Source organism: Sarcophilus harrisii, chromosome 1 (genome assembly GCF_902635505.1).
Source record: "Sarcophilus harrisii chromosome 1, mSarHar1.11, whole genome shotgun sequence".
NCBI lineage: Eukaryota > Metazoa > Chordata > Mammalia > Dasyuromorphia > Dasyuridae > Sarcophilus > Sarcophilus harrisii.
Genome location: NC_045426.1, coordinates 565,128,870 through 565,249,864, shown reverse-complemented (window position 1 = coordinate 565,249,864; position 120,995 = coordinate 565,128,870). Strand labels below are relative to the sequence as shown.

At 34.3% G+C, this 120,995-nt stretch overlaps 1 pseudogene; it reads right to left on the bottom strand.

The window, feature by feature from the left end:
- Nucleotides 1–23,084: 23,084 nt before the first annotated feature.
- On the bottom strand, nucleotides 23,085–108,934 carry LOC100922108 (annotated as a pseudogene).
- Nucleotides 108,935–120,995: the final 12,061 nt, after the last annotated feature.

The following is a 120,995-nucleotide window of genomic DNA, read 5'->3' as shown; positions in this document are numbered from 1 at the left end:
TTCTTTCTTTCTTTCTTTCTTTCTTTCTTTCTTTCTGTGTGTATCTTCTTTCACAAAATGACTAATGTGGAAATATGTATAACCTATATCAAATTGCTTCCCATTTTAGAGAGGATGGATTAACAGAGGGGCAGAATTTGAAACTCAGAATTTTAAAAAATGAATGTTAAAAATTGTTTTTACATATAATTGAGAAAAAAATTTAAAAAGCAAAATATTAAAAATATAAAAAAAAGTGATGGCAAAAGAAAAAGTGGCAGATGTGCCTTATTCCTGGTATTTACAATACACACATATATACACAATTTTGCAAAAATACTCTTGATTTTGATTTCTTTCTTTCCCTGTGGAATTTGAGAATTATTCTTAAATATCCAATAATATGTATGTACATGTTTATATACATATATTGAAGTATACCTACGGATAATTGTACTCCTGCCCAAATCTGGATTGGATTTCCTGAAAGTCAGCTTTGTTGCTGCATGTTGCTTACACAGAAGAATTGTGACTCCTGATCAGTTGAGTGATTTATGGACTTAAAATCCTGTGTGTCATTTCTTCTAGACATTATTCTGTTGATTACTGCAGGGCCCTGGTGAGTATGGTTACATAAGTGGAGAAGGGACTCTATTCTAGAGAGAGATTTATGGGAGAGATTATGAGAGGCAAAGCAAGAACTGTTGATTGGTGAACCGGAGAATGAGTAATCCAAAGCTACGGTTATGTGGGAAAGTCAAACTCCAACATTCTTTGGCTTCCAGGGCCTACCTCCCCAGAGATTGCTAAGAACAATTTTCCCCAGATGAAATCTTTTTCTCTCCCTAAGAGTTGAAATTTTATCTCATTCCTGAAGAGTTCATCTGTCATGTATATTTTTACCTTCTCTTATCTATATCACTTCCCTAATTTATTTTTTCCCTTTTATTTCTCTATTTTATTAATAGCTTATTTTGACCAAGAAGTATTCTAGTTGGTGATTGCTGTTTATGTAACCAACACGTTATTGAGAAACCCAAAACAGCAAGAGAAAAGTAAACATTCCCTCCCTTTGAGAATATTTAGGGGAAGAAGTTTTTATTCCAACTCCTATTATATCCCTTAAATAAAGATATTTAATGTATAGGTATGTATGTATATATTCATAAAGGTAGCCAGATGCCCTTCTTGGAAGTAGGAGAGTAGAGACATTGCCTAACTTTGTAAGTTCTGCATCCTATATGCCCTTCCTTCAACTGAAGGATGTCCCAAGCAAGTCAATTATATACATTAGAGGGCCTCCTACATAATGTATCAATATGTAAATCCCAATTCAAAAAGGATAGCCAATTTATCTTAATAAGAGAATCATAAAACTCATTTTTAAGAAATGAATGCCGCAATTTTTCCATGTACTTTGCTCTCCAGGAATAAAGCAGAACAGCCTTTTCCCATCTTTTCTGCCTACAGCTAGGTGACTTTATGTATAATATTAATTTAGTAATTAGCAAGAACTTCTCATCCAGGTTACTCTTAGTTACATAGTGACTGAATTCTTTTAGAAATTGGGTTTAGGTTGAAAGTTCAAAGAAAAATGTAACAAAATCACAAGCACAGCCAAATAGTGAAAAGATTTTAAATCTTCATTTAGACATTAAAGGAAATGAACAAGAGTATCTAAACAAAAAAGAAAAATCAAAAAGAGAGCAAAAAAATATACCTTTACATACCAGCAATAAACCCTTTCAGCAAATATTAGTGACCAAAAAGATGTAACATGAAAGATAGGAAGTCCTGTGTTTTATATGATGATAAGGGGAATGGTAAGTGGAAGAAATGGGAGATTGTAAATGTTATAGAAAAGAGAAAAATCCCAAAAGAACAGCAGAAGAAATAAGAACTATTGCAGGTGTGCCATTACAGTCATACCTTGTTATATTGCTCTGCAGATATTGCCTTTTTTACAGATGAAGATTTGGGGTATCCCTGCCTTGAGTAAGTCTATCAGCACCATTTTTCCAATAGTATATGCTCACATCACGGATCTTTTACATTTTGGTAATTCTCACAATATTTCAAACTTTATTATTATTAGATCTGTTATGGTGGTCTGTGATGTTACTGTTGTAATTGTTTTAAGGTGCCACAAACTATGCCCATATAACTTAATCAATGTATTATATGTATTCCGACTGCTTCATTGACCAGCTATTCCCTTTCTCACTCACTTTAGGTTTTCATATTCCTGAGACACAATAATATTGAAATTAGGCCAATGTATAACCCTACAATGACTTCTAAGTATTTAAATGAAAGGAAGTTGATGAAACAAACTTGATGTCTTATTTTAAGAAATTAAGCTACTTCAAACTTCAGCAACTACCATCCTAATCACTCATCAACCATCAACATCAAATCAAGACCCTCTACCAGATTACAACTTGCTCAGATGATGATTAGCATTTTTGACAATAAAATACTTAATTAAAGTTTTAAAACATATAATACTATTTAATATGTATTTTAATACATTTATAAACATATAATACTATTATATACTTAATATAGTACAAACATAACTTTTATATGCATTGAGAAACCCCAAAAATGTATTTTAATACATTTTAAAAGATGTATAATTATATACTTAATAGATTATAATATAAACATAACTTTTATATGCACCAAGAAACAAAAAATCACATAATTCTCTTTACTGTGATAGTTGCTTTATTATGATGATTTGGAATCACATCCAAAATATTTCTGAGATATGCCAATATTTTGGCAGCAGAAATAAAAATGGTAGAATAATATAATTTCTGCTACCTGTTCTGCAATAGCATGATGAAAAGATTAGTATTAGAGGCAGAGTTTACATATATATACATATATATGTCTTTTCTTCCCTTCCCACTTACACACACATAGACACACCATTAAGATTTAGCATACTGGCAGATAGTAGCAGCAAGAGAAGGTTGACCAACAACAGGGTGTTTGGTTTTTATTTACTCCCTTTTGTTACTTGATAGGACTATTTAAGGAACAGTGGGAATTAGGCCAGATATAGGTCATCATCCTGCTATCCCATTTAGGTCTAGGGATGATAGGACAATTATCTATAGCTACAATTGGTAGGTCAGAATATTGGACAGAATTCTGTCCTCCTTCCTTTCTTGTGTGTTAATGATTGTAATTGTCTGATAATTCAGGGAATTTCCTTCCATGAGGTTCAGTGCTAGGGGAGTTTTGTCCTGTGCTAGGAAAGTCATAGACTATAAGTTCAGAGGACCACTTTAATTTCAACTATCTATAGGTTGTAGAAGGAGCCAAGTATCAGTTTGGCCTTTTCAGGAAAGAAACTAGAATATGAAACAGCCCCAAGTTCTACTATCATGTACCAAAGAATCAAACTGTAACTTTGCTGTTTCCACAAGACATAATGGTAAGTTGAAAGGCTGTCTCTGACTGGGAGAAGTACATGGTCTGAAGTTCTTCACTGATTAGGCAGAGACAGCTTAATTGTCATTTTACTATCATTCTCTCATCCTTTAAATGTATATTCTAAAGTTCCATGCTTTGCCTTCTTTTCTCCCTTTTCTACTCTTTTTCTTGGTGATATGTTCATGGCTTCAGTTATTAACTCTATGCCAATTGTTAACCAAATCCATGTGTGCAACTCCATTCTCTCATGTGAGCAGCTGCTCTTCTACATTTTTAGTTGCCAAACAGGCATCTCCACTTGGATGTCCTATTTGCCCCATGTTACCTTTCACATATTTTACTCTTCTTCATATATTCTGTAACCCAGTAACTACTATGGCCTTCTGGTTGTTATTTATACATGATGCTCCAGACATTTTCACTGATTGTCCCCCATACCTGAAATGTTTTCCTTCCTCACTTTCTGGCTTCTTTTAAGACAGATCATATCTTGCTTAATTCATAGGGCATTTCAACCCCTTTCCCCTCATTATCAATTTTATTCCTCTGCACTTTAAAATGATCTCATTTGGTGTTAGACACATAGTAAGTATTTAATACATGTTAATTGATTGTATTGATCCTCACAACAACTTTGGGAGGGAGATACTATTATAGCCCCATTTTATAGATGGCTGTGACTTAAGGTTAAGTAAATTGTCCAGGATCATACAGCTAGCAAGTGTGTAAGGCTGGATTTGAACTCAGATCTTCCTGACTTCAGCACTCTATGTACCTAGCTGTCATATTAAAAAGCTCCTTGAGGGTAGGGACCTAATTTTTTTTTCCTTTTTTTTTCTTTTTTCTTTTCTTTCTTTCTTTCTTTCTTTTTCTATTGGTATCTTCAGGGCTTAGCATAGTTTCTGCAACACAAGTGCTTAGTAAATGCTTAATGACTTGAATATTTCTAAAACCATGTCATCTTCTTCTCCACTAACCATTAAGGCAATAAATGTAGACTCTTCTTGACATACATCTAAATAAACTAAACTGTTAGATCAAGAAATCAATCAAGAAGTGTTATTAAATGCCTAGTACTTCAGGCACTATGATAGACACATCACAGTAATGGACATTCAAATATGAAGGATGAAACAAACACTCAAAGAGGTTGTGTTCTAATTTTTGTCTTGCCCTTTCCCAATTGCTTGCAATTTTTTTTTTTTTTTTTTTTTTTTTTTTTGCTTAGAACACATTCCTTATGCATCTTCATCAGGTGGAAATCTTCATTTTCTTTAAGGTCTGTTCAGATTTTTGGAAGTATATTAAAAACCTCTCTTGTATTTTCTTTAGAAATACTAAAAATAATTGATTTTCTTCTACAGATCTTTCTAGACTCTAGGAAAAAACCCTTAGGAAAAGTTAGTTAGGACAAGAGAATAAAGTGGTTTTTCTTAGGGAAATGGTTAAGGGTAGAATCAAATCTTTCAACAAAAAGTAATTCTTGCCTTGCTTATTACAACATTGCCTTTTTCTGCCAAAAATGCTTTGGTTATTGGACTCATCTAAGTATCTTCTATACTGACTCATCTGTTGTGTGAGTTCTCTATTATTTAACCCTTCTCCATTGAGAAAAGATTGTTTTTGTTGTTCATCCATTGTTTTCTAAGAGGATCAATAACATGATGTCTTGACTTACAGTGGGATCTAAGTGAGGCAGAATTGCAATCATCAGCCTTACTCTTCCAGTCATTTGAAGGTCAGTGGCAAGATGAAAGTCAGGATGACTGGAGATGACCTGAGATGCAGTGGATGACTTTCGTGTCTTCAATATCTGATCAACCTCTAAGTGCTCCACAGCACCTACTTCAGCCACCTTGATGGCCATTGTAACAAATGGTTCTCATCCACCCATTCCAACCTGTAATGTCCTTTTATAGGTCCCTGTTTGAGCACCAAAATGTAATGTCCGGACTAGCTCTCTGGAGGGTCTTAGGACTAGTCTCAATCTTAGTGGAACAGTGAAGTAGGCCAGGGAGCCAGCAGGAGGATGGTCAAAGATGGAATGTCTCTATTTCCAGTCCTCTTAGCCCTTAAATACCTCAGTATGATTATATCATTACAGCACACTAAATATGTGTGAACTAGAGAACCATCATCTCATCGAACACATTGAGTTAACACCCTGCTGTAAGTATCTTTGCTTCAAGTATATTTTTATTAGAGTTCCCCAATATCTGCAGTCCTCTACCCGAACCCAAGAAGTCCTTCACATACTTGGGGTAGACATACCCCTAACTCACTGAAGGGTTTGAGGTCTGTTGGTTTCCTTCAGATTGATTTAACCTGCCTGTCAAGATTGTTTTATTGGGGTGTGGCCACTCCATATGCTATAGCTTTTTGGAGCTATAGGTGAGAGGTGAGTGAGAGAGGTGGACACCAAAGGTGGATGAGCATCCCTGAAAAAAAAAAAAAAAAAACTCAGCAAGTCTTTACATCAGAAGTGCCAGTCTTCTCTGAAGACTCCATACAGAGAAAGGAAGGGACAAAATTCTTTTGTTTAACTTTCAGAATAAGGAGATATTCTAGGAGGAAGGAGATTTGACTTAATTACTCAATTCTGGAATGTTAAGATACTGTTAACTATTTGTTTAATGTTAATGTTAACAAATGTTAACTATATTTTAATATAATCTTTTCCTAATTCAATTCAAGTTCCTAGATATAACAAATGATAAATATGATTATTGGATAAAAATCAATTGGTTACTTATATGGGAGCCATTTATAAATAAGTGTTCAGTGTGCATTCAAACCATCCACATAATTTGCAAAACCAAATTAAGAGAATAAAGAAAAAAAAAATGACACTGTGTAAAAATTAAAACTTTTATTCTATATTGCTAGTTCAGATGTCTCAGTAAATAAACATTTATATTAAGCATTTACTATGTGCTTGAAAATAAGAAATCTTCTTGGAGAAGAATGTTATGTCTGAGGGCATGACTAGTGTGTCCATTTCTCTTTTCAAGCTAGAAATACCTTGGATATAGATTAATTTTAAATTAAATCATTTCCCTGGCTTCCTTTAAATCTCAATGAAAAAGGTACTTTTTACAAAGGGCCTTTTCCACTCCTCCTTAATTTTAGTGTCTTCCTTCTGAGAATTTCCAATTGTATTTTGTATGTGTATGTGTAATACATATAATGTTTATATCTAGTTGTCCACATTTGGCTTCCTTCCTTCCTTCCTTCCTTCCTTCCTTCCTTCCTTCCTTCCTTCCTTCCTTCCTTCCTTCCTTCCTTCCTTCTCTCTCTCCCTTCTTCTTTCCTTCTCTTTACTAAAATTGACTGTGATGGTCCAGACAGCACAGAAAATGTGAAATAAAAGAAACTGGTGTTTAGTTCTTCTCCAGCCTTTCTTCATTGCTCCCATACTCCCAATTGGCAGTACGATTAAGCTATTCATTGACTGCCCAAAGCCCTAAATTGTGGTGCTTGACTGAACTCTGTTTCTCCCAGTAGTAATTTATGTTCCCATTCTTTCTCTTCTTTTTCTTAGCTATTTTATGTCCATTCCTTCAGGGACCTCCCAGTAACTGAAGCTAAGCTGAAAAACTAATTTACAATGTGGTTTTAATGGCTTTTCTGTTACAATTAGGCACATTTGCATGTGATTATATGTGAAAGCCAGAAAGAAGGAAAGAAGCACACTGCTCCCATCCTGGACTACTTGATATACATCCTGTGCTTCCGAATTAGTTTAGGTCTATCACTCTGCCTCATTGCCATGATGCTTTCTATGAAGCCTGTGTTGCCTCCCAACTCCCAGACATTCTCTGGAGAAAGCTGTAAACTAATGAGTAACTGCTAAGGCAATTAGGTAACAAGGTGAATAGAGAAACACTGAACTTGGAGTTAGGAAGGCTTGAGATTCAGTTCTGCATGAACTGTGTGATTTTGGACTAGTCACTTAATCAATCTTCCTCAGTTTCCTCAGTTGTAAAATAGAAATAATAATGTAAAATAGAAATAAAATAGAAATATTATTGTTGTTGTGAAGATCAAATGAAATATTTGTAAAATGTTTAGTGCTGTACCTGATCTAATGCTTTTTTCCTTCCTCCCTCCTTTTCTTCCTCCCTCCCTTCTTTCCTTCCCTTCCTTTCTTCCTTCTTTCCCTCTCTTTCTCCCTCCGTGCCTCCCTCCTTCCCCTCCTTCTTTCCTTCCCTCCTTCCTTCCCTCCTTCCTTCCTTCTTTCCTTCCTTTCTTCCTTCTTTCCTCCCTCTTTCCTTCTTTCCCTCCCCCCCCTTCACTTCCCCTCTTCTTCCCTCCCTTCCTCCTTCCTTCTCTCCCCTTCCTCCTTCCTTCTCTCCCTCTCTTCTTCCCTCCCTCCTTCCTTCCTTCCTTCCTTTTTCTTTTCTCTCTCGTTCTTTCCTACTTTTTGTTTCTTTCTCTTTCTTTTTATCTTTCCTTCCTTCCCCCTCCCTCCCTTCCCTCCTTCCTTTTCTCCCTCCTTCCCTTTCTCCCTCCCTTCCTTCTTTTTTCCTTCATCTTTCCTTCTCTCCCTCCCTCCCTTCCTTCCTCCCTTCCTTCCTTCTTTCCTTCCCTTCCTCCTTTCCTTCCTTCCTACTTTTCCTTTCTTTCCTTCCAAACAGCATGGTTCAATGGACAGAATGCTAACCCTATAGTCAGTGTACTTAAATTCAAATCTTGGACAAGTCATATAACATCTCAGAAGTTTAATTTCTTCAACTGTAAAAGAAAGAAGTTGGATTAGATGGTCCTAGAGATTCTTTCTAACTCTAGAGATATGATATTATGTTAAATAAGCCCATATTATATGACATAGAATGCCTCTGCATAAGCTTTCACTGAAATCTCCCTATATAGGAGATTTCAACTAAAGGTAGAGATGTTCATGTTAAATAGCATGGATAGATAGATTAATAGATTTTGGGATATTTTGCTTGCTGGCTTTAAATAACACATAGACACATATATAATCAACATTCTTATTATGACATTTTTGTTTCATGTTGTTTTTCTGCACTGTTATAAAGGCTTCTGTATGAGACTTCTTCATACAGAGTTGCATTTATATAGGTGATGACCAGTCATCTGTGGAGCCAAGGAAATTGACCAAATTCACAAATATTTATTAAACACAATGCTAGGCAAAGGGAAATAAAATAAATGAAATAATACCTCCGTGCTAATCACAATGAGCTACAAGTCATTTCTCCTTTCCTGTCCCTCCTCCTGCTCACCTCCATTGTAATACCCAAATACTTTGAAGTTTTGTTTTAGCAGAGGCAAAAAGAGAGCATCTTATTTCCTCAGCAATTAAAATGCTGATCTGAAGCAGAGATTAAGAAGCAAGGAACTATACATAGGAAATATAGAAGTAGGATCCCTAAATTATAGTGACACAAATATGGAGCCATCACACTCACTAGTTCATCCTGAGATGCTTTATGCTTTGTATTTGGCAGAGATGACACGGGGCTGAGAAATGTGTCCCCAGGGAAACTAAAGATAAGCATGAATGGTTTGGAAGTAGTCATGTTTTATCTTAATTAAAGATCAGCTGCGATGAATGGGTGTGCTTGATGTGTTACTAAATTACAGTAAAGCTAGGACATGAAAGCTTCTGTATTTTTTGTGTAAGCTAGTGAGGGATCAAGTGTAGTATTTTTCACTGACATACAGAATGCAGAGAGAGAGAAGAACTGATTATTCAGACTGCTGTCTAACACAAAAATCTTTCTTCTTGACCTGAAATAATAGTATAACATAATCTGAGTGATTTTAGAAAGAAACTTCTATGATTGTGTTATAGCAGGTGGTTATTTATGTGGTTATTTATGTTCTCCTTAAATTACTATTGAAAATAGTTTGAATTTAACTATACACATAGCCAAGAATTGGAATATTTTTATTGTTCTTAATTATTTTTCAATTGCATCTGACTCTTCATGACCCCATTTAGAGTTTTCTTGCCAGAGATACTCAAATGGTTTGCCATTTCCTTTTCTAGCTCATTTTACTAATGAGAAGCATGAGGCAAACAAAGCTAAGGATCTCTGAAGCTGAATTTGAACTCAGGAAGAAAAGTCTTCCAAACTGGAACTCTATCCAAGACACCACCTCACTGCCTTATAAGATAAAACTAAAAGATGGAAATTCAGTTTTTAGTCATTTAAATTCAATTTGAGTTTCCTATGTGTAGTATAATTTGCAGATAGTTGCAGATAATAGTAGTTGCAGATAAAAGAGCTCTGAATAATTCTCCATAACTTACTACTACTACTACTAAAGTGTTTTTGAAAGCACAGATTTTTTATTTATTTATTTTGGTTATTGTTGTTTTTGTATTCTAGCACTTAATACAAATGCTGGGTATATAGTAAGCATTTAACAAATGCTTATTTATTGACAGATTAATACTGAAACATCTAGACAAAATAAATATATCAGACCTATTTATCTTAGTGCCCTGAGCACTAAGTAAAATTAAATAATTTGAACTGAACTAATGTGAATCACAGAAGGCAATGTTATTACAAGGGAAATAATTTTAGACTAAAAATGTTCCTGGATTGTGAAGACTGAGGAAGTAAAATCTTTATGATTCGTTCATTTTTTGGAGCAGCCACATAATTGGAAAATAGAATTAGAGCCTGATACTCTCTATACCTGGTTTGTTGGCCTTTGTTAAAATTTCCATCAACCCAATCAAAGTGTGAAGACCTATTCCCCAGATTCTATGTTTAATTTCTATCACATATGAGAAAATCTTTGTTGCCCTGATAAAGGGCTCACTTTCAATTAATTCAAATAATTATTTTCTCAATTGAGAAGTGGCCAAAGAATATGAATAAATGGTTTTTGAAGAAAAATAGACAAACTATCAAGAAACTAAAAGAAAAATGCTCCAAGTCAATAATAATTAGAGAAATGAAAATTAAAACAATTTTGAGGTGCTACCTCATTCTTAACAGATTGGCAAAGTTAACCAAAAAAAATGAAAATGACAAATACTGGAAGCATAGGCATGTTAATGCATTACTGGTAAACCTGTGAAGTGTTTCATATATTCTGAAAAACAAATTGCCATATTAAATCTATATACATTAAAAATATGTAATAGAAGTTTACAGTTTCATACATAACACTCTGTAGTTCTTCTTTGTGTGTAGAAAAGTTTATATTTGTTGCTATTTAAGTTTACAATAATTTTTCTTAATATCACCAGAAACTGTATAGAGGATGGATTGGAGATGGAGACAACTCAATGCTTAGAAGACAATAGGGGGATTGTAGCAATAATCAAGATGGGAGATGATGAGAGCCTGACTTAGGATTCAAGTAGGGTGAGTGAAGAAAGAGATGGTTGGAAGGAATACTGTAGAGGTAGAAGAGCTAAAACTTGGGAATTGACCAAAAATAGGATGTGGGGAAAAATGAAGAGTTTGCAATCTCAATTTCCTTGCAAGTCGAAATAAGAGGAAGTGTGATGGTGCCCTCACCAGAAATAGGGAAGTTTGGAGGAGAGGTGGATTTTCGGGAAAGATCATGAATTCTGGGTTAGACATTTTGAATTTGAGATAGCTATGGGATGTTCAGATAGACATATTCAGCAGATAAAGCTTGATGTGCAACTGCAGGTTGGGAGAGAAATGAGGGCTGGATATTTAGATTTGGAAGATATCTCAATAGAGATGATAATTGATCCTATGGAAGCTAATGAGATTCATAATAGAGATTGTATAGAAGAAAGAAAGTAATCTTGACAGTGTTAGGTGATAACCATAATTGGTAGGAGGGTGATTGAGGATGATTCAATAAAGTTTGTAGAGAAAAAATGTCAGATAGGTAAGAGGAAAACCAAGACTGGGCAGCATTACAAAAACGAAAGGTAAGTGGTCTGAAAGAAGGGGATAATCAAAAGTGTCAAACTCAAAAAGATGTCAGTGAAGTATGACAGCTGAGAAAAGGCTATTGGATTTAGCATTGAAATGATTGGTAACTTTACTCAGAACAATTTCAGTCCAGTGGCTGAAATCAAAACCAGATTGGAAAGAAGAATGAGAAGTGAGAAAATGGAGATGAATATTAATAACTCTTTCTGGGAGTTAGGTTGTAAAAGGGAGAATAGGTATATATGAAAAACTGAAAGAAAAACAGGGTTAAGTGAAGGGTTTTTAAAACTTTTTGTTTTGTTTTTTTAAGGACAGAAGAAACCTGAGCACGTTTTAAATAGCAAGGGGAAAAGTGCTGCTAAAGAGAGATGGAAAATAGAAAGAAAGAGAGAGAGAGAGAGGGAAAAAGACCCATACACACACACACACACACACACACACACACACACACACATACATACATACATACACAGAGACAGACAGGGACAAAGAGAGAGACTGAAACAGAGAAAGAGAGAATATGATATAGGGGGGAAACTCCTTGAGGAAACAGGAATCTAAAACACTGACTTTGGCAGTGTAAAATTTTTAAATATGGAATAGGAAAGAAGAGGGACTCAGGCAGACATAGCTATTTTCTCAGTAAAGTAAGACAGATCCTTTGCTGAGAGTGATGGCTGAAGAGATGTTGTAAAGAGATTGAATAGAATTAAGAAGATTCAGAATAGCATTTGTGCTAAAAAAATAAATAAATAAATAAAGAGGAGAGACCAGACATTAATTTAAGAAAGCAACAGGTTAGAGGAGTTTTGTTTGTTCTTAAAGAATAGGTGACATCTATTGATCAGAAGAATGCAAATTAAGACAACCCTTAGGTACACACCTCTCACACAGGACAATTTAATGATGAATGTTTGAAAGGATATGGGAAAACTGAAACACTAATACATTGTTGATGGAGTTGTGAACTGATGCAACAATTCTGGAGAACATTATGAAACTGTGCCCATGGGGCTATCAACTGTGCATATCCTTTGATCCAGCAGTATCTCTACTGAACTTATATCCCAAAGAGATTTTAAAGAAGGGAAAGGGACCTGTATGTGCAAGAATATTTGTGGCAGCACTTTTTCTGTAGCAAGGAATTGGAAACTGAATAGATGCCTATCAGTTGGATGACCATTCAGTTAGTGGCTGAACAGTTTTGGTATATGAATGTTATGAAATATTATTATTCTATAAGAAACAACCAGCAGGATGATTTCAGAGAGGCCTGGAGAGATTTACATGAACTGATGCAAAGTGAAATGAGTAGAATTAAAAGAGCTTTGTATATATAATAACAACAAAATGATGCGATGATCAATTCTGATGGACGTGGCTCTTTTCAACAATGAGATGATTCAGTCCAGTTCCAATGATCTTGTGATGAAGAGAGCCATCTACACCCAGAGAGAGGACTGTGGGGATTGATTATGGATCACAACATAGTTTCCTCACCTTTTTGTTGTTGTTGTTGTTTATTTTCATTTTGTTTTCTTTCTAATTTTATTTCCTTTTTGATCTGACTTTTCAGATATATGATAAATGTGGAAATATGTATAGAAGAAATGTACATGTTTAACTTACATATTGGATTGCTTGCCATCCAATATGTAAGGGAGGGGAAGAGAGGGAGAAAAAAATTTTTGGAACACAGGCTTTGGCAGGGGTAGGTTTTAGAGGCTTTTTGTGCATCTGTTTTGAAAATGGAAAGGTTTATAGAAAAAGAAAAAAGAAAAAAAAAGAATTGGTGACATTTTCAGTGGGTTCTTAATTTTAAAAGCGAATTGTTCCAACAATAATTTGAGTTTTTTTCCCCATTGATAGAAGGAGGGAAAAACTCTTTATTTTTCATTATCATAAATAGCATTCATTAATCTGTAAAATAATTATATCATGATTATTATTTTGTATAGAGTAATAATTATATAATACATAGCAAATATTAGTAGCACATAGTAATAATATGATAATTATTATATAATATATAGCAATAGTATGTATAATATAGTCTATTATAATAGTATAAAGTAATAGCATATAAAGTATATAGTAATAATTGCATTGTATACAATATAATTTCAGTAATAATTACATAAAATTACATAGTATATATAGTATAGCAAAGATAGTGATAATTATATCTTATTCATTATTATAACTACCTATAAAATAATTATATTTAAACACTTTTTTATGGGGATATGATATTTTTAGTGTAACCTCAATACCAGAGCCCATTGATATGGGCTACCTAGGGGTAGAATAGAATGGAGTTGGTGAGAAGCAGTAGCTTTAGTTTTCAGCCAATCTCCTTCAAGTCTCCCACTCTGGAGAACTATTTAAATGGGAGTCACCCTTTTCCTAGCAGGGATATTCATTGAGTGTAGTGCAGAGTCAACTTTTAGCTTTGAAAGAGAACATGGAAAACATCAATACCATTCCAAATTGCTGAAAGGAAAAACTAAGACAAAGGAGAAGCTAACAGTCTTCATTATGTCCCTATTCTCAGCTTGCTACTCTAGAGACTTTGGAATTTTCCCCTTGGGTGAGATTCCATATCTGCTAGATGAACAATATTTAAGGGAACAGATAAATATATTTTTAGTTTAATAGCCCCTCTGACATTAACCTCCCGCTTCTCTTTCCTGGTAGGAATGAAAGGATTTTTTAAAACTTTTTTTTTTTATTTTTAAAGCTTTTTATTTTCAAAATGTATGCATAGATAATTTTCAACATTCACTCTTGCAAAACCTTGTGTTCCAAATTTTTTCTCCCTCTCTTCTCCTCATCTCCTCCCCTAGACAGCAAGTAATCCAATACATGTTAAACATGTACAATACTTCTAAATATATTTTCACATGTATTATGCTGCACAAGAAAAATCAGATCAAAAAGGAAAAAAATGAGAAGGAAAACAAAATACAAGCAAACAATAAAAAAGTGAAAATGCTATGTTGTGATTCCACACTCAGTTCCCACAGGCCTCTTTCTGGGGGAGGAGGTGAGGGGAACGGAGGGAGAAAAAAAATTTTGGAACACAAGGTTTGGCAGGGGTAGGTTTTAGAGGCTGGGTATATGTGGCTCTCTTCATCACTGAACAATTGGAATTAATTTGAATCATCTCATTGTTGAAGAGAGCCACATCCATCAGAATTGATCATCATTTAATCTTGCTGTTGCCATATATAATGATCTCCTGGTTCTGCTCATTTCACTTAGTATAAGTTCATATAAGTCTCTCCAGGCCTCTCTGAAGTCATTCTGCTGACCGTTTCTTACAGAACAATAACATTCTGTAATATCATATACCATAACTTATTCAGCCATTCCCCAGCTGATGGGCATCCACTCAGTTTCCAGAGGAATGGAAGTTTTCCTCTGAGACGAAGCTAGAGATCACTATCCTGCTTCCCTTCAAACTGTTATCAGAACAGACCTCACTGCACATATAGGGCCCATTTTCTTTTTCTCTTATCACTACATTAGTTTAAATTATAACTTTTGCTTGTTCAGAAATTTATAGATAGGATTTGAGGGAATTGGAAAGGGTAGGGAATCTTTTTGGTTAACTGGCTGATGGCATGACGGAAACCATGGGCTGCTATCTTCAGGCAGGTCTTCACAGCATCATATGGGAAACCATCACACCTTGAGCCTGAGCCATATTCTACCACAGATATCTGGTGGGCCAGCATTCAACTAACACGGGCTCATCAGGAAAACTGGGGAGATCCTACAAGAGGATTTTGCCCTCCATGGAACATGGATAATGAGATAACTCTGTCCTGAGCCAGGGATGGAAACTTCTCATTCTGAGCAGGATGATGAAATTCAGATTTCCGGAGGTGGGTAGGTCTCTCATGCTGTAGAAGTAATGTTCTATGGGTCTTGCTAGAGAATAATACTGTAATTTAGGGTTTGCCCAAGTTCCTTGTCAATAGAGTAGGTGATTTCAATGAACCAAAGAAAAAATAATAGCCAGGAATAGGTGGGACTAATCTAAGGTGTTATGATCTGTGTTCTGAGATTAGTATACAATCCAACTTCCCAATCTAGGTCTTGCTCGGCTATCAATCATTTAGCCATAGTATATATGATTATTAATTACTTGTGGCAGTCAAATGATTGTCAGAACTTTGAAGAGTGGTGTGAATCCACTGAGCTGGGCTAAGAGCATGATTCAACAGTGTAGCCCGATCTTTGCACTAGAAACATTGATGAATAGTTCATGATAAGCTGAGCAGTGTGTTCAGGCTAGGTCTGAGACAGATACTGCTGTTGCTAATGCCGAGGCCAAAAATACCTGTTTGATCTCCCCTGATATACCACTGGCCTTTAGGTAACTTTAAGTTCACTGATTTATACTATTTGATGAGTTGTAATGAAGAAAGGAACTAAGCATTTATTACATGCTTACTATACTTATTTAGTGCTATGCTAAATACTTTACAAATGTTATCTTAACAATCCTGGGAAGTAAGTGATAATGTTATTCCCATTTTATAGTTGAGAAAACTGAGGCAAACAGAGATTAAGTGATTTGCCCAGTGTCATCTAGTTGTTACCTACAGCAGGTCTTTCTGACTCCAGGCCCAGTATTCTATCTACCAAGCCATGTACTTCTTCCATTACCTTGAGATAATGGTCCTTAACTTTTTCTGTATCATGGACTCCTTTGGCAGTCTAATGAAAACCTATGACTCTCTTATCAGAATAATGTTTTAAATGCATAAAATAAACCACAAGGGACTATAAAATAAATTAAGTTTATTGAAATATAATTAACAAAATATCAAATACGAAAACCAGATTTGTCGACCCTTGATTAAGAATCCCTACCCTAGAATCTATTTCCACTTTCTTTTGGGACTATTCTTCCAACAAGAAAAATGATACACAAATTTTCAGGAGATCATTGCTAATTTAAATAGCATCTCCCTCTGCTAGTCTCAATCTTCAATCTCTCTGACCAGTTGTGACAGTGATCTGACCTTCTAAAAAGTGCTTACCAAAGGGTGTTGCACCCAGTCCCTGAACTTCCTTTACTTAGATAAGTCACAATTCTACATAGGGGAAGTACAACATATGCAAAGAAGGATTCAACTAGCACTTATTTTCATTGTCAAATCTTTTTCTTTTGCTTTATGACAAAAAAAATTCTTTTAAAACATCACACTGGATAAATAATATATGATGTTGTTTTTACATTTATCTACAGTATTGTTGGAAGTCATGTAATATTACATTCTCTAGAGAACTGAAATTGACAGTCACCCAAAAGGCAGTGGAGAGATGTGGTATAGATAAAAACAGTTTACAAAATGTTACTAACAAGGAAGTGCCATGTAAAAATTGTGTAAAGGATGTTGTTTCTTTTAGGAGAATTGAAGAAAAGACAATTCCATTAGACTTAGGATGGAAAATGCCATCCACATTCAAAGAAAGAACTATGGGGACTGAGTGTATATTGAAGTATATTCACTTTTTTTCCCCCTCTCATGGTTTTTTCCTTTTGTTCTGATTTTTTTTCTTTTACAACATTCTCAAGGAAAATAGCACTGACATGTGATTGCTGCCTTAGATGCTTATAAATTGTGCAACTATGGGAAAATCACTTAAGCTCTATTACTTTCAAATGTGGCTAATAATATCTATAGTATATGTCTACACATATTTTTAAAATGATTGTACATGTATAACCTATATCAGATTACTTGCTGTCTTGGGAGGGGGAGGAAAAACGTTGGATTTCAAAATCTTATAAAATAGAAGGTTGAAAACTATCTTTACATGTAATTAGAAAAAATACTATTAAGTGAAAAAAGAATTTAAGAAAGACCTTAATAGCCTAGGAAGATATAGTAAGATGAAATTTAATTGGTATAAATGTAAATTCTTCTACTTGTATTCAAACAGAGGAACCAAATGTACAAATGTAGAATAGAAATTGCATATCTAGATAATAGTTCAGATGAACTCCTAGGAGTTGAGGGATTCAATATGAGTCAATAGTGTGGTACTGCATACAGGTTAAAAATCTAAAAAAAATTTTGGTTACTTTGAGAGGGAAATAGAGTACAGAATAACAGGAATAATAATTCTTCTATATAGTACCAATAACATTTAACTTGTTATTTTCAGTTTTGTCATCATATTTTACTAAAGATATAGACAAACAAATGTTTTGAGGGTAGCCAGAATATTGAGGGTATGTTAAAGGTACTAGAAATCATACTATATCAATTTAACAAAGTCAGACAATCTTGCCTGGAGAAGGGAGAATCTTGCCTGTGTTATTGGGGAGGCAAAAAAGCATAATAACTGTTTTAAAGTATTTGAAACACTCTCCTAGAAAAGAAGGATTAGATTTATTCTGTTTGATCTCATATGGTAGGAAAAAAAAGCAGAAAGGCAAGTTCCCACTGAATACAAGAAAACAGTTTCTAACAATAAAGGATATCCTAGAATTTAAAGAATGCCTTGAGAGAAAGGGAGATCATTTCATTGACATCCAGTTGGAAGCTGAATTACATTTTAAAAACACCCAATAGGATTTATTCCTGGTGATTAGACAGATTAACTGTCAAAGTGTATATGAAAATATTTTGGTGGGTTTTCTATTTATGTTTGTGATGGTTATCATATGATAGAACATAACTCTAACTTACCTATTTTCTATACTCTAAATCAGAGGTCCTCAAACTTTTTAAATAGGAGGCCAGTTCACTGTCCCTCAGACTGTTGGAGGGCCGGACTATAGTAAAAGCAAAAACTTTGTTTTGTGGGCCTTTAAATAAAGAAACTTCATATTCCTGGGTGAGGGGCTAAACGTCCTCAGCTGCTGCATCTGGCCCGCCGGGTATAGTTTGAGGACCCCTGCTCTAAATGTTGTATTAAAATGTGTTATTTGGATTATTGTTCTATAAGAAATGACCAGCAGGATGATTTCAGAGAGACCTGGAGAGACTTACATGAACTGATGCTAAGTGAAATAAGCAGAACCAGGAGATCATTATATACTTCAGCAACAATACTGTATGATGATCAATTCTGATGAATGTGACTCTCTTCAACAATGATATGATCCAAATCAGTTCCAATTATTCAGTAATGAAGAGAATCAACTACACCCAACGAAAGAACTATGGGAAATGAGTGTGGACCACAACATAACATTTCTACTCCTTCTGTTATTGTCTGCTTGTATTTTTGTTTTCCTTATTAGGTTATTTTTACTTTCTTTCTATATCTGATTTTTCTTGCACAGCAAGATAACTATCTAAGTATGTATACATATATTGTATTTAGCATATGCTTTAACATATTTAACATGTATTGGACTACCTGCTGCCTAGGGGAGGGGATGGGGGGAAGAAGGGGAAAAGTTGGAACAGAAGGTTTTGCAAGGGTCAAAGTTGAAAAATTACCTATGCATATGTCTTGTAAATAAAAAGCTATAATAAAAAAAAAGTGTTATTTGGGTCTTAAGCTAAAAAAAGAACTTCAATAAATGTATCTTCCTCCCTCCCAAGGCAGTTCTTTAGAATTTGGGATATAGGTTGTGCTTGATGGCCTCTAAGGTTACTTCCAACATTCTGTGAATTTTTTGAGAATCTCCAAAGAGTTCAAGCAAAGAGACTGTGTGAAAATCCTGCTTTTGACATTTACTAGCTTTGTGATGAGCCTTAAGCAACTATAAATTACATTCTAAACTATAGTCTTTCAATGCCCCAAAGTCCATTTCTTTGGTATATTTACATGTGACAATGCCTATTTCTGATGACCTGAGAATTCATTTCTAAATGGATAAGGCATCAAGCAGAGTCCTGACTCAGATTTTAAGATTTCTACCCTCAAGTTTATCCTTGTTTTGTCTTTTCTCAAGATTGAATCAGACAGTAAAACTTGTTCCAAAAACTTTTAAAGTCTTGATATTTCATAAATCCTCCAATCATAATGTCAATAAAGAATAAATTAAGAATATGAAATAACAAGTTAGTAGATTAAGCGCTATTAGGGAAATAGTGTGGCCTAGTGAAAAGTACTAAACAATAACATTGTTTATTTAAAATAATATTTTTTATTAAAAATTGTTATTAAAACATATATAAAAATGTTATTAAAATAATAACATTGACACTTGACTGCTGCCTCAGTTACATATAAATTGTGCAACTATGGGCAAATCTCTTAAACTCTGTTACTTTCAAATGTAGATAATAATGTCTATAGTGTATGTATACTCATATATATTCACGAGGTAATATGTATAAAGCACTATACAAACACCAGCTGTTATTCTTACAAAGATCAATGTACAATTCAAGATAATAAGTAATGAGATTATTCTGGATACTATTGTAAATAAATCTGAAGTGCAGGCACTAGAGGGATTCTGTGGGCAATGAAAAAGTTGACTATAAAAGAGAAGTATCTGGTTTTCATTTTAAAAATGAAGCGGCTGCAAAGAATAAGAATATGAAGAACCATACAATATGTACGTGCATTGCAGGCTGAGTAGTAAAGGCAGGGAAGGAGAGGAGATTTTTTAAAAAGAAGGAATCATAAGTAAGAAACTAGTGGTAACACAACAGAGGTCTCAAAACCTGAGCCAGCTATCCTCTTGAAACCCTCAAGGCACTTAACAAGTGCTTGTCACAGAGGACTCATTCTTTTTGAGCAAGTATTTTCATATAGCCTTTGACAGTGAATCTGTCTAATCACCAGGAATAAAACACCAGGGTGTTTTAAAAATGTAATCCAGCTTCCATTGGACTTCAATGAAATGAGTCTGCCTTGTTTCCTGCTACTTTTTTTTTTTCTTTGCTGAGGCAATTAGGGTTAAGGGATACCCAGGATCTGAGGCTGCATTTGAACTCAGGTCCTCCTGACTTAGGGGTGGTGCTCTATCCACTGCACCAGTTAGCTACCCATTTCCTGCTAATTTAAAAAAAAAAATGTGTTCATCAGTCAGTCAATATGCAGTACCTGCTATGTGCCAAACACTGCTAAGTGTTGGGGATACAGAAAGTAGCAGTCCCTGCCTTCAAGGAGTCCACAATATTAAAGGAAAAGACAAAATGACCATGTATAAAAATGATATGAATAGGATAAATAGGGAATAATTAAAATAGAGAAGACACTAGAATTAAAATGGTCCTGAAAAGATTTCATATAATACAGAGGACGTTTAGTTGGGACTTGAAGGAATCCAGAAAGGTAAGGAGATAAGAGTTTTAAAGAATGTTAAGTCCAGGAGAGACTTTATTGACCCTATGTCAAGCTTTTACCTCTTTCACCATGTTGTGTTATACTATATTATATTATGCTATATTATTGTTACCAGGTATGAAATGGTACCAGGAAATTATAATAATGACTTTTTTAATCAGTTTGGTTCAATCTTCTGCTCAAATTTCACAGGATTATTGATTTATAATTCTGTTCTATCAGATTTATGTCACAATTTATAGCCAGTGATATTCAACCATATGCATTTAAAGACTTCTCATTATCCCTTTTTACTTCAAATTGAGGTCCATATCATTCTTTAATTTCTGGATTTAGTTAAATTTAATTTAAATTTAATTTTCTAGAATCAACAGGTCAACTTGAAGATTCATCTTTCTTTAGCATTGGCTTGAAGAATCCCATAACTATTGTCATTAACCCTTTTCTCTTTGGGCAAAGCCTAGAAAGATTAGAATTATTCTTCTTAACTAATTCCATCATTTCTGCCAAAGCCTTTTGTCAGAAGTGTATACATGAGAAAGGGACTAAACCCATAAACCTTTAAATCCTTATAAGGATTTAAAATTATAACACATTAGGATCAATTATTGAAGGAATTGTTGATATTTAGCCTAAAGAAGATAGGATTTAGGAGGTGTTTGATCACTCCTTTTAAAATCTTAAAGGATTTTCTTATGAAAATGTTTAAACTTATTCTCCTTTATTCCAGAGTATAGATGTAGAATGATTAGGTGGAAGGCTTAAGGAAGTAGCTTTCAATTCAAAATAAAGATCTTTATTTTTTTTAATTGCTTCTTTTCAATTAAAAGTAATGGTATTTTCTCTCCTTCCCACCTTTTTTTCCCACTCCCACTAGAAAAAAAAGATAAACAAATTAAACAAAACAAAATCTTACATTTACCATCTTCAAAAATTTATTGATCTACAAAAATATATATGTGTCTTAAATCTATCTTCAGGTGGAACGTGGCTGGCATTCTTCATCAGCCCTCTGGGATCATGGTTGGTCATTCCTTGATTAGATTTCTTAAGTCTTTAAAAGTTGTTTGTGTAATGTCAGGGCTAGCTTTCTGGAGGTCCTCAGGACGGCCTTGGTCTCAGCAGTATAGTCACCACGAGGATAGTCAAGAATAGAGTCTAAAGTCTTTATTGTCTCCTTCACAGTCTTGTTTACTCAGATTGACTGACTATGTCCTCAGTTCTCTCAGCCTTTAAATACCCTATTGCAATTACATCATTACAGCATACTGGGTATATGCCAACTAGAGTGATTATATCATTATATCATACTAGATATATGTGAACTAGAAAACCATTATCTCATCACTTCCACTGAGTTAACACCTCGTTGTATCTTTGTTTTAAGTATACTTCTCTAGAGTTCCGGCCTTCTACAATTTGTCTTTAAAATGTTGTTATTATATAAATTGGTTTTTTTGGTTCTTCCTCACTTCAGTCTTCATTAGTTCATACAAGTTTTTCCAGGTTTTGCTGAACCCATTTCCTGCATCATTTCTTAGACACAGTTATATTCCATGATATCCATATACTATAATTTGTTCATCCATTCCACAATTGATGGGGACCCTTTTAGTTTCTAGTTCTTTGCTATAGCAAAAAGAGCTGCTATAAATATTTTTGTACATGTGAACCTTTTTGTTTTTTTGATATCTTTGAATACATCCCTTCTAAGCAGAATTAAATGAAAAATCAGAATTCTATATCCAAACAATATTTCTACTAAGGATTTTCCATTCCATTGCACTTCTTTGTGATTCTTTCCTAGTTCCTCATTTTTCTCTCTCTGCTGATGCAGCTGTTGTCATGCAGACTAATAAAGAAGTGTTCTCTCTAATAGAGGTCATGCCTTATTGCAGTTTCTGACTCAATCCTCAGAGGCACTCTTTTCTCTGTATTTTCAGTATCTAGATACTAAAGATTGAACTTGATTAAAAGAAGACCAGATGCCGTTATTATTTTCTATACTAATTTAATATTCATTCTATTCCAACTCCAGTTGTGGCTCAGATAACTATCTTGATATCTGTTTTGGTTATCACAAAGAATTTGAGTTAATAATTAACTTGGAAAAATCACAAGTGGAATGGGTTGATAATGATAGAACTAATTTAACATGGAGCCTTTTTACTCTTTCTTTTCCAAAAGTCCTTATAATATTTACCATGACACTAATTACACTAGTGATAAAATTAGGCTGACTGTTTGTAAGATAGTTGGGTAAGTCAACTACTGAGCTGGGACAAGCAAATCATTCAGCCCCTGTGGTGGTCAAGCAGGATCAGTTGCTTTTGGACTGGGAAATGGCAGACAGACAGTTCTGCCATTCCCTTGTTGCTGCCTGTCTGGGCCAGGCAGGTTGCCTAACTGCTGGGCTCTTCTAAGGGCATGATGTCTCTGTTGGATGGGTCAATTTTCTGAGCTCATTTCCCCTTGCTCTTAGGTGACCAGCTTCACAAAGTCTTTTTTACTGAGTTGGCTGGCTGGTGCTGCAACTAATCTTTTCATCCAGAATGCTGTTTTTTGCTTAAGAGTTCTTTCTGCCAGGGAAACAACCTTTAGCTTAGAAACAGCAGAAGTCTTTAACTCTCAGAGATCCTCATCTCTGATGTTTGTCATTTCCTGGCAATATATGGCAAAGATTTATCCTTTCCAGCTAGACAGTCCTTCAGTATCAAATGTTTTTTTTTTGTTTGTTTGTTTGTTTTTTCCCTCAGTAAAGGTTTAGCACTTGCCTTAAAGTTATTACTTTCAATTGTGTTAGGACCTCCTCCTTTCTCCTTTGGAGATCATATATAAATGTCTAAGGACAAAAGTATAAATGTAGTCTGGAGGCTGGAGGCAAATTATTTTCTGGCTGGCTTCTTCATATGTAATTTAGTTATTCAAGCCACAGATTCTTTTTAGGATAGAGATAGTTATTTTATATCTTCTGGTCTTCTGCTTTACATATTCTTTTTGTTTTTTAATTTTTTGTTTAAAAAAATCCAACGAGGCAAATCAATAAAGGAATTTTTTTTTTAATAGCCTTTTATTTACAGGATATATACATGGGTAACTTTACAGCATTAACAATTGCCAAACCTCTTGTTCCAATTTTTCACCTCTTACCCCCTCCACCCCCTCCCCTAAATGGCAGGATGACCAGTAGATGTTAAATATATTAAAATATAACTTAGATACACAATAAGTATACATGACCAAAACATTATTTTGCTGTACAAAAAGAATCAGACTCTGAATTATTGTACAATTAGCTTGTGAAGGAAATCAAAAATGCAGGTGTGCATAAATATAGGGATTGGGAATTCAATGTAATGGTTTTTAGTCATCTCCCAGAGTTCTTTTTCTGGGTATAGCTAGTTCAGTTCCTTACTGCTCCATTAGAAATGATTTGGTTGATCTCGTTGCTGAGGATGGCCTGATCCATCAGAACTGGTCATCATCTAGTATTGTTGTTGAAGTATATAATGATCTCCTGGTCCTGCTCATTTCACTCAGCATCAGTTCGTGTAAGTCTCTCCAGGCCTTTCTGAAATCATCCTGTTGGTCATTTCTTACAGAACAGTAATATTCCATAATTTTCATATACCACAATTTATTCAGCCATTCTCCAACTGATGGACATCCATTCAGTTTCCAGTTTCTAGCCACTACAAAAAGGGCTGCCACAAACATTCGTGCACATACAGGTCCCTTTCCCTTCTTTATAATCTCTTTGGGATATAATCCCAGTAGTAACACTGCTGGATCAAAGGGTATGCACAGTTTGATAACTTTTTGAGCATAGTTCCAAACTACTCTCCAAAATGGTTGGATTCGTTCACAACTCCACCAACAATGCATCAATGTCCCAGTTTTCCCGCATCCCCTCCAACAATCATCATTATTTTTTCCTGTCATCTTAGCCAATCTGACAGGTGTGTAGTGGTATCTTAGAGTTGTCTTAATTTGCATTTCTCTGATTAATAATGACTTGGAGCATCTTTTCATATGACTAGAAATAGTTTCAATTTCTTCATCTGAGAATTGTCTGTTCATATCCTTTGACCATTTTTCAATTGGAGAATGGCTTGATTTTTTATAAATTAGAGTTAATTCTCTATATATTTTGGAAATGAGGCCTTTATCAGAACCTTTGACTGTAAAAATATTTTCCCAGTTTATTGCTTCCCTTCTAATCTTGTCTGCATTAGTTTTGTTTGTACAAAAACTTTTCAGTTTAGTATAATCGAAATTTTCTTCAATAAAGGAATTTTGAGGATGATATAAACAAGGTATTTAAAGTTGGGAGCCTGGGACAGGTGGCCATAAATATCTCCTTCACTTTAGTGTACAAGTGCTTGGCTCTTGAGAAAGGAAGGATACTCCAAAGAAAGTCCAAGTCCTTGACTATATCTAGTTAATGTAGAAAGAAATTTCGATTTTGTCAGACAGCTCACTGATAAAATTCATTTGTGAATCAAGACATCACCTTTCTGATGTCACTGGTCCTCTTTGAGATTGAAGGACAAAGAAAAACAACCATAACTACAACTCACTGCTAAGTGACCATGGATGCCTGAGGATTTTGGTATTATTTTTAATCACAAATCTGCTGTGGCCATGAGTTCTCTGGTTATTGTAGTTGAAGGCAGTGTTCACTCATTCATTAGCTATGCTCTGATCAAACAGGATAATGACCACAAGAATTTGGCACTGGAAATGTTCCATATTCTGATGATAATGGGACAATCTCTCCACTTGGAACATCCTACAATGCATAACAACGGCTGGGGAGCTCTATTCCACTAGAAATTAGGCCATTATTATTGTAGTGCTGAACAAATTTCATAAAGAGCTCTATCTGATTGAATTTAAGATTACCTAGGAAATCAAAGAGTTTTCAATTCTTCTCATTATCCTTTAGTTTACACAATACTATTGCAGCTCATGCACTGTCAACTCCATCTCATCACTCAAAGATTTTCATTGAATCTTTCATGAACTTGTGGCAGAACAGGCAGATTTTTTTGCTCTGGATAGCATTCAATATCATAATAGCTTCTTATGGTGGAGTCATGTGGAAAATTTTCTGACTATCCTGATACATTTCACAATAGTTGAGCATTTTGTTACATTTCTTCAGGATAAAATCTTTTTTTTGAGAATGACATTTTTATTTTGGGTCAGAATCTCCATGACAATGAAGGCCAAACAGTAAATAGACTGCCAGGCCTAAAGTCAGGAAGGCTCCTCTTCCTGAATTCAAACCTGGCTTCAGATACTTACTAGTAGTCACTTAACGCCGTTTGCCTCAAGTTTCTCATCTGTAAGATGAACTGGTGGAGGAAATGTCAACCTACTCCAGTATCTTTGCCAAGAAAAAAAAAGTGAGGTCATGAAGAGTTGGACACAACTGAAATCACTGAACAATAATAACAACTCTATGACAACATATGGACAATTCTTCATCAGCACCATCTTCCTCATCCTTCTAAAAAAACACTATCGCCTTGACATTGGGCATGTATTTGGAGAAATGCTCATCCTCCTTGCTAATCTGAAAGGTCAGCTCCTGAGTATGACATATCAGCAGTGGAGAAATCTGACCAGTGACTGGCAGAGATTGCTGCAGCATGGCCAGCACAAATACAGCTCATCTTTCCTATGCCTGATTTGGTCTGGTACGAGACATCTATTTCCAGGATGGCCTGAGATATATACTCCTGCTGAACTTTCAGAGCCACAATCTACAAACAAGAGCCTGGAGTACCTCAGGCTTAAGTAAGAAATCGTGGAAGCCAGAGTTCTGCAGGGAGATGTAGAAACCTTCCACACTATCCTTTGAATGGGTCTCAGTTCCATCTCCCTCAGCTGCTATCTCCACTTTTATCTTCTTCAGAATCCAGGGGTTCGTTGTCCATATCATTCTCTGAAATGTCTGGATTGGGGAAAGGGAATTTCTAAATAGGTAAAACTGGGAGCAGATGAGATAGATAATAGAATTTTGGGGAATAGCAAGGAAAGAGGAAGACATTGATTTAAAGTTGGTTACTGAACAGGGGAGAGATACTTCTGATGATGACAGTAGGAATAACTTAAGAAAGTCATCTCTATTTCTGTCCCTGCTTTTTCTCTCCTCCTTTTTATATTTCTATGTCTCTTTCTCCCAGAACTTCAGTTTTTGATGAAATCTCATTAGGAAAACTCCTTTTACACATGAATATATCTATTAATTAATTTTTCATAAAGTATCATAACATCATTTGTAATTTCCTCAAAGTCTCCATCAGAATTCTTTGTTCATGTATTCTCATTTTTTTTCATCATGTCATTATAGTGTATATTCTATTCTTCTAGTTCTGGCTTCTTAAATTTTAAAAGTTATTATCACCATTACTATTGTTATTACTATTATTTTAGCTTTGCATCATTGCTGTAGGCAATCTCATTCTGAGAGCCCAAAGTCCTGTTATGAAAGCAGTAAATCCATTGTCTATTTGTAGGAACTTATTCAGGATGAATATTGGGCCCTTTGTCCCATGGGATCCTCTGGAAAAAATACTATATTTGAGACTTTTGTTATTGACTATTCTAGTTTTAGAGATATACTAGAGAAAAATTGGCAATTTATTTTTCTTTCTATTGTTTTAGGGGACAACTGTATAGTCACTTTTTCCATTGTGTTTCTTTTACAGGAGAGATAAATTCCTTTTCAAATGATATTTGTATAGTTTAATGTTAAAGTACTGATCCATTCTAATATACTACTGAATCTTCTTCAAGAATTGATGTTGAATCTAATATGAAAAATTTGACATTTGTGCTTTTAAAATGCTGGTGCTTAGCTAATAATGATAATAATATTAATAGTGTTTGTGGTGCTTTAAAGTTTGCAAATTGATTCACAAAAGTCATCTCATTTTATCTTCATAACAACCTTGAGAAGTAGGTGCTGTTTTCATCCCCATTTTATGTATGAGGAAACTGAGGCAGACCAACGTTAAGTTTCATTGTATTTATGTAACCGATTAACCAAATTGGTTCCAGTCCAAAATTACTTTTATAATAATTGTTATAATTTATAATAAAAATTTATATTTAAGAGACATAAGTAAACCGTACTCTTCATTGATGCAGTAAAAAAAAGAAAAATTTTGGGAATCTGGCCTTGATCAAGTTCATTGACTTATTTGAAATTCTGAGAATGTATTCCTTTACATAAAGCTGAAGAGGGTATAATCACAAGCAAAACAAAATTCAATTTTGGAAGGCAAATGACAAAGGGAAGGAATAAAAGAAGAGAAAGAAAGTATAAAAAACAACCAGTGATTTTAGGTTGTGGGAAGAAAAAAACAGTCGACATCAAAGGTAGAAGAAAAGAATATTAAAAATTTTTATAGCAATACTTCATGTTGTAGTAAAGAACAGGTAACAAATTAGATATTCATCAACTGGGAAAGGTGAATAAATGATAGCATATGATGTATTACTGAGTCATAAGAAATAACTAATATGTCAGAGTCAAAGGAACTTGGGAAAGCTTTTATGTACTGATGCAGTCAGTTAAGCAGAACTAGAAGAAAATTTTATATAATAAAGACAATAATATAAAAGAAAACTATTTTGAAAGGCTTAAGAACTTTGATCATTGCAATAACAATTTATAACTTAAGAATGATGATAAAGTACACTTTCCACCTCTTATCGGAGAAATGATGGATTAAAGGCAAAGAATTTTGTTCATATGTTTGGAAGTGTGAAACTGTTTTCCTTGACCATACTTATTTGTTACAAAGAAAGACTTTTTTTGGGATAGGAGATAATTGTAAAAGTACAGAATGAATAGCTAGTAAAAATGATACAAAAAAAAGGGAGTATCAGTGAAATATTTTAAAATATACAGAAGATAGCAGAAGGAAGCTGAAAAGGGAACAAAGACAAGCAGGATGATATCGTTACTATCATGTTAAGTTTAACATATTTTTAAAACTAAAGTTCACAGTTTCATGTGTAACTCTCTTTTTCTGTTCTATGTATGTTGAAATATTTATGTTAAGTTTATATTAACAAAGACTTTTTTTTAAAAAAAGGAGCTTTTCTGTAAAATGCTGAACAAATGATTTTCCAGCTTTTGCTTTAAGACTTTTAGAGAGGAAACCCACTTTTTCTTGAGGCCCATTCCACTTGTAGATAGCTTTAATTATTATTATTGTTATTATTCCTTATATTGAGTCTAAATTTGTAGTTTTGCTGGCATCAGAAATTGTTCTTAAAACTGTGCTCTTAAGCCAAATAGGCCAGGTCCAACTTCTTTTCTACATATTAGTTTTTCATATACTTGGAGACCATTATAATGAATAGCAATGAGGTACAGAGGAAAAAGCAATAGATTTGAAATCAGATGACCTGGATTCAGATTTGACTCTGATAGTTATTGGTTGTGTGATTTCACTTATCTTTGCTGACTCTTGGTTTCCATCTGCAAAATGAAAGGTCAGATTAAGTGATCTTCAAAGTACCTTCTAGATCTAAATTTATGATCCTATAAGTTTCTTTCTTCAAGATGAATATTTTTAGTCCCTTTAACTAGTCATTATATAGTATGCTATTACTGTTCTGGTTCTTCTCTAGTTTTTCAATGACCTTCCTTAAATATAGTGCTTTGAACTGAACAGAATACTCTAGATGTGATCTGAACAGAGCAGAATGTAAAACACTTAAATCCCTAAATCCTGGACATTGTGTCTCTCTGAAGGCAGCCTAAAAATGCATTTGCTATTTTTGTTTTGCCCAAGAAATCTTTCTTTGGCTAGAAGGTTATATATGTATATTATATATGTATATATACTCATAAATAAATAAATGTATATGTATAAATATATATGTATTATATAAAGTCATCTGAAAGGATGACAGCAGTTGGGAAGAATGCCAATATGGAAAGAAATAATATATTTTTTTCTGAGGAACTCTTGATACTCCTCTTTTGGGCTGAGAATATCTTCACCCTTGGAACACTACTCTTAGGATGTGTGGATAAACATATGTCTAACTGTGGAATGTGGCTAGTCTCCTTTTTAGCTCCTTGTCCCTAGTCTTTCAACTTCCTTTTGTTTGTTACCTTCCCCCATTAGATGATTGTTCCTTGAGAGTAGTGAATATCTTTCTTTTTCTTATTTGTATCCCTGGCACTTAGCACAATGCCTGGCACATGGTAGGCATTCTTGGACTGAGAAGAGGAAAGGGAGAAATCCCCTTCCTGCTTCACCAATAAAGAGATGATATATGTGAGTTTGTTTTGTTTTGTTTTGTTTTTCCTTCTTAACCTGAGACTTTTGAATTTTTTTTTTTTTGCTATGGTTGTTATTACTTTTATGTTTTGATAACTGTCTAGCAATATAATTAGCTTCCTTTGTAATACCATGCATTTTATTTTGTGCATCTAAAAATTATTGTGAGGAGTCCAAAGACTCCATCCACCAAATTATCAAAGAACTCCATGACTCAAAAAAAGACTAAAAATTTTTGTGCAGGAGGTCAGAACTCTGATCTATTGATTTTGGCATTATTATAAAAGCAAATCCAAAGTTTATACTTCCCAAGAAATCCAACTTCTCCACTGTAATGCTAGATTCTGATATAATACTAATACAACTCCCTCTACACAGAAAATTGTTGATCAGAGAAGCTCATCTCGTTACCTTACTTCCTCCGACCACTGCCTCCAACTTGCCTCCCCACCACTGCCTATTGCACCTCCATCCATCTTTTATATAGTTTAGCTCAGATCCTAATCCTTCCATAAAGCTTTGTCTAATCTTCCCTAGTCAGTAAGGATCTAAAACACATTTTTTCAATTTTTCTCATATCTATTATGTACATGTATTATCCAGTCTGAAAATACAATTCAACAAACATTTATTAAGCACCATATACAAGGGAAGCTGGGGACATACAGATAAAAATGAAAAATGTTCACTACACTCAATGATTTTATATTCTTGAAGAAAACAAATCTGTCCCAAGTATTAATGTGAAAAAAAAAAGTTCCATCACCACTGTTTGCATGTTTTTTTCCCCTACCCATTTCTTCTTTAATTCCCCAGTTTATGCCTTGAATAATAGTAACATTCTAGGAACTACTGAAAAAAGTTTTATCTCTGCAGTTGTATCAATCAAGAATTTTAATTAATATGTTAATAAAAATCATCCTGTTGGATGAGAGTCCTTTTTGGCACTTTTTCGGGGAAGGGGGGGGCAGGGGAGGAGAATAGAACAGGGAGAATTATTTTTTCAAAATTTCTAAATTTTTGTATTATTTTCTTCTTAAATGTTCTTCCTTGTATTCTTCACTTTTTAGTTGTTATTATTACTGGTACAATTATAGTCAGAGTATATGTTGTTTTGTTTCTGATTTCTTTACTCTGTATCAGTTCTCATTTTCCCATATTTCTTTTTTATATTTACATTTCCTATGGCATTCTATTCCATTCATATGCCACAATTTAAAAAAGTTATTCATCAGTCATTGGACACATATATCATTTCTAGTCTTTTGTAGTTATGAACCATGTCTGTATGAAGACTGTGATAGATATATGTTTTCTCTTCTTGAGTCAAACATTCTCAGTTCCTCATATGACACAAATTCTTACAAAATTCATGCAAAATGATTCCTGAGAATTCTGTAGGATTGAACCTAGTTCATGTAAATCTAAAACCTTAGCTCTAGAGCTCAGGTTAAAACAAATAAATTCATCTTTCAAGCTTCTCTAAATCCTTTCTATTCATGCTGGTTTTTATAGTTGAACTCTTGTTTGTATGGGAATTTTCCCATTATCTTGTGTGTGTGTGTGTGTGTGTGTGTGTGTGGATTTTTTTTTTTTTAATTTTAAGGAACATGACTCACTTTTCATGGAACTCATCTCCATTTTAATCTGTGCACATTTCCCTCCCTTCATAAATTCTGAGATGCCTTAGGGGAAAAGTATCATATCTTTGATATGTGTTAGTAGTCAATGGAAAATATGAGAGAATATTTGCAATAATTTTACTTATCTCTGTCACAGAAAATATGACAAAAACTGATTCTTAAGGTTTAGACTTTATAACTCTTATCCCCACTTCATACATTGAATTTTAAAATTTCAAGTTCTGGAAACTCAGGTCCTAGTTTTACAGTGGCTCTTTCATTAACTATGTGGTTTCATATAAATCACTCTCAGAATCTCAGTTAACTTCATTTGTGAAAATTGAGGTTAATCAGAAGTTTTCTTCTTCTAGTTCTAAAAATCTATTGTTTTCATTTGGTGCTCAGGTAACTGCATTTACTCACAAAAAAAAGTAGAGAAAAGAGTTGGAAAAATATATTTCTCAGGGATATGTAAATAATGTTTGGCAATAAAATTTTCATTCAAGGATATGATAATGAAAAATGAGATAGATATGTTTTTATAAGACTAGACAATAAAATGTTTTAAAATGAATTACATTGGTATCATGGAATCTCACGATTAGAAGGGATATTTGAGGCAAACTATGTAGAATTGTATTTATTTGCAAGTAAAAATTTATGGAAATGTTGCATAGAAAATTTTCTTCAATACTTTCACTTTCTATCTTTTCAAGTGTCAAATAGGCAGATTCTACGCAGCTAGGTAGCACAGTGGACAGAGCACTGGGCTTGGAAAAGGATAACTAAAATTCATGAGTTCAAATCTGCCTCAGACTCTTATTACCAGCATGACTCTGGGCAAGTTACTTAACCTGCTTGCCTCAGTTCCTCATTACTAAAATGATCTGGAAAAGAAAATGGCAAACCACTTAAGTATCTTTGCCACAAAACCCCTAAAATGGGATCATGGAGAGTTGGACACAATTGTACAACAAAAATACAGTAGAGGTAATCTAGGGAGCAAGGACTGTATACTCTAGCATATGTAGGCAATTTAAAACCAGCGTCTTTTTGAGGACCTTTGATAAGGAACTGGATTGTACAAAATGAGAATACTTGATACGGTAGTTATTTATATAAGTTAAGGTGTATAGAATACCTTGAAGATAAAAATAAGTAATAACAATGAGAGGAACCAAAGCTCAATGGATAAGGGGCCAGTTTAGGAGGTGGCAAGATTTGAGTTCAAGTCTGCTTCTGATGTGTACTAGCTGTGTGACCAAGGGCAAGTTGTTTGAACTCTGGAGTGAGGCAACTCTTAAGACTAAAAATAACCAAGGAGCTACTGATTTGTAATGGTAGAGGAAGAGCCTTAATGCCATTGGACTGTTTTCTCTCCCCACTCCACAAGCATGCATCTAATGAATATGTTACCCTTTCACTTTATAAAGCACTTAGTACAGTAGGTGCTTAATAATGCTTATTTCCTTTCTGATCCCCTTCAGTTGCTAGAACCCTCCAGTCACTAGAAATTATTTTGTACATAGTTTATTTTCATCTACCTATGTTCATGTTACTTCCCTTCAAAAGAACTCAAGGTCCAATAACTTGGGGTTATTGCCTTTTTTGGGATTCCCAGAACCTAGCACAATGATTGGCATATAGAAAATGTTCAATAAGCACTTATTAAATGAAAGTATAATTTTGTCCCAGTCATTATAAAAATGCTAAACAGGACATGGTCACACATAGATTATTCCTTGGGCACTGCCCTTGAGACTCTCTTGCAAAAAAAAACCAAAAAAAAAAAGAAGAAGAAGAAGAAGACAAAGAAGCAATAAACAAAAATCATAATTTCTAAGTTACAAATTTTAAAAACACTTGCAAAGGACCAGGGAACATGCATATCAATAAATCAAGCTTTGTGAAATTCAGGTAATTGTCTTTTTGAATCAGAAGGAAAAAGTCAAAAAGATTGTCTAGAAAAAAACCCAGGAATATAATGGTATTTCCAAAGAGCTTGAATATGTGTTAGAAATGAGACTCTTCTGGCTATTTTAGTTAGAAAATCTGAATCAACAACATTATCTTGACCCCAAAGTTCAGGTAAAAGGTAGTTGGAAGATATTCAATTTTTAAAAATCTTTATTTGTAGAACTGAACCTTTGTCCTCAAGCTGTCAATTATTAAAAAAAAAAAAAAAGAAAAGAAAAGAAAAGAAAAGAAAAAAAAAGAAAGAAAAAGAAAAACAAGACTGGATTTCCTCATTAAGTTCTCTAGTATAGTACTATTAGTACCAAACTTTGTTTTCTTCAGCCCCTCACAGTGAAGTGAAAATTTCTATCAGCATTTTTACATTTTCAGGTAGTACTTAGGGGTTAAAAGTCAGTCATAATATCCTTTGGCCCTATCACCCTCTAAATACTTTTAAAATTTTTTATTTTTTCAATTTGACCATTTATTTAGCTTTTACTTTGTAGGAAAACTTGGTAGTCGGGGAAAGAGGGAGAATGATACCTTTATCTAATAAAAGAACTCTGGTTTCTGTTCTATCAGAATAAGACCACCACTTAGTATCAATGACTGCCTTGTATCTGCCATAAATCTGGAGGATCTATTAGGGAGTGACCTATTTAAGATAGTTAGATGGGAGTTGCTGTCCTTGCTTCAACAGGACATATACTAAAATAGGAGTTTTATATCCTTAGAGAAAACATGCTGTTCAATTCTTTGAAATTCTTTATAGCTGCAGCTCTGGAAAGATATCATGGTACAGTGGAAAGAGTATTGGACTTGTAGTGGAAAGAGAAACCCAGATTTGAATCCAATTTCTGACTATGAAAAGTATAATAAAAAAATTAAAGCTGGAAGGAACTAAAACAATCCTGCATATTTATTCTGTGAATATGTTGTCTCCCCTGATATAATGTAACTGAGGGCCAGGACTGGTTTCATTTTTATTTTTGCACCTCTATCATTGTGCCTGGAATATTGCTGTTGTTCAGTCATTTTTTCAGTCGTGTCCAATTCTTCTTGACCCCATTTTAGGGTTTTCCTGGCACTAGTTTGCCACTTTGTTCTCCAACTCATTTGATAGACAGTGAACTAAGGCTAACAGAGTTAAGTAATTTGCTCAGGGTCAATCAGGTAGTATCCAAAGTCAGACTTGAACTCATAAAGATGAATCTTCCTGACTCGAAGCTTGACACTCTGTCCACTATCCTATCTGGAATATTGTAGGTATTTAATAATTTCTGATTGATTCATGTTGCTAATATTACTTTACAGATTTCAGAATCACATGAACTAATGGTATTCTATATAACCGAAAGAAAAGGGTCCTGGAATTGAGAGATCAGTGTGCTAGTTCTATCACTAATAAACTCTGTAAATTTTCATTATCTGGTTATAGATCAAGATCTGGAAAGGGGCTCAGAAGGCATGTCACCAAACATCTGCATATTATAATTGAAGACTTAAGATCCAAGGATTTGACTAAGATCACAGGGTAATAATTATCAGCTGTGAGATTTAAACCAAGTTTACTTAGCTCCAGAGACTTTCTTTTTTCCATTATACTCACTGATGTCATGTAATCTGTTTAAGCATCAGTTTCCTTGTCTATGTGACATTATAATACACTGCATCTAATGTTGTACTCTAACCTTCTTTGACTGTATCCCTGAAATTTCTTCAGTCTAGAAGCTCTGGAATTCCTGGATCCCTGGAATTCACACACTGGAAGTACCCTCTGCCTCTGCAGACATTCTCTGTATGCTTCTTCCCTGTACCTTCATTTAAAAAGGGAATGAAAATCAGGCACAATCTTTGTTCTCCAGTCTGCATTCAGGACTCTTGCTACCAAGTCTTGCTAACCCCCTCACTTTTCTACCTTCCTTTTGTGTTCTTTACCACTATAAAACATAAACTCTGAGAGCAGAGATTTTTTTTAGTATTTATATTTTCAACTGAACAGTGCTTGGTATATAGTAAAAGCTTAATAAATATTTGTTAACTTATTGTGATATACTAAAAAATTCTGTGATTCTGTGAACCTGTCAACTACATTCAATTCAACACTCCAAACAAATATTTATTAAGTGCCTTCTATATGCAGAATGGTGTCCTAGGCCCCACAGATTTTAAGACAAATGAAAAATAATCACTAATGGAGCTTGTCTTTGAAGAAATTATTAAAAATTATTTTTGTTACTAAACTGGAGTCACTAGTACATTTTTTTTTTTTTTGATTGCACAAGTTTCTATTCTGTTAAAAAGTTCTCTGTATTGTGTAGTCAATAGGACATTGACCTTGAAATCTGGAAGACCTGAGTACAAATCTCACCTCAAATGTTTATTAGTCTTGGAGCCCTAGTTAGATTACTTACTTTCTCTGTGCTTCTGATTTTTCATCCATAAAAAATGAGGGGGCAAAACTTCATGACCTCTAAGGTTCTTTCCACTGCTGGATCTGTGTTCTCCACAATAAGCATAATATAACAATAAACAATTTGAACCTTTTGCAAAAATACATTTATCATTGTTTGATAATTTCTTGGGGTTTTTTAAATAATTTTTTATAGGATCAAATTTTGAATTTATATGTGGACCAAACACATAGAGCTATCTATGCCCTTATGGAACACCTATCAGTTACATCAACTGAATGGTGCCAGAGTTTCTATTACTAGTTTCTAAGTGCAGGATATTTTCCAGGAATTCTCTGGAATCACCCTCCCATTGGTCTAAAAGATTCCTTTTAGGCAAAGTCCACTTCTAATCCCATCAAGTGTTTGCCCCAAAATGCGAGACAAATTGTCTTAATCTTTGAAAAAACAAGCTTACAAAACAAACTTTCACTGACAGGAAACATGCATTGTGTTTCTCACTGACATGTTCTAGCCCTCTGAATCACAAATGAGGTCAAGGACTGCTCTTGTGAAATTGTAAAGAATTTGATCTCAAGTTCTGTGGAAATCTTAAAAGCAAAAATTCAAAACTTTGTAAATTTTTTAGCCTAAGTGTAATTGTACCTCTAGTCCATAAAAGTAAGAGAAATCAATGATTAAATGATTATAAAACCTTTGGAGAAGTAAATGATTTATCTACGAATTCTGCGAGCATAAAGGTAGAGCTTGACAAGCACCATAAAAAGCTAAAGTGATTAGTGAATTAATGTTTATGATTATATGATATTATATTGTTGGGGTTTAGAAGATGAGCCTTAAAATATTGTTGAGGTTCCAGGGTTGCTAGGCATCTCAAAAGAATTTGTAGTTTTAGACATCTCCAGATCAAGAGGTAAAGATTTTATTATGTTGTTAACAAGGAACTAAATTCTACAAGAGAAAGTAGCAAAGCAGTGAGGAACAAACTATAAAGGTATAAAGTTTTCTGGTTTGGGAGTTCGTTTAGATTACTGAATGTGAGTTTACTTAGTTTCAAAGAAAGCCTTTGATTTGTTAATTTTATAAAGGCTACTGATATGCTAAAGCTCAGTTCCAGGATTCTACTGATATGCTAATTTTATGGTTTAGCGGTTAGTTAGAATTAGAGCTAGTCACCTTCCTTCCATAGCCATCAGTACCCTTAGTTTCTTAGTCATCTTCCTTCTAGGACCTGCTTAACTCGGTCGATAAGACCAGCATACAGTATTCCTAAGGCAGACATCTTGAAGTGAAAAAATATACATTTCATCTAAATCATAGAGACATTTTGGAGCCATGGTATAATAAGATATTAATCTTATTATAATAATAATGAGATAATAATGGTTATTGTTATTTATATAATGAGATAATAATCACATCATTCCTCTCCCAAACGGTATTCCTGAGATTAGTCACATCAAAACTATATAAATATGCATACATCGGGGCACAAAATCTGTCTTAGCTTACTAAGGACATCAGGATGCTAAAGATGGATAACTGCTGTTTTCAGACGGAAGTCATTCCAGTGTTCCTTCTTGATCCCAGAGGAGGTTTATGGGAAAGACAGGAACGGACAAGAAGTGTCCTAGGAACCAGAACAGCTCTGGCTTCCCTGGGAACCCAGCTTCCCGGCCACTACAGGGAAGTAGGAGCCAGACAAAGGACCAAAAGATTGTCAAAGCCAGAGTTCAAGACTGAGTAGGAGGAAGAGGAGGGAGTGGATGGAGAAATCTGTGTAGGACAATTATGCAGGAGGCCTTCAGTACTGCTGCTGATCTCTTCTCTCTAATAAACACACAAAAAACCTAGGGATTCTTCATTTCTTTTCTCTCTTTTGTCTCTCTTGTTCCTTCTACTATGAAGGACTATTTTTGTTTATTTTTTCAATTAACAACATTTCTTTTCTTCCTCTGTTCCCTTCCCCATTGAGAAGGAAAACAAAGAAAAACCAAACATGTATAGGCTAGCAAAGTAAATTCCCACAATGACCATTCCAAAAATGTATATCTCAAGAAAGAGGAAAAGGACCCATGTAATATGAAAATATTTATAGCAGCAATCTTTTGTGGTGGTGAAGAACTGGAAACTTAGGGGTGCCCAGCAACTGGGGAAAGGCTGAACAAATTATGGTACATCTTTGTTTCTTCAAAGTTTATTTCCATCTCTCTCCACTTTTTTTCAGCCAGCAATTGGGATCAAAGTGGCTAACCACTGTATTGCTGGTCTATGTGTGTAAGCAGAGAGGAGTACCCTATATCAAAAAAAAGAAAAAAGAAAAGAAAAGAAAGAAATGGAGAATTTCTATGGGATTTGCAGGGAGGGAGAGGGTTCATTTTGTGCCTGATAGATCTTCTGATGGTTCATTGACACAATTAGTAATGATCTATCTTATCTCAAGATACTGCCTCTAGCCACCATTTCTGCCCCCTTACATGGCTTGCTTCCTGGCTTCTCTGGCTGGCTGGCAGTTCTCTGACCCTTTCCTTGCTTCATTGTTCCTTATTTTCTTACAGACTTTTAGGAGAGAAGGAGCTAGCTTGTCAAAGTCTAGGCCTGTTGGTTACAAGGTCGGTGTAATCATGAAGAAATTACAGATATTCATCAGTGGTTGGGGTGGACAAATAGCTATCAGAAAGCAAGAGGTTGTTCTGAGTCACAAAGGAAATAGTGAGTCTAAAGCCTCAATAGTCACATATGTACAGCTTGTGATTTGGTCAGGACAGCTGTGCATCCACAAACCTCCTGGGTGGATAATGATAGGGCAGAATGATCCACTCATAAGATCATAAATTTAGCACCAGAAGGTTATCTGGTTCAACCCTATCATTTTATGGAGGAGGAAATGGAGGTTCAGAGAAGTTGGATGACTTTCCCAAGTTATTTCAGGTTATTGCAGATAACAGAACTATGATTCATAGCCAAGTTCTCCGAGTTCAGATGTAATCCTCTTTCCCTCGTGTCAAATTGTCTATGATTTAGGTGTAGTTTGGGAAATTTGTTCCTGGTCATATTTGCAGAGGATTTTATAAGCTGTCAGGCCCTGCATGGTCTATTTTTTTGTTCTTGCCTCCTCTGACCTGTTCATATGCAATCCAAGACCCAAACATTTAGGGGGTCTGAGGAAATCTGTGCCTTCTCTGGAATGTCATTGTTAGAGCTAGCTGAAATGAGTTTGGGAGTTACATTATTCTAGAAGTTTAAATGTTAGGACTGAGGCTCTGGGAGAGAGATGGCAATCATAATACTGGGAGGATGAGCAGAGAATAGGACCTATATCTGAGATTTCACTGAAATAGGTAACACCTGAATTAGCAAACTCTCTACCTAAATATAGGCCAACACTTTATCTGCAAATTAAGGTTTTAGAGATTTGGATCACCAAGATCTGAGAGGGGAAAACCTTCAGGATTTCTGGCCAAAACAGAAACAATTTGCAATTTATATTCACTTAAAGCCAGGGACTCAAATAATGACCAAATGAGGCTTGGATTGGAACCTGTTGTTGGCCAGTGAATGAAAGTCAGAATGATTTAGGTTTAAAGAAGTCTAGAAACTCCTAGATATTGTGTAAGATTTCAATGATCAAAAAACTTTTTTTAACTAGGAAAAAGAGGTCACTCTTTGCTTCTTTTCTTAACCTGGCTTTATTGACTGAATAGGCCATTGCCTCAGGAACTGAGACTTGGGAAAAGATCTTTGTTTAAAAAGGCCAAAATTCCTCACTGCATTTGGAGCCATCTCCAGTTGTCCTGACTTATATTTTACCACTGGATTCAGATGGCACTGGAGGAAAATGTGAGGCTGGTGACTTTGCACAGCCTGCCCTCATTTAAATCTAGTTCACTTGCAAATCATGGCATCCTTTTCCTGATATTATGATCTTTGAGAATGAAAACAAAGGAGTTATTTGACTTGCTCAGAGTAACACAGTCAATATGAATTAGATATACAGTACTTGAACTCAAATTATCCAGAAACGCACAAACTATATGTATGGTTGGTATAATATTATAATCTATAAATTTAAATATTATATATATATATATATACAGAAATATAATTTATGTTTTATTTTATCTTTATTTTATTTTATTGTTAATTTATCAATTACCCAAGAGTATGGGAGTTTAAAAAGCAAACTGAATGTCTTTGTTCCAAAAGAGTTTTCTCTCGGAGAGCTAAGATTTCATACCTGACTGACTTTTTTTATGGAAAGGAAATTACTTTTCCCTAAATCTATTACTGGCTTGTGAAGCCCCTATCATTCTTGGAAACCTAAAGCTTAGCATCTGGGCTCTAAACTGAAAGAGAAAGAGAAAGAGCAGAGTTCATTATTCTGTTAAGAGGAAGAGTTCTCAGCTGAGGACTCCAGCTACCTCCCAATGGATGGCAGTAGAGAAAGGGCAGCATATCTTGCAAAGAGTGGCAGTGATCAACAGGGAGTAGTACAACAATCACAAGAAATCAGACCCAGAAAGAAGCAATATAGTGACATTACCAAAAGATACTTGCCACTTTAGTATCCATAGCCCCTTTATACTTGTCCTAGTAATGTGCTCTCCACAAATGCATGTGTTCTCTGTGAATGTTTCTTCTTCCCACCAACAATGTTCCTATTTGTAGGAGAGTACTCTCCAGGTTTGGGGGCAGAAGGACTCGATTCCTACTTTTCTTGTAATACTATTTTATGAAAAGCATTTCCTTTGAACTAATTGCATCCTCTGACTGAGAAGTAAAAATAAGCCACTTGGTGAGGGATTGTGAGCTATGGTTTTGATATATAATATATAGATAACCTTGTACCTGGAGCATCTTTCTGGGGGGTAGAAGGCACATGTGAAAGGAGTGCCTGAGAAAGCTGATTCATTGAGAACCTCTACTCAAATTCTAATCAGTATTAGTCAGTTTAGTATGATTATTGTAATTACTTTAATATATTCATTTAATAATAGGTATTTAATCAGTCACCTATTAATAGGTATAAGAATAAGCAATGTATTAATCCACGTTTTTGATTATGACAAAAAAATATCAATTCTAATAGAAGAGCCCTATAATAAGCCTCAGACTTTAGTGTAATGTTCATTACTTGTTACCAACTATGGGACTTACTTGCACAATTCTAAGAATGCTGAAAAAGATCTACATCCTGTTTTGCTTAAATTCCAATTCCAAACCAAGCATGGATAGTAGCATGGTACAGAAAGTCCCCTAATTCCCAACCCTCCATATGTTCTTGGATTGTATGTACTATCTCTTCCTGCCTAACCTAAAGAAAAGCCCGTCCATCTTATAAATACCTAGTCAACTGAAATATTATTTGCTTCATTCAACTGATGATCCACTGACATATTATTTTTGCTAATTTAAGCTTATGCATCATTTGTCAATCAATGGGATTCTCTATTTTGCCATGCCTCTTTTGCATATTTGGGTATAAAAATTTATGAATACAAGGCCCTAGAAGAAGGGGGCATCTCAGATCACAATGAGGAAGATCTGAGGTCCATTTTATTAGAGAGGATCATGGATTCCAAGGCTCAAAGCTGTGTATCAGTATCTTTTATAATAGATTGGGCAATATTAATTGTCAACTGCCCCAGGTACTACATAAATAAGAAGGGATTACAATTATCCCTTTCACAACAAAGAAGTTAGAAGCATATGTGGAATATGTGTGTGTTTGGGGGACAGATCTAGGTAATCTGCATAAAATATTTTGGCCTTCCCTCCATACCAGAGAAGAAGTCTGAATTATTATGCTATTAAAGGATAAAAGATGTTATATAAAATACTATACATATAGTTTATGCATTTCTAAATTTCTAAACTTTTTTTTTGTTGTCTTCTGACCTTCATGTATCACTTGCAGTTTTTGCAATATCCCTTTGCCCTCAAATTCTTATTTAATTACTTAAATTGAACCAAGATATATTAAAACGGTAATAGGGAAGGCTGTGATGTGGAAGAGATAACTGTAGGTTTCATAGTAATAAACTCTGGCAAAAATCTCAGACTTCCAATTTTCATAAAGATTATAAATATACATCTTCTATGGAAAATTTCTCAAGGTGATTTAAATGAATACTTGCAAGATAGTTCTACCTGAAAGGAATGTGAAAAGTCTAAATGATTATCTGTTTCTGCAAATAAAGCCTTGAAGAAAAAACTTTTTTTTTTTTTGTTTAAATGTCAATATTGGCCCAAGCAGTCTTTCTAATGAAATTAGAAAGGACACAAGGATGTCTTATAGGTGATCCTTGAAGAAATGTAATTTAGAATCACTTGAGCATTTAAAATGATTCTGGTATAGTTAATGAGCCCCACAGCTTTCAATAAATGCTCTTTGCAATAGTTCCTTGAGTTTTTACATAAAGTTGGAGACCTTTTTCTACCTCTGAATTCTATATGCCTGTTAGCATCTGTTTATATGAATACTGTAACCAAGTTTATTTTCCAGGTGCATAAGGTGTCAAGAGTATAATGGAGTATTTCTAAATCTCTTCATCAGTCTCTTAGCACTTTGGCAGGATCTCTTCTGCACCTTTGGTGCATAGACTTCCTATCCCAAGTGAATATTATCCCTTGAAGATAATCTGTATATAGGGAGATCCAAATTAGTCTATATTACTATCCCATGGGTTCAAGCTATGTTTCAATTGACGCCAGGCTTGTTAGAAAAACTAAATACCCTACTTCTCATTAGTTTTCCCGTGTATCCTAGAGTCCATCCTTCTTTCTCTGAGTACTCAAATTATCAAGTTTCTCTTGGTCATCACGTCTTTGCCAGAAATTAGTGATTTGGTAGCCACTTTCTAGGTGACCCTTTCCCAAGTATCTTTAAGGAATAAATGATCACGATAAGAATAAAAGGAACTTCAGAGGCCATCTAATCTAATCCCCTTAATTTTTCAAGTGAGGAAATGAAGATCACACAAATAAGAAAGGGGGTGAAAAGGAAAAGCATATAAGATGGGATCCCAGTCAGGATATCTAATTTCCCAGATGGCAGCACTAGTCTAGGACTTTACTTTTCCCCCATTCCCCAGGAAACTTTAAGATCCCATCAATCATATAGATAGGTGGTGCCATGCAGTCAAGTTCCAATATGGTCTCAGTACAACACCAGGCAAAGTTACTTACCCCTAATTGCCTCAAAAAAAAAAAAAAATACTATTCACCTTGGGATGGTGGAGTCAAGAATTCAAACCTCCATTTAAAGGAAGGAAGCCAGATCAGAACATTTCTCACCTGATTATAACACTTTAAGACTTTTACTTGTCCACTATTCCCTTGCAACAGCTAGCTACTTTTTCTTCCTGCTCCCTTGCCTTCTTTTTATGCTTTGTCTTTCCCCCATGAGATTGCAAGCTCCTTTGGATTTGCTGTCTCTTTATTCATTTTGTAGCTCCAAAATTTAGCTCTGAAATGTTTCTTGACTATTAACTGCCTATGTATCAGGCATTGTGCTTGGCACTTTACAAATATCTCATTTGAGTCTCACAACAACCTTGGATAGTAGGTATTATAATTTTCGCCATTTACAATTTATTGATGCAGAGGAAGAGTAAATGACTTGTTCAGGGTCACTGAGTTATGAAGTGTCTGAGGCTGAATTTATGTTCAGATTTTCCTCACTACTGCACCAGCTGAAAGCCAACATGGTAAGAACTAGAGCTAAGATTTGAAGATGGATGCTCTGACTCAGAACTAAGGCTCTTTGTATTACACAATGCAGCTGACTTGAACTGGAGAGACTCTATGAATGAATGAATGGAAAAGCATTTATTAAGCTCTTACTATGTGCAAAACTGCTAGCACCTGGGATGCAAATAGAAAAATCAGTCTCTGTTCTCAAGGGCTCTTTGTGCTATACAATGCTGTTGCCTTGAATTTGGGAGGTTTCATGAATGAATGAATGGATGAATGAATCAATAAATTTTAAAAAAAATTATTAAACACTTACTAAGTGCAAAGAACTGTGTTAAGCTCTAGGGATACAAATACAAAAGAAGCTCATAAAATATTACTCATCTTACCTTGCAGTGTAGCATACTTAACACCTGGTCTTTTTCCTACACTGGACCACTCTTTATATAGGAGAAAGGGTATTCCTAGTCCTGAGAGACATCTTATATTTTTATTATTTTTAGTGACTTGCCATGAGAGAAGAATTTATCAGCAAGTGGTCAATTTGGGGGCAATCAGTTGTCCCTTTGGTCATATTTGAAACATTTCCTTCCTTTCCTACAACTATAGAAGCTTTGGGATTCCAAGGTCATTGTCCACTTCTCTCTCTCCCCTCCTACCCCAGACTGAGCCTGAGTCTAAAGCATCAGACTCTTTTAGAAGACAGATCTGATCATTTCAGGGACATGCCTAAAAAGTCTGGGTAACAGTCTAATGAATGAAAAGGTGAATGTTAATTTTAAAAGTTGCTCCATAGAATGTCAAATAACTTACAAAACAAACAAACAAACAAACAAACAAAAAAACAACAACAAAAAACCTCAAACTGTGAAGTGGCAGAAAGAGATGTGAATTAATCTCTGGGAACAGGAACAGAATGAATGCAACACCCAGACAAAAACCATTGAATAAGTGGCCTGGTTTCTAGGTCATAGACAGCTTCTTCCTAAAAAACAGTTCTTTCTCAATGAGGCTCTTAGTTTCTGTAAATGCCCTCATATTCACCTCCCTAGTTCACACATGAGAGGGAACTGAAGGTTAATGAGCCTAGGCAATCTGGTGTGAAATTTTTCTTAGCCAAGAATTCTGTCATGGGAGGTGTGACACTACCCTTCTTCCTTAGAATTTGTTAGTCTTTTCTAAACACAGACAATAGGGTTTTGGATTTGGAAAATACAAAGAGTATCCTATTTTATATATGTTTAAAAAAAAAACTAGTAGAATGATTTAGTAAGCATTTAACTCTTCCCTCCAGCAAAAAATATTTCTCATATTGTTTAACTCTCTCCTCCTCCAGCTAAAAATATTTCTCATATTGATACATTTGTTCTCAGTAGGGGTTAGTGGGGAACTCCTTCCAGTGGAATAGATTACAACTCTTCATACTTTCTCATCTGTGTATTTTTTGCCATGCATTTTAATGTTTTCTTTGTAAAGCTTCTAACCCATGCCTTCCTCTATGTTTAAAAAATTATTTTAGGTATTTTAAAATATTTGTTTAATATATTAAAAAAAAACAACAACAACAAAAAAAAACTATTTTACATGCAGTCCCCGGACTGTGTATCTGGTATACTTTGATCATGCTGCATGGCATCTAGTTGACCCAGTAGATAGAATGTTGGACCTCTAGATAGGAAAACCTGAGTTCAAAGCTGATCTCAGATATTTACTGTGTGACCCTGAGCAAATCACTTACCATTGCCTGCCTCAGTTTTCTTACCTGTAATGTAAAATAATAATACCTATCCCTCAGGGTTGTTATGAGGATCAAATTAAATAAAATATGTAAAAAAGCATAGCATAATACTTAGTGTATAGAAGGCACTTAATAAATACTTGACTCCTTCTATCTTTCCTATTACATGACCAGTGCATCCTCTTTTCCATACATTTATTTCCTTGATGGTTTTTTTTTATTTGTTTGTCATGTTTAGTCTGTTCTCCTCTTATTCAATTCTGCACCTGACTCATTAACTCTCTGTAGTTATGGAGCATATGGAGTAATCAATTTATATATTAAATTAATTCAGTGGTATATTAAAGGAATTGCCATTTTGTGATGCCTAAAAATTCATCCTCATGACAAAACCATTCCCTTAGCATCAACTATTACCTCTTTGTGAACAGAATTCCCAGATCTATACCTCCAGCCCTAAACCCTATTCTGATTAGACCAGTCATTTTCAACTAAAGAACAAAGATAGGCTAGTGGAGAATAATGAACTTAGATTTGCAGTTGGACAAAATTTGGATTCAAATCCTAACTAGCTTGGGACCAGTCTGGCTTTGAGCACATTACTTTATCTCTTTAAGCTCTGTTTCTTTACTTTAAAATGAAAGGATTAGACTAGATAGTCTCGTATTATCTACACAGTTTTAAATTTATGGTCTTATGGCAAATCCTCCTGTATGGTCCATTGGTGACTCAGCTTCAATGTATTCAAAACTAGGCACCTCATTTGCTCCCTGAAGCCTGCGATTCATGATTTCTCTGCCGCTGTCAGTTTTGCCATTATCCTCTCTTTTCACTTACATACATAGGATCATGGGGTCATACATTTGGAGCTAGAATAGATCTTCAGTTCCAGCCCCTTCCTTATATAGATGAAAAAAGGGAGGCACAGAATAGTGAAGGGATTAGCCTAGGGTCATGACAACTTGCTTGACTTGGCACTGGGTAAGGGTGTCTTATGTTATAAACTCTAGACGAGGGGATGAGATGCTAGAAGTCTTCCCTAAGTCCCAAGATTCCTCTTAAGGTATGTAGGAAGCAAGGTTGAGGAGCTTGAATCTCATATACACAGGAGAAGGACTCCCTCTTTCTCTAACCCAGATTGAACTAGAAGACTTACCCTGAATCTAAATATCCTGTTTCCCCTCACCCCAATTTCAAAAACAGAGCCTATAGGGGCAGGAAACAAGGAGTCTGAAAATTCACTTGTGTGCCAACCACATCATTAAATGACTCAAAATAAGATAAGCAAACATGCCTTCTGTTAAGTGAATAATGTCTCTTCTTGTATATTTGTTTTTTTTCAGCTATATGTATATCATTGTGACTTATTTAAAAAATATTTGAAAACACTACTAGATTCATAGTAACCTTTTGTTATCAATTTCATCAACTATCATTATTGATTACCATTTATTTAATATTTATTATGAGTCAAACAGCATTCTAAGAGCAGGGAATGCAAATATAAGTAGAAAGATTGTCCCACCTTTTAAGAATCTTACATTCCAATAGGGAAATCCTACACATAAAAGAAGCTGAAAAGGGGGAGGAGGCAACTCAATACAGAATGAAACTTAGAGAACAATGAGACATGGCTGGCCTTGGCATCCCCTTTAAATGGAGTTTTTGGAAGGAGCCATCCAATCAGAAGGATAGAATTCAGGAGATAATTGTGATTATTCTCCAATATCTTTTAACCAACTAATATAAATTAGCCTTTATAAAGAGATATTTACTGAGAATATATAGCAAGATGAAAGTACAAAAATATGTCTCTGTGCTAATCAAACTTCCAAAGAATTACTTTTAATTTTTTTTTTATTTTTAAAGCTTTTTATTTTCAAAACATATGCAGGGATAGTTTTCAACACTCACCCTTGCAAAACCTTGTGTTCCAAATATTTTTTCTTTCTCTTCCCATATACCCCTTTCCCCAGAGAGCAAGTAACCCAATATGTTAAACATGTGCAATTCTATACATATTTCCACAATTATCAGGCTGTACAAGAAAAATCAAATCAAAAAGGAAGAAAATGAGAAAAAAAATGAAACAAGCAAACAACAACACAAAGAATGAAAATGCTATGTTGTGATCCACATTTTGTCTCTACAGTCCTCTCTCTGGATGCAGATGACTCTCTTCATTACAAAATCTTTGGAACTGGTCTGAATCACCTTGCTGTTGCAAAGAGTCATGTCCATCAGAATTGATCATCATATAATCTTGTTGTTGATATGTATAATAATTTCCTGGTTCTGCTTATTTCACTCAGCATCAGTTCATGTAAGTCTCTCCAGGCTTCTCTGAAATCATCCTGCTGATCATTTCTTATAGAACAATAATATTCCATTACATTCATATACCATAACTTATTCAGCCATTCTCCAACTGATGGGCAGCCACTTAGTTTCCAGTTTCTTGCTACTATAAAAAGGGCATCTACAAATATTTTTGCACACATAGGTCCTTTTACCAAAGAATTACTTTTTAAAGCAAAAAAAAAAAAAAAAAAATTCGCAAAATCCATTTAGAAGAACAAAAGGTCAAGAATATCAAGGAAATTGATGCAAAAAAAAAAAATGGGAAGGAAGGGGACATAGCAGTGCTAGATCTCAAATTATGCTGTAAAACTATAATCAAAACAATTTGATCTTGGGTAAGAAACAGAGAGATTATTTAGTGAAATAGATTTAAGTATATAAAGAAGCAAATTAACATAGTTATCTAGTGTCTGATACCCAAATATCCCAATTATTGGGGCAAAAACTAATTTGACAAAAACTGATGAGAAAATTGAAAAATAGCCTTTCAAAAATGGGATATAGGCCAACATCATATACTGTATATCAAGATAAACTCTAAATGGATGTGTGATTGAGATATAAAGGGTTATATTATTAACAAATTATTGTAGCAGGGAAGAAATTGCCCTCAGAACCTTAGATAGAAGAATTCATGATGAAACGATACAGTCTAATGGGAAGGAAAATGGTTACTTTTGATCATAAGAAATTAAAGTTTTTATATTAACAAAGCCAATGTAACTAAAATGAAAAGAAAATAAGGAAAGTGCTTGAAAAGTATTTATAGCAAGTTTCTCTGATAAAGGTTTCATTTCCAAAATATATACGAAGTGAGTCAAATTTATAGGAATAAGTCATTCCCTAATTTATAAATAGTCAAAAGGTAAGAATTGGCAATTTTCAGAGGAAGAAATATAAGCTATCAATAGACATATGAAAAATGTTCTAAATTATTAATAAGGAAATGTAAATTAAAACAACTTGGAGACACAACCTTATGTCAATCTAAGATGACAAAAAAAAGGAAAATGGCAAATACTAGAGGAGAAATGGGAAACAGGAAAACTAATGTTTCTGTTGATGGAATTATGAACTAATGCAACCTATTCTAGAAATTAATTTGAAACTATGATGAAAAGTTTGTTAAATAGTGCATACTCTTTAACCCAGCAAGACCACTATTAGTGCTATACTTCAAGGAAACTGAAGAAACTAGAACCCTTATGTTTAAAAAAAAAATGTTAGCAGCTTTTTTTGTGGTAGCAAAGAATTAGAAACTGAAAGGTTGCCCATCAATTGGGGCATGAGCAGTTGAACAATTTGTGGTATAGGAATGTGATGGTGATGGTTGTTGTTTATTCTTTGTTCTAAAAAAGGAACAATGGCATCAGAAAGGTGATGTCTTGATGTGAAAATGAATTGAATTTAAGTGAAGCATCCCTGTGCAAATTCATCAGTATCACTTTCTTCTCCAGGGTTATATGATGGAATACAATTATCCTGAAATAATTGATGAAGGGTATGGTTTCAAAGAAATATTAGAAAATTTGTATAAGCTGATGCAAAGTTAAGTGAACAGAACCTGGAGCAGAACCATTGCCTTTATTAAAAATAATATTGCTATGTGACCTTGGGCAAGTTACTTAATCCCAATTGCCTTGCAAAATAAACAAACAAAACCCAATATTATATAATAATTACTTTTTTCTTTTTTTATTATAATAACTTTTTATTGACAGTATAATAATTGTTTTTTAAAGATTTAGTAACTCTAATTAACACAATGACCTACCACAATTCCAAAGGATTCATGATGTAATATGCTATCTCCCTCCAGATAATTCAAAGTATACAAAGAAGCACATTTTTTCTTTCTCTTTTCTTTCTTTCTTGTTTTTTAATACATAGTTAATGCAGAAATTTGTTTTTATAATACTACACATATTTGTAATAACTTTTGTTTTTCTAACCTTCTCAATGGGTAAAGGAGTGGGTAGAGGTAGGGAAAGAATTTGGAACAATAAAAAAAAAAAAAAGAATAAAACAATCTCTGTGCTTAAGACAAACAGCTGCCTAACACTTAGAGACTATACTGTCTTGGTCTCTGGGGAGAATTGGCTCAAACTTAAAGTAGCTTCTAAATAGCATTCACCCTATTAAGATCACTTCCAAATGTGACATAAATAACACAGTTGTTTCCTTGCTTAGAGGAGTCAAGATCTTGGCTGTTGATTCAATCTGCAGTTAGGCTGGGTTCTGATTACTTTTCAGGACTGTCCTCACAGGCAGAGCTCGGCTATCTATAAAGTTTGGCAGTACCTATCCCTGACCTCTGGTACTCTGATGATCTTTCAAAATACAAGGCTGCAGTCTAACCTTTTCCATCTCCAACATTTCTTCATGTAAGGCACAAAATGGACACAATAGGGACAGAAGGAACATCAGGGCCAAATGCTCCTTATTTCATGATAACCAGAGTGGGGAGAAAAGGATACTGGCACTAAATCTTTCTCTTGCCACCTGGAGGGTTCCAATATTCCTTACCTTCTTATTCAAAGGCAACCAGGTAGCAATGGAAGAAGGAGATGAGAATGCTCTTATTCACTCTGCCCAGTTAATGCCTTTCAAATAACTACCCAGTTCTGGATCAGTTGCCAGCCAAAAATCTACTTCTTTACCATATGGTTGGATGACCAGACATCTTTATAAAATAATTGTACAAGTTATCCAAGGAAGAATAGGGCTCTCCATTGCATGCTATTGTAGACTTCCAGAAGGAGACTTATTAAGTCTCTCCATGTGTTTTGGAAGGAAAGTACACTCTGCAAGTTCTTAAGGTGGCCTCCCATTGACTAGTTTCCCATTAAATTTATAACACTCAGATGAAAGACACTATGTAACTATTAGATGGATCATAATACAAATATAATTGTTAAAAAACGTTTTTGTACAAACAAAACTAATGTAGACAAGATTAGAAGGAAAACAAAAAAGTGGGAAAACATTTTTACATTTAAAGGTTCTGATAAAGGTCTCATTTCTAAAATATAGAGAGAATTGACTAAAATTTATAAGAATTTAATCCATTCTCCAGATGATAAATGGTCAAAGGATATGAACAATTTTCAGATGAAGAAAATGAAACCATTTCTAGTCATATGAAAAGGTGCTCTAAATCACTATTGATCAGAGAAATGCAAATTAAGACAGCTCTGAGGTACTACTATATACCTCTCAGATTGGCTAAAATGACAGGAAAAGATAATGATGAATATTGGAGCAATGTGGAAAAACTGGGACACTGATACATTGTTAGTGGAACTGTGAACTAATCCCATCATTCTGGAGAGCAATTTGGAACTATGCCCAAAGGGCTATCAAAATGTGCTGCATACCCTTTGATCCAATAGTGTTTCTACTAGGCTTATATCCCAAAGAGATCTTAAAGGAGGGAAAGAGACCCACATATGCAAAAATATTTATGGTAGTGCTTTTTGTAGTGGTAAGAAACTGGAAACTGAATGAATGCCCATCAATTGGAGAATGGCTGAATAAATTATGGTATATGAATGTTATGGAATATTATTGTTCTGTAAGAAATGACCAACAGAATGATTTCAGAGAGTCCTAGAGAGACCTACATGAACTGATGCTAAGTGAAATGAGCAGAACCAGGAGATCATTGTACATAGCAACGGTAAGATTATCCAATGATCAATTCTGATGGACATGGCTCTTTTCATCAATGAGATGATTGAGGACAGGTCCAATGATCTTTTGATAAAAAGAGCCATCTACACCTAGAGACAGGACTGCAGGAATTGAGTGTGTATCACAACATAGCATTTTCATTCTTTTTGTTGTTGTTTGCTTGTATTTTATTTTTTCTTATTTTTTTCCTTTTTATCTGCTTTTTCTTGTGCAGCAAGATAATTGTATAAATATATATGAATATATTGGATTTAACATATATTTTTACCATGTTTAACATATATTGTATTACTTGCTACCTAGGATAGAGGGAAGGGTGAAGAATTGGAATACAAGTTTTGCATGGGTCAGTGTTAAAAAATTATCCATGCATATGTTTTGAAAATTGATAAAAAATAATACAAATATAAGTAGAATTACAGCTATTTTTTACTTAACTTTAACAAATTCATAGATAATTGGATGCAAAATATATATTAAAAAAGAGAAAGAAAGAGAGAGACATATATCTAAGTATATTTTGTTAAACCCATTTTATTCATTTATCTGTTTCATACTATAGGACAAAAAGTCAAATAATAGCCTGTAGTCCGTATGTAGCCCACAATATTGCTGAGTGCTAGCCAAATCGAGATTAAAATGTAATTGGGAAATATTTAAAATAAATTAAAAATATAATAAAACAAAGATAATATTACATTTTAAAACTGTCGGCATGTTGCAATAGTGATCTTTATGTACAGATTAGTGCTTTCTATTAGAGTGTGACATGACCCCCATAGGGATTTTACAGAAGAATGTATATGCAAAAGCAAGCTGAACAAAGGTACATGAGGTGATCGTTGTCTGAGCCTGGCAAGCAGTATTTCCTTGTTTGTCCTAATGTTGAACCATTGACAAGTTCATAGACAAATAGCTCAGATTTTTTTTTTACAAATGAGGAATTGTGGCAAACAGGATTAAGTGACTTACTTGTCCAAGATAAACAACTAAGAAAAATCTGAACTCAGGAAAATGAGTCCTTATGACTACCCAGCACTCTATCTACTGTGTCATTTAATTGCCCTGTCTGTCTCCTTCCCCCCAATCGGAATCCTACCTAATCAGTCTGAAAGAGGTGTTGGGGGGACAACTGATTGTCTGGGACCTGTTTTTCTAAAAGTTTCTACAAATTAGCTTCCCATTTCAGGTTTCTACGTTTACCCATGAGTATGGCTTCCATGGTTGGCCATGCTAAATAAATTTTTTTTTATACTTTCAATAGATAAATGAATAAATAAATAACCCATTCCAAAGCCTCCATTTTAAAAGATTTCATAGTTCAACCATCTTTGTATATCCCTTTGCTTTATGATTTAACAATAATGACATTATGTGTCATTTTAAGGGTGAGAAAGAGCTTTTTCACAACAACCGTAGATGATGCAAATATTATTAGCCTTAGTTTTCAGATAAGAAAATTGGGACTCAGAGACATGAAATGACTCAAGGTCACACTGCCACGAAGACCAAAGCTGAGATTTGAATTTAGGTCTCCTGATTTCAAAACCTCCTTTTTTTTTTTTTTTTTTTTTTTTTAATATTATAATGTTGCATTGCACTTTCCAATGTAAAACATTGTATCTATATTTTTTTGTCAATTGGCAAAAATCCATCTTTTGTCCTTTTCATTCCAATCCCCTATTCACCAATTGAGAATAAAAGAAAAACAAAACCTCTGTAACAAATATGTATATTCAAGCAAAATAAATTTCTATCTTGTCCATGTCCAAAAGAATGTCTTGTTCTGTACTTTGAGTCCATCTGGAGGTGGCTAGTATGTTTCATCCTTAGTCTGGAATTGTAGTTGCATTATGTTGATCATGGTTTTTAAATCATTCAGGGTAGTTTGTCTTTACAGTGTTTGTGTTATTATATAAATTATTCTTTTGATTTTACTCATTTCACTCTGCATCACTCATACAAGTCTTCTCAGATCTTTTTGAAACTATCTTTCACCATATCTATACCATGAAAATATTCCATCACATTTGTATATCACTAACTTGTTTAGCCATTCACCAATTTATAGGTGACTCCTCAAATTTCCATTCTTAGTCCCCTTATAAAGAGCTACAAATATTTTTTATAAATCTTTAGATTTTATTTTTCTTAAAACTAATCTTTCCCTTAATCTACCTACCTATAATCCCCCCTCCCCATCTTTGCTTTCCTTCTATTTCCTGTTAAGTAAAATATATTTCCACACTGAATTCTTCTTATGTATAGGGGCGTGTGTGTGTGTGTGTGTCTGTGTGTGTGTGCTTTTTCTTTCCTCTTGACCATTTCAGAAGAGAGTAAGGTTTAAGTGTCAGTGTCTCCCCTCACTCCCATCTTCTTATATGTATAGAAGTCTATTTGTACACCTTGATTATATGAGATAATTTTCCTTAACTTTCCTTTCCCTCTCTTCCTCACAATATATTTTTCCTCCATTCTTTTCTTTCTTCTCTTAAGATCAAGACATAAAAAAGTAACTACCAAGATTTGTATAATTAAATTCTCCCTATGACCTCAGGAGATACACATGTATTATCTCCTCATATTAGAATATAAGTATTTTATCCTTACTTAGTCTTTTAATATTGCTTGTTTGTGTTTATATTTCTCTTAATTCCCACATTTGAATTTCAAAATTTTTATATGGCTCAGGTCTTTTGATCAGGAATGCTTCAAAGTTCTTTAAAGATCCGTTTTTAAAGGTCTTTCTCCTCTTTTTCTCCCTTAAGATTATATTCAGTTTAAGTGAGTAAGTTATTCTTGGTTGTAAGCCTATATTCTTTGCCTACTGGAATATTGTATTCCAAACTCTTCACTCTTTTAAATTGAGGTGTGTGCAGAATGACAGGGAAAGATAACACAGATCGTTGGAGGGGATGTGGGAAAACAGGGACACTGATACATTGTTGGTGGAATTGTGAACACATCCAGCCATTCTGGAGAGCAATTTGGAACTATGCTCAAAAAGTTATCAAACTGTGCATACCCTTTGACCCACCAGTGCTTCTACTGGGCTTATACCCCAAAGAGATACTAAAGAAGGGAAAGGGACCTGTATATGCCAATATGTTTGTGGCAGCCCTCTTTGTAGTGGCTAGAAGCTGGAAAATGAATGGATGCCCATCAATTGGAGAATGGTTGAGTAAATTGTGATATATGAATGTTATGGAATATTATTGTTCTGTAAAAAATGACCAGCAGGATGAATACAGAGAGGATTGGAGAGACTTACATGAACTGATGCTGAGTGAAATGAGCAGAACCAGGAGATCATTTATACCTCAACAACGATACTGTATGAGGATGTATTCTGATGGAAGTGGATTTCTTCAACAAAGACAAGATCTAACTTAGTTTCAATTGATCAAGGATGGACAGAAGCAGCTACACCCAAAGAAAGAACACTGGGAAATGAATGTAAACTGCTTGTATTTTTGTTCTTCTTCCCGGGTTATTTATACCTTCTAAATCCTATTCTCTCTGAGCAACAAGAGAACTGTTCGGTTCTGCACACCTATATTGTATCCAAGATCTACTGTAACCTATTTAACATGTATAGGACTGCTTGCCATCTGGGGGAGAGGGTGGAGGGAGGGAGGGGAAAAATCGGAACAGAAGTGAGTGCAAGGGATAATGTTGTAAAAAATTACCTTGGCATGGGTTCTGTCAATAAAAAGTTATTTAAAAAAAAAAAAATGAAGCACAAAAAAAAGAAAAGAAAAAGAAAAAAAAATAAATTGAGGTGTGTGTATAATTTTGACTGTGGCTTCTTGGTATTTTTATTCTTTCTTTCTGGTTGCTTGTAACATTTTTTATTTTGACTTGTAAACCTTGAATTTTGGCTAATATTCTTGGAAGCTTTTGGAGGGAGAGTTATTTCAGATGATGATGGTCTATTTCCAATTTTCTCTCTGGTTCTAAGAGACCTTGGAATTTTGCTTTAAGATTTCTTGAAATAGGATGTGTAGGTCTTTTTTGATCATGGCTTTTCAATAGTATGATTATTCTTAAACATTCTTCTTCTTAACCAGTTTTCCATGGTTTTTGCTATAAAATGCCTTATGTTTTCATCTATTTTTTTTTCAGTTTTTGACTTTGTTTAAATATTTCTTTTTGTCTCATGGAGTCATTAACTTCTATTTGCTCCATCCTAATTTTTAGGGAATTTGTTGCTAGAAAAAGTTTTGTGCCTTTTGTACTAAGCTGTTAATTTCCTTTCCAGTCTTTTTCTCAGGAGTTTTCATTTTTTTTTTTCAAGCACTTTCATTTCACTTATAAAAACACTTTTAATTCACTCTTAAAAAACAAAACAAAACAAACAAAAACCTTTTGCTTTATCTCTTCCAGGAATTCTAGTTGAGTTTGTGCCCAAGCCTCTGAAGCAATGGTTGTAGATATTTTGGACTCATTCTCTTCTTGTTTGTGTCTCAAACATCCTTGTCACCAAAATAATGTTTTATAGTTGGATTCTTTTTTGTTTTGTTCATTCTTCCTTTGTTCATTCTACTCCTTGATTTTGGAATTGATGTTACAGTCAGGCTTTGTGTACTTATATAGGTAATACCTGGATTGGTCCTGGAGTATTGAATGTTGTGTTGTCATAGGATCACAGAAATCGCTCAGGCTGAATACCTGCAAGCTTTCCCAAAGGGGTCTGATCCGGGGCATAAAAGCTGATTGCTGTCCTCGACTCTGGTTAGAATTCTTCAAGTTTTTGATATAGGTTGGAGCCTCAAAAACAATAAACCGTTGCTGAACTCAATCATTAATAGTTGTTTCAGAAGCTCTGTGGTTCAGAGTGACGGAACTTCAGGCTTCCCTTTGGTTTAGAGTGTTTGCTCTAGTTATTCCTGGGCAGACTTAAGAGTAGGTTAGGTGTTGGAACTGAGATCTAGCTCTGCTCTTGGGATCTGAGTACACCCTTTCTGCTTGCTTCTGAACCATCTCTTCTCTTCAAATAGGTCAGGGTATGGGAATGGGGTATAGGAACCCTTTGTAGTCCTCTTTGGATTTGTGACCCAGAATTGGATAGAGGCCACAAAGTTATCAGATACCACCTGTTCCTGTTGTGCTTGGTTTACATCCTTGGTTGCTTTATTGAGTCTGGGTACATAGCTTTTCTGTGGATATCAGAATATTCCAGTGTTTCTGGTCATACCTCATCCTTAGTGTCCAAAGATCTCTTTATTTCCTTAAGTCACTTTGGTCTAAAAAATGATTCACTGCTATTTTTTTCCTTGGATTTCTCCACTAGGATTTGGTCTGGTGTGTTTTTTAGATCTCTTTGGGGTACCAAGGTAGATATTTCACTGTACTTCTTCTTGCTACTTCACTCTGTTGATTCTACTGCTTTCTGATAAATTTTGGTACATCTATTTTTTTCTTTTTTTATTAAAGCTTTTTATTTTCAAAATATATGTATGAATAATTTTTCAACATTGACCTTTACAAAACCTTGTGTTCCAAATTTTCTCTCCCTTCCCCCAACCCTTTCCCCTCAATGGCAAGTAATCCAATATATGTTAAACATGGTAAAAATATATGTCAAATCCAAAATATGCATACATATTTATACTATTATCTTGTTGTACAAGAAAAATCAGATCAAAAAGGGAAAAATGAGAAAAAATAAAATGCAAGTAAACAAGAACAAAAAGAGTAAAAATGCTATGTTGGACCTGCACTCAGTTCCCATAGTTTTCTCTCTGGGGATACATCTATATCTTACTCTGTTTGCTTACCTTCTCTTGGTTCAGTGGTACTAGTTAGGGAAGGGAGGACAGGAAATCCAGGTGTCTGGTTTAAATTTATTTCCTATTAACATTTTGGGAAGGGTTGCAAGATATATCTAAGTATCATAACCAATGCTAGTATGATTTCCTAAATTGAATCTCACCTTGTGGCAGCAATACTTCTGCTTATAAATAAAGCATGTGAAAGCAGACCTAGTGCCTTCCTACTCACTCCCCCAAATCCATGACTCATTCATTATTATTCAGGCTGGAAAAAATGAGAGTCCCCTAAGTGTAAAGAGGCTTCCTTAAATACATTGTGGACTTATCTCCTCTTACCTACTTCTACTCTATTCTTCCTCCCTCTTCTGACCTAATTTAATCATGTCTACAAATAAGGATTAACCTATAGCCTGGCTAGTCTCCAAAAGCTTAATTTCTGGGAATGAGCAACAATTTTCATTTCTTATACTTCCATTCACAATAGATATTATTCCTTTTTATATTGTGCAGGGACTAAACAAAAGTAAACATGGCTGAAGTGAGGGAAAAGGAAGAAATATGTTTTGTCATGTCTGAAGACTCTGAACTATAATCAGCTCTTCTAAAACTGTTTCTATTGTTTTTCATTTCCAAATTACTTTTTTCTTGCAGCTGACAATAGTATTGGGAAATTTATTTTGTCATTAGATCTGTGGCATTATAAACTGTTTATTGAATTATATATTATAATTGTAAATAACATTTACAATGCCAGATACTTAACATTTAGAAACTGCCATCCATCATTCAGCTTTACATATTTTATATTTAACTATAATTACTTCCATAAACTACATGACCATTTTAATGGTGATTTTTAAGTTTTCAAAAGATTCTTTCCAAAATAACTCTTAAGTGTAAATGGTTTTTATATGAATATAGATAAAACACTTATCATTCAATCCATTTCATCAAACATTTCAATGCCTACTATCTACAATATATCTTTTTAGATATTGGTCAATAGTCAATAGATATTTATTAAACATCCATAATATGCCAGGTACTGTGCTAAGTACTAGGGACACAAATGAAGCAGAAGATAGTCTTTGCCCTCATAATGTTCTTGGGTTGAAATGAAGCAAGTCACTGATGTGAAGTTAACTGGAAATTTCTGAGCCCTCTATAAAGGGAGGCTTTGGGAAGTTTGTTGCTCTATCCATTAGCCCTGTAGTCAGAGGGGAGAGACAATTGAAGGTGTTGAGAAGGGAGTGAGTATCAAATTAAATCGATCTCCATCATGATTAGATTTCTAGGGATGACCTTATTTTGGGGGAAGTATCATGATGAAGTGGATACTAAGCAGAACAGTTTATGGGAAATGAAATTAACAGAGTATATAAAAATGAAATAAAATACTCCCTAGTCATAAGAAGGTCAATAACCTAATGAGGATAGAGAAAATTATTAAAACAAATAACTGCTGTAATTTGCAATATGCTAAATGCATAGGGGGAGGTCCAAATAAAATAGTAGGAGAGATCTGATAAAAAAAAAATACATACATTGTATTGGAGATGGGAACTGGATAATGGAAAATTTCATGATGTAGGTGTAGGTTCATGATGTATCAATTCCTTGATAGGAAGATTGGGTTTTAATAGTATGATATGTAGGAAGAGATGATTCAAGGCTCAGAGGAAAGAAAAGGTGTTAGTAAGATCAGAGAAAGGGAATTGCTGCTATTTGACTGTAATATAAAATGTGTGAAATGAAATAGTGTATGAGAAGGCTAGAAAGATAAGTTAGAAGGACTTGAATGCTAAGGAAAAAAGTTAAGTGTCATCTGCATCCAGAGAGAGAACTATGAAGATTGAATGTGGATCAAAGCATAATATTTTCATCTTTTGTTTTGCTGGTGGTGTTTGCTTGCTTGTTTTTTCTTTCTCGTGTTTTTTGATATGATTTTTTTTTGACACAGAATGACAAATATGGAAATATGTTTAGAAAAAGTGTACACGTTTAACCTATATCAGATTGCTTGCTGGGAAGGGAGGAGGGAGGGAGAAAAATTTGGAACAGAAAGTTTTACAGAGGTGAATGTTGCAAACTATCTTTGCATGTATTTGGAAAAATAAAATACTATTTTAAAAAAAGTTCTTGTGGGATTTGTGGAATTTTCCCTTATGGGAAATTGGAGGAAGAAAAACAACTCAGGAAATGGGAAAAAAAAGTGATCAGCTAGGGTAAGAGAATCAGGTAAATGGTGTTGGGGAAGCCAAGGAAGGCATTGTCTCTAATGTCAGATGCTTCAGAAATGTTGAAGAAGATAAAGAATGGAAAGGAATGGGTTAAATACATCCAGGAAAGTCTGAAGAGGGAGAAGCTTGCCCCACTTCCTGGTTGACCAAGCAGGGCAAACCCTGGGCTCTGAATGAGGAGAAGGACCTGCTCAAGAGCAAACAACAAGGATGTGGCTCAGATCCTAGGAATCAAGACAAATCTCACTTCTAGCTTCTAGCCCATTCTGAGGACTGCAGAGGAATAACCAGGGGAGGAACTCCACACCAACAAAGGGAAGCCTGCAGTCCTGTCATTCTGAACCGGCACAGCTTCCCAAATAACTGTCAATGACTGGATCTAGCAGCATTCTACTTTCTTAGACCCAAACCCAAGTTAGGAACTAGCAGGTCTCTGATGAGGAGGACAGCATTTAACTTTATTCTGTTTAACATTTCTAAAATAAATAGAAACAAAACTTCGAAAACGAAATATAAAATATTTTAATTCAAGATTATTTTTAGCACAGTAAGCAAATAAAGTACTCAGAAAGACCTCAGTTCAAATCATGACTCACACTTCTCCCCTCTGTGACACTGGGCAAATCACTTCTTTCTTCCTTTAGGTAAAAAGTTCTTAACTTAGGTTTCTGTGAACTTGTTTAAAATTTTTTTTTTAATTTTACTGAGTTTCAGTACAATTGGTCTTTTTTATAATCAAGTGAATTTTATTTTATGTATTTAAGAGCTTTATTCTGAAGTCAGTTTGTATGTTTTGTCAGATTGCCAACAGGGTCCATACCATTAAAATAGTTAAAAAGTCCCTGCTTTAAGATATGGCAAATGGTCAGTTACATTGACTATGGGTAACTTCATAGAAGAGAAGTTTCTTTCCAGTCTTTTTCCCCTACCATTTTATTTGATCACATTCATATTATTTAATAGAAATGTAAGGTTGTTAAATGATTCAGTCTCTCAAGGAATTTACAGTTGAGGGAAAATGATAAGACATATAAAAACAAAAGTCAAAATGAATAAAGATTTGATGTTTCAAATAAATGATAAGGAATGAGGCCATATGATAGCTGTATTCAAGCATTTGTATGCTACAAATATTCAAATCATATTTATGTCAAAGAATGGGGCCAATGGGTAGAAGTTATAGAGAAGCAGATTTCAGCTTGATTTAAATAATTATTTTTGTTGGTCATTAGAGAATTTTGAAATTGGAGATTTCTAGATTCTTCATCTTGATTAAATGTAGAAAAAGTATTCTTTTTTAAAAAAATTTTTATTGTTTTCTTTTTCTGGTTACATATGTACATTAATATTTTTAATACACATTTCTTTATAAATCATTTTGGGAGAGAAAAATCAAAACAAAAAGGGAAAATCATGAGAGAAAAAAAACAAGAAAAAGAGAATAAAAGTGAACATGGCATGTATTGATTTACATTCCTTCTCCATAGTTTTCTCTCTGGATGCAGATGGCGTTTTTATCCAAAGTTTCTTGGGATTGCCTTGGATCACTGAACCACTGAAAAGAATCAAGTCTTTCACAGTTGATCATCACACATTCTTGTTACTGTGCACAATTATTCCTCGTTCTACTTGTTTCGCTAAGCATCAATTCATGTAAATCTTTACAGATATTTCTAAAATCAGCTTGTTCATCATTTTTATAGAATAATGTTCCATTATTTTCATATACTACAATTTATTCAGCCGTTCCCCAATTGATGGTCATCCACTCATTTCCCAGTTTCTTGCCACTACAAAGTGGGCTGCCACAAATATTTTTGCACATGTGGGTCCTTTTCTCTCCTTTATGATTTCCCTGAGCTACAGACCCAGTAGAAACATTGCTGGGTCAAAGGATATGCACAGTTTTATAGACCTTCGGGCATAGATTTAAATTGCTCTCCTGAATGATTGGATGAAAGAGGATTTTGAAATAGATGGGAGTTATGACTAGATGAATGATGAAGACCCTTCCAAGACTAAAATCTTTGTCATTATTAAAGTTAAGAGCTGCAGAAACATAAGAGAGAAATCATTTCACTACACAGATGGAAAACTGAGATTAATTCCTTAACTGGGATGTTAGCTTTGAATGGAGGAATATTTTCCCTCTACCATATGACCCATAACTGAACATTTAACCTATGGTATATGAATAATGCAATATTATTTTGCTACAAGTAATGAAGAATATGAAGATTGAGGGATGGCTGGTTTAGGGCCCTTCTCCAAATGAAGGTTCTGAAGCCAAATGAAGTCAGGTGGCAAAGTCTGTAGAATAAAGCAAGAAGGGTCTGGGCCCCTCCTCAAAATGGAGGTAAAGACTGAGAATGGAGAGGGGATATAGTCTTCAGGAAATTAAGGTTCAATGACAGAAACCAATGGCAAGATTTACAATCAGCCACATCAGTGCAGTATTTTTTGAACCAGTTTAAAATGTAATTGACAAAGTTTTTTTTTATGAAAATAAATAGAACATAGAATATATTTATTTGTAGTCTTCTAAGCAGCCAGTTTTGAGTCTAACACCACTGACCTAAGGGACTCATCCAGCCTTATGCTTCACTTGGAACTGAATCTAGTGGGCAGATATTGTATAGAAACTGTTAAATTCAAACTCATCCTCCCTTTAATGGAGAAGACATAGAGAAAAGTATTATCCTCAGGTGTTGGGAAAAAATATTTATATTTATTCTTGCAAGGCAATTGGGGTTAAGAGACTTGCTAAGTGAGTCACACAACTACTAAGTTTCAAAAGTTCTAAGTAAAATTTGACCTCAGGTCCTTCTGACTCCAGGGGCTGCTGACCCTCTATTGGTTTTTATTGTTTCTTTGGAGTAAATATTCCCTTGGGAAAAAAAGTTAATTGGGCCTAAGAATCACAGATTTTAGGTCACTTGTAAGCATTAAGTTAATCACTTGTACTCCAAATATAAGATTTTTTAAAAAGCTTTTTATTTTCAAAACATATGCATAATTTTCAATATTCACCTTTGCAAAACCTTGTGTTCAAATTCTTTCTCTCTCCCTTCCCCCCACCCTCTCCTGTAGATGGCAAGTAATCCAAAATATGTTAAACATGTGCAATTCTTCTATACATATTTTCACAATTATCAGGCTGCACAAGAAAAAATAAGATTTTTTTTTTTTGTACAGCCACAGTTCTAAGGGTAAACTGCAGTAAGCTTGAACCAGCTTAAGAGAACTAATTATTAAATTTTCATTGTGAGCTTTTACACCTTGCTAACATATGCAACCCCAAAAATGTAGGCTACAAAAACCCAGAAATTGTGTTACTAGTTCATTAAATTCAATATATACTTTTAATAAACGAATAAAACAAATACTCAACAAGCATTTGTTAATGTTTATTATGTGCCAGATATTGTGCTATTTGCTGGGGAAACAAATAAAGGCAAAAACATGATCTCTGGCCTCAAGGAACTCATAGTCCCCTGGGGGAAAAAAACATGCAAATTATATACATACAGTGTGAATGGAAAATAATCTCAGAAGGAAGGTACTAGCATTGGAGCAAAGAAATTTGATGTTTCATATACAGTCTCCTTTTTGGTTCTTTTAAAGAAATCTTTTTGTGTTTATTGAATTCATAATAAAAAATAAGATAAATTTCATAGGATACGTGGTCATCTCATATTATGATACATGTGATGAACATGTATAAAATGATTGATAGGAAGATAATCACAGTATATATACTAACATCTGTTTAATTGTACATATGCTTTGATCTTCCATCATCCTTTTCTCAAGATTTTATAAATGAATTATAAATTACTCTTTCCTTTTGTCTTCCATGCCTCTTATCTTGATAAGAAGATGAATTGTTTGCTGGCTGAGGAAGTTTCAGTTTCTCTTGGACTCTCACTTTTTACAATAAATTGACATTGAAATTAAGATCCTTTTATCTATAAATTTCTCATTTTTTAACATCTTTATTTAATTTGCACAGATTGTTAGAGTAATTATTTATTTTGTATTTATTCTGAATGTATTTATTTGGAATATGATTTTATATATAGATATTAATGTGTGTAGTATCTATATATGTGTATTTACACATATGTGTTGTCTCCACCTAATAGAATTTAAGCTCAGTGAGAGGTGGTATTGCTTCATTTTTGTATCTTTAATATCAAGCATAATTCTTGGCATATAATGAATGTTTCACATATATTTATTGGTTGATTCTAATTGCTAATTCTATCCTTTCCTTATTTTTATATATTCTGATTTTGAATTAATTAATGAATAAGCTGATAGTCTGATTATATGTAGACAACTGATTAAGAAATGTCTCACAATTCTCAGACGAAGAAATTGAAACTATTTCTAGTCATATGAAAAGATGCTCCAAGTCATTATTAATCAGAGAAATGCAAATTAAGACAACTCTGAGATACCACTACATACCTGTCAGATTGGCTAGAATGACAGGGAAAGATAATGTGGATTGTAGGAGGGGATGTGGAAAAACTGAGACACTGATACATTGTTGGTGGAATTGTGAACACATCCAGCCTGGAGAGCAATTTGGAACTACACTCAAAAAGTTATCAAACTGTGCATACTACTAGGTTTATATCCCAAAGAGATTTTATAGATGGAAAAAGGACCTGTATGTGCACAAATGTTTGTGGCAGGTCTCTTTGTAGTGGCCAGAAACTGGAAACTAAGTGGATGCCCATCAATTGGAGAATGGCTGAATACATTGTGGTATATGAATGTTATGGAATATTATTGCTCTGTAAGAAATGACCAGCAGGAGGATTTCAGAGATACCTGGAGAGACTTACATGAACTGATGCTGAGTGAAATGAGAAGGGCCAGGAGATCATTATACACTTCAACAACAATACTATGATGATCAATTCTTATGGCCCTGGCCATCTTCAGCAATGAGATGAACCAAATAGTTGCAATAGAGCAATAATGAATTGAACCAGCTACACCCAGCGAAAAAACATTGGGAGATGACTAAGAACCACTACACAGAATTCCCAATTCCTATATTTTTGTCCACCTGCATTTTTTTATTTCCTTCACAGGCTAATAGTATACTATTTCAAAGCCCGATTCTTTTTGTACAGCAAAATAACTGTTTGGACATGTATATATATATATAGTATTTAATTTATACCTTAACATATTTAACATGTATTGGTCAACCTGCCATCTGGGGGAGGGGGTAGGGGGAAGGAGGGGAAAAATTGGAACAAAAGGTTTGGCAATTGTGAATGCTGTAAAATTACCCATGCATATAACTTGTAAATAAAAAGCTATAATAATAATAAAAAAGAAATATCTCAGATATGATATAAATAATGAATGAATCAGTTTCCCATAAACTATCCCCTTTTCCTAACTTCCCCATTTCTGCTGACTTCAACCATGTTTCTAATCATCTAGGTTCAAGACCTCAGAATCATTCCTTTCCCACATGACTCATATCTAATCACTAAATACCTTAAATCAGTCTCCTCATATCCACTCTCACTACTACCACCCTACTTTCATCACCTCTGGTCTAAACTATTGCAATAGCCTCTTAAATGATCTTAAATAGTCTCTCTTCATTTAGTCTCTTCTCTCTGTGTGTCCTTTCTTTTTCACAATTGCCATGCTGATATTCCATAAGCCTCATCATGACACTCCCCAGTTCCAGAATATCCAGTGGCTAATTATTCTCTCTTGGATTAAATACAAACTCCCCGTTTGATATTTAAAGCTCTTACACTTACACTTAAAGTTCTGACTTCAAGTTCCCTTTCCAGGTTTTGGGTATACAACTGGCTTTTATGTATACTACTGGCTCTTACATATATCATATTTCAGTTGAACCAGCTACTTTCTCTTCACTGTATATAATATTCCATGCCCCCTCATAGGATGTTTCCTGTACCTGGAATATATTCCTTTGCTTCTAAGTAAAGAATCTCAGATAATATATCCTGATTTCTCCCCTGAGATGCTCATGCCCTCCACCCAGAAATTACTTTGTCTTTACTTTGCTTATATTTTGTAATTAATTTTCTGTATTCATGTTGTTTTCCTTTAATAGAATAGAAACAATTTGCAGGATCATATGATGTATTTCCTCTTCAGTATTTTAGAACACTTGGCACTTAAATGCTTGATGAATAAATAAATGAATTTCTTGACTTATAATCAATATGATATGACCAGTACCTCCAGATTTTTTTCTCGAGGACTTTTTTTTTAATGATATTTAGCAATTAGTTTCCATTTAGTCCATATACTTGTAGTGTTTTTCATGGCTTTCTAATGTTTTTCACTATTGCTACTTTTGCATTAAAGTCACCAAGTATAATTTTGTTTGAAGAACTTGTTATTGTTTAATTGATTAGTAGTTTCTGGATCTTTGTGACCCCATTTGAGATTTTCTTGGCAAACATACTGTAGTAATTCTCCATGAAGATTCTTACTATGTTTTGAAAAGATTTTTTCTACCTCATCTTCTGCAAATAATGTTGGTAGCATAAACTTTTTTTTAAAAAAAGTCTTTTTGCACTAGTGATGAATATTGCAAAATGAAATGACCAAATGTCCTGTAAAATGACATTTCTTATTTTCTTTGAATATACAATAAAACTCTTCCTTACTTCTGTAAGGAAAACCTATGAGTAATTCATTCATTTAATTGCAACTAAATGGAGCAGTTATAAGATAATAATTAGAAAGCACTTAATATAATATCTAGCATAGAGTAATAATTATATAAACATAAGCTATTAACTGTTATTAATTTTCTCTTGTTTTCTGTCAAGATGGGAAGGATTCAGTTCCCCCAAGGAATGTCTAATCCTTGGTCATTGGACCAGAAGCTGACACTGAAAATATCAAAGCTGAGTTAATGTTCATAGATAGTCTAAAAGTTGTGTGATTCATACCATCTTCATTCTTTACATACTGCTCTGCCATTATCTCTTCCATAGAAGGGGAAGGAAACCTCACAAAACTAAGGAGGATTCTATCTTTTTTTTTTGTTTGTTTGATATGTTACCATGGCTTAAGAATTCATCACCCAGTGTCCAACCTTCTGTGATAAGCCTCAGAAAGCAGACATAATCTGTTACCAGGTCCCTACTCTAGATGAGGAGTCTTACCCTAGTCACTGTGAACTAGTTTGTTTTGTTTTTTTAATTAATAACTATATTTCAATATTGTCTTGATGAAAACCTATGAATAAAAACAAATCAAGCTACAAAAATCCAGCCATAATCTATTTATTGACAAGATTAGAAATTACCAATAATAGAGCTCAGTGATTCTCAGTGACCAGACACATCTTACTGTTAGAGCAGCCTTTTATACAGTTTGGTTACATAAGTTCATTATAAAAGGTCCATTGATGTCAACTAAACTGAGACTGTTACTGGTCTATAATTAGGCTCACTTGCAAAAGAGGTGTCCAAAAGGGGTCCCAGAGTCTATAGTAACCAGGAAAACATGGAGTTGGACTTCCTCTGGAAAGTCCCCACTCCTCTATACCAGAGAAATCAAGTTCTGGGAAAAACATCTCCTGATCAGATTGAATCATCCTTTGTCCATCTTTATTATCCTCCTCAAGAGGCAAGTTCAGTTTCAGTTGCATGTACAGTCTCCCATGAAGTCTCTTACAAACTTTTCTACAAAGAACTATTCAAAATATATCCAAACTTAAGCCCTAGAAATTGGCTACAGTGATTACTAAAACTCAACTTCATATATTAATAATCAATTTCACATATGATTGATTTCCTTTGTAATCCTATGTATTTTGTTTCATTCATTTAAATACATTATTCTGAATGCCATCTGCATCCAAAGAGAGAACTAAGTGGATTGGACCATAGTATTTTCACCTTTGTTTGTTTGTTTTTTCTTAATCATGATTTTTTCCCCTTTTGGTCTGATTTTTTTCTTGTACAACATGAAAATATGGAAATATATTTTAAAGGATTGTACATGATTAACCTATATTAGGTTGCTTGCTATCTTGAGGATATGGCAAATATGAGAGGGAGGGAGAAAAATTTGGAATACAAAATCTTGTAAAAATGAATATTAGTAACCATTTTTACATGAAGTTGCAAAAATAAAATAGTATTGAGAAAAAAATACATTATTCTGGGAATAGGTCCATGAGATTTTTTCCCCTACAGAAATAATTATAGGATTATTCTTCTAAGGGGACTATGACAGAAAATTATGAACCTTTGTTCTAAGACTTTCTAGCAAAGGAAGACAGCTTCATTAAAAGACCAAAGAGAACCCAAAGGTCCTAAGTGATATAATAGTTAGGGTGTTGGGCCTGGAATCAGCAAGACCTAAATTCTAGTCTAACCTTGGACATTTACTAGCATCTACCTCTGGGGAATATCATGAAGGTCAAATAAGACAATAGTAGCAAAGCTCTTAGCATAGTGTTTCCCATGGAGTAAGTGCTATATAATTTTTTCTGTTATTATTCCCAGAATTATCTCTGGGATATAAGGAAACATCAGGATTGTTGCCTCTAACATACACTGCATCTAACTGAAGAATGTGTTCTTTTGAGAGAATGTCAGAGGTATAAAAGTATGTGGAAGCAAAGACAATTCATTTCCAATGGAGCAGTAATGAACTGAACCAGCTACGCTCAGTGAAAGAACTCTGGGAGATGACTAAGAACCATTACATTGAATTCCCAATCCCCATATTTTTGCCCACCTGCATTTTTGATTTCCTTCACAGGCTAATTGTACAATATTTCAGAGTTTGATTCTTTTTGTACAGCAAAATAACAGTTTGGTCATGTATACTTATTGTGTATCTAATTTATATTTTAATATATTTAACATCTACTGGTCATCTTGCCATCTGGGGGAGGGGGTGGGGGAAAGAGGGGAAAAATTGGAACAAGAGGTTTGGCAATTGTCAATGCTGTAAAGTTACCCATACATATAACCTGTAAATAAAAGGCTATTAAAAAAAAAAAAAGACAATGATTAGCTTCCCAAGTATGTGCAAGCAGGGGACTTATGGATCAAGGTATTGGCTGTGGGTTTCCAGTCTGTGTGACAGGAGTCGGGTATTGTTCAGGCATGAATCCCTGGAGGGCTTGGGAACATGGAAAAAGTGGGTGCTGAATCAGAACCAGGTAAGAAGAAAAGAGGTGGTCTTCTGGTGCTTTGAATCCTGAGTCTGAATGTATTCTGGGTCCAATACCAGTCCCTGGGGAGTGCTATTAGTCTTTCAGAGACATGAGGATAGTTATGATCTCCTTGAGGGAGGAAGTGATTGAGCTTAAAAGTGTATATCTATTTAAAAAATTCTTTGTTACAAGAGATGGATTCTGGGGAGGTGAAGTGGGCAGAGAGAGAAAGATGGAGAAAATCTAGATAATATAAGAACAAAAAATATGTATAAAAATCTATTTTGAAAAAGAAGAGGAAACTAATGGCTAAGTGTTAGGGATACACACACACACACACACACACACACACACACACACACATAGATAAAGCCCCCAAGGCTATCCCAGCAGAGTGTGGATTCTTGTACATTCCACTAAAATAAGACTGCCAACAGAGAGATCCTGTTCCTGTAGGCTGAGGACAGCCCAACTAAGTTCAGAGAGATTAATCACTGAAATTTGGTCATTTGATAAAATTTTCAACCATATCAAATCACTAAAATAATATACTAAGAAGTTTGTCCTTAAGAGGCTTACATTCTAGTTAAGAACTCTAGATCTGGAGGGAGAAAGAGAAAGAATTTTCACATGGATATTATAAATTATTGAAGGATTAAAATTCAAGTTAAAAGATACTTGATGTACATTTATATTATCTGCTTTTTATGTCAACCTAGTGTGATTGGATGTACAAATGATATTTGTGATTTTCCCAAGCTGAGGTTGCTCTTTAGTGGAAGAACTAGGATTAGAATTCAGATCTTCTGATAACACAAGTGTACAATTCTTTCCACTGTATGACTTCATATATCATCATTACTCAAATCTTACAGAAAAAGTCTTCCCTCCCTCAGACATTTCCATCTCTGCTTCCTATTTCTATTACTCTCCTCAGTCTTCTGAAAATTTAGATTCTGTATTCCTTGAGGGCAGAGGACTAGCTTTTGCCTATCCCCAGTGCTTAGCACAATACACTTAACAAGGACTTTTTGACTGACTGCTTTAGTCCACTCCAATTTCTATTTGTGTAGAGGCAGATTGGAGGCAGGGAGGGGGAGGGGAGTTTTCTGAATAGCAATAGTCCAGTGTATAAACTGCACACCTTTCTTTGTCCCCTGTCACTACAGGTTTGATATAGCACAAGGAGAAGAAAAGGTTACTAATACCCAAGATAAAGAGTAGCATGCTGAGAAGCAAATACCAAATAATGATGACATTCAAAGGTCAAGATAAAAGTGAGCATTGTTCAAGGAATCAAGTTATGATAAATTCTGAACACTAACATAGCCAAAATCCATGAGCTTCACAAATAGTCCCAAATACCAAAGATCAAAACTGTTAATAATAAGATTTTATTGTTCCTTTTAAAATGATACAAGTGTACAAAAAAGGAATCTTTTCTTTCTAGAGTTATCTTGTATTTAATTTATCTTAGGTACATGTTGAGTAGCTAGAATACAATGGAAGTTCCCTGTTGGTAGGCACTGTCTTGATTTTTGAATTTGTATCTGTATAGTGCTGACACATAAGAAGTGCTTAATTAACATATATTGAATTCTACATGGTTAAAAGGAAGTGGACAGATGGAGGAATATTTGGAAAATTAAAACCTATCTGGAGGATAATATGTTCTTTTGGCCTAAATTATGTAGGCTGACCTGTTGATCCAAATCCAAGGACCTGAGATTCTCATGTTCTTTTCAATTTTCTGAGTAGATACAGAGCCAGAAGCTCATTTGTAATGGGCTGAAGCTCGAGTTGATGCACTGAGGTCCCAAGCACGTGAGGCTAAATAGTAATTGGACCATATTCTATTAATATATGCCTGGAGAAAGAATGGCCACCGCCCACTCTTTGTGCAAGTTCTGATGTGTTGTATAGGAAATGACATAGGGCCAATTTTGATGGGTGGAGAGAGAGGAGCAGAGAGGGAGGCAGAGAGACTGCTGGCGGGGTTCGTGCTGCGGCTGCTCACATTCCTATAGCCATCCCCCTTCACCTCCACAAAGAAAAAAGATCAAAGATTTTCCCCTAACCTGAATTCCTGACTCTGGCTGATTTTAAAATATGCGGTCATCACACTCATTCATTACAACTATTTTCATATATAGGCAGGGAGGGGCAACACACAATGAGGACAAAGATTTGTTGAAGACCTGAAAAGTTTTAGAATTATAAACATGAAAACTTTATTTATTTTTTAGACAATGCACAAATGTCCAATTTGTACAACAGAATATCATCACACTGTTGCAAGGCAGCCAGGAAGAGAAATGAGAATGATTAGAGGAAGAGTCCATCCAGACCATGGATTAAAAAATAGCCACCTAGTCTGATTGTTAAGTGAGATCCTAAGATTAAGGTTGCTCCTGTGCTGCCAGTAATTGTGAAGTTATTGGAAAGGCAGTGAAGTGCAATAATTTACAAAAGAAAACTGAGGCATGTTTGGAAATATGGTGGAGTGTAAAGAGTGTTGGTTTTCTCAAGATAAGAAATGAGGCATATGTTTTTGGACCCATCCAGGATAAGAACTGGTTTTGATGGACTTTTTACATTTGTTTTAAAGGGTGTGTGTGTGGGGGGGGAGGTCAAGAAGAGAGAAAATAAATGCTTGTTAATTGAAAAAAAAAAAAAAAAGTGTGCTGGCCTTCCAGTTAGAAGATTTAGGAATCAGCCCCGACTGACCCTCTGTCTGAATGACCACCTTACCCTTTCGAAAAGGTTTCTCATTTGTAAAACAGGAAAAACAAAACTAGCACTATCTATCCTACTGCCAAACCCCCACTCTGGTTGTTGTAAGGAAAGTTCTTTTTAAAATCTTAAAATGTTATTTAAAGGAGTTCTATTGTGATTGATACCATTATGCTTGATCAAGGCATTCCAGATGACAAAAAGGAAAGGCAGCCCCTGACAAGTGATTAATGAGGCATATGGTATCACTAAAGCTCTTTACTATGTCTACAAAAAGAAAAGCTGGATTTCAATGGTAAAAATGATCAGAACCAAGCAGGGGGTTGTGGGGGGGGTGGATGTGATGTCTAAAAAAGATTTGTGGAAAGTGCCATATTGTCTAATTCATATTCCAAATGAAATGTTATCATCATTTAGAGTTCCTTTGGCAAAAGCATACTCTGTGTGTTTCAGAAAGTGGAGCAGCATGAAAATTGGAGGGGCATGGATATGTTAAAAAACAAAACAAAACAAAGTAACTATAATAGGATAGAGGAGATAATAATTACAGTATCCTCAATTTAGAACTAGAAAAAATCTTAGAAGCAAGTTAGTCCAACAGAAGAAGAAACTGAAGTTCAGAGAATGAAATGATTTGTCTAAGTCATTAGCAGTTAAGTGGCAAAGTCAGGATTTGAACACCGATCCAATTCGATAATCTTTCAATTGTCCTATGCTGTGTACCAGAGAGCTAGGAATGCTTTCCTCCTCCTCCAGAGAGTATATGTCTAGAAAATAACTTCTTCCTGTCATTCTCACTTTACTATCCACATATTCTTTTTTTTTTTTTTTTTTTTTTTATTTAATAGCCCTTTATTTACAGGATATATGCATGGGTAACTTTACAGCATTAACAATTGCCAAACCTCTTGTTCCAATTTTTCACCTCTTACCCCCACCCCTCCCCTAGATGGCAGGATGACCAGTAGATGTTAAATATATTAAAATATAAATTAGATACACAATAAGTATACATGACCAAAATGTTATTTTGCTGTACAAAAAGAATCAGACTCTGAAATATTGTACAATTAGCTTGTGAAGGAAATCAAAAATGCAGGTGGGCATAAATATAGGGATTGGGAATTCAATGTAATGGTTTTTAGTCATCTCCCAGAGTTCTTTTTCTGGGCATAGCTGGTTCAGTTCATTACTGCTCCATTGGAAATGATTTGGTTGATCTTGTTGCTGAGGATGGCCTGGTCCATCAGAACTGGTCATCATATAGTATTTTTTTTTTAATTTAATAGCCTTTTATTTACAGGATTTATACATGGGTAACTTTACAGCATTAACAATTGCCAAACCTCTTGTTCCAATTTTTCACCTCTTACCCCCCCCCCCATATCCACATATTCTTAATCAATTCAACTCAATTCAATTCAACATATTTATTAGGCAACATATGTACCAAACACTGTGCTAACAACTGGGGAGATAAAAAAAGGCAAATTATTTTTTTCCTTTTCAGACTTCAATGTCTTCATCTGAAAAATAAAGGAGTTGAATTAGATATTTTCCTATCTCCACTCCTTTGCTCACACTCTTCTTTCTGTCTTGAATACCTTCTCTCTCCTGAACTACTTTATAAGACACATCTTTGTCTATTGAAATCCAACCTATATTTTATTTTTTTAAAGATTTTGCTCAAATCCTGCTTTAGGTGGTAAGTCACTTAACTTTTCTGAGGCTCTTCATCTTTTAAGTAGGATAATAATAACACTTATCTCAGGACTGTGGTTAAGATAAAACCAAGATAATATAAACTTACAAGATCATGTAAGCTTGTGAGATCTATTATGATTCTCTGTAATCATATATGTTCTTTATCTCTTTGAACCACCTGAAGACGTTATGTCTCTTTTTTAGCATCTTTCATATTCTGCCTTGAATCATTGTTTAATTATTTGTATACATACCTATTGCCACTACTAGATTATATGCTCCTTGTAAGCAAGGATCACATCTTTATCTTTTAAAGATTCCCCAAAGATTCCCCAAGCAAGAGACTTGGCTGGCAAAGCACCTTGTATGTGGCAGATTATCAAATATATTTTTTGAATAAATGTGGCATGAAAATGCACTTTAAAAACTATAAAAATTCCTATGAGTATATACAATTTAATAATAACAATATCTAGCATTTATATAGTACTTTTAGATTTGCAAAGTGCTTTGCAAATATCTCATTTGATCCTTACAACAACCCAATTAAAGGGTTGTTGCTATTATATCCATTTTATAGATGAAGAAACTGAGGCTGAAAAGAGTTAAGTGACATGTGCAGGAGCAAGCTACAAGTAAATGTCTGAAGCAAGATTTGAACTTAGATTTTCCTGACTTAATAATGATAAGCACAGAATTGTTAATTACAGTTAGTAGAAGGTTTTTTGGTTTTTGTTTTTTTCCCCTGGAGAGTTATATTTCTTAAAAATATCTTTTTAGAAAACAGTTTTATATAATCTATCAGACCTGCAACTATTAGAACTGAAGAAAGAATATATAGAACAGGAAAGTAGTTTTACATAAGTAGTATTTGAAGAAACAATGCAAGCATTTACCATTCTAGATTGATACTGGGAAAACAATAACCATCTCAGTGCTAAAATCAAGTCATAGTTAGTTACAAATGTTTTTGTTGAAATAAAGATTTATTCATTTTAAAATTTACTATCTATGCCATTTTAAGGAAGAAAGTAAAGGTATTGCTTAAATAGGAAAATGAATATGCAGAAATTCAAAAAAACTACAGTTTGTTGCAGCTTCAAGATCTGAATCACATTTGGATCAAGGAAATGGTTGACAGGAAATGAGATTGAAATATGTAAATTTTTCATACCACACAAACTGAGATCCAAATTTATAAGTTGTTCCAATATCCTTTCCCTTGCCCCTCTGGGAAGATTTCTTTGGTTTAGGGAGCTGCCAGTGAGGAAACACTCTTTAGAAATACATATTGGAAACTTTTGTACAGTTTAGATTTGGGGTCTTAGCTTGAGATGCATAATATGCATAGGTCTATGATTAGATTATAAGGGGTTTGTGAGTTTAAGTGAGAAAATAAACTCATTTCAGTGCAATTGTGTGGTTTTTTTGTTTGTTTGTTTGTTTTTGTAATTCTATTTATTTGTGCACTAGATACATTCTGAGAAGGGGGTCTATAGGTCCATGTTGCCAAAGAAGTTTGTGACACAAAAAATGATAAGAATCCTCTGGCTTGGAACCTTAGAAAGATGTCTGAGATTTTGAGGAGATCAAATGAGTTGCCCAGGTCATATAGCTAATATCTAGAAGAGTTTGGACTTGGAACTCGGATCTTCCTGACTGAGGCCAGCTTGCTATCCTCTCTGCCTCACTCTCCATAAAGTAAATCATTCTAAAATCTCTAAAGAAGGGCAGGGTTATTTTTATCAAATTTAATCAACATGAATCTTAACTCTGAGAAAAGGAAATTGGAGGGGGGGGGAGGGTTGTGACCCTATGAAGGGTAGGTCCAATGACCCACTAGATAAACACAAAGACATATGTAATAATTTAAAAATCTTTCTTTTTTTCCTTTTTGGGTCCATGATCTTCCTTATGTCACAAAAAAGTATATCACAATTTTCCTTCAAGAAACAGATTCTTACTTGATTCTATCAGAAATGTTCAAGCTGAGCAAATAAGAGGTCTTGGATTAGATTTATTATAGCCACGGAGATCAGCTTTCAGAGGATGTTAACATGTTGCAACAGAACTCAGGGCTTGATATTTTCTCTTCAGCTTTCCCTAAAGCTGCTTTATCAACTAATCAGCTTGACAATATGCCCTGCAATGCAAATTCTGCCCATAAAAGAATGACTGGGAAACTCGGCACTTCTCATAAACACAACACATATGACAGGAAACCCAAAAGAATAACCCAGGCAGAAAAGGAAATGTACTGAGGCAGTGTTGATCTCTAAGCTTGCATTTGGCAGAACACTGGGCCAAATAAATATCTTATCCTCTGTCAAGCACACTCAGGCCTTTGTTCACCTTGGGCAATGTTTGAAAATTCTGCTCTTTCCATGTTACAGTCCACCGGAGACTGAGCTTTCCCTGACATATGTGAAGTTTGATTTATTCCAATATAAATGCCTGTATGTCACAGAGACAGAATTTTCTGGCATTAAAAATATGTGGTGGTATATTGCAAAGTGCTCTGAATTTGTGGCTGGGCACTACAGATGGGCATCCTGGGTTGGAATGCTACTTCTGTTATTTCTGAGTTAACCTTGGGCAAACAAGTAGCTTTCTTACTTTTGGTCTCCAAATCCTCAAACTAAGAAACACAATGGACAAATAACTGGACTTGGAGTCAGGTAGATCTGAGTTTAAATCTGGCTTAAGAGACTTATTAATTGTGTAATCTGTCTCAATTTCCTCATCTGTAAAAATAATAATAGCTGCTACCTCCCATGGTTGTTGTAAAGATCAAATGAGATAATATTTTGTAAAGTCCTTAAAACAGAATCTGTGACATAGTATGTACTCAATAAATGTTTATTCCCTTCCCTTATTTCTTTCTCCTTCTCTTTATCTGTAAAATGAAAGCATCTGAAGTCCCACCTACTTTTAAATCTATGTGCATTTCTATAAAACAATATTTCAAATGTCTTTTCACTTGCTTCACTGTTTTGTCTTAGGCAGTTGCTTAATTACCCTTGTCTGTTCCTAGTCCTTGGCTCTGTATTCACATGCAAACACAAATCTAGATTCTGAAGAATATTTAATAAATAGAAGGAATTAATGCACCCCAAATATCAGTGATCTCCAAACATCCATTCATTTATGTTAATAATTAGATAAGACATTTGGCTACTTAAGAGTAACTACTGCTGTTTAACTATCTAATCTTGAATTTAGATAGGTATATTAACCTTGGAAGGTGAACAATTTAATGCTTGATGAGTTCTACTTCACAACAATAGGAAAAACCAATTTTGAATGTTCAATAAGCAACATTGATATAAATTCATGAAAACAAGTTGGATATACTTGAATTTGCTTTTCTTATTGCTTCAAACCCTAGAATATTGTAACACTTCCTAAACTAAGATCCATAAGCATTTAAAAGAATTTGATCTAATCATCCACATAGGAATGGTCAGGTGAATGAAAAATATTTATTGGCTAAATTATGGGAAATGGGTAGAGTACTGAATTTGGAATTAGATGACTGAGGTCCAAATTTTGGCTCTGCTATTTATACCTGTGAGGTCTTAATCATCATATAACTTTTCTAGGATTCATTCCCCACCTATATTTTATTTATTTATTTTGTGAGGCAATTGGGATCAAGTGATTTACCCAGGGTCACATGGCTAGTAAGGGTTAAGTGTCTAAGGCTGAATTTAACTCAGGTTCTCCTAACTTCAGGACTGATGCTCTAACTACTACATCATCTAGCTACCCTTCCCCACCTTTGAAATAAGAGTCTTTGACTGTATAATCTTTAAAGTCCCTTTAACCTTCACAAATATAATGCTATACTATGCAGTTGTATGGACAGCCTATAGAATTGGTATAGATAGATAGATACACATCTATATATGTATATCATCTCTTCCTTATTTTAATGTATATTTTATATATGTATACAGCTGTGTGTACATATACACACACATATGAATGTATACATACAGATATTTCAAAAGTCTTTATATATCTATATATATATGTATATATATATATATATATATAAATAAATAATACTTTGAATGAATAAGGAATTGGATAAATAATTAAAAATAAAGAACTCAGACTGGCTCCATTCTTTTTTTTTTTTTTTTTGGTAGCTCTGTGATTTCACTGATGGTAGGAAAATACCATGTAGGAAATCTTCTTGCAAAGCAGATAAAAACAATTTTGGGGGAGGGGGAGGGGGAGGTGGCACTTATAATTTCTTGCTTTGAGGAAATGTCTTGGGGCTTTTAATGATTTCAAATTCCTTTTTGAAGGAAAGGCCTGTAAAACAAACAAAAAAAATCAATATTGTCTTGAGGATGTTATATAGCTGCAACTTATGGAATACAATAGCCTTTAAAGAATTAAAGTTGGTGGTCCCTCAAAAAGGCAGTAGAAAGGAACATGGTGGGTCTGAGTAGACTGTGATTATTAACTGAAGGTGTTTAAGAGGAAAAACAGAAAAAAAATGCTATAAGTAAGGTGCATGAATGGCAAAAGATTGGCTAGTCATGCAGTGAGAGTGAGGCTGAAGCAGTGGATAGCCTGTTATACTTTTGCCTTCCATGTTATATTGACAATCCTAAATGAAAGTCATAGTATGTGAGTAGATGCCTGAGAAAGCATTTATCGTAGTATATACATAAATGTTGTACAGGATGAAAAAGTGGGGATGGTTATGTTCAGCATAACTAATGGAGTACTCACACTGAAGAGACCACCCCAAAGGGTCAGCCCATGATGAGATGACACCCCAGAGGTACTAGGGAAATAAATAATGCCCTTTTGAAAAGGTCACATTGTGGAGGATGGTTGAAGTCATCTTCATTTTTCACCCCCCTTCCTTTAGGGAAAGTGTTTAGAATTGACCATCCCTATCTCTATGATTAGGGCAAGGTCAGGATGTGATCTTTTTGTATTAATATTCACTAAGGATATTTGCTTATAGAATAAGTTTCATGTCAGATACTCTTGGGCAATCTGGTAAAGACTATGGACCCCAACATATTGTTGCCAGATTCATAACTGAAGGAAATAAGAAATTTCAATTAGAAGTTAGTGAAAATAAAAATGCTTTCCCCTACTAAGTTCATGACTTCTCTGAAGTTTAGTTTAAATATTTTGCTAGGTGGTACAGTGGATAGAGTGCCCTGCCTGAAATCAGGAAGACTCTTGCATTCAAATGTGGCTTCAGACACTTAGCTGTGTGACCCTTAGCAAGTCACTTAGCTCTGTTTGACTCAGTTCCTCTTCTATAAAATGAGCTAGAGAAAGAAATGATAAAACCACTCCAGTATCTTTGCCAAGAAGATCCAATTGAAGTCATGAAGAGTTGGATATGACTGAAATGATTGAATAACAAATATTTGTCTACTGTTCTTTTTCCAAAGTGACTCTACATTATTTAGATATCAAAACTACATTTGTGTCACAGAAGGAGGTTGTTAGAATTCCTTCTGTTCCTGTTTTTGCAAATAATTTACATAATATCGGAACATATTATTCTTTGTATGTTTAATAGAATTAAAATGCTCTGAGCTCCCAGGCAATAGTTTGCTGATCCAAGAGGGCAAACTCCTAGCCAGCTGAATTTGTTGTAATCATATATCCATATGCTCTTTCTCCCCTCCCTAAAATCTTATCACCCTAAATAAAAGCACAAACTCAGGATGTGATACAATTATCTTATCTTTATCTAGAAGACCATTATTTTAAAAATGCCAGTAACAAGTAAGCAAAATTTAAAATAGCAATGAACCACAGTAATGAACTATGCTACCTGTTACATGCAGCAATTTAAAAAGAAAGGAGAAACCGATAACGTAGCTTCTTCAAATAGATAAAATTCGGCCTCTCCTTGCTGGGTTTTCTTATAAGTTACCAGGGAAAGAGAAAGGTTCCAGCTATTACAAGGCTTAGAATCAGTCTTCTGGAAAATATACTTCAGTTGCCACTCATGCTGCTGTTATCTCTGTTTCTCTCCAACTCTCTTTTCCTACATGTCTTTTTCCAAAGAGATTTTTTTTTTTAAATTGCTGTGGTAGCAGAAATCTTTACCCTCTTGTTCCAATCCTGCAGTACCTTTCTCCTTTCCCTAGATCAGAAGAAATGCAGCTCCCAGAATCTTTAGTGACTTAGATCCTCACAAGACAGCCAGTCCAAGTCTTGCCAGATGCACTGTTAAATAGAGAAAAAAAAAAAAAAATATATATATATATATATATAATTCTCAAGGAATTTATAATCTAAGTAGGGGAAGGAAGAGGTGGGGGAGCATGATGTACACAAGCATGATGTAAAATAGAACATGATTGGAACATCTACCCAAAATGCTGTAAGCAAATATAAGGCTAACTTCTGGAATGCAGACTTGGATGCCTAGAAAAAAGAGTGGTGGTATCCTATGGAGAGAAATACTGAAGTCAGGAAAAGGGGTGAGACTGGGGAAGATAATGAGTTTCAGTTTGGATATACTGAATATGTCATATTCACAGAGCATGCAACTAGAGATGTCCAGCTGGTAATCAATGATATGAGAACAAAATTCAGGAAAGACATGAGGGTTAGAAATGCAGTTTGGAGGGAGGGAGGGAGAGAGAGAGAGAGAGAGAGAGAAAGAGAGAGAGAGAGAGAGAGAGAGAGAGAGAGAGAGAGAGAGAGAGAGAGAGAGAAGCAGTATATAGTCCTGGATTTTCCAATTAGGGTGCATATAAGCCAGCAAAAGAGACTGAAAATGAAAGGTCAGGCAGATAAGAGGAATGAGCAGTGTCAGGAAAGTCCAGGGAGAAAGTGGGACATCAGTAGTGTGAAAGTAGCCAAAAGCCTCAGGGGCTGTTGGAAAGCTCAGGAAGCCTTCTGCCAAAGGTGAAGGCAAGAATAGAAACAAATCTTTCCATCTAGTATAGGACTTCTTGGTATCTCTACAGCTTTTGCACTGATGGTCAGCCCTCTTCCTGGGAGCTTATACCTCCAAGTTTTTGTGATAGCTCTCTCTCCTGCTTTTTTCTTCTTACATATCTAGAGACATAAACCTATCAGAGATGGCCCTTGGGGAAGTAGAATGGTGAAGACTTTCTTGTAACTTCAAGGAATGTCTTTTTGTAACTAGTTGTATATATTCATGGAGTATAAGTTGTTTCCCCTATAACTGGGTTCTGTTTTTTTTTTTTTTTTTTTTTTTTTTTTTTTTTTTTTCCTTTATAGCCTCAGTGCCTGGTACATTCTATAGTAGGTGGTGTTCAATATGTGCTTGTTGATTACTTGACTTGTAGGGAGAAAAAAACAAAAGATGAGGGAGAGACTACAATATTAGAGGAAGGTATTGGGTGGTGGATGGTTCTTAGCTGAACCTCAAAAAGAAAGATTTCAATAAGCAGAGATATAGAGAGAGTGCTATGGTCAGTTCCCTTTATGGGATAGATGGTTAAACTAATTTATTTAAAACAATTATGGTTTTATAGAGGAAGCTTTCCAGACCTCAGAGTAATGAATGGTCCAGACATCTTTGCAATAGTACTGTGTAGTATTCAAATAGAGATTTTGAGAACCATTGACGTTTGTTTTAATTCTGTGCTGGGGTGATTGTATAAAATGGTAAATATTACAAAGGTTAAGGGCTCAAACTGACTGGAAGTGGTAGAGATCCAAAGATATAAAGCAGAAAGTTCTTCAGAGCCATTTATAGTAAATTTGTTAGCTTTGTTTTAAAGATATTTCATTGTAAAGGTGTCACTCCCCTGATCAAGAAACCCCAATGGCTCACCATTTATTATTCTAGGACAAAATAAAAACTCCTCTGTTTGGCTTTTAAGGTCTTTTACATTCTAGTTCCAACCTACATTTCTAAGTTTATTGTAGTTTATCTCCCCTCCACAAAATCTGACCTACATCCTGTAGATGACACCCCATCTTCTATCTCCATGCCTTTGTCCAAGTGACTCCCTATTCTAAACCAGTTCTCCTTCCACACCTGTGTATCTAGGAAGCTCTGAAAGTTTTGATTTAAGTGTCACCTCTTTCAACTGACTTTTTTCTAATTTTCCCTCTGGTTAGTATTTCCTTAAAATTATCTTTTGTTTATTTTGGGCAAAGGCAGCTGGGAAGTGCAGTGGATAGAGTGCCAGACTTAGGATCAGGAAGAATCATCTTCCTGAGTTCTATTCTAATTATGTGATCCTAGGCAAGTCACTTAACCCTGTTTGCCCCAGTTTCCTCATCTGTAAAATGAATTGGGAAAAAAAATGGCAACCCCATCCAATATCTTTGTCAAGAACATCCCAAATAAGATCATGAAGAACAGACAATAACTAGATCACTAAACAACAACATTTCGTACAAATTTTGGGTTTAATTTTCTATATATCTTTTATGTTGACCCAATACAATACAATTGACTTTAAGAGTAGGGACAGTTCAATACTGTAAAATTACCCATGCATATAACTTGTAAATAAAAAGTTATAATAAATAAAAGAGAGAGAGAGAGAGAGAGAGAGAGAGAGAGAGAGAGAGAGAGAGAAAGAGTAGGGACAGTTCCTATATATCCAACATACAATATAGTGCCTGGTACAAAATCAGTATCTAATATTTAATTATACCCCAAAATAACATTCCAGCCTCCAAACTTTCCTTCTTATTTTCTCTATTTTCTTAATCAAACTGGACTGTTCTTCCTTGGTTTTATTCCCTCAGTCTTGAGGTGATATACTTTCTAATCCATTATAAAATAAATTTATATAAAAATATATAATCCATTACAAAATAAAATAATCCATTATAAAAATAAGTCAGGGAAGATATTAATACACAGGATATTCTTCAAGCTTAGCATTTCTTCATTGCACATGTTTGGCCTATCTTGGATTGCTTACTGTCTATGGGAGGGGCTGGAGAAAGGGAGGGAGAAAAAATTGGAACATGGGGTTTTGCAGGGGTGAACACTGGGAGCTATCTTTGCATGTGTTTGGTAAAATTAAAAGCTATTAAAAATGAAAAAAAAAAAAAAAGAACATTAGAGTTGTGTGCCCTGTATACACTGTGAGTCACTCAGCCTGTAGACTTCTTTATTTTTTTTTTTTTTTTAAATTTAATAGCCTTTTATTTACAGGATTTATACATGGGTAACTTTACAGCATTAACAATAGCCAAACCTCTTGTTCCATTTTTCCTCTTACCCCACCCCTCCCTAGATGGCAGGATGACAGTAGATTGTTAAATATATTAAATATAACTTAGATACCAATAATATCATGACCAAAATTATTTATTGCTGTACAAAAGAATCAGACTTGAATTATTGTATTTTACAATGTATAAGCTTTTTGATAGGAAGATCAAAATGCATGTTGACATAAATATAAGGATTAGGGAATTTAATGTAATGGTTTTAGTCATCTCCAGAGTTATTTTTCTGGCTAGCTAGCTCATTTCATTACTGCTGCATTAGAAATGATTTGGCTGATCTGTTGCTGAGCGGATAGGCAGGTCCATCAAGAACTGGTCAGTAATCTAAGATATGTGTTGTTGGAAGTGTATAATGATCTCCTGGTCCTGCTCATTTCTCAGCATCAGTTTGTAAGTTCTCCAGGCCTTTCTGAAATCTCCTGTTGGTCATTTCTAAGAACAGTAATATTCCATAATTTTCTATACCACAATTTATTAGCCATTTCTCTAATGATGACAGTCCATTCAGTTTGCAGTTTCTAGCCATTCTACAAAATGTGACTTGCCACATTTTACTTCGGCATCAATTTTAGTGTCCCTTTCCTCTTGCTTTATAATCTCTTTTGAGGATATAATCCAGTAGTGCAACACTATTCTGATCAGGATGTCACAGATTTGAATAACTTTTGAGCATAGTTCCAAATCTATTCTGCCAAAATGGTTGGACCGTGTCACAACTCCACAACAATGCATCAATGTCCCATTTTCCCAATCCTCACATATCATTATGTTTTCTGTATATTTTGTCTTGAGCCAATGCAGGTGTGAGATGGTATCTTAGAGTTGTCTTAATTTCATGTCTCTGATTAATAATGACTTGGAGATCTTTCCTATATCTAGAAATAGTTTTCAATTTCTTTCATCGAGAATTGTCTGTTCATATCCATTTGACCATTTTTCAATTGGAGAATGGTTATTTTATAAATTAGAGTTATTTCTATATATTTTGGAAATGAGCCTTTATCTAGAATCTTTGGATACTGTAAAAAATATTTTCAGTTTATTGACTTCCCTTCTAATCTTGTCTTGCATTAGTTTTGTTTGTACAAAAACTTTTTCTAGTTTGGTATAATCGAAATTTTTCTATTTTGCTGATCAGTGAATGATCTCTAGTTTCTTTGGTCATAGACCTTCTTCCACAGGTCTGGGAGGTAAACTATCCTGTGTTCCTCTAATTTATTACATTTTCATTCTTTATGCCTAGGTTCTGAACCCATTTTGACCTTTATCTTGTGTAGGCGTTAAGTATGGATCAGTCCTAGTTTCTGCCATGATTAGTTTCATTTTCAGCAATTTTTATCAAACAGTAAGTTCTTGATCCCTAAAGTGGATCTTTTGGGTTTTCAAAGACTAGGTTGCTATGTTGTTGACTGTTTTGTCCTTGAACTAATCTATTCCTGGATCAATCTAATCTATTCCTTTAGTCCAATACCAAATGTTTTGGTAACTGCTTTGATAATATAATTTTAGATCTGGTACAGTCTAAGCCACCATCATTTGTTTTTTTCATTAATTCCTTGAAATTCTTTGACCTTTTATTTTCCTATATGAACTTTTGTTGTTTATTTTTTACTAAGGTCTATTAAATAATAGTTTTTGGGAGTCTTGATTGGTATAGCCTAAATAAATAGATTAGGTTAGTAATATTGTCATCTTATTATATTTGTCACTCTATCCAAGAGTATTTCATATTTTTCCAATTGAGTTAGATCAGACTTAATTTGTGCTGAAAAGTGGTCTGTAATTTTGGCTCATAAAGTTTCTGAGTTTTTCCTTGTGCAAATGATTCCTAAATATTTTATGATTATCGTAGTTACTTTTAAATGGAATTTTCTTTGTAACTCTGATGTTGGATTTTGTAGTAGTATATAAGAATGCTGATACTTATGTGGTTTATTTTATAACCACAACTTTGCTAAAGTTGTGGATTATTTCTAATAACTTTTAGCAGATCTCTGGGGTTCTCTAATTCATCATGTCATCGTCAAGAGTGATAGTTTGGTTCCTCATTGCTATTGCTTATTCCTTTTAATCTCTTTCAGCTTGATGCTATAGTAGGTTTTAATATAAATTAAAATAGTAACGGTGATAGTGGGCAACCTTTGTTTCACCAGATCTTATTGGAATGGTTGCAGTTTGTCTCCATTAGCATATGATGCTTATGATGGTTTTAAATAGATGTCTGTGATTATTTTAAGGAAAAGTCCATTTATTCCTATACTCTCAAGTGTTTTTAATAGGAATGGATGTTGATTTAGTCAAATGCTTTTTCTGATCTATTGAGGATGATCATATGGTTTTTGTTAATTTGGTTTTAACATGGCCAATTATATTGATAGTTTTCCTAATATTGAGACCAGCCCTGCATTCCTGGTATAAATCCTACTTGATCATAGTGTATTATCTTGGAGATGATTTTCTGTAGTCTTTTTGCTAATATCTTATTTAAGATTTTAGCATCAATATTCATTAGGGAGATTGGTCTATAATTTTCTTTCTCTGTTTTTCAGCCTACCTTGGTTTAGGTATCAGTACCATGTCTTGTGTCATAGAAGGAATTTGGTAGCATCTTCATTCCCTTATTTTATCAAAATTTATATAGCATTGGGCCAATTGTTCTTTAAATGTTTGGTAAAATTCACATGTAAATCCATCTGGTCCTGGGATTTTTTCTTAGGGAGTTGTTTAATTGCCTGTTCTATTTCTTTTTCTGAAATGGGATTATTCAAGCAATTTACTTCCTCCTCTTTAATCTGGGAAAGTCTATATTTTTGGAGGTAGTCATCCATTTCACTTAGGTTATCAAATTTTTGGCATAAAGTTGAGCAAAATAACTCTATTATTTCTCTAATTTCCTCTCTTCTTGGTGGAAAGTTCTCCTTTTCATTTTTAAGACTACTAATTTCTATTTTCCTCCCTCCTTTTTTTAATCAGATTTACCAAAGGCTTATCTATTTTATTGGCTTTTTTCATAGAACCAACTCTTAGTTTTATTAATTAGTTCAATAGATTTTTACTTTCAATATTTTTAATTTCTCCTTTTAATTTGAATTTCAATTTAGTATTTGATGTGGGTTTTAATTTGGTCTTTTTAGTTTTTTTTAGTTAGCAAGTCTAATTCATTAATTTTTCTTTCTGTTTTATTCAAGTAAGCCTCTAAGGATATAAAATTCCCTTATTACGCTTTGGCTCATCCTACAAATTTTGGTATGATGTCTCATCATGTCATTATCTTGAGTGAAATTATTAATTGTATCTATAATTTGCTGCTTCACCCAATGCATTCTTTAAGATGAGATTGTTTAGTTTCCAATTATTTTTGGTCTATTTCCCAACTTTTTGTTGAATGTAGTTTTAGTTGCATCATGATCTGAAAGAAAGCATTTACTATTTCTGCTTTCTGCATTTAGATTTTGAGGTCTTTTGTCCTAATATATGGTCAATTTTGAATAGGTTCCATGAACTGCTGAGAAGAAAGTATATGCCTTCTATCTCCTATTAATTTTCTCAAAGATCCACATACCTAATTTTTCTAATATTCTGTTTACTTCTTTAATTTTTTCTTATTTGTTTTGTGGTTTGATTTGTCTAATTAGAGTGCAAGGTTGGAGATCTCTACTATTACAGTTTTGTTGTCTATTTCTTCTTGCAACTTCTCTTAACTTCTCCTTTAGGAAGCTGAGTGCATACCACTTGGTGTATATATTTTATTGATATTGCTTGTTGTTTATGCTACCCTTTGATAGGATGTAGTTTCCTTCCTGTATCTCTTTTAATTAGATCAATTTTTACTTTTGCTTGATCTGAGATAAGGATGGCTACCCTGTTGTTTTTTTTGAGCTTTCACCTGAAGCATAATAGATTTTGCTCCAGTCTTTTACCTTTACTCTATATGTATCCCCTGTTTTAAATGTGTTTCTTGTAAACAAATATTGTAGGGTTCTGACTTTTGATCCAGTCTCTTATCTCTTATGTGGGAGTTCATCCATTACATTATGTTAGAATTACTAAATCTGTATTTCCTGCCATCCTAATAACCCCAGATTGTGCTTTCTTATCTCTTCCTTCCCCAACCCTCTTTTCCCCTTTTAAACTTATGTACCTCTTGTATCAGTATACTTATCCTCTTTATAATCCTCCCTCCTCCCTTTGAGTCTTTCCTTCCTTCATATTACTTTTTTCTTTTTCCTTTTCCTCTCCCGTTTTTAATGGCTTAGGAGAATTTTTCTAAAACAGAATGTCATATTATTTTCCTTTGAGCTAACTCTGATTGAGAGTAAGATTCACACAATGTTCTCCCCTTCTAAATTCCCTCAGAGTATGATAAGTTTCCTTAGCCTCTTTGTGGGATGTGGTTTCCTCTTTTATCCCTCCTTCCCACCTTTATTCTGCCATCATCCCTTTTCCATATCTACTTCCTTTTTATGTTATATCAGTACTATCAAATTTTATATGTATTTTTTTGTATATCCACAACAGAAATACAATTCTCAAGAGTTATTTTTACCTTTTTCTGCATCTCTTGAGTTCTATTCTTGGAGATCAAATTTTTGTTTATTCTGGTTTTTCTTCAGAAACAAATGGAATTCATTTATTTCATTAAATGTCCATCTTCTTCCTGGAAGAAAATGCTCAGCTTAGCTGGGTAGTTTATTCTGGCTGCATCCTAGTTCTTGTGCTTTTCGGAATATCATATTTCAGGCTCTTTCTTTCCTTAATGTAGAGCAGCCAGATCTTGGGTGATCCTTATTGTGGCCCTCGGTATTTAAATGGATTTTTTTTGGCTGCTTTGTAAAATTTTTTCCTTAATCTGATAGTTCTTGAAATTTTGCCACAATATTCCTTGGGGTTTTTATTTTTAGGGTTCTTTCAGAAGGTCATTCATGAATTCTTTTCAATGCCTATTTTACCTTCTGATTCCTATTACATCTGGGCAGTTCTCTTTGATGATTTCTTGTAAAATAGTATTCTAGGCTCTTTTTCATCATAGTTTTCGGAAAGTCCAATAATCCTCAGATTATTTCTCTCCTAGATCTATTTTCCAAGTTCTGTCATTTTAAAGTAGATAATTCATGAGTTTTTTCTCAGTTTTGTCATTTTTTTGGTTTTGCTTGACTGATTCTTGCTGTTCAATGCATCATTAGTTTCAATTTGTTAGTTCTAATTTTTAAAGAATTATTTTCTTATTATGCTTTTTTTACTTCTTCTGTATATGTCCAATTGAGTTTTTGAATGTATTGTTTTGGTCTGTGAATTTTTTCCATTTCACTAATTTTTTTTTTTAGTGAAATTATTTTCTTTTTCAATTACAGATCCTACTTTCTAGTGTTCTTATTTTTCCAATTCAAATCTTACTTTCCTGTGATTTCTTTTTTTTTTTTTCCATCTACCAATTTGTACTTACCTGGGAATTTTTAACTTTTCCACCTGTATTTCAGGAGAGTTGTTGCTCTCTTGTAAGGCTTTCTTTCCTTTCCCCATTTACTTCTAACTCTTTTGAGACTTTTAATGGTCTCTTCTATGAGAGCATTATGTAGGAGGACAGTCTGATGCATTTTTGCTGTTTGAGGTCCTTCAGGTTGTGCTTGACCTGCTTTTTCTCATAGAAGCTGTCGATCGTTTCTTTTCTCATCTTTTTATTCATGTTTTAAAGCCTTTAGGGTAGGTCTCCTAGGCAGAGGGTTACAGCTTCCTCTGCAGAGCAGGGACAAGATTTGAGCTTACTCGCCCGAGGTATGGGAGTGCTCCGAGTGAGAGTTTTCCTTCCCCAACAGGAAGTGATTCAGTACTGGCCAAGCTATCAAACTGCTTAGTAGGGCTGAGTGATTATTCGATCTGGCCCAGGCTAGAGACTAAGTGGTGAAGTGTCACTGCCCCAGGCTCGGAGCACTCTTGTGAGGACTGTGAGTATAGCAGCTGAGCGCAGATGTGCAGACCGCCTCGAACTCTGCCCCAGTGTCTCTGCCTACAATGCAAATCGGCCCTGAAAAGCTCTATGGTCCCAAGCCAGAGCTCCCCACTGTGCAGATTGAGGCTAACCTGGCTGCCCTCTGCTCGTGCAGGATCACAACTACCCCAAGGAAAAGCCTCTTACTGCGTTGGAGGCTGCAGCTTGTGCTGAGATCTGTGCTTTCACCCTCGGTTTGAGACTCTCCTCGAACCTAATTTCTTCTCCCTGTCTGCAGCCCGATCTCCCCTGGCCCGGAACCAACCTTTTTGGCAGACTGCAGATTTTCTGCCAGTGAGTTGCTTTCTACTTCATCTTTAAATTGTAGCAGTCAAGACTATTTTTGAGGCTCGTATCATAATATTGATAAAGAGGTAAGAGAAGAGCTTAGGAAAGTCAGCAGTGAATTCTTCTCCGCCATCTTGGCTCCGCCCCCTGTAGACTTCTTTACAGAAAGATTGTTCATTAGTATTAGTCACTTGTGGACTCAAATATAGGCCTTGTTTCCAAATGTTTGTGAATAAAATCCTCATATTTAGAAAAAAAATAATTTACTTCTTCATCTATTCCACTACTTTTTTCAAATTTCATATCACATACCACGTCCTACACAAGGTTATCCTGATTACTTCAAGTGATAATATCCTCCATCCCACACACCCCCAAACATAAAGATTTTGTTGTTGTTGTCAAGCTGTTTCAGTCATATTCAACTCTATGTGACCCCATTTAGGATTTTCTTGGCAAAGACAATGGAGTAGTTTGCCATTTTCTTTTCTAGCTCATTTTATAGATGAGAAACTAAGGCAAACAGGTTTAAATGACTTGCCCAGGTCACATTACTTTGCATATATTTTTGTATTAGCTTATTTATGTTCATGTTGTTTCACATCAATAGAATGTAAGTTTTGTGAAAGCAAAGATGTATTTTTTTTTTTTTTTGGTCACTGTATCCCTAAAGCAAAGTCTGATATCTAATATGTATTGGATGCTTAAAAAGCACTTGTAAAACTGATAGTTCAAAATTTTTTTTAAATGTTAAAAGCAAACATAGAGAGATAGACAGAAGGTAAAATATATTATTTGATTGAAAAATGAAAAAGGTTTTGAATAAACAAAGCAAATAAAGTTAAAATTAGAAGAAAAGCAAGAAATTGAGAAGATCTTTGCAGCAAGTTTCTCTGATAAAGGTCTCATTTTTAAGACATATAGGAAATCAAATCAAATTTAAAAGAATAAGAGTCAGTCTCTAATTCATGAATGGTCAAAAGATATGAATACAGAGTTTTTGGAGAAAAAAAAATTTAAGCTATCAATAGTCATATGAAAAATATGTCCCACAACTAGCAGGATGATTTCAGAGAGGCCTGGAGAGACTTACATGAACTAATGCTGAGTGAAATGAGCAGAACCAGGAGATCATTATACACAGCAACAATAAGATTATATGATAATCAATTCTGATGGACATGGCTCTTTTTAACAATGAGATGATTCAGACCAGTTCCAATTGTTCAGCGATGAAGAGAGCCATCTACACTCAGAGAAAGGACAGTGGAAATAGAATGTGGTTCACAACATAGCTTTTTCACTCTTTTCATTGTTTGTTGTTTGCTTGCCTTTTATTATGCCTTTTTTTTTTTTACTGGTTTGATTTTATTTTTCTTGTGTAACACAATAATTGTATACATATATATGCATATATTGGATTTAACATATATTTCTACCATGTTTAACACAAAAAAAGAAAAAGAGAAATATATTCTAAATCACTAAAATTAAAGAAGAGCAAATTTTAAAAATTCTGAGGTCCTACCTCAAAACATTAAGATTAACAAATTTAACAAAAAAAGGAAAATGATAAATGCTGATGGTGGTATAGAAAATGTCACATTGTTAGAGGTGATAGATAACTAACCTAATCATTTTGGAAAGCAATTTGGAACTATGCTCCCAGTGTTATTAAATGGTATGTTCATTTTGAATTAGTGATACTGAACTAGGTATATATCCCAAAAAGATCTAAAAAAGAGGAAAAGGACACAAATGTACAAATATATTTATAGCAGCCCTTCCATGATGGCAAAGAATCAGAGATTAAAGTGATGACCATTAGTTGGGAAAAGACTGAACAAGATTATTATATGAATGTGGTAAAACCCTATTGTATTGTAAGAATTAATGAAGGAGATAGTTTCAAACAAATCTGGGAAGACTTGTATGAACTGATACAAAGTAAAGTGAACAGAAGTAGAACAAGTTATACAATAATAATGTCCAATGACTTAGGAACTGTGATCAACACAATGATCAACCATAGGTCCAAAGGAATTATGATAAAACATGCTATCCCACATCTCAGTAGGCAGACTGAGGCATAATTTTGGTGGTGACATGGCTCTAATGAGGCCAATAACTAGTAGTTATTGTAATTAGTAATTAGGTTTTTTAAAAATTACTCTTTTTTTATTCTGTCGAAGAAATTTGGAATCCTGTATTTGACTTGCCTTTTTCTTTAATAGTTTTTCAGCCTAGGATGAGGTACCAAAAAGTAGTTCTGCATGGATAATTAACTCTCAGCTAAAGAAAATAAAGGGAAAAAATTATGCAGAGCTTATCTTCCCAAAAAGGGAGGAACCTTTGATTGTCACCTATGCACAAATAAGTTCAGAGTCTCAAATTTGAAACAGAGATACCCACATCATAAATTCTAGCCCTTCCCCTCCCCAACTTCCCAACTGCTACTGGTAAATAGTGGAAAGCTAGGTTTGGGTTGGCACTTTTACTGAAGCACAACATAAAAAAACCAACCAACCAAAAAGCCCTAACTGTTTTGCTTGATGGGTTTTGTTTTTCTTTCTTTCTTTTTTAAAAGCTTTTTATTTTTCAAAACATATGCGTGGACAGTTCTTCAACATTATCCCTTGCAAAATCCCATTCTCCCTTCCTTCCCCCACTTCCTTTCCTAGATGACAAGTAATCCAATATATGTTAAATATGGTAGAAATATATTAAATCCAATATATGTATACATATTTATACAATTATCATGCCGCACAAGAAAAAAAGAGAAGCAAAATAAAATGCAAACAAACAATAACAGAAAGTGTGAAAATATTATGATGTGGTCCACACTCAGCTCCCACAGGCCTCTCTCTCTGGGTGCAGAGGGCTCTCATCCTCACTGAACAATTGGAACTGGTTTGAATCATCTCATTGTTGAAGACAGCCATGTCCATCAGAATTGATCATTGCATAATCTTGTTGTTGGTGTATACAGTGATCTCCTGGTTCTGCTCATTTCACTTAGCATCAGTTCATGTAAGTCTCTCCAAGCCTGGAGAGGAAATCATTCTGCTGATCTTTTTTTACAGAACAATAATATTCCATAACATTCATATATTACAATTTATTCGGCCATTCTCCACCTGATGGTCATCCATTCAGTTTCCAGTTTCTAGCCACTAGGAAAAGGGCTGCCACAAACATTCTTGCACATGTGGGTCCTTTCTCTCCTTTAAGATCTCGTTGGGATAAAAGCCCAGTAGTAACACTGCTGGATCAAAGGGTATGCACAGTTTGATAACTTTTAGAGCATAGTTCCAAATCACTCTCCAGAATGGTTGGATGTATTCACAATTCTACCAAAAATGCATCAGTGATTCAGTTTTCCCACATCCCCTCCAACATTCGTCATTATCTTTTCCTGTCATCCTAGTCAATCTGACAGGTATGTAGTGGTATCTCAGACATGTCTTAGTTTGCATTTCTTTGATCAATAGTGATTTAGAGTACCTTTTCATATGACTAGTAACAGTTTCAATTTCTTCATCTGAAAATTGTCTGTTCATATCCTTTGACCATTTATCAATTGGAGAATGAGTTGAATTCTTATAAATTTGAGTCAATTCTATTTTAGAAATGAGGCCTTTATCAGAGATGGAGTTTGTTTTTCTTGCTTTTTTTTCCAATGGATGAGGGAGAGGGGGAAGATGAGAGGGAAAGAACTCGGAACTGAAAATAAAATTAAATATAATTTTTAAAAGTGGAACAAATGTGAATGAATTATGAGAAAGACATCTCAAAGATGTGGGGGGAGATAAAGTAGAGATCAAGGAAGGTTCTTGATCTTTGGGCTATAATTTACTAGACAATGATATGAAGTATTATGGATGAATAGAGCTAGAGGACCTTAGTAAAACCTTAATCCAACTCCTTCAATTTACAGATGAAAAAACTAAGGCCTTAGAGAGCCTAAATGACTTAAACAAAAATCACCGAACAGAGCTGGAATTTAAACACAGGGCTCAGTTCAATTCCCTTATTTCATATGAAATCAGTGGCCTAGGGAGGATTGTCCTTTCCCATGTAGACAGGGTCTCTTGCTTTGGGCTCACATATATTGGCTACAATATTGATGCCAAAAAAGAACTTTAGGCATTTTTCTCATCTCTCTGGATTTTTAAGCTAAGCCCTCATAATTACAGGGAAAATCTACAGCAAAACTTAGATATAGCTCATATCTAGGACGTCCCTAAAAGAGATTAATGAAGTCAATTCTAGAAGAGAAACTCAATGTATAAAGTAATTATCAAAAATAGAATTTATTTTTTTCTGTCTTTTTAAATAGTGTTTTATTTTTCCAAACACATACAAAGAGAGTTTTCAACATTCGCCTTTGCAAACCTTGTGTTCCAAATTTTTCTCCCTCTCTCTCCCCCTTCCCCTTCCCCTAAATAGAAAGCAATCCAATATAGGGTAAGCATGTGCAAATCTTCTAAACATATTTCCATATTTGTCATGCTCCACAAGAAAAAATCAGATCAAAAGAAGAAAAAAAAGCAAACAACAAAAACAAAAGGTGAAAATATTGTGCTTTGATCCACGTTTCAAGTCTCCATAGCTCTTTCTTTGGATGTGAATAGCACTTTTTATAACAAGTCTATTGGAATTGCCTTGAATCATCTCATTGTTGAAAAGAGCCAAATCCAATACAGTTGATCATCACATAATCTTCTTGTTGCTGTGTACAATTTTTTTTTGGTTTTACTCACTTCATTTAGTATCAATTCATGTAAGTCTTTCCAGACTTTTGTGAAATCAATCTTATCATTTCTTATACAACAGGAATATTCCATTACATTTATATATCATAACCTATTCAGCCATTCCCCAACTCAATTTCCAGTTTTTTGCCACTATAAAAGCTACAAATATTTTTGCACATATAGGTCCATTTCCCTCTTTTATGTAATATTTGGGATACAGATCCTGTAGAAACACTCTTGGACCAAAGATACTACACAGTTTATAACCCTCTGGGCATAGTTCCAAATTACTCTCCAGAACAGCTGGATCTTTTCACAACTCCACCAACAATGCATTAGTGTCTCAGTTTTCCCACATCCCCTCCAATATTTATTATTAGATAGCTATTTCACCACAAAAGAAATATTTTTTTAAAAGGCTCAGAAGTTCACATTAACAAATACTTAAAACATAATTCAATAACATTTTACAACTACTATACACTCCCAGGAGGTATGGACAACTTTGTATTTTATATACATCTCAAAATGTACAGTCTGAAACATTCTCAAGGTCTAGCTCTTCCTACTACCCAGGCATGACTTTTTAATCTTTCCAAGTTTAATTAAAGTAATCTTGTCAGTGACCTTCTTCTCCAAAAAATGGTGAAGAACTTCCTGCTAGCATTGACTTAGGAAATGAGGAGCTTTTGAACTCAAAGCAGGGTAAACATTCATCTCTCAGGATTGCTATTTGGTGTATTCAGAGAAAGAAACACAAACCAAAAGAAATAAACAGGGATAAAGGAGGGAAGGAAAAAGGAAAGAAGGAAAGGAGAAAAAAGGAGGAAAAGAAAGAGAAAAAGATGAAAGAAAGGAGTAAAGGCAAGAAGGAGGGGAAGGAGAGAAGGATGGAAGGAAGGAAGAAAGGAAGGATTTATGGAAAGATAGAAAGAGAGGGGAAAGGAAACAAAAAAAGAAAGGGAGGAAGGAAGCATTTATTAAGCTTTCTACTGTGCTAAGTCTTTTACAAACATTATCTCATTTGATCTTTATAATAACCCTGAGAATATTATTATCCTCATTTTATATTTGAGGAAAATGAAGAAGACAGAAGTTAAGAGACTTGTGCAGTCACATAGCTAGTAAGTATCTGAAACCAAATTTGAATTTAGGTCTTCTTGACTCTAAATTCAGTGTCCTATTTATTGGGAAACTTAGAAGGGAGAAACTAGGAATAAGAGCAAATACTTTAAGTGAGATCATATGCCTGTTTTATGTGTTGTTTGATGCTAATAGTCATTTGAACAATTTTTTTCATAGTTGTGTTGTAGAATTTTGTATTAATTTGACATGGGAGACACTTTATTAGAGAAGAGCTTTTAGAGGGACATTTATTTTAGAGAGCAAGATGTTTTAAAAAATACATACTATGTTTAAAATTATTGTATATCTATAACCTACATCAGGTTGCTTGCTGTCTTGGAGAGGGAAGAAGGAAGAAAGAGAGGGAGAAAAAATATTTTGGAACCCAAAATCTTATAAGAGTGAATGTTGATCCAAGGGTTCTGATAAAGGCCTCATTTCTAAAATATATAGATAATTGACTAAAATTTGTAAAAATACAAATCATTCTCCAGTTGATAAATGGTCAAATGATATAAACAGATAATTTTCAGATGAAGAAATTAAAACCATTTCTAATCATATGAAAAAATGTTCTAAATCACTATCAGTGAAATGCAAATTAAGATAACTCTGAGGTACCTCCTCACACTTCTCAGATTGACTAAGATGACAGGAAAAGATAATGACAAATGTTAGAGGGGATGTGGGAAAATTGGGATACTAATACATTGTTGGTGGAGTTGTGGATTGATCCAACCATTCTGGAGAGCAATATGAAACTATGCTCAAAGGACAATCAAAATGCCCATTTCCTTTGATCCAGCAGTGTCACTATTGGGCCCTTATCCCAAAGAGATCATAAAAAAGGGAAAGGGACCCACATATGCAAAAAAAAATTTTTTTGTAGTGGCAGGGAATTGGAGGCTGGGTGGATGCCCATCAGTTGGAGAATGGCTGAATGAATAATTTATGGTATGTTAATGTTATGGAATATTATTGTTCTATAAGAAACAATCAGCAGGATGATTTTAGAAAGGCCTGGGGAGACTTACATGAACTGATGTTAAGTGAAATTTGTGGAATCAAGAGAACATTTGTACACAGCAACAATGATTATGTGATCATCAATTCTGATGGATGTAGCTCTTTTCACAATGAGATGATTTAGCCCAGCTCCAATGGTCTTATGGTGAAGAAAGCCATTTCACCCAGAGAGAAGACTGTAGGAATTGAGTGTGAATCACAACATAGTATTTTCACTTTTTTTTTGTTCTTTGTTTGCATTTTGTTTTCATTCTCATTTTATTTTTCTGTTGTGACCTGATTTTTTGGGCAGCATTGATAAATGTGGGAATATGTATAGAAGAATTGCACATATTTAACTGGTATATTAGATTACTTGGTGTGGAGAGGAGAGATGGGAGGAAGGGAGAGAGAAAAAAATTTGGAGCATGAAGTTTTGCAAGAGTGAATGTTGAAAACTATGAATATGTTTTGAAAATAGAAAGCTTTAAAAATTAAAAGAAAACAAAAAAGTGAATGTTGAAAATTATCTTTATAGATAATTAGAAAAATTATTAAGTTGAAAAAATACATATGAAAGAATACTGTAGTCTAACACTCATAATGTATAATTATGAAGATTTTATCTACTATAGAAAATCACCTACAAGATAAAGAAATTAAAAGCATTTCTAATCTTATGAAAAGATGGTCTAAATCACTATTGATTAGAGAAATACAAATTAAGACAACTCTGAGACATCACTACACACCTCTGAGATTGTCTAAGATAACAGGACAAGATAATGATGAATGTTAGAATGGACGTGGGAAAACTGGAAAACTAATATATTGTTGGTGGAACTGTGACTGGATCCAGCCATTCTGGAGAGCAATTTGGAACTATGCTCATAAAGTTATCAGATTGCATTCCCTTTGATCCAGCAATGTTTCTACTCGGCTTATATCTCAAAGAGAACTTATAGAAGGGAAATGGACCCACATGTGCAAAAATGTTTGTGGCAGCCCTCTTTGTAGTGCTAAGAAACTGGAAACTGAGTGGATGCCCATCAGTTGGAGAATGGCTGAATGAGTTATGGTATATGAATGTTATGAAATATTATTGTTCTGTAAGGAATGACCAACAGGATGATTTTAGAGAGGCTTGGAGAGACTTACATGAACTGATGATGAGTGAAATGAGCAGAACCAGGACATTATTGTACATAGCAACATCAGTATTATAGGACAATCAATTCTGGTGAAAGTGACTCTTTCCAACAATAAGATGATTGATATCAATTCCAATGATCTTGTGATGAAGAGAGCCATCTACACCAGAGAGAAAACTGGGGGGACTGAATGTGGATCACAACATAACATTTCACTCCTTTGGTTGTTGTTCGCTTGCATTTTGTTTTCTTACTCATTTTCTTTCCTTTTTGATTGGATTTTTCTTGTGCAACAAGAGAATTGTATAAATAGGTTTACACATGTTGGATTTAACATAAAAAAAAAAAAAAAGAAAAGAAAATCACCCGCAAAATCCTGCCTGTTCCAGTTTTATAGTTTTGCCAAAGATATCCATAATGCATGCATAAACTGACTTCATCAAAATTTTGTATTAGTGGAAAAGTGGGCATGTGATTCAAAAGATGATCATGTTTAATGTGGTATATTAGATTACTTGTTGTGTAGAGGAGAGATGGGAGGAAGGGAGAGAGAAAAAAATTTGGAGCATGAAGTTTTGCAAGAGTGAATGTTGAAAACTATGAGTATGTTTTGAAAATAGAAAGCTTTAAAAATTAAAAGAAAACAAAAAAGTGAATGTTGAAAATTATCTTTATAGATAATTAGAAAAATTATTAAGTTGAAAAAATACATATGAAAGAATACTGTGGTCTAACACTCATAATGTATAATTATGAAGATTTTATCTCCTGTAGAAAATCACCTGCAAGATAAAGAAATTAAAAGCATTTCTAATCTTATGAAAAGATGATCTAAATCACTATTGATTAGAGACTGGGGGGACTTCTCAATTTGCTTTTGGTGGGGGTGTGTAAAAGCTTTTTTTTAGAAATTTCTTCTCTTTCAGATACTTTGGAAATTATTCTACCTTTAAAAGTTTCTTGTTTTATGAGTTTCTATAAAACTTTAACTTGAGCCTCAGTTTCTTCATCTGTAAAATAGAAATAATCATATTTCTATGGTGGGTTGCAAAATGTCCAATTTGCAAGAAAAACCACGAAGGTGGAGCTCCAAACCAGTAGCACTTTATCAAAGGATTCATGACTTCCTCTAATGAAGTAGACCTCAGATCTTCCTCATGATCTGAGTTGTTTCCTTTCCCCGGTCCTTACTTTTGTAAGGTTTGATTTCCAAATATGCAAAAGAGGCACAGTAAAATATAGAATCTCACTGGTTGATAGACTTTGATTTTGACTCTCCAAGACAAAAAAGAAATAATGCATCAGCAGAGGTGGTCACAAATTGGGCAAGGTAAGAGTCATCTCTGCTTATTAAATGGTCATAAGATGGTCACCTGCTCCTGTTGGACAAGGGAGGGTGATATGGAGGAACAAAAACAAATTGGGGAACTTTCCAAAGAATCAAGGCATCCCTTTCACACTGAGTTTGAACTTGGAATCTGAACAAAACAGGATCTTTGTCAGCATTCTGGAGACTGCACAAGTGAGCTTCATAAATGTAAACAAGTAGCGAACAATGGATTAAAGATCGAGGCTGGTTATAAGAACCTATCTTATTTAATTATCCCTATATTATTTTTATAAAATATCAAACTGATTAATACTGACTTGATTAGAGTAGGGGTCCAAATGAAATATTTCTCACAATATTAGTTACCTCACAAAGTTGTTATTCCTTGAATTTAGCAAGGCTCAAATTGTTATATGAATGTGAGTTAGATTTGGTATTATCTTTTACTTTCCTCTCTCCTTTACTTTTCATTTCCAATAAATTATTTCTTCTGTTGCCTTCTCTTGTTATTATTTACCAGAGTTTTTTTTTTTTTTTATTAGAGCATATTTAAAGAGACCTGCCACTTATGAAACTGGTTTTGGAGAAAGGACTTTAAAAGGAAGATAATGATGGACAGAAGCAGCTACACCCAGAGAAGGAACACTGGGAAATGAGTGTAAACTGTTTGCATTTTTGTTTTTCTTCCTGGGTTATTTTTACCTTCTGAATCTAATTCTTCTTGTGCAACAAGAGAACTGCTCAGTTCTGCACACATATATTATATCTAGGATATACTATAACATATTTAACATGTATAAGACTGCCTGCCATCTAAGGGAAGGGATGGAGGGAGGGAGGGAAAAGTCGGAACAGAAGTGAGTGCAAGGAATAATGTTGTAAAAAATTACCCAGGCATATGTTCTGTCGATAAAAAGTTATATTAAAAAAAAAGGAAGATAAATAAGATAGTTAAAATAGCCATAATTCATGCACTTATTCATTTATTCAACAAATATTTTGGAGTACCTCCAATAGGTAAAATATAATACTAGGTACTCTGCAGGGGTTCCTTCTCCAAGATTAGCAGAATAAAATGTCGTTATTTTTATATTTCATTTTCATTTTCTTTTCTCCAAGTAATCACCTCGCACCATCCTGCTTCATTTTTGTGGAGGGCTTCACAAAGCACTTTTTAAATAAAGTGTCAAGGATTAGTGTAAGAATTGTGCAAAGTTCAGTGACTTTGGGGTTTGGTTTCAAATTGCCTTCCTGAATGGCAGAACCAATTGACAGCCACACCAATAGTTTAATATGTCTTCTTTCCCACAGTCTTGTCAGCATTTGAAGTGATCGGTCCATTGTCCTCTGCCCTGGTCAGACCACAGCTGGAGTACTGTATTCAGTTCTGAACATTACATTGGAGTCGGAACACTGATAAGCTGGAGCCTCTCCAAAGGATAAACAGAATGGTGAAAGGCTTTGAGTTCATTGTTTGTGGGAACTAGAAATGTTTCACTTAGAGAAAAGAAAACTTAGAGGTGGCATGATAGCTCTTTCCAAATATTTGAAGGGTTGTCATGTGTTTGGAAGAAGGATTAAACTTTTTTTGTTTGGCTCCAGAGGATAGAACCAGAAGCAAATTGTGGAAGTTGTAAAGTTTGTAAAAAAAATTAGCTTAATGGAAGGAAAAAAATTCTATTAAAACTGTAAAAGTGAAATGAAATATGTCAAAAAGTAGTGAGTTCCCCCTTTCTGGAAATCTTCAAAACTGCAAGTTACTTAACTTCTTTCTATTTCAGTTTCCTCATCTGTAAAATGGGAATTACAATCAATCTACTCCACAGGCCAACTGTGGAGTACTACTCCACAGTTATGAGTAACTACTCCACAGTTATGAGTGCCAAATGAGAAAACTTTATATAAAGTACTTGGCAAACCTTAAAGCACTATATAAATGCTCTTTTGCACAATTCTAGTGTACTTGTGTAATCATTTGCATTATAGTTACTTGTGTTTGTGTCTAATCATATTAGAGCTATTAATTATGTGTATGAATTTGAACAAATCATTTAACCACTCTACTACCTCTTTATGTTGTAAGGGTTAAATTGCAGCACTTTGAATGAAATTGGATATGGGCTCTGTCCACTTCCAGAGGGACATATGCTCTGGAAAGTATTAAACATATTAGAACAATTGGACATGTTAGATGGTTCTGCATATGTAATGTTTGAGTCATTCTTCTGTTTATTTTTTATTTTTATTTTTTGGTAAGAGGTGAAGGGGCTCTGGATTTATGGTTTGTGGACATTATTTGCAATCTACAGACAACCTGTAGGGAGTTGAATGGGACATTTACAGAATAAGTGAAAGTGACTTGCCCAGGGTCACATAGTTTGGTATGTGTCTAAGGCAAATTTTGAACCTATATATTCTTAACCTTGAGTTTCGTTTTCTTTCCACTTCTTTTATAAAATTACTTTGTTAAATATTTTCTAATCACATAAAAATTTTTAAAATCATTTTTAAAAACATTGAGTTCCAAATTCTCTCCTTCCTGTCCCCTTCCCCCCACCTTGAGAAGGCAAGCAATTTGATATTAATTATACATGAGAAAACATTTGAAACATATTTCCAACTGAGTGGATGTCCATCAGTTGGGAAATGACTGAATAAGTTATAGTATATGAATATAATGGTACATTATTTCTTTATAATAAAATCAACAGGGTGATTCCAGAAAGACTTGGAGAAACTTACATGAACTGATACTAAGGGAAGTGAGTAGAACCAAGAGAACATTGTACACAGCAACAAGAAGATTATGTGATTATCATCTCTGATGGGTTTGGCTATTTTCACCAATGAGGTGATATAAGGCAATTCTAGAAGACTTGTGATGGAAAATACTATCTGCATCCAGAGAGAACATGAATATGGATCAAAGCACAGTATTTTCATTTTTTGTTGTGGGGTTGTTATTTTCTTGTTTTTTTTTTCTTTCTCATTTTTCCCTTTTGATCAGATTTTTCTTGCATAGTATGACGAATATGGAAATATGTTTAGAAGAATTGCACATGTTTAACCATTATTGGATTATTTGCTGTCTAGGGGAGAGGAAAGATAAGGAAGGAGGGAGAAAAATTTGGAACACAAGGTTTTGCAAAGGTAATGTTGAAAACTATCTTTGCATGTATTTTGAAAAATAAAAAGCTATTATTAAAATTTTATTTTAAAAAAAGAAACACATTGGCTATGTTGGAAAAGAAAACAGACAAAAAAACAAGAAAAATAAGGAAAGTTTATAAAAAGTATGATTCAATTTGCATTCAGAGATCATCAGTTCTTTGTCTGAAGGTGGATAGCATTTTTCATCGTGGGTTCCCATTCACTTCCAAGCCACATTTTACATTTTCTCCCCATGTAATATCCTTGCCATTCAACCGTTTCTATTTATACAACCACCACTATGGTCCATATCTTCAGCACTTGTCACCTAGACTATTGCAAGAACTTCCTGACTGGTCTGTCTGCCACAAGCTTCTCCTCATTCTAATACATCCTCCACAAAACTGCAAAGTGATTTTTCTTAAGCATATATATGACCATATGATTACTCTATCTAATAAACTCTAGACATGTTCTATTGTTTAGAGGATAAAATGTAGACTCGTTGTTTGGTCTTTCAATTCTTTGGTCCCAATTTATTTTTCCCTACTCATTATACATTGCTCTGTTTCCCACACTATGAAGTTCTATACAAATTGACCTACTCTCTGTTTCTCACAACAATCCACTACTCATCTTCACTGATTTTCACTGGCCATCCTCCATGCCTAGAATGAACTCTCTTCTTCCTCTCTACTTTAAAGAATCCTGTTGTTTTTTTTTTGTTGTTGTTGTTGTTGTTTTGGTTTTGTTAGGCAATTAGAGTTAAGTGACTTATCCAGAGTCACATAGCTAATATCAAGTATCTGAGGTCTTATTTGAATTCGGGTCTTCCTAACTTCAGGGCTGTCCTCTATCCACTGTGGCATCTAGCTGACTTAAGAACCCTGTTTTTCCAAGATGTAGGTCAAATACTATCTTCTACATTAAATCCTTCACTCATCACAACAATTGTCAGTACTCTTCATCCTAAAACTACTTTGTATTCAACTACTTTGTATTTATTCTCTTTATATTTATTCTTTAGAATCATGTGTACTTATTGTCTCCCACATTCGAATATAAATTCCTTTGAAGTATTGTTGTATTTAAGTATTGATTATTATGTTTGTGCTTCCCCAGTGCCCAACACAGTATCTGGAACATAGTTAAGTGCCTAATAAATGTTTACTAATATATTTACTTTATGCTTTCTTTCTTTCATTAGTCCTCTGATTGATATGTTTAAGGTATATTTGCTTTATTATTCTTTTAAGTGCTAGTAATGCTCCTGGTTCTAGACTTTAAGTAGAGTCATTCCATTGGGAGAGTATTTTCAGCAAATGAATTGCATAATCCCAGGGAAATTTCATAAGACTGTTTTCATGTGACTTTGTAATCTTTATTTGAACATGTTTTTGTTCTTTACCTTTAGCAAGTACCTGAAAATATCTGTTCTAAAAATTCTCAGGACTGCCCATGTTGAGATAAAACCAAGTGGCAATCATGGTTAGCTCCTCAGTTGTCTAACTCTTAGAAGTATACCATAGGTTCTCAATTTAAGTGAAACCACAAAAACAACTTTCAAAAATTCTGCATATGCCATTTTAGCTTGATAATTGAATAGTTTATTTGATTACCTTTACATTCTTCAGTGACGAGTGGTAGGTGGCAAGGTGCCTGATGGATGTTGCCTTAAGTTATACCAAGGACCTTGAACTTGGCCTAAGGGTCTTTTACCAGTCAGATGAATTTTGTCATGCCTTTATTTCCATGCCCTCTCCTTCAAAGCTTTCTCATGCATCTCTTCCTCTATTAGCTACTATTTTCATTGCTATATTGAATGTTCTTTATTTAAAGTTCGATATATATATATATATGTGCCTTGAACTTTTTAAAGAAAGGCAATAAAAATGACTGAAAAACAAATAGTATATGGAATAAATGTACCACCCCTAAGCCAATCTTTTACCTGTTTTAAATTCTCAAAGTTAGTTTCATGTGGGGGCAATATAACTATATATATAAAACAATTTTAGATTCTAATCCATGAAACTATTTTAAGTGAGTTCATTGCTACTTCCCTATATTCAGTGGTAAATTTAGTATATCTTGAGGTACCTGGCATAAAATTCCCAAATTTGCTTCTGTGCCTCTTTGACTACAAGGGAGGACTATGGGTGGTAGCAGTGCTCCTCTCAGATCTCTTAGTGGGGTAGAAGACATTAGTGGTAGTTGCTGAGGATTGATCCCATTTGGGAATAGTTTCCAAACAATATAGGGAATTTTTTTTTTCCTGTGCCCTATGTAACTTTAAAAGGGGTATGTATGGAGAGATGTTTGGGTTACCAAAAAACTAGATGGTCTCTACTTTATTTTCCCTCAGCTTTTCCCCTTAGCTATGCCAGAGGATGTAACTTTTCCTTAGTCCTCATTCCTCTTTGGGGGACCAAAAGAGAACCAAAAAAGAGAAAAGGGGAGTAAATTTGTGTGAGAATCTATCTTTTGCCCAAGCCTTCTTTTCCTAATGCCAGTTTTAATTCACTTATACTTAGGAAGGAATCATCAGGTCCAAATTTCTAAAGTTTGTTATACTATTTCTATAGCTTATCAGAATATTGAAAAGTGATAAGATTCCCTCTCTTATGTCTCTCTCCACAAGTCTCCAAAACTCCAGGTAAGAGATAAGTTTTCTAATGATTTAGATGAATAGCCTAAGCCTCTGTCCCTTTCTGTCTGTCTTAGGTATCTGCCGTGTTATCTCTCTTCTTGCAACTCCCCCGTCATAAATAATGAAATACAGACTGAAAAAATTAGGATCAATTTTATCTGCATCTGAGTCAGCATTTGTACTAATTAAAATGGAAAGTGTAAAAGGATTCTAAAGAACAGGAAAACATTGAATTTAACAGCTGCCCTTTTGGGCAGAAAGAGAATAGATCAGATATGATTCTTGCTGAGTGGAGGGACAACAGTAGATCCTAGTTAATTCCAAAAACAAACCATGCCTCTGCCACCCCACCTCCAGCCTGTTCTTTTCACTCTCCAGTTTGCTAGAATCTCAAATGTATTGCTTTCTCAGCATTTCCATTCACACATGTTGCATACTTTTTCCTCTTCTACCTACTTTAATATCTGTCTGTCTATCTATCTATCTATCCATACATACATATACACACACATATTATTTTCCCACAATTACATTAAAATAGTATTTTAACATTAAAAAATTTGATTTCAAATTCTCTCTCTCCCTCCTTCCCACTCCCTTCCTCCTCCCTGAAATGATAAGCAATTAGATATAGGCTTATAAAAGTACAATTACATAAGATATTTTCATATTAGTCATTTTGTACAAGAAGACAAAAAAGTGAAAAATGAAAGTAGTCTGTATTTAAACAATATCAGTTCTTTGTCTGGAGGCGGATAGTATGCTTCATCATTAGACCTCTGATATTATCTTAGATCATTGTATTGCTAAGAATAATCAAATCATTTATAATTCTTCGTTTAACAATATTACTTTTACTATGTACAACATTCTCTGCTTTCTATTCAGTTCATTATGCATCAGTTCATGTACATTTCCCCAGATTTTTCTGAAATCATCCTGCTTGTCATTTCTTATAACACATTATTCTATTCTATCACAATCATATACCACAGCTTGTTTAGCCATTCTCCAAATGATGGCCATCCCTTTGATTTCCAATTCTTAGATATTGCAAAAACAAGCTGCTATAAATATTTTTGTACAAATAGGCTCTTCCCCCCCCCCTTTTTTTTGGGGGGGGGAATGTATTTGGAATATAGATCTAGAAATACTATTGCTGGATCAAAGGTACCTGCTTTTGTTGTTGTTGTTTTTTAAGGAAAAAGGAAAAGCCAACTTTCACTTTCCTGGGCCAGTGATGATCTTGCTTTTTCAGAGGCTCTCATAGACAAATGCTGAAGACTGTTCTGACTGCAATACATTGGTCTTCAATGCCCCCTAATACCTAATGATCTTGGCTACATTGATTTTTCCATTTCTCTGCCATCTTTCTGTGAGTGGAATACAATTATATAGCTGGAAAGGATCCTAATTATTTCTTATGAAAATATTTTAGTTGTGGAAATTTACAATTCAAGAATTTATAAACCAAAAGATGCAAATAATTATTTTTATTTGATATATTTAGGATTTAATAATATTTGCAACTAGAATTTTTAAATGATTTCTAGATGAAAATAGCTAATTGTGTACAAAAGTGGATTAGCTATTTTACAAATTTACAAATTTAGATTCGAATCAAAACAATGCTTTTACATTCTTTTGAAAGTAAATTGAGTGATGACTTGGCTTATCTCTCTGCCTTTGGGAAGGTAAAGTATATTCTGATATTTTGTGATACTTTGTGATACTTGTGATTTCAAAGGTCATGGACTCTTAGACCTGGAGTCTGGACAACTGAATTTAAATCTAACGTCAGACACTTACTAGCTGTAAGAGCTTGGGTTCAATATGTAAAATTAGATTATATTTATGAAGCATTTTTTAGTTTCTTTGTTCAATCATAATTTATTTGTGATGCAGCTTAAGGAATTTTTAAAATGTAACTCTCTTGAACTGACAGGTATGGTTACATCTATAGCATTTTGCATGTTAGTTTTTGTTTCTGTTGTTCTTATATGGAGGACATAACATAGAATCTTGTTAGCAAATATTCTTCTAGGGAAGAAGTCACCCCACCCCTTTTTTTCCCCAGCACCCTCAACCTAGATCAGGAATCCCTTGAGATTATGCATATGTGTACCTACAGAATTATCTTATTTGCTTTTATTTTTAAATTTTAATTTCACTTATTTTTATATTTATATTTTATTTGTTTTCTTCTTCACTTTTGTCACCCCTATTGTAAAGTATTTTGTGAATCTTAAAGCCTTGGATATGCATATTACAATCCATTCAAACTTGCTCTCCTCTATGTCTTTCCATAAATCATCTACAGTAAAATCTGCTCAAATCAATGTGAGCCTTCATAGATCTCCTGACATCAAAGTGATAGTGGAGCATATGGGGATAGTTCCATTAGTTATTTTCTTATGCTTTGTCCTTGACTCATTTCCTTTCCTACTTAATAGCTACAATTTACATTGTGCTTTAAAGGTAAGTATACTGAAACAAAAGAGAGAAAATGGTTTGCTCAGAGTGTCACAGCTAGTAAGTGTCTGAGATCAAATTTAAACTCAGATCTACAAGCCCTTAAGCCCAGCAACTCTATGCATTGTACCATCGACCTGTCTCTTAGACATCTGGTACTAGAACATATCTCACTTCTTTAGTATGTCTTCCTTTACAATATCGTGCAGCTTTCTCACAGGGAAGATGCATCTCTTTATTTCCCTTAGGGTCACTCACCATTTTAACTTGTTGGATTCTGGATGAATCACAGCCACCAAAATATCCATGAAAGATTATTGACTCAAAAGAGATAGACCTTTGTTTCAGGACGAAACATAAAGTCATTAAAAGTGAGGTGAAGAACACTATCTAAGCCACTACTAAACTTCTATTCAATTCTTTTTGCTGTTTGATCCTTTCAGTTGTGTCCAACATTTTGTGACTCAATTTGGGATTTTCTTGGCAAAGATACTGGTTTGCCATTTCCTTCTTCAGATCATTTATAAATGAAGAAACTGAGGCAAAATGGATTAAGTGATTTACTTCAGGATTATATAACTAGTAAGACTTAAGAATTCCTAGCCAACACACTGATCAACATGATTCTAGAGAACTGAAGATGAAGCATGAGTAATGGTGAACTGATATGCAGAATGAAACAAACATTTCTGGATATGATCAATGTGTTCATTTGTTGTGTTTGTTATAAGGATTTTAGTTTTCTTTTCAGTAGGATGAGTCAGTAGAGAGAGAAACAAATACTTGATAACTGAAAAAAAATCATTTTAAAAGGAAACTAATGATATGATGCTTATCTAGTTTAAAAAGTTAGCCTGTACCATTTTTTTAAAAAATTATTCTTTCATATACCCTGGTAAAGAAAGGCCCAAATTTCATAGCCTCAGGAAATTTTTAAAAATTTAAATTAAAAAAAATTTTTTTAAAAGAACCACTATCAGAAGGAGCAGCGAGTCAGGAGTCATGAGATCCAATTCTAGCTTCCATTCTTATGATGCTGTATGATTCTCCAAGTCACCTGAGATGAGTCTATTTTCTCATCAGTAAAATACTTACATCACATTTCAAGGATAAGTACTTGAAAATCAGAATAAATGTGTGTGATTTACTACAACCATTGACTTCTAGTTCTGATTTAATAGGATATAAATCAAGTCTCTTTAGGTTTTAGTTTCCTCATCTGTAAAAAGACTAGGTAATACTAACATTTTCTTCAAATTCTGGAATCTGTTTCTTAGATTCCTCAAATTTTTAAATATTATGCTTATAATGGCTTTTTTAAAAATTTTACTCATTGGATTCTACTAGACTGTGAGTTTTTGAGAGCAGGGCTGTGCCTTTTTTTATCATATCTCTCATTGCTGTAATAGGCATGTAATAGGCATTTAATAAAAGTTTGTTAAATTGAATTCTCGGTAGCTATTAGAGAGAGAGAAATAAAAGAGAAGAGGAAAGAAATATACAAAAAAGGCATAAGGACTAAGATTTTTAGTTCAAGATGTTAACTAGAAAGGCATATTGATTTATTATGAGAATACTATATAATCCTGGTTCATTATCTTTCTTTTAGCAGAGGATGAATTCTAAAATTTTATTAATTAATAATAAATTAATAATTAATTTCTTATGATAATGAAGATATAGAATGAAAGACTAATTTTTTCAAAGATATAAAAATTGGATTGGCTAGATGTATTCATAATAGTGTTGCAAGGTGTTGAAAACTAATTTTAGGAGCCCTTTATCTTCTTCCTGCCCTGTCTCACTCCCACAACTGAGAAACCATGAATCTTGAGTTAACCCTAGACTCTTAGTATCTTGAGTAACTTAGCCTTAGGAATTTTCCTTTAAGTCAAAAATTCTCTAGGTACTCACTGTTTTGTTTAATCTGAAGTATGTGTTTCCTTAAAAAGTTTTCCTAAAGTATCAAGGTGCCTGGCACATAGTAAACACTTAATAAATGCCTGTTGATTGATTTTTAAAAATCTGACCCATGCTAAGGAGAAGGACTTTACAAATTAGTGAATACAAATTTGCACTACTGAAAGTCTAGAAGAGAGTGTGGGAAAACAACAATAAGACAATAAAAATTAGGGCTTTGCTTCACATTGAGGCTTTGTAAGAGAGTTCAGAGAAAATGAAGGTAGGAATGTTCCTCTCACTCTTGTTCTTTCCCATTTAACAAGTGAGGATCCCCATTTTTCTAGCTGCTATTTCAGTCCAACACTTACACCCCTAGAGACCTTTTTATTACCTTAGCTGATTGTGTATCAAGGGCATCTTTGAGCTGTGGGTCAATTTACTAGTTGTCAGCAGCAATCCCCTGAACACGTACAAAATGCCATTTGCTTTAGTCTTTTTCCTGAGAATTAAACCTTCCATATTTCACAGTGCCTGAAGGTTATAGCATATATTTCTTTATTCTGAGACTCCTCCCCTATCCTTTTTCTAATCAGATCCAATATTTGGACAAGTTTAAGTTTAATTGAATAATAAATAAGAGGAAGTAAAAAAAAAAAAACTCAGGGAAAAAAAACAGCCTCCAGGAATAAATGATTAATGTGTTGTCCTTCTCAAATAAAGATTCTGTTCCTGACTCACCAGTGGTTGGGTATTTTGCATTAAGCTGTTTTTCTACTGGTAGAGAATCTTTCCAAGTAGGCAATTTCTGTGGCTGTAGCTCATGGGTCATTTCTTGAAATGTCATGCTCCACTGAGATTTGGGTTTTTCTTGAATTTATGGCCCGAATTTCTCCTTTGTTATTCCAGAAGCATTCTGTTTCTCTCTTCCTCATTGCTCTCACAGATTTTTGAATGATGAATGACTCCTGTCTTAAATCAGATCCAACTTCTTTATTGTTCAGGCTTCATACTGCTTCTTAAGGGAATTCTGGCTATCTGTCCAGACCTTCCTTTTCAATTTGCATGGAATATTTTCCTTAACAGCCTTATCTGAAAATGGCAATTTAAGACACATCTAGCAAATATGCTGATTTATATTCCCACCTACTCTCCTAGTATTAGGGATTTTGTCATATTGTAATGCTGGAGAAACTAATTTATTTAATGGGAAAGATTTACTGGGACCAAAAAGATCCATAGTTTGGTCCCAGGACTGAATGATACTATCGGCTCCTAGAATCCAGCAGCCCGAGTTCTCAATGATATATATACACATGGTTCAGCTACTGTAGTTGACCGAGGTAGGGGCAGAGTTAGAGTGCTGAGAGCCAAACCCGACTGTCATCAATCGGATTCTGACAAGGTAGGGGGAGGCATTCTGATAAGTAGGGAAGGATTGGAGTCATGATGTCTAAGATAGAAGGTCTTTCTCCTTATCTGGATCATCATGATTAGGAGGGAGGGGTGCTATTGCAGAACAATTAGGAACCGAGGCAGAACAACTCCAGGAAACTGAGGCAGGACAATTCAGGGAAACCGAGGCAGGACAATAAAAGAGAACTGTGGCACAACACTTCCTTCCTTCCTCCCTTTCCCTCTCTCTCTCTCTCTCTTTTTCTTTCTTTCTCTCTGTCTCTCTTTTCTTTCTTTCTGTCTGTCTTTCTTTCTTTCTTTCTTTCTTCAATGCTGGCATTTCCAAATTACATTCTCATGTAATTTTTTTTTTTTTGTCAGCAAGCATTAGGTTCCTACTATGTGCCAAATAAAATTAGTATGAAAAAGTTAGAGATATTGAACACATCTGATAGCATATGCACCATTTTGCATATGTAGTTTACCACCTCTCTAACTCTAGATACTTCAATTTATGAATTGACTAAACCAACTTCAAAAATTCATTTTTAGATTTGAAAAGATTTGAATATAGTTCTTTTCCATTTTACTATAGAAATCGCTTTAATGTTAACATTGTTTCACTTGTTCATTCAGTCTTGAAGAGAGACTTTAAAATTTATCAATTGAACTAAAATTTTCATCAACTGATTTCGCTGTGGCCCACCAGGGTCAGGTGTGATTCAAGCAGGCCATTCCACCCTAACTGTGCTGTCTCCCTAGTCAGCCTCAGGAAATACTGGTGTTCTTGCTTGTTCAATTTTCATTAAAATGTTTCCAAGTACAGTTCTGTCTAACAAGAACTGCTATGAAAGCCAGAAAACAGTTTGGCAGAAATAAGATGCAGACCAGCCTGTCACAGTTTCAGATGGACATAGAACCTAAATATGAAAGTCATATTATAAAAAAGAAAAAGAAAAAAGACCAGAAGGAAGTACTTTTAAAACTATGATATGGGGGAAAGGGACATTTCTATGCAACAAGGATAAGGAAGATAATAAAAGGCAAAATATGTAATATAATTACATAATTTAAAAGCTTTTGCCCCCCCCCCAATTTTTTTTTGTTTAATACCAGAAGTATTAAGGCCAAGAGCCATTCCCTTATAGAGAAGTGATTGATGGATATGAAGAAATTATTTTCAAAAAAAGAATTAAAAATTAAACAATAACCATATGAAACAGCTACAAATCAACAATAAGAACAATGAAAATTAAAACTTAAGAATTTATGTCATATTCATAAAATTAACAAAGATGACAAAAATGGAATAGTGTTGGATAAAGGAAGATAGATAATAAGATGAACTGGTCCATCTGGATGGGGACCTTTGGGAACTATGAACAGAGAAGCCCCTTGATTCATGGGATAAGTGTTATAAGCCCTAATCTGGCAGCTAGTTCATAGTAGATAGAGCACTAGGCCATTAGGAAGACCTGATTCAGATTTGCCTTTAGTCAATAGCTGGCTATGTGCTCTGGACAAATCACTCAATCTGCTTTCCTCAGTTTGTTCAACTAGAAAATTGGAATAATAATATACCTACCTTGCAGGATTGTTGTGAGAATCAGTGAGATATTTGTAAAAAAAAAAAAACAAAAAACAAAAAAAAAACACCTAAAAACATATCACAGTATCTGGCATATATTAGGTGAAAAATAAATAATTATTTCTTTTCTTTCCTTCCCTTCCCTTCCTTTCCCTCCATAGTTCAACAGAATAGAGGATTCCTCTGATACCCTTATTGGTAGAATATGAATTGATTCAATCTTTCTGTAAAATAATTTATAATTATGTGAAAAAAATCATTAAATTGTTTATACCCTTTGTATCAGGGATTTTAGTACTAGACAAAGAAATCAAAGAAAGAAAAGATTCAACTTATATCAAAATATTTATAACAGCATTTTTGTGGTAGCAAAAAATTGGAAGCAGAATGTTTGCCTATCAATAGACAAATAGCTAAACATGTGACCTATGAATCAAGTGGAATATTATTATATCATATGAAATGATGAATATGACGAACTTGGAAAACCATGAGAACTGTATTGACTAATGTAGAGCTAAACAAGAAGAAAATTATACAACTCCCCACTTATGTGTGTATATGTTTTTACACACACACACATATATATATATATATATATATATATATATACACGCATGTGTTTATGGGCATATTATATATGTGCATATACTATATATTATACAAAAATACTATTATGAATATATGTGTATATGTGCATATATACATACACACACATATAGTAACAAATGTAAAAATGTAATATAAAACGACAACAACATTCCACTAAATGACAGTTGAACTCTGTTGATTTATCAAGACTATTAATGGTCTAGGACTTCCCTATTCTCAGTAGAAAGGTAGGAATCTTAAAAGATGAAGAATGGAGTGCAGCAGAAGAGGTTGCTATATTAGTGACTTTTCTTTGTTATAAGGGAAGTTTTAATGAGAATAAGACCTAGGAGAAAGTGACTGGTATAAAAATAAAAAGCAACAATAAAACTAGCAATTAAAGAATAATGGCAAGTTTGAATCCTATTTTTTTTTTTAAAGAGTCTTGCTTCTTTAAAAACAAAAATAGCATGATGATGAAGAATTTGCATTGGAGAAACAACCTTTCTAAGTAATTTCTTTTTTGGCCTAAAGGTTTATTTTGGGTTCTCAATTAAAGGCTTATGAAAAATTTTATATCTATAATTCTGGTATTTTAAGACTTTCATCAAGCAGGCATTGAAAAACTAGTAAGAAGCAAAGTGTTCATTCCTTTTTTTTTTATATATATATATATTTTTTTTTAATTTAATAGCCTTTTATTTACAGGATATATGCATGGGTAACTTTACAGCATTAACAATTGCCAAACCTCTTGTTCCATTTTTTCACCTCTTACCCCCCACCCCCTCCCCCAGATGTCAGGATGACCAGTAGATGTTAAGTACATTAAAATATAAATTAGATACACAATAAGTATACATGACCAAAACGTTATTTTGCTGTACAAAAAGAATCAGACTCTGAAATATTGTACAATTAGCTTGTGAACGAAATAAAAAATGCATGTGGGCATAAATATAGGGATTGGGAATTCAATGTAATGGTTTTTAGTCATCTCCCAGAGTTCTTTTTCTGGGCATAGCTGGTTCAGTTCATTACTGCTCCACTGGAAATGATTTGGTTGATCTCGTTGCTGAGGATGGCCTGGTCCATCAGAACTGGTCATCATATAGTATTGTTGTTGAAGTATATAATGATCTCCTGGTCCTGCTCATTTCAAAGTGTTCATTCCTAATGACAACAATTTGCATTCTTCATTGACATATTACCTGACATGAAGACTCTCTGAGGATAGGCTAGTTCAGTTCAAGCTGTTAGTTCATTCCACATTTGAAAGACTTAGACTTTGGATTTTGGAGTGGATTTATTGCTCTATAGTCAGAAAGACCAGCCAAGCTGAATAAGGAAGAGGCTAAGTCATCAAAAGATGGGACATCAGATGATACAGCAAATATTAAAATTATCCAAAAATGTAATTCATTACCCACTCTCACTGTAATGCCGAAGAAACTGAGCAAGACAGAGATTAGAGACCAATTTAATAATTTATTAAATGGAGAGAAATATTGGGACCAATGCATCCATGTTGATCCCAGGGCTAGATGAGACGATCATCTCAAAGAGTCTAGCCCCAAGTATCAGGGCAGCGAGCCTTTTATGGAATAACAAGAACAATGACATAATGGAGGGATCTAGGTGGGGATAACCTAATAGAGGGAGGTTACTGATATTCTGACATTAAGGAATTTCTATAAAACCTTTATCTCAACCATTAAGAGGGGAGGGTTATAACCTAAGGCAGAATTACAAAATAGGACAATTGGAGGAACTGGTCACCCCATTAAAAGGGAACTTTGGCATAACATCACCTCCAAACCCAACCTTTTCTTCAAACCTCTCTATTTCATGTAAGGGTATCAACATTCTAGTCACCCAGATTTATAACCTGAAGTCATCTTTTTTTTTTTTTTTTAAATAACAGCTTTTTTATTTTCAAAATATATGCAAAGGTAATTTTTAACATTCATTCCTGCAAAACCTGTGTTCCAAAGTTTTTCTCCCTTTCTTCCCCCCACTCCTTCCCCTAGAGAGCAAGCAATTTAATATATGTTAAATATGTGCAATTCCTCTACACACATTTCCACAATTATCATGCTACACGAGAAAATCAGATCAAAAAGGGGAAAAAATGGGAAAGAAAACAAAAATCAAGCAAACAACAAAAGATGAAAATACTATGTTGTGATCCATACTTGGTCCCCACAGTCCTCTCTTTGGATCCAGATGGCTTTCTCCATCATAAATCTATTGGAACTGGCCTAAATCACTTTATTGTTGAAGAGAGCCACGTCCATCAGAATTGATCATCATATAATCTTACTGTTGCTATGTATAATGATCTCCTGGTTCTGCTCATTTCACTTAGCATTAGTTCATACAAGTCTCTCCAGGCCTTTCTGAAATCATCCTGCTGTTTATTTCTTATAGAACAATAATATTCCATAACATTCATACAAAATAATTTATTCAGCCATTCTCCAACTGATGGGCCTCTGCTCAGTCCTTGAAATCATCTTTGACTCTTCCTTCTCCCCCATTGCTCATCCAATCAGTTTCTAATTCTTGTTGATTTTATTCCCATAATGTGTCTTCCTTCATCAAGCTATTATCACTCACAGAACCACTATCCTAATTCAGTCCCTTATCTGCAATGGCCTGGAATATGCAAATAACTTCAAAACTGATTTTCCTTAATCCCAGTGTCTCCCCCTCCCCATATGGTATACCCTCACTAAAAATTAGTTTAAAACTTCCAAAATCTCTCATTTAACACTCCAACCTAATTTTATATTACTACCTTTCAAGAAATCTGTGTTCCTGTGAAACTAGACTACTTGTCACTCCTACAACCCAATATGGTATCCCCTACCCCATAAAATTATATAAATCAACTCCCCAGCCTGGAATATATTTTCATTTCTACCTCTTAACACTCTATACCTCCTTCAAAGCAAGCCTTTTTAGATATATTCCCCTGTATTATTTGTTTTTCAACTTACTATTCCATAAACTTATTTGTATTCCCATTGGACCTACTCAACATAACATTAGCTCCCTAAGGATGTTTTTGACCTTTTAATTTTTTTATTTTGGCTGAGGCAATTGGGGTTAAGTGACTTGCCCAGGGTCACAAAGACAGAAGATGTTAAGTGTCTGAAGTCAGATTTGAACTCAGCTCCTCCTGACTTCAGGGCTGGCGCTCTATACACTATAACAACTAGCTACCCCTGATCTTTTAATTCTAATTCCTAGCACAATGACTGGTATGTGAGTACTTAATATTTGTTGATTTTAACTGAGTGGAATTCACCAAGGAAACTTGAGGATCTAGACAGACTGTTTAGGGCAAGTGACAGCCAGAGGGGGCCAGTGTCCAGTGTCACTGTATCACAGAGAGGAAAGCATATGAAGGGCTTTAATAAAAGAAGCTATTTCAAAAGAAAAGGAAGACAGTCAATAAAGATGTCATTGTTTGATATTATTGCAGTCACTCCATAGCCAGCAAATTATGATCAGTACAGAAAGAGACACAAATCCTGAGAACTGCTGAGTAGGAAAGAAAATGAATTGTAAATAAATGGAATGATCCCTTAAAAAAAAAAATCGATGGGGTGAAAAGCTGTCTGCCTTTTGAAAGTAAATGAGGCAAAGAAGAATGCCAAAGTCATATTTCTTCCCACAGTTATCTGTGCTCTCAACCCCAGAACTGATTTGTAACTGATAAACAAAGCAAGATTTCTGATGTGGATTCCAGTTTTCCAGTATCCCAAAGGCTGCTTTCACTTTTCTGGATGTTTAACAATGACTCACATTTGTATAGCTCTTCAAGGTCTACAAAGTACTTTCCTCAACATACCTTGGGAAATATATTTTTATTATTGGGAAATATTCTTTTATTATTCCCATTATTAAGAGATTAAGGGGCTTGCCCATGATCATAGTAGTCAAAGTCATAATTGGCTTGGAGCATTAAGAGGTTTCCTTAAGGGGTAAACATAAAGTGAGTATACTTCCACATAACAGCAATCTTTAGCTTACTGGTCATGCTCCCTCATCCCCAGAGTCCTATTGCCATGATCTCCCTTTCTTTCTGAGACTGAGCCTGTCTTCCATTTATCTTCTTTTGATCATGTGGAGATTGAGGTATTGGTCAGATGGACTCTGAAAGATAGATGCAATAGCACTAATAATTACTTTGTGTCTGCCCCCACCACTTGAATTTGCCCTAAGTTCAGGAATTTTTAGTATAGCTCTTCAAGAAAGTAAATATCTGAGAAGGATATTCTAACCCTGATGATCTAGCTCCAAATCCAATATTCTGGATACTTGGCCAGATTGCTTCTCTGTGTTACACCAATTTGCTCTCATTCCCCAAATGTCTTCAGAATGCATTTGAAGAAAGCCAGAAGCAGATATGAGATAAGAAATACAATTTTAGACAGCATGATGTAATAGAGAAGTAGTTTTAGAGTGAGACATATGTTTTCAATTTCCTTATTTGTCACATTTGTAAAAAAAAAAACAAAATAAAACAAAATAAAAACACAATAACAACAACTATCACTTATATAGTGCTTTAAGATTTAAAAGGTGTTTTAGATTTGTAATTTCATTTGATCTTAACAACAATCCTGTAAGGAAGACAACTATTATCTCCATTTTTTCAGATGAAGAAACTGAAATTAAGAAAAGTCAAGTGACTTGGCCAGATTCACATGCCTAATAAGTGGCTTACATAGGATTTAAACTCAGAATTTTAAATTTTTTCCATCATGTTATTCCTAAATTTAGCACTTCTCTATCAGCTCATCAGAAGGCTTCTCATCCTAGAGATATTTCAGCTCCTGGGTTCTCCTCTGATTGATGAGTCCCTGCCTTGCATGTGCTCACTTCTGTACTGGATGCATTCTAGTTTTCTTGTATCTATTATGTCTTCACAGATAATCATATCTAGTGACCACCTGCTTCTTTGCTGTTCCTTGTATACAACACTCAGGATACTTGTACTGTCTATCTCCCATGCCTAGAATTCTCATCTTTAAAAAAAATTTTTTTTTAAATTTTTACTCTCCTTATATTTTATTCCCCCATCCCAAATTATATGTTAAAACAATTTTTTGACATTTGTATTTTTTTAAGTTTTGGGTTTTACATTTTATCCCTTCTTCCCTTTCCCTCTCCTTGATATGGTAAGTAATTAGATATAGGTTATACAAAAACAATTATGTAAAACATTTCCATATTAATCATTTTGTACAGGAAGACTTGAATAAAAGAAAAAGGATAAAAGAAAGTGAAAATAGTATGCTTTAGTCTTATTAAAAAAAAATGTCAGTTCTTTCTCTGGAGGCCAATCATTAAACTTTTGAGATTATCTTGGATCATTGTAAAGCTGAGAAGAGCTAAGTCATTCATAATTCTTCATCAAACAATATTTCAGTTACTGTGTACAGTGTTTTCTGGTTCTGTTCATTTCATTTTGCATCAGTTTTCAAAGTCCAGATTTTTCTGAAATCATCCCGCTTGTCCGTCTGTCCTTCCTTCCTTCCTTTTTTTTCCTTCCAAGGCAAATGGGGGATAAGTAACTTAGTCACATAGTTATTTGAGGTCAGATTGGATATTAGCTACTCCTGACTTCAGGGCCATCTTGCTGGTCCCTTGTCTTTTTTTATACCACAATTTCATGACAAATATCACAGCCTATTTAACTATTCCCTAACTGATACACATCCCTTTGATTTCCAGTTTGGAGCCATCACAAAAAAAAAAAAAAAAAAAAAAAAGCCTGTTATATTTTTGTACATATGGGTCCTTTTCCTATTCTTATAATCTCAGCCTCCAAATTTAATCAGTTGCTGAGGCTTGTCTACTTTTCTTTACAAAATCTAATATATTCCTCACTTCCCACCCCATGTCTTTTTTTCTCTCTGAAAATGTCCCTACTCTAGTGCAGGATCTCAATACCTCATAGCTGAAATATTGCAATTGCCTGCTAGTGATGTTTCCCTCAAGACCTCCTTCAACTCAATCCATCCTTCACTCAGACACTAAAGTATTTTTCTTAAAGTGCAGGTCTGACCATGTCATCCTTCCCCTTCTCCACACTCCCCCCTCCCAACAATATAGTTAAGGACTTTCTATTGTCTCCAGAATAAAAAACAAAATTCTCTATTTAACATTCATTCAAAGTCCTTCATAATCTAATCCTTTTTACATTTCTAGTCATCTTGGAACTTTGATAGATCCTCTTTAATGTAATAACATTAGCCTCCTGGTATTCCACAAATAAGACATTCCATCTCTTTCCACTGGAAGCCACTTAATCTCAGTGCCTTCTCTTTGTCAATTATTTTTCATTTATCCTGAACAAGAACAAAAAATAGTATCTCATCTCTGTGCATTTTCTCTGACTATCCCCATGTGTGAATGCTCTCTCACCTGTTCTTACTGGCTTTCCTGGGTCCTTTTAAGTTCCAAGTAAAATCCCATCTTTTAGTGATTTTAATCCTAGTTTCTTCACTGTTAATCATTTCATATTTATCCAGCATATGTCTTATTTGTATTTGTTTTCTTGTTATCTCCCCCATTAAATTGTGAGCTCCCTAGGGGCTGACTCTCCAGTACTTAGCAGTGGTTGGCACATGGTTGGTCATTACTAAATGTTTATTGATTTATTAATTTCTTTGAGTGATACACTTATTTTCAGTATTCCTGGGTCAAAGAATATATGCAGTTTAATAGTTTACTATAGTTCTATTTTTTTCCCCATAATTGTTGGAGCAATGCAGTTCATTGAAATACCAGTTTTCTCACAACCCTTCCAGCATTTCTTTTTCTTTTTTTTGTCAACTTTGCCAATCTGACAGATGAGAGGTAATACCAAATACTTACTTTAATTTGCATTTCTCTAGTTATTAGTAATTGAGAATGAATTTTTCCCCCATGTGGCTATTGATAATGTGGATTTCTTGCTCTAAAAAATACCTATTCATTTTCTTTGACTATTAACAATTAGCTCTTAATCTTGCAAATTTCATTCAGTTTACTATATATTTTAGAAATAAGACTTTTGTTGGAGAAATTAGTTGCAAAGAATTCTTTCCTCGGTTTCCTGCTTCTCTTCTAATTTTTTTTTTTTTTTTTGCATTTGGTTATATAAAATTTTATTAATTTTATATGATCAAAATTGTCCATTTTACCTCTCATGTGTCTATCTTTTCTTTGGACATGTTCATGTTCACCTTCCTAAAGATCTGGCAGTTGATTTTCTTCTGAACTTCCTCCAATTTGTCTGTGTCACTTTTTGTCTAAACCATATATGCATTTGATTATTTTGGTATGTGGTATGAGATAATTTACATCTAGTTTCTGCCAGATTATTTTCCAGTTTTCCCAAATTTTTGTCAAATTGTAAATTCTTGCCTCAGTAGCTTGGAGCTCAGGTTAATAGAAAACTAGGTTATATTGTATATTTGATATCTTCCAATGATCAACCTCTCTATTTCTTACACAATATCAAATTGTTTTGACAATTTTTGCTAAGATTTTGTTGTAGAGTGAGATAACATACTACTAAGCCCCTTTCATTCCCATTTAAAAAAATTAATTCCCTTGATATTCTTGAACTTTTGTTTTTTCAGATTAATTTTTTCTTTAGAGGTATAAAGTAATTCTTTGGTAATCAAAGATTACTTTTAATGGTGTCTACCATTAATCTTTGTGACCAAAGTTTAGAATATCAGCTTTTTAAGCTTAAAATGTATTATTTTACTTTTCCATACTTCTGAACCCGTATTGCTCTTCTCCTCTACCTAGGATTAAGATACTGGAGTGAAGTGTATAAAGAATTTAGAGAAGACTAGCACTTCTGGTGGGCTTGCCGAGTCCTTTTCAAGGCTGCTCATCCAGCTTTGGTGTTCATCTTTTACCCAGTTCTTACTTGTGACTCCAATATAGTCTATGTAGCATGCACGAAGGCTATATACTGGCAAAAACCAACTGAGCAGATGACCTAAACCAGGTTGTGGGTAACCAACAGGTCTCAAACCCATTAGTGAGTTAGGGGTTTCTACCCCAAACATGTGAAGTCTTTTCCAGAAAGAATGATTGGATGAGAACAATGTTTCAATGACCAAAAAGGTGACTTGAAGCAGGTGACAAGGAATGTTTAGAGTTCTGTCAGACATCAAATATTCCAAGGTCATCCATTGCATCCCAGGCTATCACCAGTTATCCTGATTTTTGTCTAGCCACTGGAGAATGAGGCTATTGACTCTGAGCAATTCTGCCTCACTTAAATCCAATTCATGAGCAAGTCAAAACATAACCCCATGATATCATCAATACTCTTCAAAAACAAAATACAAACAGTAACCCAATATTACAAGAATAAAAAAGAAAGACAAAAAAAATTTAAAAAGCAGTTCAGCAAACTGAATCAGTATGTCAATTAATTCTAACAGAGTATACAGGGTATATACCTTGCATATCCTGTATATAAGTATATAACGTGTATTTATTTTCACCAACCTCTTAAAACAATTTTCAAGATTATTTATTATTATTATTGTTCTTTCCATTTACATTGTTGTAATTGTGAACACAATTTTCCTGGTTTTGATTACTATACTCTGCATTGGTTCATATTCTTTGAATACTCAATTCTTCATTCTTATGGCATGGTAATATTCTATTATGTTTATATACCATGATTTGTTAAGCTACATACTTTATTACCAATTCTTTGATACCACAAAAAGTGCTGCTTTCATGCATCTTAGACCTTTCTGTTTTGGGTCTTTTTGGGGTATTATGTTTGACAGTGGGTCTTTAGATTGAACGTTTTTTAGTCACTTTTATGGAGGGGAATAATTGCAAATTGCTTTCCAAAAGGAGTGGACTGATTTAGAGCTCCACTAATAGTATAGCCATATTTTTGCAGTTCTTTCTTCTCTTTCTCCTTCTGTTTTGTCTCCTAGTATATGGGGGGTAGATTATCTATGGGAAATCTATGAAAAACCCTAGACAAGAATGTGGAAGGGCCGACATCTTCATTGGTGGCCAGTATATGTGCAGATATATTACATTGGTGAGATCTGGGTTGAAAAGACTTAATAAATATTAGCATGTTTTCATTAAAGCAAAATTAAATTCTAAGTTGTATTGCTATCCCCAAACAACAAATCAATATTCATACAAAAGCCCATATATGCTAAGACAGTGCTTATTGGCTGCTGCCATGAAGGCATGAAGGTATCCTTGCCTTTTCAAGAGGTGTAGAAGCTCAGGGAAGCAAATTTAAAATTTAAAAGAACAGAAAAATTGAATACTC